The sequence below is a fragment of the Malania oleifera genome, chromosome 7 (genome assembly GCF_029873635.1).
Source record: "Malania oleifera isolate guangnan ecotype guangnan chromosome 7, ASM2987363v1, whole genome shotgun sequence".
NCBI lineage: Eukaryota > Viridiplantae > Streptophyta > Magnoliopsida > Santalales > Ximeniaceae > Malania > Malania oleifera.
The window spans coordinates 100,347,442-100,491,620 of NC_080423.1; the positions used below are offsets into that span (position 1 = coordinate 100,347,442).

The 144,179-nt window shown below is 34.9% G+C and overlaps 4 protein-coding genes across 6 annotated transcripts; 2 read left to right on the forward strand and 2 right to left on the reverse strand.

Moving 5' to 3' along the window:
- The first annotated feature begins 1,363 nt into the window (after nucleotides 1-1,363).
- LOC131159670 (ERAD-associated E3 ubiquitin-protein ligase HRD1B-like) lies at nucleotides 1,364-35,333 on the forward strand. 2 transcript variants are annotated; one of them, XM_058114747.1, is made up of 8 exons: nucleotides 1,364-1,485; nucleotides 1,919-2,464; nucleotides 9,367-9,543; nucleotides 18,879-19,028; nucleotides 19,122-19,327; nucleotides 25,572-25,728; nucleotides 32,352-32,634; nucleotides 34,931-35,333. In XM_058114747.1, the coding sequence occupies exons 2-8, from the start codon at nucleotides 1,932-1,934 to the stop codon at nucleotides 35,081-35,083; spliced, it is 1,659 nt and encodes a 552-aa protein (XP_057970730.1). In that variant the 5' UTR covers nucleotides 1,364-1,485; nucleotides 1,919-1,931; the 3' UTR covers nucleotides 35,084-35,333. The 2 variants fall into 2 exon arrangements, with proteins under 2 accessions (XP_057970730.1, XP_057970729.1); XM_058114746.1 differs by lacking the exon at nucleotides 1,364-1,485 and adding an exon at nucleotides 1,522-1,703.
- Nucleotides 35,334-38,448: 3,115 nt separating this feature from the next.
- Nucleotides 38,449-62,810, reverse strand: LOC131159671 (ER lumen protein-retaining receptor B-like). Its single transcript, XM_058114748.1, has 6 exons — nucleotides 62,552-62,810; nucleotides 59,042-59,307; nucleotides 49,169-49,284; nucleotides 39,528-39,601; nucleotides 39,376-39,439; nucleotides 38,449-38,725 (listed from the first exon to the last, which is right to left on the reverse strand). The coding sequence occupies exons 1-6, from the start codon at nucleotides 62,640-62,642 to the stop codon at nucleotides 38,689-38,691; spliced, it is 648 nt and encodes a 215-aa protein (XP_057970731.1). The 5' UTR covers nucleotides 62,643-62,810; the 3' UTR covers nucleotides 38,449-38,688.
- A 25,077-nt stretch (nucleotides 62,811-87,887) lies between these two features.
- On the forward strand, nucleotides 87,888-122,480 carry LOC131159672 (protein EXPORTIN 1A). Of its 2 annotated transcripts, XM_058114750.1 has the most exons (32): nucleotides 87,888-88,297; nucleotides 89,667-89,783; nucleotides 98,185-98,277; nucleotides 98,371-98,442; nucleotides 98,771-98,878; nucleotides 98,961-99,043; nucleotides 99,629-99,767; nucleotides 99,871-99,939; nucleotides 100,023-100,100; nucleotides 100,279-100,341; nucleotides 100,432-100,476; nucleotides 100,757-100,864; nucleotides 100,963-101,061; nucleotides 102,270-102,473; nucleotides 103,839-103,898; nucleotides 105,515-105,625; nucleotides 106,571-106,668; nucleotides 106,956-107,064; nucleotides 114,423-114,488; nucleotides 114,582-114,680; nucleotides 114,767-114,847; nucleotides 114,955-115,044; nucleotides 117,246-117,331; nucleotides 117,450-117,530; nucleotides 117,616-117,798; nucleotides 118,192-118,258; nucleotides 120,227-120,337; nucleotides 120,494-120,601; nucleotides 120,685-120,822; nucleotides 120,930-121,067; nucleotides 121,146-121,250; nucleotides 121,780-122,480. In XM_058114750.1, exons 1-32 carry the CDS (start codon nucleotides 88,199-88,201, stop codon nucleotides 121,900-121,902), a joined length of 3,231 nt encoding a protein of 1,076 aa, XP_057970733.1. In that variant the 5' UTR covers nucleotides 87,888-88,198; the 3' UTR covers nucleotides 121,903-122,480. The 2 variants fall into 2 exon arrangements, with proteins under 2 accessions (XP_057970733.1, XP_057970732.1); XM_058114749.1 differs by having other exon boundaries at nucleotides 120,930-122,480.
- A 918-nt stretch (nucleotides 122,481-123,398) lies between these two features.
- LOC131159673 (anthocyanidin 3-O-glucosyltransferase UFGT-like) lies at nucleotides 123,399-125,791 on the reverse strand. The gene is made up of 2 exons (XM_058114751.1): nucleotides 125,221-125,791; nucleotides 123,399-124,446 (listed from the first exon to the last, which is right to left on the reverse strand). The coding sequence occupies exons 1-2, from the start codon at nucleotides 125,720-125,722 to the stop codon at nucleotides 123,554-123,556; spliced, it is 1,395 nt and encodes a 464-aa protein (XP_057970734.1). The 5' UTR covers nucleotides 125,723-125,791; the 3' UTR covers nucleotides 123,399-123,553.
- Nucleotides 125,792-144,179: the final 18,388 nt, after the last annotated feature.

Genomic DNA, 144,179 nt, shown 5'->3' on the forward strand with positions numbered 1-144,179 from the left:
TTCACCTATTCAGGAGGTCGAATTTAACATTTATTCGAGAGGTTAAAAATATACCCTCTTCAGGAGGTAAATATTTACCGTTTCTCTTGGAGATTAGGTATACAAAATGTAGCAATTTGAATTTTATAGAGCGGAAGACTTCAAATTCATTTATATGAGAGTACTAAAAACCTTAATTGCATGGAGAGAATTGGTAAAGACTCTTTATGAGCAAGTAGGGATTTGTTCCCAAGTGTAGAGTTGTATACCCGAGTTGTAAGGCTTGCTTCGTTGGAGAAGGAGCGTTGATAGTGGATTGTTGAATCCTTGGGTTGGTGCTAAGGCATGGACGTAGGCTTGGAGCCGAACCATGTAAAAATCCCGTGTGTTGATTTTCTCTCCTTACTCTTTATTTTATTGTCTTGTGTATGATTTATATTTTATATATTGTGATATAATTGATTGTCATCTCACCAAAAGATTTTATTTTGTAGAGAAATTTAATATATGCAAAAAGAGTCAATCACCCCCCTCTAACTCTACATTGTATATCCGTTGCGAGGCACACGTATCGGGCTATGATGATTAACATATTTAAATTAAACTAATATCATCAAATTCATATATTTAAATTTAATTGGATATACCTAAAAGAAAAATGTGGTCAAATCTCTGCAGTTTAATTTAACTTTAATATATTCTAAAAAACTCGATATGATTAATCTCTACAATTTAATTTAACTTAGGCATATGGATATAATTAAAATAAAAATATTCAATTTAAATCAGACATATTTTAAAATAAAACCTAACATAATCTAACCCAGTTACCCTAACTTTGGAGTGGTGCCTACAACGTGCAAAAGATATAATTTATCTGGTTAAATCTTTAAAGAGTGGAATTGGAACCTGAAAATAATGTCCTTTGTTTAATTTCGTAGAGAAATGAAAAAGAAATTGAGAGAGAGAAAGAGAATGTGGAGAGAGTGAGAGAGAGATTGAGATAGAGACTAAGGGCGGGTTAAATCTTCAATTGAAGATGGATTAGGAAATTTACTATATAATATTGTATTATTATATTATATTATATTACATTATTTAATTAATAATAATTATTTAATTAATTAAATTAATTAATTAATTATTTTATTTTTCATTACATTATAAATTTATTATTTTATTCTATGAAAAAAAATGATGGAATGCCATATTTTTTAAAGTGTGAATGTTATATTACAATCTGGGTCTTTTTGAATTCAATTCACAATTTCCTAATCTTCCTCGGATAAATAATGTTACATGTTTAATTGGTTTAGTTCTAATCCTATTATCTCCAGCCGCCCCAAAAATAGCTATTTAAAACACGTGGCGCCACTCTATTGGCAAAATTTCCACTTGGTGACGCGTCAAGCTCCATTGGAATTCGATAGACTCAAATATTTTGTCACCGACGAACCCTAACGCTAACGCGCGCAAGAAAGAGGGGTGAGGCAGAGCTTTGAGCAGGTATTTAATCATTTCTTCTTTTATCTTATGCATTCATTCTGAGGGAATTCGCGAATCAAATTTTTTTTTGGGGCATTTGTTTTGGCCTGATATCGGTATTATTCACTTGAACTAGTGTTAAATTCAATTTGATTGAATTGATTTCAAGTTCTGATTCTTTATCGCCTTAATTGAAGCCCTCATTTTGTTTTGGCTTAATCAGGCCAAGTTGATCGGAGGTACTGTGACGAAAAACCCAATATTCAAAATTATATTTCAAATTTCGATACACTTTTTCAGTAATCAAACGACGCAATGTGAAATTTGATTTGTCTTTTGCCTATTATCGTGGTATGAATAGCCAAGTAGCGCAGGCGGTGTCTTCAGAGGCATTTAATGCATAATAGAGTATTAGTAAATTGCAGGATTTGATCTGCCTTGGAATTTTGGACAGGGGCCAGAGGAAGATGATGAAGCTGCAAACGTATGCGGGGTTTAGCTTGGTTGCAACTCTAGCCATTATTTATCATGCGTTTAATAGTAGAGGGCAGTTCTACCCAGCTATGGTTTATCTGTCGACCTCCAAGATCAGTTTGGCCCTTCTTCTCAACATGGGTCTGGTTATTATGTGCACTTTGTGGCAACTGACGAAGAAGGTGTTCCTTGGCTCTCTCCGAGAAGCGGAGGTTGAGAGATTGAATGAGCAGTCATGGAGGGAAGTCATGGAAATTCTATTTGCAATCACTATTTTCCGGCAGGACTTTTCCGTTACATTCCTTGCTATGGTCACTGCTCTCCTGTTAATCAAGGCCTTGCATTGGTTGGCTCAGAAGAGGGTTGAGTACATTGAAACAACCCCGTCTGTGCCCACATTGTCGCACATACGGATAATTTCTTTTATGGGGTTCCTCCTCCTTATAGATAGTCTCTCTTTGTACAGTTCTTTAAAGTTTTTGATACAAACGCGGCAGGCTTCAGTTTCTCTCTTCTTTGCATTTGAGTAAGTTACATGCACTTATGATTTTGCTGGATTTTCCAAGTGGTTGAAATTATGCTTATCATGCATTGTTTGTTCTTTTATTTATGGCTGGAAATTGTTGTTTGTGTAATGCAGTGGACTGAATTGTAAAAAACAAAACTCTAACATGTGAAAAACTAAAAGGTCAAATTTGCTATTTCATCTTTACTTTACTGCATTGCTCATCAATTGGCGATTTTCCTGGCATAAACTGACATGATCACTAACAAGAGGGTGATGATGGGTCTTAAAATTTAGAAGAAATTAGTGCAACATAAGGAAAAATGATAAACTAGTGGAGATCATGTGGTGGTATAAAAGTCTAGACTCTAGAGAGAGGAGAGAGAAACATTGCCTACTAGGAAACATGAATAACTATAATAATATGGAAATTTATATTATCTGTTTTTGTTTTTTATATATATATATATATATGTATGTATATATTTTTTTGGAGGTGGAGGTGGAGGGAAGAGTAATCGTGCCCACAGTAAAGGTTTGTGTAAGCTTATCATAAAATTCCAGTGGTGAGCAATTTGTTGATAAGGTTAATTCAATTAAATTTCTAAACTAACCATAAATTTCTGTTGAGTCTTCAATAGCCAAACCAATTGAAATTAATCTGTTAACTGATCATAAACGACCAAAATTTTATTTCAAATAATCTAGTCGACCAAATAAGTATTAGGCTAACCATTAACCCAACAATTAAATTTGGCCTACAAAATTTTTGACTTTTTAATAATAGGCTAAAAAACATAGAGGCCCAACTTTTATAAGAGCAAGGCTAAAAAATGAACCTCCAAAGAGCCACTCTACCCTTTCAAGGGTAGCAGAGGGGGCTTGTTACCCAAGGTTGTTAAATTTGGGATTCTACATGGGTCCCAAATTTTCTGTAGGGAGATTTTTTATTCTCCTTTTTGATTATTCTTTATCTATTAATGAAATTTATTCCTTTGCTATATAAAAAAAGAGGATCCTTCATGGAATTGCTGGAAGGGTTAGTATGATTGGAGGTAGGTTTGGATTGAGGATTTATATACGTAAAAATACATTTATTTGTCACTTTTCATAAATTTAAATATCATAAACCTAAAAAATTGTCTAATAAGTGTTCAAAACTAGGAAAATAACAAGTAGCTTATATAGTAGAGCTCTCATGCAATAATGGGATCATATGTTCAAAACTTCAAATTGTTGCATTTCGAAATCAAACTAATTATAATAAAAAAAAGGAAAAAATACTTATGAAAGAAAATGAAAAAAATAGAAATTTTAACTTAAATTAGTCAATAAACAACTATACAACATGGACATTCTAAATATAAATTAAAAAAAAAAAGAAGAGAGAAAAAAGAAGAAGAAGAGAGAAGATAACAAATAACAAAAGCGAAACCATCAACTTAGCTCATTACATTTTTCTTAACATTTAAGCCATTGTTTGGTCAATACTATCGCCAAGATCATCATGGATGACTTCATCAAGCCTATGACCATCATCATTATTATCATCAAATGCAACAACAACAAAACCAAGCCTCAAATGTATTAGCATATTATATCTATTTGTATATATATTGAACCTAGATATTGATGTTTAAAGTTTGAACCACTTAATGAATGCCAATACAATGCCAACAACAATAACAAGCCTCAAGTCCCATAAGTGGGGTTCGCTATTATGAATTGTTTTCGCCAATTCACTCAGTCAAGGGCATTCTCTTCAATTAGCATAAGAGTGGTTTTGTTCTTCCCCACTACTTTATTCCAAGTTATTTTTGGTTTATACCTTCCTCTTCTAGTATCATTAACAATAACTAACTCGCTCCTCCTCATTTTGCACTACTTGGTTTGCTTTTCAAATGCCCAAACCATCTAAGCCACCCCTTTCTTATCTTATTTTGTATAGGCGCTCTGCCTAGCTTATTGCAAGCATGTTTGTTCCTTATATCATTTAATATTATACCACTCATCCACCTTAGCATGCGCATTTCGGCCATTTTTACTTTTTGAATTTGTTGTTAGTTTCCCAACATTTTGATCCATATAACATGACTGGTCTTATAGTCATCCTATGGAACTTTCCTTTTGATTTTAATGGTATTCTACAATTGCATAGCACACTCGAAGCATTCCTCCCTGTCATCCAATATGCTTTTAAGTTTTAAATCTATGTACTAATCTTCTTCAATTTCTCCATCCACTCGTGTAATAGACCCAAGATATCGAAATCTACTAGTGCTATTGATTTCTTGATTATCAAGTTCAATCGTACATTCCATATTCATCCTTCCATGGCTGAAATTATATTTCATATATTCTGTCTTATTTCTACTTATTCTTAAACCTATAGACTCGAAAGCTGGTCTCTACAGTTCTTAGATTCTACTCGCTCCTAATTTTATTGATCAAAACAATATAATTAGTAAAGAGCTACACCATGGGACCTCATTTTGGATATTCGTAGTGAGTTCATCAATCACTAAAACAAAAATATAAGGGCTCAAAGTAGAGCCTTGATGTACAACTATTGTGATTGGAAATTCTTTAGACTCTCCTGCTGTTCTAACACTTGTTTTTACTCTATCATACGTATCCTTAATAATATCACTATAGATGCTGCATACTCTCTTCTTTTCTAACACCCACTGGAGAACTTCCCTTGGTACTTTATCATATGCTTTCTTTAAGTCAACAAAAACTATATGCAAGTCCCTTTTTCTTTTCCCTAAACTTTTCCATTGACCTTTCTAGTAGATAGATAGCTTTTGTTGTTGATCTCCTATGAATAAAACCAAATTGATTCTTTGAGATCCTTGTTTCTATTCTTATTCTTTGTTCAATTATTCTTTCCACAGTTTCATCGTATGATTTGTCTGTCTAATTCTACGACGGTTATTATAGTGTTGAGTATCTCACTTTGTTTTTGTAAATAGGTATTAACGTGCTTTTCCTCCATTCTTTTGGCATTTTCTTGGTTTTTATGATAGTGTTCAACAATAACCATATACCATCAATTGGTACGTTCTCTAGCCCTATAGATTTATTGCTTTTCATTTTTTAAAGCTAAGTATAGTGACTCTGATTTTGCGAATAAATCTTATTTTTTTTTGTCTTTTCCTCATTTGTCACTTCTAGGTTTAAGCTTGCAATTTAGTTTTCATTACAAAACTTATTAAAGTATCTTCACCACGTCCTGTTTATGTCTTCTTCTTTTACCAAGACACTATTATTTCCATCTGTTATACATTTTACATTATCTAACTCTTTGCACTTTCTTTCTCAAGCTCTAGCTAGTTTATAAATGTCTCTTTCCCCTTCTTTTGTATCTAGTCTAGCATATAAATTATCATAAGCATTATGTTTAGCTTCACTAATTGCCTTTATTTATTTTTGCCTATTTTCTCGCCTCTTTATCAAAGTTTTCTATGGTTCTCCAATTTTGCCATGTTGTATACCAAATTCTTTTTGTCTTTACTGCTTTTTGGACATCTTGCTCCCACCACTAGCTTTCTTTGTTGTCCAAGACTCTTCCTTTGGATTCATCTAAAACCTATTTTGCTAGCTTTTTAATACAGTTAGCCATTCTGTGCCACACAGTTGTCGCATTTACTTTATCCTTTTTTGTCAAATCACCCTCATTGATAATTTTATTTTCAAATTTTGCTTTATGTTCTCCTTTTAGACTTCACCATCTAATTCTATTGCATTCATTTATGTTGCTCTTTTTCTTCAATTTTTTTGTACAAATATCTAATACTAAAACTCTATGTTGTGAAGTCAAGCATTTCCGAGGATAACTTTACAATCCTCAAAAGATAAATGATCTCCTCTCCTTGTTAAGAAAAAAATTATTTGCGCTTTTATTTTGTCCACATGTGAAGGTAAGTGTTCTTTTTTTTTTCTTAAAGCAAGTGTTCATTATAACAAGATCATATTATTAGAAAAGTCTAAACTCATATCACTAGGCTCATTTTTATCTCCACTTCCATGGCCTCAATGAATCTCTCATAACCTTTATTATTCTTTCCAATGTGTCCATTCAAATAAGCTTCTATGAATGTTTTTTTAGACCTTGGTCTCCTTTTTATGTTATCCATCTCTTAGCAAAATTGTGTTTTAAGGTTTTTTGTTAAGCTTAGTTGGGGAGCATATGCCTGTAAAATAACAACACCAAGATCTGCTTTGAAGAAACGATTGAAGAGATAACACAAAGTTTTATTACAACAATCTGTCCAACCATGCACTCACTAAATGAGTTTCAATGGCGGAAGGACAACAAATAGAAAAAACAAAAGAGGACACAATCTTGTAGTCGAGATGTGTGTGTTGCTCTGGTAGGGGGGGGTCTTATTTATGGCCTCTGGTCTGTGGAAGAAGCACATGGGTGGCTCACCTATCATGGTAGGTGGTGGTAGCTCACCTACCATGACAGGCTTTGACATTAGTGGCCGTCTTTGACATTAGTGATCATCTTTGACATACCATACCCACCGTTTACACTGGATAGGCCATACCGTCTCGCCCCCCCCCCATACCCCCCACCGGGGGCGCTACCCCTAAACCCCCGTGTCTCAGAGGGGAACGTCTTCTGTCTTCATAGTACCATTGCGGTCTACCGCTTTGACCTCATCTGAGCCATACGTCAGGTAAGTGTGCCAATTAACTTGTGGGAGGTGGGCATTGCACACATATATACCAACAATGCCTTAATGATCTCTTTTATCCCTTGGCCCAAAGCTATCTTGATTTTTTCATCCTATCTCCTATTTTTTTTTTAACATCTACCACATTGTCTTTTAAGTCTTTGTCTACAAGAATTTCCACATCATTTTTATGTTTTTCTTTTCTAGTTTACCAAAGTTTAAATTCTGATTGCCCAATTTCTATAGCTTTCTCCCCTAACCACGTTGTCTCTTGGAGGCAGATTACGTTGATTTTTCTTTTGATCATTGTATCAACTAACTCCATGCTTTTCCTAAAAGTGTCCCTATATTCCAAGTTGCTAATCTAACCCTATTTTCCTGTACAATTGTACTACCTTCTTAACCCTCTCTTGTCCAGAATGTCTTGGCCTAGCCCACCCTTGTCCATTTTTCGCTACACTCGGGCGGTAGAATGCATTGCTCGTAGGAAACGCTCTAGTGAACATTTGGCAAGGATTTGTATCGTAAATGACCTAACAAGTTTTATTTTGGCCGTCAGCGACCTAACATGACCCTCTTTTATTTAGGCTTGAAACCACTTAATGAAGGCAAATTAAAACAAATTTGAGTCCATTATCTAGTATTAGATGGATTGAATTTAGCTGCAAACCCTATTCAGCTTGTTGAAAAAGCCCTTTCTCAAATAATAAGGTAGCTGCTACCGATACAAGAGGCTGAGAAGCCGCTTACTAAACTTTGGTTCTATCCCAACCAAACAACCAAAGCCAGCCTAGGTGGGAATAGGGAAAGAAAGAGAAGGGGAAGAAGCGGAGCAGAGGATTTCATCAAATCCCTTCCTTAGTTATTCATTTCCCATACAAGTTATATAGGACAAGCATCAAGCTTATAGTACGAGGAATCTAGTAAAATTTAAAAATATAATGTATTGTAGGATCTTACAATCCTACCGATCCTACTAATTTTAAGATGCACGCTATTAAGTTCCTACCCCTGTTGTCCCATGTTGAAATGTCAGGCAGGCAGCTATGTCTTTATACACACACACACACACACACATAAGGGAATGGTTCCTTTCCCTTGCCCCTTGTTCCACCCTCCCATCCCTAAAAATAACTTCAAAACAGTATTAAGATAGAAAATGGAAAATGATGATTAACCATAAAAATGACAAATAACTTGATTATGTTAATAAAAAAATTCATTGAACTGTTTAAATATTTTTGGTAATCAACTAGGTGTTCGGTTTGGAGAATCACATGCTGGAGAATCCAGATTACTAAAATAGTAAGGTGTGAAAATTTTGTTGGCATAATGGGGTCTTAAGGATTCCTCTAATGCCAACAATGTGGATCACAAGAATAAACCAAACGTGGGCATCAAGGATTCCCAGTTCACATATTAAGAATCCTCAAAGATTCCTTGTGCCATACCAGTAGATGGTTAACCTAAGAAAATCTCAACTAAAGTAAAAACTATATAAGCTTTAATTCCAATTACCCAGGATTGGACGTGAATGTTCAGAATAATTACAATATGCAGTGCGACTAACCAACAGTTTTGCATCCTCAACAGATAGGATGGAAGTATATGTTATTTCAAAATAACAAAAATTATTGTGAGCAAGTGATTGTAAATATATGCAATAATTTAGGCATAGCACCAGTTGAAGACAAGATAAGAGAAGGGTGGCTTAGATGGTTTGGGCATTTAAAACGCAGACCTAGTGAGTTATTGTTTTTGGCATGAAAAGGGGTAGGGGTAGGCCTTAAATAACTTGGAAGGCAGTGAGGATGGTTTTAATTACCCTTAATCTAAAAGAGGAAAATGCTCTCTCGACGGGTGAATTGGCGGAGAAGGATTTATGTAGCCAACCCCAGCTAGTGGGACTTAAGGCTTGTTGTTGTTGTTGTTGTTGAAGTCATTATGAGTATATTTATATTTTTAACGTCACTTTTTTCCCCGCCCTTAAAATCTTGCTCTCTGCTGCTGTGGATGTTGCCATGTATGCACTTTAGGGAATAAACAAATATGCTCCTCTTAAAAAAAAATGAAATGAAATATATATATATAAACATCACAAATAAACAAAAAATTATATATATATAGTTTCTTTCTCACTTGTACGATGGTTTTGCATTTTATATATAGTTGGTGTACTGTCTGGAGTCCTATATCTGTGTTTCTAATTACAATGATGCCTTTAAATGTATGTCGCAGGTATATGATATTGGCAACAACAACAGTGTCAACATTCTTGAAGTATGTTTTCTATGTTAGTGACATGCTCATGGATGGACAATGGGAGAGAAAGGCCGTCTATACCTTTTACTTGGAACTGATCCGTGATTTGCTGCACTTATCTATGTACATGTGCTTCTTTCTTGTGATTTTCTTGTAAGTACCTCAGTCACCCTTTTCACCTTGCTATCTTCAATGCTGTTTTTTTTAAAAAAGCATAAAACAAAAGCTGTGCTTAAGAGGAAACCAAAAAGCACACACACAAACATGTGGAATGTATTTACTTGATGTTATTCTTTAATTCATTTTTATTTTTGTAATATTTGTCTACAAATTCCTATTTGTCTGGTATCCAAAAAATTAAGGTTTGATGTCATGCACATTAGGAATAATATGTGTATGAGGGCTTGTGGTGTGGTTAGTGAGGAGTAAATTGGAGTATCAGCGTTCCAAGCGTATAAGATTTGGGATATACAAACATCTCTCCTATGGAGGAGCAAGATGTCACTCCAATCGTACATTGAGTCCAATACCTTTGAGATCCGGGTAAAAGAGGTAGACAATGAGGATTGGTGGAAAGAGGAGAGAAATCAGCTAAGACTAACTAAGGATCAAGTACAATGGATGACAGAACTTGGCGAAAAAGGAAAAATCTCAGATTCTCAGCAGATTGTTGCTGAGAAGAACTTCTTTAAGGAAATCAACCGTGGAAGGGAGCTTTCGTGGAAGTCTTGTGTAGGAAAGAGGGGAGATCTCTTAAAGAGTAAGGGTTCCTGAACCACAGTGGCATGAGAAGAACTTCTTTAAGGAAATCAACCCAGTCCCTGCAGGTACTCACAAACCAGAAGGGAGTTTTCTTGGAGCTCTTGCGCAGGAAAGAGGGGAGACCTCTTAAATAAGGGTTCCTGAATCCACAGTGGCATGACAATGGAATCTTTTTGCAAAAATTGTTGAAGCAGAAGTAGAAAAGCTCTCGACAAGGGATAGGGATGAGATCCTTCCTAGATGTTGCTGTGGGAGTCAGTGGGAGGCCCTGACCCCTTCATGTTTGATGAAAGAAGGATGTGGAGAAGTGATGCAGCGTGAAAACAAAATCTATTTTAATTTCCTTCTTTTTGTATTTTCCTTTGTTTTATTCAGGGTATTTATTTGGGTCATATCTTTAAGATTCTAGGATATTATTATTTAGGAAGCTAGTATTTTATTTTATTAGGTTTCTTAAATTGCTTTTCTTGTTATAAACCAATAAATAGGCCCTTATGTATTAGTTATGTGAAATGATAATTGAGAATTAAAGTTGTTGACATTGGTCCTGCATCAAGTGGTATCGTAGCAGACTCAAATCCGACATGTTTGTCAGTGTTATTTGACAGGGTTTGCAAATTTAACTCAAACCCACATGGCTGTTTGGGTTTAACAGGATTTTCTTTGAGCTTTAACTCAAACTTGTGGGGTTCGCAATTTTTACTTAAATTGCCTTGCATCTGCCGCTGTCTCCACCGCCGCTGCCGCCACCACCACCACCACCACCATCACCACCACCACCACCACCACCACCACCATTCAATCTCGGTCCACCTTTCCTCCACCACTTTAAACCAGCTGCTCGATTCTTTTTATAATAAAAGAGGCATAGTCGTTGCAAAATTGAGGTCTAACATCCAGCAAACTCTAGAGGGGTAACAACATCACTCATCACAAAAAAATGATGAAGGCAAGTCTCCATCATGCAAGTTTCTGTCATTGTCTTTGACAGCTTAACCAGAGTTGACTTTGCCAACATCAAACCCATGCCAGTCATGGACCTTTGTCTTTGTTGGAGATGGGCCTCACTCATTGGAGTGGAGCTTTGCTGGGCAGTCAAGCATCTACCTTGATGTTTTCATCACCATCACACCATCCCATAGCTGCTGAAGGTGGATCGAAGGTCCTCGCATTTTGTCCACTGACGACTTGATCTATATTCTTGCCATTGCGGGCCCTCAACTTGAGCTTCCACTGTCATGGGTGTCCTGCGGTTGTTGAAGAAGCAGCACTTGTGTTTCTGCTACAGGAGTGTAGACGGAGCTGCAATCCCCCCCTGATCAACCATTGAAGAAGCTGGTCCTAATTCAGTTCAGATATGTATCAAGTATCTAACCAGTTTAGCCATAACCGGTCCAGCCAGACCAGATTGAACTGGCAAGGGAAAAAAATGGTAGTTATGCATTGGACAAGATTGATGTTATGATGTACAAGAATGATTCAGTGCTGCACATCCTTATCTCGTTCTTTTGAATATAATCATTGTGAATAAGAAGACCTGACTTCCTTTCAGCCCATTCAGGAAGACGTAGTCCAAAAAGAAGATGTAGTTGTGGATGCTCCTGTTGAGATTGAAGAAACGCTGCAGGAAATGGGTTGATGCCTCAAAATTGGAGCTTGATCTCCAATCATTTGATTTCATCACGCATAAATTTGTTAGTTGGCTGTTCACGACTTTGCTCAAAACAACTTTATCCTGTTTTGAAGCTGGCATTACCCTCCAACATGGTCACAATTTGGTTCTTCATCCTTCATATTTAAAATTCAAGGTTGGATTCTTTCTATTTGGCGGGAGAGATGATACAGCGTGCAAACAAGGTCTAATTAATTTTTTTTTTTTTGGTATTTTCGTTTGTTTTATTGAGGATATTTTTATTAGGTTCATATCTTATTGTTTCTTGGGTTTTATTATTGAGGAAGCAAGATTCTAGGGTTTTGTTTTTAGGAAACTAATATTTTATTTATTTAGTTTTCTTAAATTAGTTAAATATTCCCTGAGCGTAGTAAGTTTATAATAGGCCCTTATGTATTAGTTTTGGGAGATGGGAATTGAGAGTTAAAGTTGTTGGATGTTGGTCCTACATCAAGAAGGTTCTTCATTAGGTGGAGGTTTGCAGTGTTCGACATTCTTCTTGTGACAGGTGGCATCTGGTGCCGTACAGGGAGGGATCAGATCTAAGGAGATTGGGATTCGCCTCCTGGTTTTCTGATACATCTATTGGAAGAAAATGTCTTTAGTGGTTGGAGATTTATGTGAGGATTTAGTTTATATAGACAAAGGTAGTGGACATCAGATGGAATTCAGGCAGAGTGAAGATCGAGTTTTATGGTGTATCTGTCATCGTAGAGGTGGAGATAAGATAGAGAAATTGTCACTATTCAATCCCTTTTTAGCCTGAATCTGCACCTGAGTTTTCTGCTGTTTGGAAGCTACAGATAGCGGGAGCTTGTAGGTAATATCAGAATGGAAAGTATAAGTTGAATCACAGGCCTTCTTTTTCAAATATATTGGGGCTTCTCCATAATTTTGAAAGGATTTCAGGCTTAAGATAAATATGGGGAAGAGTGCTATCGTGGCTATGCAGAGCATGTTAAAGAGTTTTTTTTGGAGGTAGGGTGCTTCGAGTTGGAGTGGCCAATGTCCGCCGGGGGGGGAGGGGTTGGTGGTAACTCTAGATCAGTTAGCTTTAGTGACCTGGTGGTTGAGAGAGTGTCCAAGCATCTAGGTGGGTGGAAGGGAGTTCTTTTCTCCTTGGGAGGCAGGATTACTCTAATCCAGGCTTGTCTTTCTAGTATCCCGTTGTGTTTTCTTTCTATTTTTAAAAATGCGTGGGTGTTGCTGGTAAGATTGAGAGAATTATGAGAGCTTTTCTTTGATCAAGGGTAGGGGGTTTTAGGGGTCATTTGGTGAGTTGGGAGGTAGTTTGTAGGTCTAAACAGGACGGAGGTTTGGGTCTTAGAAATTTGGTGTCTAAAAACACAGCTCTCTTGGCTAAATGGCTTTGTCGGTTCCGTTTAGAGGATTCTTCTTTGTGGCATAAAGTTATTAAGAGCAAATTTGGACTTGATGGGGTGGGTTACTAATCTAGTTTTAGATGTTCTTCGGGAAGTTTGTGGAAAGCTATTTCTCAGATTTATCCTCTCTTTATTTCCCATGTTAAGTTTGTGTTGGGTAAGGGGTGTAATATTTATTTTTGGAAACACTTTTGGTTAGGGAATATTGTCATGTCCGCCTCTTTTCCTTGCCTATTTCAATTGAGCTTAGGACAAAATGAGCCCATTTCCTCTTTCCTTGTTGATTCGGATGGTCCTTTATCTTCCTGGAATTTTCATTTTGGGAACGATGGGGAAACAAATGAGTTATCGTCGTTGTTGGTCTTGTTGAATAATTGTTGGGTATCCTTGGAAGCTGATAGTCGATCTTGGCTGTTGGATCCCTCAGGGGTCTATTCTTGCAAATCTTTTTATGAATTCTTGGTTAGCACTGACTTTTCCTTTCCATTGTATGAAACAATTTGGAAGGCCAAAATCCACCCCGCCCTTTTAAAATAAAAGCTTTATTTGGTTGGTTGTGCTTAATAGGATAAGTACTAAATTTGCTGCAGATTAGGAGCGTGGTCTTAAATTTCCACGAAATTGTCGAAATTTCTGATTTCCGCCACCCTCGAAATCGAAATGGCTGTCTATTTCCGTCTTGCATAATTTCCGTCGAAATCTCAACAAATCATCCGAAATTTATTGAAATCTCGAAATTTTATCAAAACTTGTCGAAATTTTAACTATACGATGAAATTTTGTTAGAATTCAAATGAGAAATTTTGGAATGAAGTGAAATTTCTATGTTAATTTATTTTATTCATTTTATCAAAACAAAAGATTATTACAAGTGTTTTTGAAATTATATGAAAAAATAAACTTACAGTAACATTTTATTTAATCATTCATGTCTAAATTATCACTATTTGTATAATAAATAACATTTAAATGATTTATGAATTTCATTTGTATTAACTGAATATGTTTAATGTACTTACCTTACAAATATGTTTGATACACATACAATTTCACAACTTTTCCACCTTATACAAAACATAGATGTATTTAATTTGTAATATATTAGTCCTAAAATTTATATTATTATGTTTATTAACCATTTCTAAAGTTTTGCAAAGAATTCCATGCTTTACTACTAATTTCCATTATTTTTTCAAATCAAAATCGAAACTGACATCGAAATCGAAATTTCCGTACTTTTGGAGCTTCGAAATTTGAGTCGAAATCGAAATTTAAGACCTTGATTAGGAGGCCTTTAAAGCCTCTCTCTCCAGATATATGCATGCTCTGTTTTAACTGCTCAGAATCTGCTCTGCATCTTTTCTTGCATTGTAATTTTGCATGGAAGGTTTGGACCAAGTTATTCAGTTATTTTGGAAAAAGTTGGATTTGTCTAGGGACAGTGGAGAAGTTTTTGGCAATATCTTTTGTTGGGTTTGGTAGGAAGGAGGAAGGAAAAGTGCTATGGATTAGTGCAGGGTTTTTGCAGAAGGAACGAAACTCGCGTATATTTTCAGGGAAGAAATTTGCATTTTTGTTGATGTGGGAGAAGATTCATTTTTCAAGGGTATGGTTTTCTGATATTCAGCAGGATTGGCATGCTCTGTTGATTTCTTAGGTTGTGCTGATTTCCTTGGGCTGTTTTTTACACTTTACTATTTTCTTCTTTTGTTTCCCCTGGGGCTTTCCAGACTTTGTCAAGGATTCTTCTCCTGATTGTATATTCTTATTCTATCAAATGAAATTATTTTGCTATAAAAAAAAAAAAAATGTTGGGGCTGAGGTTTCAAGATGCCAACAAGATAGTTGACACATATAGGATCGAGATCAAATACAAAGACAACTGGAGTTCACTCAGATAAATTGGAAGCTAATTTGAATCAGGCCAGATACCGATGATATTAGAGGATGGATTTGTGGGCCTAAGAAAGGAAAACACGTTGACTATGTTAATGTAGATTGGGTTGATACTCCAGCCTACAGCCTCATGGTTTCAATGAAAATAGAGTAACTGGAGGAGGGCTTACAGATTAAGAAGCCTTACCCCTTTCTGATGGGGAAATGAAGCGCAGGAGTGCAACCAAAAGGGAAGACTGTATTTTGTTGCACATTTAAAGGCTGCGGGGGATGAAGCATCAAATTGAGCTTGGGTTGAAATTAGGTCTTGAAGACTGACCAGGGCAACTCATGCTGATGGACGATGATCTGAAGGGTTTGGCCGATTGGGTAAAAGAACAATGATCAAGGGAAATGCAGACACTGTCCTAGAATGCAATCTTCTGGAGGTTTTAGCTTTGGAATCTTGGGAGGAATTTGATATTGAGCAGAATGGCATACTGAGGAGAGTTATGAGAAAATGGCTCAAATCTGCGAAGTGGTGGTGAGACGAGGCTTTCAGATTGTTTGCAAGTATCAGGAAAAGGAGGAAAAAGGAAGTTAGAAAGGTGGTAAGGAGACCAAAGGGAGAGGAGAGAAAAAGGAGAGCATTGAGAAGAGTGCAGTCTTCCATTGATTATGATAGGAACAGTATCAGATTTTTCAGATATGTTGGAAGATGAAATTCTACATTATTCATTGAAAAATGAGGTGGCTTGAACAATGTGAAGAAAAGAGCAGCTTTGTAAACCTTCATAAAGTACTGGAAGCCAGATTTGGTGTGTTTGCAGGAAACAAAGATGGGAGATTATGATGGAGGGAAGGTCAGAGCTTTATGGGGCATCAAACAGTTGGACTGGTGTGGAATGTAGGCTGTTGGGACGGCTGGGGATAATATAGTTATGGGTGTTATGGTCTGATACACCTTGTTGGCTCATAACCTAATTGTATAAGCTTTTAGGTAAAGTGATTGTCTAACGCGGTATAAGAGCTGGTTACCAGGAGGTCCTGGGCTCTAGTCTTGTTGCCTGCATTAGTTGTGTGGTGTTTAAAAAAATTATTGTATTCCTTGTAATAGGTGTTTATCTCCCCATGTGCTATCAGGCTGCACATGCAGGGGAGTGTTAAAGCCTGATATACTTTGTTGGCTACAACCTTAATAGCTTTAAGCTTTTAGGTAAAGTGGTTGTCTAATAATTGGGAATAAATATGCGTGTGAAATAATTGGGGATATTGACGGTGACTATGATGTTCCCTGTTAATTCCTTTCAAAACAGAGGAACAAATAACAGATTTTCACTGGAAAGGAGGAGGGAGTTGAAGAGAATAAAAGCTGTGACAGGAATTGATGGAGGTTATTAACAGATGGGATGATTCCCAGTTTGTTGCAGGGTATTTCAATATGTTTCTGCATCCTGGGGGAGAGTAGTAGAGAGGCATCAAGGGCAGCTTGTGAAGATTTTGCAGATTTTGTTAAGATCTTCGACTGAGAGTGAGGGATTATGTCTGGTCAAATTTCAGGTAAAATCCTTCGTCCATAAGTCCTAATTTCCTTCTCTTGGGATTTATAATTTCTAGGAGCATCACAGAAGTCATCTAGATCCATGTTGTACTATAATCCTATTCTTGGCAAGGAAAGGCACCTTTTAGGTTTGAAAATGTGAGGCTAAAGGCATAGTATTTTGGGAGGGCAGCTTGTATGGGTGCTGAAATGAAGAAGGTTTTTGAAGAAAAGAGAGAATTTTGGTGAGTCAGTGCCAAAGTTACTAATAAATTCTAAAGGAGAGTTGAATTTTGTGGAAGGCCCTAGTGATAAAAAGGAGGCTGGATGTAGTAACGAGGTTAGTTAAGGAAAGATGGGAAAGAAATGAAGGAATTTTCAAATTCAGAGAGTGATGATATTAGTGAGTTTGATTGTGGTGGTGAGTTTTCATTGGATGAGAATCAAGAACAATATGGGCACATTTCTGATTCTTGCGATGAAATAGGGGATTTATTGTATGTCCATCCACCCCCATTGGAAGGCTTGGGGGGGGGGGGGAGGGGAGTTTTTATTTTTAATAATGATGGGTTGGTGAACAAGTTATGCAGTAGGGATGTAATTTTGCCTACCCCCCTGGTGGAGATTCCTAAGAATGATTTAGAAAGCTAAAAAACTTTTGGACAAATGGATTTAAAGTTGAGTGACATTGGAGGAAATGAAGTGCATATGGATGGTGGTAAAACTCAAATATGAAGGGACAATAGGAATTAGTGAATTTGAAGTGCTTAGTAAACTATGATGGAAAAAATTTGAAAAGGGGGTTCCTTGGTTAATACTATTTTGTTTTATTTATTATTTATTATTTGTTATTATTTTATTTATTTGTTGGACTTTTTGTCCCTGTATGTTGTACCTTATCTTCTTTTCATCTAGATATCTTCTTTTGTTATTGAAAAAAAAAATTGGGAGCATGGTGAAGGAGCGGTGAGGCAGCAAGTTGGATCTGGTAAAGCTGGTTTTGAACTGAAAGTCCTGAAAGGGAAGTTGAGATCATGGAGCTAGGAGACCTTTGGGGATGTAAACATTTCCAAAGGAAATATGTTGCATGTTATTAACAGTTTGCGTTGGGAAAGAAGTTTAAGAGGATGCGATGATGGAAACTTTGGGGTGTAAGGTGGGAAACTTCCTTTTTCTTAGTTGGGCTTCCACTCAGAGCCAAATTTAGTGAGAAATCTTTATGGACTTCCATAATTGAGAGCGAGAAAGGAAACTTCTGGAGCTGGAAGAGCAAGCTTTTGTCAGAGGGGCTAAGGCTCACCCTTATAGGTAGCACCTTATCCAACCTACAGTTTACTTTATGCCCCTGTCTCATCCCTTGCTCAATAGCTAGGAGGTTGGAAGGTATTCAAAGAAGATTTCTTTGAGGTAATGTGAGAGAGGGCTTTAAATACCACCAAGTAAATCGGGATATTGTCAAATAATCCATTATCCGAGAGTTGGGTGTTAAAGATCTTATTTTATGTAGAAAGGATCATTTATAGAGAAAAATCATTGAAATCAAGTATGGGATTGATAGGAATGGGTAAACCACTAGAGAAAGTGGATAAATGTATGGGGCACGAGTTTGAACTTTGAAGTGGATAAGGGGGTGGGAAGAGGTGTTCCTTCCATCAAAATTTACTGTTGGAAATAGAAAGTATTAATTTCTGGAAAGACAGGTGGTTTGGGGTTCAACTGTTGCAATTATCTTCTTGGATCTTCTATTTGTGGCAATGTGGCATGGAATGAAGAGGTTCAGTTTCTTCTTGTTATACTACCATAAATACTGAAAGCTTTCGGACTTTCGGTTTTAAAATGATGTTGCAGGACTCTTGGTTTTAAGACATGGTTATGCCAATACACTTGTATGTGTCCATGGGTGTCCGCAGGGAAAATGGATTAAGTAGCATTATGTTTGTGACTTCTTGTTTCCTTTTTTGTGTGCCTCGTTTCTACATGGTTTAAGACCCCCCTCTGGCACCTTTAACTCAAATTTACATTATTTGTCAAAAAATAATTATCTGTTGTGTGCACAATATGTCTTTAACTCAAATTTACATTATTTGTCAAAAAATAGTTATCTGTTGTGTGCACAATATGTGTATTGTCAAAATCATTTTTTAACTTTGCTAGTTTGCTTCATTTGCCTAATATGCTTTTCCATTGCATGCTTATGATTTTTTTTACTTTAATATGTGATCAACTGTGGAACTGTGCCTTTTTTTTGGTCCCAAAGGAATTATGGTGTGCCTCTGCATCTGATTCGTGAGCTTTATGAGACATTTCGTAACTTTAAAGTTCGTTGTACTGATTTCTTACGTTACCGAAAGATCACCTCAAATATGAATGATCGTTTTCCAGATGCAACGCCTGAAGAACTCAATGCGTGAGTAGTTGACTTGATACAGCCTTCTTGTATTATCTTCTTTTTAACGTGCTGTTGCATGATCATTCTTAACTGTTTCTAATGGATATGCAGAAGTGATGCAACTTGTATTATTTGCCGTGAGGAGATGACCACGGCCAAAAAACTTATTTGTGGGCATCTTTTCCATGTGCATTGCTTGCGGTCATGGTTAGAGCGCCAGCATACTTGTCCTACTTGTAGGGCCCTTGTTGTACCCCCTGAAAATAGCACACATGTGGCTGGAGGACATAGATCACGGTCAGATGTGCATCAACAAGGTAATGATGTTTATTCATTTTTTCTATGATCAGTATGAGCTGCAGCTACGTGTTGTAGACCTTTGTTTTGGTATTAAGGTATCCCTATGTGTTTAGATTGTTGCATGAAGAATATGTTTTGTTTGTGAACTTGGTGAAATCTAGAATCAACAACTAACATGGCTAAGAATTGATGAGAGAAATAAATAGATATATAAGATGATGGCAAACATGTGATCTAATGTGGGTTCATTCAGAGATTCTTGCATTATGGAGAGATGTTATTTACTATTGGAAAATCAAATAAAAGTACACAATGGACAGAGTGTTAGTTCAATCCCAAACCAGCTAAAGACTCTTGTGCACTCTCTCACAATAGCCCCAAAGACCCTTCAAAATCTCAAACCCCTCTAGATTGCCTATAGTAATTTCAGGAGTTTGGTGTTTCCCTCTTGCTAAAGTGCTCTGTATTAATTTCAGAAGATGTGCCATTAGAAAAATATTTCCTACCTGATACAGGAGTCTTTGCCAGAATTTTCAAAACAGAAACAGGAAACCACATGTATCAGCAAATTGTTTGACCAGGATGAAGGATTGATCTTCCAAATTCAAAAAGCTCTTATCAGTTCTGATATCAACGTTGACTTTGATCCATCTAATCTCATGGTTTTCCTATTTTGCATTCTGAAGATTTATGACTGGAACTCCAGCATAGGTTTTCCATTTTTGAGCACGTGGCTGTGTTGAATGCTGCACAATTTTTATTGTGTTGAAAAGAGTTTTTACTTATGTTCATTTATGCTCCTCTCACAAATGTTTTTTCAAACCTTTGATTCTATCTGAAAAATTTGATCAATACTAGTGTACTCTGTGTCTATTTGTTGTGTCTCATCTTGGGCTTAACATCTGAATGCATAGTAATGGAGGATCTACAATTCATTTTAATAGTGGATGTTGTTAATTTGTTATTGTTGTCTTAAGATGTTTTTAGTCATTTGGTTTCTTAATTTATCCAACATTCATTTTTAGCAGCTAAAAAATGAGCTCAGTTTGTTGGATTTTTTCCCATCCTTCTTCTAGGAGAGAATCTAGAGTCTCGACTGTTGTGATTCTATATTTTTTTGGTCTGTCTATTCTCATTTGAATTATTCTTCTTGTTTGTCGCCTGTTCATTGCTTCATTGAAGGTTAAGGCTTTTGTTTTGTTAGCAATTTATAATAGAGTTAAATCCAATAATTTGTCGCAGATTAGGACACCTATTAAGGCTATATCGCTTGATATTTTTTTTTTATATGTTTTGGTAGTGATGAAAACTTCGCTTGTGATGCACTTAATGTCCTAATCTTTTCACACACAGTTGGTCCCAAGCCCAGGTAAAGGAGGAGGGTTGCGTTAGGTAGCTGACAGCCAGCAAAAAAATTGTCTGCTCATTATGACATGAATCCTTACCAAATATTTGTTGGGGTGTCCCCCTACGAGCGACACATTGCACTTGTACCACCCGGGTGTAGTGAAAAGTGGGCGAGGGTGGGCTAGGTCGTCGCCTCGAAGCGACGCATTGTGTCGGCGCCTGAGTATGGTGTCAAATATGCGAGGGTTCTTGCATCATTTTGGATGTGGGCAGGTAAAGAAGTTAGTTCAGGAGACTAGGATTAGATTAGCAACTTGGAATATAGGGACACTTACAGGTAAAAGCATGGAAATTGTGGACATAATGATTAGAAGAAAAATTAATATAATCTGCCTTCAAGAAACTAAGTGGGTGGGGGAGAAAGCTAGATAAATTGATAAATCAGGATTTAAACTTTGGTACACTGGAAAAGAAAAACATAAGAATGGGGTAGGAATTTTTGTGGACAAAAACTTAAAAGATAGCATTGTAGATGTAAATAGAGAAGGGATAGAATTATAAAAGTCAAGATAGTCTTAGGCCAAGAGAATAAACATCATTAGTGCTTATGCTCCTCAAGTAGGCTTAATAGAAAATCTTAAAAGACAATTTTGGGAAGATATGGATAGTATTATACAAGGCATATCAAGGAGTGAAGCCATTAATATATTAAAATAAACAATATATACATTATAGACTGTAGTTCTATTAATAAGTTCTTACTTGTTGCAACATAATTTGAAGCACTGCCAGTTACTATTTGAATCACATTTGATTCTCCAGTTTCCTCCACCATCTCATCAAGTAATTTGTACATTTTATCTGCATTCTTGACAATATTAGAAGCATCAATAGACTTGATGAATGCTTATCCCCTTGGAGAGTTCTCTAAGAAATTTATTATGTCTTTATTAGCAACCCAATCTCTCCAACCATAAGACATAATCGAGTATCCATATTTTGCCCATTCCTCCTTATGTACCTTCATCAACTTTTTCATTCGACTAACATCCTGCATTAGGAAAGGTACTCTCATGATAGCTAAGTGGCTTTATTCCAGGACCATATTGCCGAATCGATTCAAGTGCCACTGCAAAGCTGTCCAAATGCACAACATTAAATGGTATTACAACATCATACATCTACCTAGCGAAATATGCTATTGCCTTTTGTCTTAGTTCTTTCTTGCACACCTTATTTATTGATGTTTGCTTCATCTTCCCTTCTTTCCTAGCTTGAATTGCTTTCTTTGGATCAGGAGTAAAAAGGCAAGTCTAGAGGCCCCTTCTATTTTGGTTTCTTCAAGGTGGATTGGTATGAACTTCGACTTCGACTTCCACTACTAAGCACTCTTTTGCCACGAGAGTCAATTTCTTGAACTTCATCCTTTTCATCTTCACCATAACAATCTATGTCATCAAAGTCAGGCAATAAATCATTCCTCCTCCTCTATATCTTTCTTCAACATATACTCCCTAATTCCTCCTTCTCTATATCTTTCTTCAACATATACTCCCTAATCTCCTCACGTACATGAGCAAGGAACTAAGAGCATTCTTTTACATTTTGAAATCCTCCGACAATATATTGTTTTGCTCGAAATATTCCTCCCTTTGTGACTTTGCCACAAAAATTGCAAGTCAAATTATTTCTATTTTTTTTATCATCCAAATGTGTATACTTCCATGCAGGATCTTTCTTTGCAGAGGTAGAGTTTCCACTTCCAAAATCCACTTAAGATTTAAGACCTGTTATCCTAAATACCAAAGCAATATAATATATTTCAGAAAAATGTATAGTTTGTTTACTGCATTTCCAAACAAATTACAAAACAGAAGCTAATTTCAGTAAAAAAAATGTTATATAGTAGTTATAAACTTGCATTAACCTACTTAATTAATTACATATAATATTATAAGCAGCAGCAGCGGCAGGCAGCAGGCAGCAGAAGAACTGAAGAAGAAGAAGAACTGAATAAGAAGAAGAAGAACTGAAGAAGAAGATGAAGAACTGAAAAAGTAGAAGAAGAAGAAGAAGAAGAAAATGACTTACTAGTTTGAACTTCGAAGCAGATGAATTGACGACTCGCAAAGGCTCGAAGACGAACTCACGAAGCCCCTGCTGGTTCAAAGGCTCGAAGACGAACTCACGAAGAGCTCTTGCTGGTGTTGTGCTGCTTCGAAGGGTTGAAGAAGAAGGGTTCCGTTTGGTTTCGTGCTGGTTCGAAGGGTTGAAGAATAATCTTGTTGGTTTGAGTCAAAGGCTCGAAGATGAAGGGCTAGGGCAGTAGGGCTGGTTCGAGTCGAAGGTTGGATTGCTGGAAGAGGACTAGGGCTCGTTCTAGCTACATTTTCTTTATTAGTTGGATAATAGCTTCAAAAATTTGAAGGCGCAACTCATTGTGCCTGGCGCATCAGTGTGTCTCAATGCGCCTTCCTATGCCTCTTAAAGGTCGCCTCGCTTGAATAGTAATGAGGCGCTAGCCTCGTTGCCCCACTGCGCCTCGCGCCTAGGAGGCACACTTTTGACTACTATGATATAGAGGCGAGAAAAGATGCAAAAAGAAACTGTTAGTGAAGCTAAACATAGATCATTTAATAATTTTTATGATAGATTAGATACAAAATTAGGGGAAAGAGATGTATTTAAACTTGCTAGAGTTAGAGAAAGAAAGAGTAAGGACTTAGGTAATGTAAAATGTATAAAAAGTCAGGATGATATTGCCTTAGTTAAGGAAGAAGACATAAAAGAAAGATGGTGAAGTTACTTTAGTAAGCTATTTAATGAAAACCAAATAGTAAGCTTAAACTTAGAATTGGCAAATGAGGAACAAACTAAAATATGAGATTTATTCGAAAAATTAAGGTTAACGAAGTTAAATTTGCACTAAAAAAGATGAAAAATGGAAAAGCTATAGGACCGCATAACATCCCAATTGAAGTTTGGAAATGCTTAGGTGATAATGAAATTATATGGTTAGCTAATTTATTCAACACAATTATAAAAACTAAGAAAATGGTAGATGAATGGAGGAAAAAAGAACTTTAATACCTATATAAAAAAACAAAGGAGATATTCAAAATTGTAATAATTATTATGGAATTAAACTTATGAGTTATACGATGAAACTGTGGGAAAGGATAGTTGAACAAAGATTAAGGTGAGAAACAAAGGTCTCAGAGAATCAATTTGGTTTTATGCTTGGGAGATCTACTATAGAAGCTATATATTTGTTAAGAAGATTAATAGAAAAGTTTAGGGAAAAAAAAGGGACTTGCATGTGGTATTTATCGACTTAGAGCAAACATATGATAGGGTACCTAGGGAAGTTATATGGTGGGTTTTAGTAAAAAAAAGGTGTATGTAGTAGGTATACTGATGTCATTAAGTATTGAATAGTGTAAGGATTATAGATGGAGAGACTAGAGAATCTCCTATCACCATAGGTGTACATCAAGGATCTGCTTTGAGCCCTTATCTTTTTGCTTTAGTGATGGATCAACTGACTAAGAGTATCCAAAAGTAGGTTTCATGGTGTATGCTGCTTGCAGATGATATTGTATTGGTTGACGAAGCTAAGGGAAAAGTAGAGGCTATGTTAGAATTATGGAGAGAAGTTTTGGAATTTAGAGACTTTTGGATAAGTAGAAATTTGATAGAATATATGAAATGTAATTTCAGTAATAATAGGAGGAATATTGGAGACAAAGTTAAACTTGATGATGAAGAAATAAATAGAACTTGTAGATTTCGATACCTTGGATCTATTATGTAGGCTGAAGGAGAAATTGAAGAGGATGTAATGCATAGAGTGAAAGCAGGTTGGGTAAAATGGAGAAGTGCTTCAAGTGTTCTTCGTGATCGTAGAATACCTTTAAAAATAAAGGGGATGTTTTATACAACAATTATAAGACCAACTATGCTATATGGATTAAAATGTTTGGTGACGAAGAAATAGAATATCCAAAAAGTAAAAGTTGTTGAGATGAGAATGCTTAGATGAATGAGTGATATAACACCGAAAGATAAATTAAGAAATGAACATATTCACGGTAAGTTAGGTGTAGCTCCTATAGAAGATAAGATAGGGATGATTCAGATGGTTTGGGCATTTACAACATAGGGCACGTAGTGTGCCAGTGAGGAAGAGTGAGTTAGTTATTGTGAGGGGCAGTAGAAGGGGTAGGGGTAGACTTTAAATTACTTGGAATGAGATAGTGGGTAAGGATTTAATACCCCTGAATTTGTCAAAAGAAATGGTTCATGATCGCAACATCATATAGATTGGCGGAAAATGATTCATATAGCCGACCCCACCTAGTGGGACTTAAGGTTTGGTTTTGTTGTTGTTTTGGTAGTGATGAAGTTGCTTTGTCCTCTCTCTCTCTCTTGGCATTGTTCTTTTGCTTGGAGTTTGTGGAATTGGCTTTTTGCTGAATTTTATGCCCTAGATTGTTTATTTTATTTATTTTATGAATCATTAAAAAAAAATTCATAGTGATTATCTCATTTTCCTAATTTGAGAATTTTTGGAAAATTTTACTTTATTGTAGGAAAAACTAGCTTTTCTCAACCCAAGGGGTAAAAACCTTTTTTTTCTTCTGGGCTTGCTAATGCACACAGTATGTTGATTAGATGATATTGTGAATTGTAAACCAAGTATGATGTGGACCCGTATGCATATGAAAGAGTTTTGTTATGGAAGCTGATTCACAAGGTGAATCTGTGTAGCTGTACTGGAGAGCTATAGGGCTGTAGGGGTTTATGATAAGTAAATGAAGTTGACTTCATGTATTTATAAAATACTTGCTACCGTTTTGACTGGGCACGGGTCACTTTATTTATTTGTAAAATACTGGTGGGCTGTTTTTGCAGGGTCAGGCATAGCTAGTACCTCTGCTCAGGGCTCAGGTGGTGGTGGTGCAGCAGATGACAATTTGAGCCAACATCAAGCCAGACTCCAAGCTGCTGCTGCAGCTGCCTCAATATACGAGAAATCTTATGTTTATCCTTATGCAAGTACACTAGCATGGTAAGTATCCTCTTCCTTGTTTTTCAGTTTTGTTGGCAAACTCCCTTGTTAATTGTCCAACTTTTTGCATTGTGGTTCTCCAGTAGCTTTGAGAGTATTTTGGGGGTAAAAGGCTAGATGACAAAAAGGAAATATCTTAAAACCTATCACTCAATCAGAAAAATAGAGGTAAATGACCGTAGAAAGAGACGTAGAGAGTTAAGGTGCAATGAAAGAGAGAACAGCTGCAGAGATTCATGAATGTTTTATGTGCAATGAAAATTCCAGATTCAATACAGACCATGGTTTTAAAATCTTAACTGGTGACTAACCTGGTGAAGCCACAAGGAGGGCAGGGTGGATTTACATTGGGACGATTGTGGGATATAGCCCCTACTTAATTTATAAAAAATCAATTAAAATATATATGTAATGAACAGTTGTATTTGGCACCCACTCAACATGGGGTTGAAGTTCAAATAAACAAAATTAGGGGGGCTAATTCAATTTCTTTTAAAATTTTTTTATTTAGGGACTAATTCAAATGAACAAGATGAGTTTCCTATAATGTTTAAAAAAATGTCAGAAAATATTTTAGAACATTGACCTTGTGTTTGGGAGATGTATCAGATTTGGATATTTGTGGATTTGAACAAGATATAATTCAAAATTGTATTGACTTTTGTGACTTTTGTCTAAATCTATAGACAAATCCAAATACAAGGCCCAAAATTCATGCTTCCAAAAGCAACACGAGTTATTTATTATGAGTTTTAACTTGAGGTAAATCCCCTAAATTGTCTAATCACTTACATTGAGAATGAGAGAGATTTTCAATTGAACATTGCAAATAAGTTGATTATGGAGCGCCCAAAACATGAAAATTCTTTGAGGATAATTGTAAGATTTATCTTTTTTCAAAATGAATGTAGTGAAAAACGTAGCTTTTTTTCAATGTTATGTCTAAAATGAATAATATAATAGTTCATTATTATGAGTGAATAATTTTAAAATTTTAAATTTTATAAAATATATAAATAAAAAAAATTAAAATGTGTTATACATGAGAGCCTCAGCCCCTACTGACTGTAGAGTCCTGGATCCGCCACTGCAGGGTGGTCAGACTGTCAGTGGGGCAAACCAGTGATGTTGGCATAAAATTATGGTATATATTATATATGTGTGTATTACAATATTATGCACTGATTCCATATAAATATTACAAAGATACTGATTAAAATTGCCGAAATTATCCAATTAAAGCCAAATAAAAAATCACTAGCAACAATCTAAATCAAATTTGTATCGCTTTTCTAATTTTTCTAAAATATTTATTATTAATTATTGTTATTGTTATTTTGGAAAAACAATAATAGACAAAATATAATTTGAATCTGCTGTGCTGGTGTCTTGGTGCGTGCACGCGCGCGTGTGTGTATGTGTGTTTCTTGTTATTTACATTTATATTTAGCTCACGCATAAGAAAAAAGCTGTGAGTGGTGTAGTAAGCCATTGTCATATTCTCCATTGCGATCTTGGGTTCAAATTGGAGCATCGGCATGCCCCCAACTTTATTTAGATTTTTACGGAAAAGGCTAGGTTAACCCACCTTCTACCATGGTTTTGACCCGTTTGTGCCAGTTCTGACTGGTCCAGCCGGGTGAACAAATGTTCGTGCCATTTATGGTTCTAAGGTGTTAACTGGATGGGCTTGGTGAGGGTTCCTGGTTGAACCCGCTCAGACCAGCTGGTCTGATTCAGGTTTTAAAACCAGGAAACAGACTACTCTTGGGATGGAGTAAAGGAGATTACCTACTTGTCAGGACTTCTAACTAGCTTTTGAGAGTAAAGCTCTGATAACATTCCTAGCCTTGACCATATTTGCATTGTCTTAGGAATCAAACTTGCACATGCTAGATGGCTCAAGACTATTGTTCATAATATTTTTACCCAAAAAAAAAAAAAAAAGTAAGCAATGAAACATTATTCATGAATCTTTTCTTTTTTGTGAAACAAAATCCAGCTACACAGTTTCAGACAATCTTAGGGCTTCTTTAGTTGTGGAAAACATTTCCCGTTTCCAATTTTTAGTTTTCTAAAGAAATTTTAAAATTTTTCAAGATTCGTATTAAAAATGTTGAAAATAAAGTCTGTTTAAATGTTCAAAACAATTTTTTATTTTTTATATCTAGATTTCAAAGTAATGACAAAAAAGATAACTTGTTTTCCAATTTTCCAAAATTTATATTAGGTAATATGTAAAATCATGGATATGGGGCTTGAATTTAGGTTTGTGTGGATTTACAAGAAGCTATATACATAATCCATACAAAAAAAGATATGAATTCCATGCTCCCATATGCAAAGAGATAGAAATCTAGAAAAATAATGAGATGATGTTTTCCAACTTTTCTATATAAACTTGGAAAATTGTAAAATAAGGTGGCATTTTTGTACTTATTTTAAAATTAGAAATGAAAAGTAAAACTATTTCCATAAGCAAATAGTACCAAAAATGTTTATTGTTCATTTATTTCATACAAATTTTGTAAAAATTATTATTTTTTTAAATGTTGTTGAAATGAAAAATTAACAAACTCTTTTGTAATTTTTTGGAAAACTAAAATGGAAAATGGAAATTATTGTCCACAACTGAACGGTCCCTTATATTTTCTAAACATCCATGAAATGTTTATTTCAAGTTCTCTACACCTAGAGAAAAAAAATGAATTATATACCATTTTGCATTTTAAAACAAGTGGCAACCTGGTATTAGTATTTCAAGAATTTGTATTTAGTATAATATTCACACAATTGTGCAAATTCAGATTGCAAGAAGATCAATATAGGATGGCTTTTATGGTTTGTTTTTGACATTGCGAGTTTATTGTCATCCCTTTTTGGGTTTAAAATAACCTCTTAAAATTGAATTACGGCCCGACAGGATTGTTTTATATTTCATTTTTGACATTATGAATGGAATGCCATACATTGGGGTTTAAAATGGTCTATCAAAATTTTAAAATATTATGTGACTTTTTTTTCCAATGACGAGGGCATTATGCATAAGCCTTAAGAGCAGGTGTTCAACTGACGGAAACAGTCTTTCCAAATGTGAAGGTAAGGTTATGTATTTCATAGATAATGCCCTCCCTAGACCTTAATATGATGCAGGAGCCTTGTGCAGTAGGTATTGCTTTTTCTTTTTCACAACGTATGCTAAATTTATAGTTGTGTGTATTGATTATGTATCTTGAATCTATTGAAATAAAATGTAGTTGAAAAGCACATAATGTTTTTATTGGCATTTGATATTTGATAAGAATCATGAAAATGCAAAAGAATATGAATTAAAAGACGTTATAATAAAAATAAAAATTAATTGTAATTATTTTACTTAATTATTTTATTTTAAACACATTCTTTAGTACCCGAGGATGAATTCTTGTTTGAAAAATGGTGAAAATATATTTTGAATGATAATCATTTCTTCTTTCAGTTTTTGAAAACTTCTGGGGATATTTTATTTTGATATTATTTGAAATTCACATGGAAATTTTATTTTAGTTTTTTAATAATTTTTGTATCCAATGATTTAATACACAAAATTAAATTCAGAATATTAACGCACTGTGGCAATATATTACCACAACAAATTAAAAACCAGTCGTCCCTAACATTTGAAAACTAGCAGCACAAACAAATGTGTTGTTGACACGTGTTTCTTTTGTACTATAATGAAAACAGAGATTAGTACATGAAAGTTGATACCAAATATCCCCACAAATAATGGTTTTGTTGTTTTAATCAAGAAAGAGCTTTCTCAAGAAAATGCAAGATTCCTTGATCATATTCATCGAGGAGCATAACAATCTCTGCTGAAATGATTCCTAGAGCTTGTTAACAAATTATCATATGAGATCAAACTTAAACATCGCTTGAACAGGTTTTTGCAAAGTCAAGTTTGTCCCATGATGTTCAGCCTTTAGTTCAGAGACCAAGAAAGGCCCCTTCTTGCTCTGAAATCCTTAATAGTTCAGAGACCAAGAAAGGTCCCTTCTTGCTCCAAAATCCTTAATCATTGTACTTCAGAAAACAAAGATGAAAGCAGAAAATTATAGAAACTCATATGCCATTCTTGTTAAATTAACCCTTTTATGTTGCAGTCAAAATGGCTTGTTTTATAATTTATTCTTCAAACAAATATGTAGAACTATTATAAGAGCTAGATGAGTGGAACATTAAAGTCAAATTAGAACTTTTATTTCTCTTTTTGGCTTATTTGGAGAGAGTTGGTCACTTGGGTGCAATTGGAGTGGGTGGATGTTTCAAAAGGTTTTCGTTTTCTGATCTACAGTGTGATTGGTTGCTGTGCTGTTACAATTTATTTTCTTTTTTATTTATTTTTTATTTCTTCTTGTATCTATAAGGAGTATTTCATATATTCGTTGCCCTTCTTCTTAATAAATTCTTTTTCGATAAAAAAATAAAGTTTTTTATTTCTTTTGTTTTTCTTTTGCTGTTTTCATTTTTTCTTGATGATTTCTTGTCCTCCCTTTTTGATTGTAATTTCTTCTCCTAACTTAATCCAATTTCTTTTCGTATCAGAAGAAATAACATTAAAGTCTGATGACTAAAACTTGATGTTCAATATGATGGTGATACTCAAACTCTAGAGCAATACTAGGGAGTGTTTTCTTTGCAAACTCATGTTCCCTAATTTCACTATTTTTGAACACTGGTTGCAGATCAGCACAATGCGGGGATATTATTTCTTTAGTTCTTTATTTTAATTTTATTATTAATTTAATATTTTTTTATTAAACCATGAACTACATTAAGGAAAGAGAAGGAAAGAAATACAAGAAAGGGAGAACAAGAAGTCCTCTGAAAGAAAACTAGAAAAACAGTTACAGGAGGGCTGCCCTCCAATCCCTTTGCAACTTGGAGAAAGAAATTCCCCAAAACGCTCCTGAGGCAAACACCCAAAGGGATGCAAAGAAAACCACCCTATCTGATAACAAATGCTATTGCCTTGTCCCTAGAAACCCTCACAATCCTTTCCTTCCATAATGTCCAGGAAATAGTGTGCAAGCACAACTACACAAAGTAGTACCTTTCTTCTCTCAAAACTCTAAAACTTCCCTAACATGAAGTGATATGCTGTTTGCAGAATCACCCATGCTTCACCAAATGAGCAGAAAAGTGTTTCCCGGAGCCCAAGTAACACCATGAAAAAAAATGCTCATTTGTTTGATTAGCCTCCAAACACATCACGCAAATATCTGGATCCTGGATGGATCACCTTATAGGGTGTCCTCACCTTTGAAAATTTACTTGAATTAATCCTATTAATTTATACAAACAGGTGGTTTTTTTTTTAATTATAATAGAAAACATCCAACCAAATAAATAAGTGAAGATTTATTTTATAATTTCAGCTATCCAATGCAATGGGTTTCTCTAAAAGAAAATAAAATATTTTTATTTTGGAAAATCCTAAGCATTGTATGATTTTGTGTGTGTGTGTGCATGCGTGCGCATGGTTTTAGATTGTGTGGGAAGCTTTGAAGCATTTATAGATCAGCTGATAAGTTTCTGGTACGAAACGAGATTAGAATTAGCTAATGGAATTTTGAGTGTTTTGATTTGATTACTGGAGAGCATGGTGTCCTCCATTTTTCTTTTTCTTACTCTTCTTCGGTTCTTCCTAAGTTTCACTGTGATTATGTGTTTTTGTTTGAAGCAAAAACCATGTAGATGATCAAAACAACTATCTAAACCCTTTATTCCATTCTAAAAGCCTCCTTTACCTTCTCTGTTCTGCCTAAATTCATTTTTGCCTTCATTGTTTGACTTAATCTTCTGAATGATTAGTTGCTGTACCAAAAATTTTAGCAAATGATTTTTGAAGCTTCACGAACCTGTATTTCAGCAGCATTTTACCTTGCCCACCATGAAACCAGATAGATGGTTTGGTTTGATCGATAACATTTTTTTCTGTGCATGGTTAACAACCTCTAGTCAAATTCAAGAAGCAATCTTAAAATATGATATCAGTTGAGAATAAATGCTGCTCTAGTGCTATAATAGTTATGATTGTTGGTGGAGATGTGATGCAGGGACAAAAGGAGTGGGGCAGCTGATGGTTGATGGTGATCTATCTAGTACCTATAGTTTGTCTTGTGGCCCATGTCTTGTGCATGAAAACTAACACATTTGCTCTTGAGAAGAACTCAATTTAACTTTTCCCCGGGCTTAGTGCATCAGAAAGATTGCAAACTGTGCCTGTTGGGGGAAAAGTCTACCAAATTGACATTATTGGTTTTCTATGCTTTCCTAGACCATTGTCATCTCTCTCTTTTTCCCCTCTCATTAAAGCGCTTGTTATCACTTATTAGATGGCTATACTATTGTTGTATGCGAGCCATCTAATCTTAACACTGGCATGATTATTGGCCTTGTTGATATGGTGATGCCTAATGACCAATGCAGAGTCATGTAATAGCATGTAAACGTGGCTGTGCCTCTTTAGGACTAACATGAATGACTGCTGGCAATGGAAAATAGACAAAATAGAATAGTTGTATAATTTCTCAGAATGCAACAAAGCTAGAGCTTCACAGAACTTTTCCTACTTTCAGGTCATCTGGATATGCTTTACTTCCTCAGGCACATAGACCATTGGCTGATTCTAACAGCATGGATTCTAGTGAAGGGCAAGCTGCTTCTGGGCTGCAACAAAACCAACAGTTCGCACTCCCAGGACATACTAATTTCCCCTTCTCTCAGTTTCCGCCCTCGACTTTTGTTCCTTTTCAGGCACCTGTCACCAATTTCACATCTGGAGTGAGATTGGGCAGTTATCCTAATTTACCGTTGGTGCAGTTGGAAGCTCAGAAAAAGCTTCTTGAAAATCAAATTGAGGTATTTTAATTTCATGTCCTGATCGTAGTTATATTTGAATTTCAAAATATTTATTTTAATTGATAATGCAAATATCCCTCATCTTAGCCCCCTTGACATTATGAATCCATATTGCTGAATCAATCATAGCTTTTGTCTGTAGTGTTTTAATGATAACATCATTACTTAAGCAGTAGCCATTTTTATCCATGTAATGTTTTTTGTCATTTTGCTTTTCATTTTTGTACCATGTTGGATTGCTTGTGTTGAGGCCTTGGGGCAGTGGGGCTAAATATGCTTGTGGGAGTATAAAATTGATTTATAGCTACTATATTGAATTTATATGGATTGTTTGAATATTATTTTTATTTTAATTTTTATGCAAGCAGCTATTATCTGTCCTGTGCATTATGATGTTATTTTTGAATGGGTGTACATTAATGGTTGTGACAAGAATTCATTACAGTGCAGATAATAAGCCTTTTCATGTTCAGAAAATGATGCTGCTCCCTGAAGCCTCCTTTCCCACCTTTTTGGTAGTTGGAAAAGGCCAGCCTTGGCTTTGGGGATGTGGTGGCTTAAACCAATTTTGTGGAGGAAAGGGCTTCCATACTGCCATGCTATGTGCTTATCCTTTATATGCAGATTCCTCTTCTGCATATTCTAACTTGTATGAACGGGAGTTCAATTAGAAGTCTTGACCAATGTTTTAAAAGGCGAAGGCATAAGGCGAGGTGTTTTAACCCTCAAAAGGCGAGGCGTAAGCCTTAAGGCATTGGGGGGCGTAAGCCTTTTGAGAATTTGTTTTTTAGGATAAAATTTATTAAATAAATAAATTATATATATTTAAAATAAAGTAAAAAGTAAGAAAATCACAAATATAATGTAAAAAAGAAAAACTAGATGTACTTTGCAAAATACTTGTTGGTCATTCAAAAATTGCTCACTTGAAAACATGATATAAATCATGACAAAAGATAGCTATACCAGTACAAAGTTCAAACTATTTTCATGACGTAAGATACATGTGCAGTTATTTTGGAAAGGTTGAGGTTCAAGAGTTTTAGAAATAAACTCATATTATGCCATTCCCTTTGTACAAACATGTAGTTAAAATTTTCTAACCAATTCTAACTTGAGAATCACACACCCAAAATGCGTAAGCCTCAACTAAAAAGGTGCAAAATGCGTCCTTTTTGCAAAAAATGCGTAAGCCTCAACATGTACTGCGTTAGCCTTTTTGGAATTTGGTATTTAAGATTGAACCTCAAGGCGTTTTAAGCATGCCTTGCCTTGAGGCTAGGCGAGCCTCAAGGCAAGCCTCGATTGAGCCTTTTAAAACACTGGTCTTGACTAGCTAAGTTTTCTGTCATAAACATTCAAATTTTTTTATAAAATTCCAAATATATTTTTTGAGAGTCAGGTTTTAAATTCTTTAATTTTCTATGTATTCTATAAACTGAATAGTGTGCTGTTAGTTGGTTTTGTTTAATGCACATGCCCCCCTCTCTCTCTCTCTCTCTCTCTCTGGAAGAATGTCCTTCTTGGCCATCCTTATCTTGCTGTATATTCTTCACATATGTTTCTGTTTTAAAATGTTTCAACTAGAAAGTCTGAAAGTGGGAGGGTATTTTTATTTTCAAAAGAGGTTGGAGACTAGGAGAGTATAATTTAAAGTTAAAACATAAAATGCCATACAAGCAGGCTATGATATGTTAATATATTGTGTCGTGTGATTTTTCATGATTCTGTTTTGTGGGTGTGCGATGTACCTGCATTTGCACATGTTTATGTGTATTGACTGGTTAGATATTTGCTGTTTATGGTGTGTTCTCTAGAATGTTAGTTAGTTAGCCAAATAAAGGATGCATCAGTGAACTGTCAATATGTGCCCTGTTGAGAGCAATGCAGTTTCCCTCCCTCTGATGTGATGGCCCAAGTCAAGATGATCCATTTATTGCAGCCTTGGGTTTGTGTATGGCTAACTGATTTTGTTCGTGGGCAACTTAACTTAGGGATTGGCTACTTCATTTTAAACTATCAGGTGTAGATAGATGCTAGGTTCTATCAATGCAACCCTGTTTGCATGCTGTGCACTTATATATCGAATGGCCAGTGACACATCATCAAGGTGAGGCATGGAACATGAATGTAGGAAATGAGTACATGATTAAGGGTTGCTTTCACATGCTTTAGCTGTATGTGCCATCTAAGGAAACCATGGTACTATTGGTACCCTTGTATGCTGGTTCTACAGGGAGGGTTTCAATTTTTCATGTGGTGGCTCACTTCATTTTCCATTTAATATTTTTGCCAGGTTCTGAGAAACCAACTCCAACTTCTACAGAATCCCAAACACGAGGAGTGTGTGGATGCAGGTCCCTCAGCATCATCAGATGCTAAGGGAAAGTCTGTTGCTGCTGCATCTTCATCCGCTTCAGACTCTGGTCATCATGGGGAGGGAGATTAATGGACCTTTAAAGATGCATTGCGAGGAGAACATGAGGCTTTTTTCTTTGGGCAGAAGCTTAGCTCTGCTTCTTTAAAAGTTGGTTTTACTTTTCACTTGAGGTAAAGCAAGATGTAATTTTGTTGTACTGTGCCAAATTTATTTTCTAACAGTATGGTCATTGCGAAAAATACAAACCCTCATATTGATTTTATGACTGAATGTAAGATGAGCATCCGTAGTGCTGACAAATACATGCTTTTTCCTTCAATCCAGTGCTTCATTTGGAGGATGAATCATTTATTCTGTTTGGAACTGTAAATCCTATCTGCTAGTTTGGTACTTAGTAACAGGATGAAATCAAGAAGAATGTAATTAATTTTTTACTTGATTTCATCATATCTGCTGTTCAAATTTTCATTTTATTCTATTCTTGTTCCTATTCCATTCCTCAGATTAAACGTGTGGAATGGGCCCTAGTACATCACTGTCATGTTGTATTTGTCTGCTGGAGGTGCTATTAACTGGTTGATTGCCCTGCTGCCAACTTACTATGATGCTTGTTACATTTAGGTGGCAAGAGTCCAAAGTGGGTTTTATTTTTTTATATTTTATTTCAAAGTGACAGTGTCTTAGCCCCTTGGGTAATCCGATAGTAGGTTTGCCTCTTTATATTTCTTCATTTAAATATTAAAATATTATATTGCCCCAAAATTAGAATATTCTAGTCACATATGGTTGAGCTTCATGTTCTCCTCTTCTATGGTGCCCACCTAAGCGCATGTTAATATTTAATGTAACATTCTAAAAACAATAAAATACAAATTCTTTTTGGTTCATAATTAAAGTTTAGCTAATAAACAGCTACAGCAAGATAATTTAAATGTGAAATTAATTTGAAAAAATAAATTTAGTCAGAATTGCAAATGCAGGATTTAGGGGAAAAAGTTTCACATTTAGTTGGAATGTTTTTAGATAAATATAGTATCTCAATAATTGATCAAATGTATATGTAGATTAAATATTATTTATATTTAGTAGATGGTTTTTTTTAACAATAAAATAAAATTTCATGTTATGATTATGTCAATGAATTAAAAGGTTGAATTTAAAAATGGTTCACATATTATTCCGATGGTTTTAGAGTTTATATTTATTAAAGCGTGCTTATAATTTTATTATCAATTATTTATGTTATAATTTAATTATTATTTTTATTCATGTTTTGTCTATATATATTATTTTAAAAACAATATCAATCCGTAAAATGTTCAATAAATTAAATATGCAACTTGATAATAATATAGAATCTATTTAATCAATTAGATAGGTAAAAATGAATTAACTTGTGTAAGATCAAGAAAAATAAATTTTACATATTTCATTGAAATGTCTTCAAGCATAATATCTTAAATAAATACATATGATATACATGTGTCTATTTTAAAAATAGTTTGAATTATTTTTATAATTCTAATGTACGTAAACACTAGTATAACATGTTATAAATATTTTATAATTTTTAATAATTTAGATTTGAATTAATTTTACAATTTCATAATGAGTGGTATAATGTTAAAATATAAATTAAAGAGTGAATATATTTGCAGCTTCTGTGAAAATAAGATAAGGGAGGGACAATTTAAATGATTTGGGCACTTGAGGTCACATAGTACACGAGTGAGGAAGAGTGAGTTAATTATTGTGAAGGATAATAAAAAGGATAAGAATAGATCTAAAATAATTTGAAATTAAATAATAAGGATTTAATGACCCTAAATTTATTGAAGGAAATTTTTCATAACTACATAAATTGGCGGAAAAGGATTTGTGTAATTGACCATACCTAGTGGGACTTAAGGTTTGGTTTGTTATTATTATATGTTATTTTAAATAGAGGATAATGAAAATGAGAGTCAATAATTTGAATTAATTTTATATAAATGTAATATAAAGGTGTTGGGAAAGGATGATTGAAGTGGGACTAATCACATGAAGAGGGGGGAGATAATAATAATAATAATAATAATAATAATAAATAAACGAATTGAGGACTCCCTTCAATTGCTGCTGCTAGGGAGAGAGAAAGAGAGACAAAAATATATGCAAAAAATATATTAGCCATTAAAGTTAGTGTAAACACATTGCCACCAAATGGTCATGGTTCAAAAAAAATACAAAAACCTAACCAGCGGTAAAATATATATTTCATTCTATTATTGACTTATGCTATTGCAACGTATGAAAGTCTTGTATAAATAAATGAATATTTTTTTTGCATAAAATGGTATCATATACTTAGAATCTGTTTGGTACCATTGTTGTTTTTTGTTTTTTGTTTTTCTATAGTGAAAAAATATATTATAAAAACGTAATTATTTTTGTTGTCAGTTTTTTGTTTCTGTTGTTAGTTTTCAATTGTTTGCCAAAAAATTAAAATTAAATTTTATAATTTTCAATTGTTTTGACAACTTGCTATAAAAAAATTTAATATTTAAAAATAGTTTTTGAGATTAAATTATTCATTTTATACACTTTTAAATTAAACTCAAAATTAAATGATCATATAAATTTAAATATAATTGAAAATATATACAAATTTCAAAAAATGATAATAAAATCAATTACAAAATACTTTTACTATTTTCCAATTGTCATGTCCAAAAAAATTTTATTGTAAAATAAAATTTTAAAGTAGAACAATTAAGTAAAATGATTATAAGTAATTTTTTTATGTGTATTATTTATAATTTTATTATTTTAATCACATTTTTATAATATTTTTTTTTAAATGAAAATGAACCTTTTTTAAATTATATTAGTTTTATAAATCTTAACCAAATAGGTTGTTGATTTCTAATTTTTAATTTTTGTTTCTAATTTTTAATTTTTATTTCCCTAATTTTTTACAGTAATACCAAACAACCGCTTAATTACTGTATATTTCTTTATGTCAAATAATGCTTTTGATATTAGTATAGAAGGATATGAGATTTGAGAATTGATTACTAGCCAATATTACAGAGTGTGTTCACAAATTTCACAAAAATACAAAAAGAAGTTGATGCCTAGAATTATTATTTTAAACAAATTTACCGTTTTTAGGTTTACACTTTTTGTGGTTTTTTTAAAAAAAAAATTAATGACAGCTTCGAAATGAAACTCTTTAAAAATTATTTATCAAGAAACTCGCTTCAATGATTACTAGTCATGGCAATGTGCGCAACGAGCCAATGATACTAATTTTATAAATATATACACGCACACGTGTGTGTGCGTGTATATATATGTTACCTATTGTATTCCCATCGTGTCGCAACCTATATTTTAAGAATTTGATTTGCTCGCATATCAAAGTCATGCATATTTCCAGTTCCAACACCAAATTTAAGTATCCATGGTCTGTTTCATTGAAGTATGGTAAAAATCCTTTTTAACTCTGCAAATGTTAAGCCATTTGACTATGCAAGTGACCGTGCTGCAGTGAACCCTGATAAAGACAACATTACAGGAATGAAGCCATACACTATATGCTGAGTATAAATATTACAAGAATTCCTGAACTCCAATGCTCTTGCTGCATACTTTGTTAGCTGGCAACTGAAAATTGCCACGAAGGGGCAATTTCAAGCAGGAAGCTGAAGCCTCTCCTGATTCTTCCAGCTGAAGTACACAATCAGACAAGTGAATTAGCAAGGATGCAGTCCTCAAAAGACGTCAGAAATGTCATACTTGCATTTTAATTGGCCATGCAGGCAGAAAATTTACTCTTTCAATTGTTAAGCCTCTAAACTGACCATAGATTGATCTCTGTGGCAGCTTAGAAACCTTCCAACAAAACACCATGTTTCGAAACACTTTCACCAAAGCAATAGGGGTGGGGAGGGGGGGGAATCCAAATTGCAAGCTGTTTCCACTATTTTTTGTCCATTGATGATTCAAATAAATGTGGTGGGATTTGCCATTGCTACTTGAGAGTCAATCTCACATCGTTTACCTTTCTCCCAAATGAAGAAAAAAAAGGATTTGACAGAGCAAAAGGTGTACAACAACAAAATCAACAAAGCCTTAGGTCTCACTAGGTGTGGTTTGCTATATGAAATCTTCTTCTATCATTTCTATAAATATTGCTTCCATTAAAAACTCTAAGGTAGTGTTTGGGAGCAAGGAAGGCTTGAATTTGGATTTGAGTAGATTTGAAAGAAACTCAAAACAATTTTGTATTACATTTCGCCCCAAATCCATATAAATCCAAATCTAAGTCTAAAAATTCATGCTCCCAAATGCAGGGAAAATAAAGCATGGAAGCTTACCTCTTTAGATAGTAGTAAAAGAAATCAGCATAGAGAGCAGTCTGAATGAAGCCGGAAACCCAAGCTGCATTTGGCATTTGACATGAACTCTTATTACAAGCAGTAACTTATGAAATTTTAAAATATAGCAAGCAAAAGTGAGAAGAACTTACGTATCCAGCGGACTAGGCGATTCTCTAAAAAGAAACGATAAACCCAATTAACCAGATATAAAGCCCGGTAAGCACTGCAGAAGGATGAACAACAAAATATGTCACTGTATAAAATTAAAATGGCAGAAGACTATTCAAATGAGCAAAACAAAGAGGAGAACTGTCAATTTGAATAAGGCAAGCAACAAATCAGATCAACCAAATTGCAAAATCAAACAGCATATGCCAGAAAACTAAACTTTATTTCATTTTCAAATGCTTTTTTTTTTTTTTTTTTGCTTTTTTGCAAAACATTATCGATTAATATAATAATACTTGGCGGAAACTAGAAATTAACCTCATTTCTGATGAATTTATGGCAGTATCCATTATCAAATACCATGTGAAATACAGAAGATAAAATTGATTTCAATCAAACATCATAAAAAGAGGAGGAAGAGGGAGTTATTCCTGAATAATTAAATAGAATCAACAATTATTCTGCTTATTGCAACAACCAAATCAAGGTGCACAAATTTTCCAATGCCCTCACGGTTTGGAAACAACTTCACTTAAAACAACATGAAGTGGACCAGGAGACTTCAGAGGGTACTCCTGATTAGGTCAGGGTTTTATCCATGGATAATGTGCAAAAAACTGGGAAATTCCTGGCCAACAGACATTTTCTGGGTAAAGCAGTAGCAGCGTCATTTAATCACAAGCTACAGCACTGCTCTTGGGCAAAAAACCTGTGTTCCAGCCACCTGAGCACCGCATCAGAGCTCCATCAATTGGACGTGTACAACACTGATGACCTTCCTTCATGGTTGTGTGATTTATGAGTGGTTAAACCTGTCAGTACATCATTCTAAACCCTATTCCTCTTACCCAGCATCAGCATGGTATCAGAATTGTTTAAAGATTCTGATCGCACAAAGAACTGAAAGTTTCAGCAAACCCCCACCATGAAGTCCCTTCAGCTGCCCAGGAACAAAAATAGAGTACCTTAGGCCTTTAACATTGAAAACCCCAATTCCAAATATTTACTCCAAAGCAGTGATCAATATTTCATCCAGTAGCAGAACTTCCAAAATGTCTTACTGCAAATGAAATTCTCCAATCAGACCACAAAAGAACAAATACATTCATAAATCCATTTTGTTGCCATCACTGTAATCCCAATCCACCAGTTCCACCCATGGTTCCTATCTAAAATATGATTAAAAAAAACACTTCCTAAAACTGTCTTCTTCCATCTCAGATAGAACAGCTTGCCTTCAATATGGAATTTTTTTCCTGGCATATTCTTCCATCAGTTCAACTGAACATCAGCACAGCCGACCAGATGCCAAATCAAACTCCAAGTCGGGTACCTTCAAACCATTGGGCATTGAATTTGATTATATATATCATAAATAACAAAAATTCAAGTGCCATATATGTCTTTACTATGACAACTTCTTAATATTGTTATACGCAATACAATATATTGTTATATAAATAATTATATCAGATAATGCCCTCTGGGCTTGAAGTTGATCTGGATAAATTCAAACTCGGATTGTGCGCGTGTGTGCGTGTGTATAAAGTCGCTGGCATTGATCATAATACCATTGTCAAGACCATCATCAATGCTGCTGTGAATGGCAACATACAACAGCTTCCAAGGAATAGTTGCTAGTACCTCCGCATCATCCTCATCTTTAAACATCACCACAATTTCACCATCTTCTTCCTTCACTGCATCCTCCACTACATTTACCTTCACTTCCACAATAGCATGGCAGCTGCCGACTCCACTTAACAGTGAAACCCCCCTGCCATAACAACATATCACCACTTCGAATGCAACTACACAACCTGAATATTGTTATTGTTGCATCCACTTTGACCAACACAACTCCCATATATTGCAATTATTTCTTCTAGACCATCTCAGTAAATGCCACTGTATCATAGCAGAACTCTAAAAAATATTGTTGTAAAGTTAGAGATCGAGGAGAGAAGAATAAAAGAAATGAGAAGAGGAGAAGAAGAAAGTAAGAGAAAGGGGGAAGCAGTGGTATCCTGGATAGTTATGTACAGCTCCAGGTCTGCCCTCTTATATATTAATAATGATAAAATTCGTAAGTACAAAAATACCCCCACTTAACCAACCTAATTTCTGAAATAACGTATTCTCTTCTAACACTCTCCCCCAAGCTAAAGGTGTATAAATATCACCCAACCCCAGCTTGTTACAACCATTAGACAAGGTAGGCTTAAATAAAGGCTTTGTGAAAACATTGCCTCGTTGAACCACAGATTTCACAAAAGGAGTCCTCACAACCTTCTTCCTCTTAACAAAATAACAACCAACTTCAATGTGCTTTGTCCTCTCATGGAATAATGGACTGCTAGCCATATATATGGCAGCTTGATTATCACAAAATATATCCACTTCATTATCAAAAACCTCATCTCTGAGATAAGAGATTTTAACCACATAAGCTCACTTCCAGTATAAGCTAGGGCGTAAACAAATTACTGAAAAACCGAAAACCTGACCAAAACCGAACCATTTAACATTTTGGTTCCATTTCTCGATTTCGGTTTTCAGTTTCGGTTTTAGTTTTGTAAAAGCCAATTTTCAGTTTTGGTTTCGGTTTCGGTTTGACAATAAAACTGAACCGAAAAAAACAGAAAACTTCTATATTTATTTTTAATTTTTTACATTTTTAGTGTATTGTTATTAATATTTCAAATATTATTTTATAATAATTATCATTACATATAATAGTCTAAGAGAATTGATTGCTGAGATGGATGGAAAACAAAGAGGAAGAGGGAGGGAAGTGTTTTATATAGAAGAGAAGGGCTCTCGAGTTCTTTTCCGATGTGGGACAAACAAAGAGTGAAACAGAAGGCTTACTTTGAAATGTGAGTGTTGGCTTATGGGAAGTGAGAACAATTTGTCCCACATTGGCTGAGGGTAAAAGGGACGACCCTTCCACCCTTTATATATATACAACCTACCAGGCCTTGCTGTGTGCACAAAGCCTCTAGCGGATGGGCCCAGGCTGCATTTTTTGTGGTTGGCCCTTGCTAAAGTCTCTTGAATTGGGCTTGGATTGAAGGGCATCTGTGTTGGACCCTCTTCATAATATGTAGTGTTCTCCATTGTGCCTTGCTTGATAAAAATTTTGAATTATGCCCTCCTACTTGGGGCTTTTCTTACATTAAAATTTTTATAGTCTTAAAAACGGACATATAACCGAACCAAACCAAACCGAACCAATAGCAGTCAGTTTCCAGTTTTTTTAAACCATCAGCTTTCAATGCAGTTTCAGTTTTTAAAATAAAAAACCGATAATTTCGGTTCAGTTTTCAGTTATCAGCAAAAGCAAACCTAATAAAACCGACTACACCCCTAGTATAAGCCATAACTTGATATTCTGCTTCAGCACTAGATATGGCTATAGTAGTTTGTTTCTTGCTACACCAGGTAACAAGATTACCTCCAACAAATGTACAATAGCCAGTAGTATACTTTTGATCACAAGCAGAGTCAACCCAATCTGCATCAGAGTATCCCATGATCTCAATATTTTTATTACATTTATATATCAAACCTTTGTTAGGAAAACCTTTGAGACACTGTGAAATCCTACATACTGCATCCCAATGTGGTTCTTTCCATAAAATGACTCACCATTCCTACTATAAAAGATATATCAGGTCTAGTGATAGAAAAGTAGATCAACTTGCCAACCAACTGCTTATATTAATGCATGTCCCCAAATTCCGGTCCAACATCCCTAGATAGCTTCATGTTAGGATCCATAGGAATATTAGTTGATTTAGCTCCTAAAAAACCAGTCCCATTTAGCAAGTCCATGGTATATTTTCATTAAGATAGACTCAACCCTTTCCTACACCATACAATCTCAATACCAAGAAAGTAACACGGGGTACCCAAGTCCTTGATTTGAAATTTAGCTTGACACCACTAACATTTGCCATCCCACCCTGATCATTGCCAGTAATGATGATATCATCAACATAAACTACTATAAGTACCACATGTGCCTTTGTTTTGCAAACAAACACCAAATGATCATAATAGCACTAGATGAAGCCAAATGTAGAGACCACCACACTAAATTTGTCAAACCAAGCTCAAGGAGACTGCTTAAAACCATAAATGGATTTATGCAACCACTTACCATCCTCCCCCTAAGCAACATACCCAAGAGGTTGCTCCATGTATACCTCTTCCTACACATCTACATATAAAAAAGGCATTCTTCACATACAACTAGTATAAGAGCCAATCAAAATCGATTGCCAACAAGATTAACATGAGCAGACTTTAGTCAAGCAACAAAAGAGAAGGAATAATCAATACCATATGTTTGGGTGTACCTCTTGGCAATCAATCGAGCCTTAAGTCGTTCAATAGAGTCGTCAAAAAGATATTTAATGGTGCAGACGCATTGACACCTAACCAACTCCTTACCGGGAGCAAGATCAACCAAGCCCCATGTCCCTCAAGTGATCAAAGCATATATTTCTACATCCATTGCATGCTTCCACCCAGGTTAGCGAGGAAGGAACAGAAACAGAGGAAATAGACAAGATAAAAGAATGCAGAGGACTAGGAAGGTAAAGAACTAAAACATAATGAGCAATAGGATTAGTAACTAAGGATTGCGTACATGTTTGAGTACCTTTCCATTGAGCAATGGGAAAATCTAAGTCATACTGGGATGGATCTCCAAAATCAGAAGTCGAAACAATGAAGGGCAGAAGAGGTGGCTGCATGGTAGTAGTGAGGTTTGCGCTTGCTTTCCGCCGTTCACAAATCCTCAACTGTTTATCTTTGTCTGTATTTGATGGATTTGAATGAGAAACCACTTTACCTAAAAGCTTAAGCTATTAAGTTGTGGGCCAACAATGTATATCAAGATTTGAAGCTCCCTCACAAATGCATCCTGACAGCTCGTGGAGAGATAAGCACACGATAAATAAAACCCCTTAGAGAGAATACATTAATTTTTTAAACATCACACAATAAACACAGGCAGCAAGACTAGAACCCAAAACCTCCAGGTAATTAGCTCTGATAACTTGTTGTAAAGTTAGAGATGGAGAAGAGATGAAGAGAAGAAGAGAAGATGAGAGGAAAAGAAGAAGAAGGTAAGAGAAAGGAGGAGGCAACAGTATCCTGGAGAGTTACATGCAGCTCCAGGTCTTCCCTCTTATATATTAATAACAATAAAATTCTTAAGGACAAAAATACCCCCCCACTCACACAACCTAATTTCTGAAATAACCTATTCTCTTCTAACAAATATATAATATAACTTATGAAATATGAGATTCTAACAGTTGGTTTTGATTATCAAATAATAACTCTTTATACAGAACAGCATCCATCTTCACTATGGACTTCTCTCACGGTTCCTGCATGCAACAACTACTTAGAATACCCCAGGGGCTGACTTCTCTAAATGATAGGCATCTTTCAAACCATGTCAAAGCAATTTTATACCACATTTCTTACCATCACACTCGCACTTAGCCACCTATCCGTCACCTACTAATTCTAAAAGTTTAGGAAGCATACAATCTTCGCCATTCCAAGAATACCAATACACAATTTGGCTTGATTGATAACTCATCTCATATCATGAATCCAAATAAATGTAACGCATCCTTCTCTCAATTTCAAGAGTCATTTTTCCAACAGTATAAAATGATCATTGTTAGATTACCACTTAACCTAAAAGCTTAAACCATCAAGTTGTGGGCCAACAATATGTATCAAGCTTTAACACTCCCTCACATGTCCAGCTCAACAGCATGTGGAGAGATAATTACAGGGAATATAATAATTTTTTTAAAACACCACGTAGTAAATGCAGGCAACAAGACTAGAACCCAGGACCTCTGAGTAACCAGCCCTGATACCATGTTAGATTACAACTTCACCTAAAAGATTAAGCTATTTGGTTGTGGACCAACAATACATATCAAGCTTTAACAATCAGAAAATGGCTGCAAGTCCATACAGCCCCCACCCCCTTCTATACTTGATATGTCAAGTCAAATTAATTTTTCTTCCACATTATGGAACTGCTTTGATTATAAAATCAAGGTAGAACTGAGAAATTTATCACAATTGAATCAAGACCAATCAAATAGCATCGATATTGCTCTCGAACCTGGGAGCTTATACTCCAATATGGAACTATTTTAGGTAGAGCAGCCAGCTTTAACAAAACGGCCCCAGTTATGGTCCCCCACTTGGGGATCATGGAAGGGTGTTCCAGAAGGTCCTCATTTTGCGTGAAATGGCTGCTCTCGAGATTCATATTTCTGCACTTCCAGTTCCCAACTTGAAACTTCACCTTATTGCTGTCTCATCAAAAAAAAAATTCCCCAAAATTTGGAGAACTTATCTAAAATATCTGAGTCTGATTCTGTTATAAATCATCTTGTGCCATAACATCATTAAGGCCCCTTTTTATAGAGTCATTGTGAACTGCCATGTACTGCAACTTCTTCAACAATCTTTCAATCTGGACTTAATTTAGTTTTTCCTCTTCAACAATATTTCAATCTGCACTTAATATAGTTCTTCCTAACCTTAAAAATCAGTTTATGTTCTGGTTTTGGAGTATAATGCTTCATCCAATATTCCAATCCCTCCAAATCCATCACGTTGGCTCCATGGAAGGTTTGTCAATGTGATGCAACCTGAGCTTTGAGGCCTTTGATGCAATTTCATCATGTTTGGAAATTTTGAGTCGAGAAAAATTGTAATTATATTCCAAATTTTTTCTTATTTTCGCAGCATTTTATAATAGCATTTTTTACTAGGTAATAATCTAGTAGATACTGAGGTTTTATTTATTAGGAAAGAAGTATCCTAGTAGTATTTAAGTTTTCTTATTTTATTTGCTTAATTCCCTAGCATACGAAGCCTACAAATACGTGTAAGGGATTTTATTTGGAGTTGAATTTGAGTATTAGGGTTTATCCCTTGCATTAGGGGTGAGGACGTGAGATCCTGCATCAAATGGTATCAGAGCCTTGTTGTAGCTCCATTGCCATGTTGTTCCATGTCTCCATCATTGAACAACCCCACCAACAATCCCCCAGCCAGTAGCCAAGACCCAGTCAAGTCACTCAACCTTAGTTCCCCTTTTACCTCAACAGCTTCAAGTCCGCATTTGTTTCCACCCATTGAGGGCTTTTTTCTTTAACCTGTGTCTGCCATAGCCGACCAACCAACTCATCCTTCTTCCTCATCAAAGAGAGGATATCATCACACCCTCTGGCATTGCCATAGCCAACCAACCATCAACAACCTTGTTATCATCCACAATTGACCATCACCACTATTCTCATCTTCAAAGGAGAAGTCAACTCAGATTTTCATTAGCTGATCTTCCACCACCATATTTTCACCAGTAGAGATCGAAGTCTCTGAGATGCATTGCTATTGTAGCATTTGATTCATCCAGGTCCACATCTGCCAGAGAAAGTGACCACACTGGCAGCCTCCAATCTTGCACCTCCATGGCTAGCTGCAAGCATCTACCTCCAGCCTAACAACCCTCCCACATCACTCATCAATTTTGCATCTTCTTTGCTTTAAAGACACAGGGCAATAGAGTTGAGAGAACTGGACCAGTCCGACAAAACTGAACCAGCAGAGCAGAAAAACTGTGGTGACCAAGTAGGACTAGAAAGATATTAATGTCCTTGTAAAGCAGATTAAACAGGACATACAACAGTGCAAAAAGGGAAATGCAGACCTCAGCATAGAAGAGAAGGGAATTGACGATGCAAATAGTACCACGGACTCGACTGTAGTTACTGCTGAGTGATCAGGACTCTATTTAGGTAACTTCCAGCACACCCTGGAACTATCCACTGGAGAGTTTGTTTACAACAGCTAAGGGGTTGGTACAGTTATCTTGCAACAGAATATTCAAGAATCCATCCACCAGAAAGAATACTTGCAAAATATCATGAAGCAGCATACCGGGTGCAAAGAGCAAGCTATTGTGGCAGTTACCAAGCTAAGCCATCCATTGAACATTGTTAAAGCTCATGAGAGGGTTGACAAAAAGGATTTTATTATTGGAAAGAGGTCGAGCAGTATGTTTAGTGAGCAAGAATCAAATCCAAGATGAGACAAATTGTACTAGCAACTAGGACTGAAAGCATAAGTGGTGTATCAAAATTGACATCTAAGCTCAAGGATTCAGAAAGGAATTTGACGAGGTGGAAACTGTAAGAATAAGCCATCCATGGAGAGTAAACATGTTGAATTCAAGCCGAAGACATGAATGATTTTTTACAGTGATTCTACCCATTTGTCATACTATTTTTTATTCTTGCAGTTTATACCATTCATCTACACATTTGCTTGATTCTTCAATTCTCCGTCCTTTAAATGTTTCAAATTCAAGATCAAATTTTAACCAACCAAGGAAGAATGACGCGATGTAAGCTTCAAGGTCTGCAATGCAAATTCATCACATTTTAAAGTTTTTGAGATTTTTGGGCAATTTTGTAATTTTATTGTTTTCCAGGATTTTTTATATTTTTACAGCATTTTACACTAGTATTTTATTAGATAATAATAGTAGATGCCATAATTGTATTCATAGAGAAAGAAGTATCCTAGTAGTATTAAGGGGCCATTTGGTATTAGTATCACTCTCAAAATTATGAAAACAAAACCCAAAAAACACACTAAAAATAGAAATAAAAAATAAAAAAATGAAAACCAACAACTTATTTGGTTAATGTTTCTAAAACTAAAACAAATTTAAATTTTGGTTGAACAAATGCTTATTTTTGTCCTTGAATCAAATAACAATTAAAAAATATGATTAAAATATTAAAAGTACAATAAAAATACAAATTAAAAATATTGTAAAAAAAATAAAAATTATTGTAATTATTTTAATTAATCGTTATATTTCAAAATTCACTTTACAAGTACAACTGTTATGACAACTGAAAATAGAAAAAATAATTTTTAATAAATCTCATTATTTTTAAAAAGAATTTACAAATTTTACAGATATTTGATTTTAAACAACATAAAAGCAAACGTGTTTGCATAATCTGTAAATGAAAAAAAAAAAAAAAAGAAATAGAAAAGGAAATGATACCAAACATACCCTAATGTCTCCTTATTTTATTTGCCCAACTCCCAAGCATATTAAAGCTATAAATATGCAATTTAAGATATTTACTTAAGGTTGGATATTGTGAATGGAATTTGAGTACTAAGGTTTATCCTGGCTTGGGTGCATGAGGTCTGCATCACAAAGCCACTGCTGTATATGAGGAGATGGAGCTTGTAACTTTCTATGGTAAAAATCCAGCACAAAGAACATCTGCTGCATTCAGTTTCCTTTCAAACACAAAACCCCTCACAAACTGCACATGGCTTTTACCTTGACAAGAAAAGAAAAAATGACACAAAACAATAAAACAAACTGAAAACATAAATATATTTTGACTATTAGATTTTTGTCACAATTTTTTGATTAATTAATTTGAGGATCTAAGTACTGTGCTTTTGTGCTACTTCGCTTCACCAACAAGGATAGAAACAAAAAGTTAACACAGCTTAAGTTAAAAGAATGACATACCCAAGAAGAAAGATGTAGTTCCCAGTTAAGTTATCGATGTTTCTTGATCGCTGTAGTAATACCAGTTGTGGTAAAATTGCTACTGCTTCAAGATATAGGGAAAATGTCCACAGCACCTATTAGAAACAGTCGGATATTACATCAGAAGTCAAAACCAACTGGCAAGTAAAAGGTGATGACGCTTTCTATTATCAAGCAATTGAAGCATAATGGAAAGTCTAACCAAAATGAACTACTCTTAATAACTAGTAATCTATAATCTATAATCAATATATGTATACAAGTATGGATATTGGAAACCATTTTCTACACAAAAATATCATATCTTTTAAAGACAGACAAAATATATAAATTTCTATACTGTATATAAAAGAACTAATAGTGTAAATAATTATGTAGACAAACATGTCCTTAGCTCTTAAAAGGAATACATAGTATCTATATTGTATATAATATTATAAATAGCGTAAATAATTTGTGAACAAAAATATCCCTATCAATTAAAAGAAATATTCCTAAAATTTGATTCAACTAAAATTGAAAAAAAAAATGATATTTCTTTTTTTAGATGGGTTAAAATTTGTACCCAAAGAATTTTATGAAAAAATTTTATTTACTTAAGACTCAACTTAACGTGTCTAATTTTGAAGCTATCTTATGACTACCAAAATGTTTATCATCATTAAAAAATTTCCATTGGTTAAAAAATAAAATGAAATAGCAATATCATAATTTATACTATATAAAAGTACAAATAATGTAAATGTTTTCATACTTTTAAAACAATATACTTTTAATGTCTAACATGTCTCTCACACTTCTCAGGAACTTTTGGATGATCCCTTGGCACTTTTTTAAACATGTCAAAGACATATAATGATAATATTGTAATTTGAGTTCACTTTATTCTATTCACATAAAATTATAGTTAAGAAAGAACACTATAACTTTAAAAAAAAAAAATTAAAAACTACAAACTTATTGGCATTTTCAATAAAATAATTTTAACAAAATAAAAACATAGATGAAGATGCATGTATATTTACTAGATTTTTTGCATATTTTTTGTACAGAGTTTTATATGAATATTAACATTTAATATTTTTCATGCATAATATATTCAAATATAATATTATATAATTCCAAATTTTCAATTAATGTGCCCTACTGTGTCTTGTCATGTATTTTTAGAATTTGCCATGGTTTTATATCTTTGTTGTGTCAAAACAATCTGCTAAGTGGGTTTTGTATTTTATAATTGCAAAGAAAATATAAGTTCCTATAAAAATTCAAGTATTTCATACTTTAATTTATAAACTTTATCATAACAATGTACAACAATTTACTTAAAGAAATATTTATACATTATTAGAAATTATCTAAGGTTACACATGATTGCAAGTGAATAATCTTGTGTAATACATTTACCCCATGTTTGGGTGCTTAGAGTTTAGAACATAGATTTGGTATAAGATAGTGAGTGAGGATTCAACAACCCTTCATTTGTCAAAAGGAATTGCCCAAGATTGTGTAAATCATCAAAAAAGGATTCATGTAGACAACCCTAATTATTGAGACTTAAAAAGCTTGGTTGTTGTTATTAAAAATTATATATAAGGTTGTGTTTGGGAGCATGGACTTCATGCCTTGGATTTAGGTTTGTATGGAATTGGATTAGATTCATTATAATTTCACATTGTATTTTATCCAAATCCACACAAATCCAAATACAAGGTTTGAACCCCAAGCTCCCAAAAAGGGGGGGAATGCATTACACAAGATTAGCCACTTGCAATCATGTATAACGCATTACTAATAACATGAAAAAGGTTTTTGCACCAAGTGAAGGGAATTAAGGAAGACCATGGTCTTAAATTTCCACGAAATTGTCGAAATTTCCGTTGAAATTTCCAATTTCCATCACCCTCGAAATCAAAATGACAATAGATTTCCGTCTTGCATAATTTCCATCGAAATCTCAACGAATCATCCAAAATTTATCGAAATCTCGAAATTTGTCGAAATTTTAACTATACAATGAAATTTTATCAGAATTCAAATGAGAGATTTAAGAGTGAATTGAAATTTTTCTTTTAATTTATTTTATCGAAACAAAAGATTATTACAAGTTCTTTTGAAATTAAATGAAAAAATAAACTTACAGTGACATTTTATTTAGCCATTCATGTCTACATTATCATTATTTGTATAAGAAATAATATTTAAATTATTTATGAATTTCATTTGTATTAACTGAATATGTTTAATGTGCATTATCTTACAAATATGTTTGATACACATACTATTTTACAACTTTTCCACCTCATACAAAATAAAGATGTATTTAATTTGTAATATATTAGTCCTAAAACTTATATTATTATGTCTGTTAACCATTTCTAAAGTTTCACAAAGAATTCCATGCTTTGCTACTAATTTCCGTTATTTTTTCAAATTGAAATCGAAATTGACATCAAAATCAAAATTTCCGTCGAAATTTCCGAACTTTTGGAGCTTCGAAATTTGAGTCGAAATCGAAATTTAAGACCTTGAGGAAGACCATTGCAACTAAATTATCTCATATGCATTTCTGAGCATAGTGTATAGTTTGAATGCTTCTATTGTAAAGCAATGGAAGCATAACAGCAAACCAAATAAGGCTGAACCAACATTCTAGAGAATTTATGTTGCAGAAATTATTTCCACCCTTAAGGGGATGCAGTACGATGTTTATGTCTCTGAAAAGGGCAAAGATCTGACCCACAGTGTGGGCACATCAGTAGGTATTTCTCCGCTTGACTATATGATGATACTAGAAACTCCAATACAACTTTGCCAGCTCAAGACACATCTTTTTTCAGTCATAATTATGCTTTGCCTTGAAAGGGAACATTCTTTTTGCCTTTTGTACTTCCAGGCCCACTGGGTCCCATCTCATTTTATGAGCCAACAGATAGAATCTTACGGATCCAGTTTCAAATAGTATTTTGAATTGATATTGATTTTTATTTCACAAAATTAAGATCATAATTTGCCTAATTAAAAAGCAAACGTGTAAAATCACAATAGGCATTTCAGTTTTTCTTTTTTGCATGCATGCGCACTTACATGATAAAGTTCAAGAATATTTTCATCAGAGAGTTTGCAAAGAAGTCCACATTATTTCATTATATGGTTTTATACGGAATGATCAATTTTTGAAGGGTATAACATAATTTGAGCTTCTTTAAGCTACCATGACATTGTGTTATATGGCTACTCATTGGACTGATTCTAATCTGTTAAAGCATTGTTGCTTCCTATTGCTCTATGTTCTCATTAACTTTCATTTATTTTTCCAGGGCAGATTCTCATTCCCACACAGTTACAACTCCACTATTCAAAAATGATTTTTATACTTTTTCATAAATTTGATAATGAGATTCTTTGAGAGAGGTAGAAATCACCTTTTATGAGTTTTGCTCGTATTTTAGTAGTGTGTAGGTTGGACTACTACATAATTAAGGTAGAAGCTTTTTGCCAAGGAACAAATCATTATCCATTTTTACAGATGATTTATGAACATACAGGTCACTTATGAATTACAATTATTAGCATGCCCACATATCAGCCAAACCTTTCTCTAGTGATGCATGTAAATCTACAAGGACCTGGTGGGAAGAGCATGGCAGGTCCAATGTTGAATCAGAGTCCATAGTAATATTAGACAAACTTTTCTCTCACAAAGATGCACTATGGTCTACAGGACCGAGTAACCACATTAACAATATGGCAAAATCTTTTATATATTCTCTTTTCCTGTTTTTGATTTGTTTTGGAGGATGCCTTAGCACCTTTCTCTGTAATTGTTTTTCTCCATGCTTTAATGATTTTTTTATTATCTTAAAAAATCTGCAAAAGCCTCTGAGGAGCCAACAATATGTTAGATAAACCTATTCCTAAATCTATCCTTAGGCTCTCACATAATAGCTTCAGCTTTTAGATCTAGTTCTTCTTGAACATAACATCACAGCTTCATTGACCCATAGGCATACGTTTCAAATCTTGAGTGCCCTCATTTTGATAATTGAATTTCAGCACAATGTTAATGATGGGGCTATGTTTTACCAACAATTCCAAGTCCAATTACATTTCAACACAAGGTAAAACTAGGCACGTGCTTTGTGCACATTTTCAAGCCCAGTGGCCTACTATTTGCATTGCACATGGGCTCATAGGAAGGAAAACTCACAGTAAGCTGGAGGGCTGGGAAGGAGGGCCTAGGGAGAGGGTCCATCTCAAATAGAGCAGATGGGGAAAGAGCATACACTCTTGCATTAGACTAGTTCCAAAGGTTCTTTCTTGACCTAGCCACAAGGATGGGGATTTCTAATATGGAAAGACAATATATAGAACTCATAAAGAAAAAGATAATAGGAATTACTAGCCTTAAAATCTAAATGGACCAAAATAAAGATTGCTTACTTTTACTTGAGCTGCTAATCTTTCAAAAGTTGATTTGATAGCAGAAACAGCAAGCTCGCTCTTGCTTACAGGATGCCCTTTTTGACAATCTGCTAAATGAATTTGACCATATGAGGAATAAATCAAACCAGATATACTATTTTAGCAGTTGAGGAACATGTTTGATAATAAGACCTATTCTTAGGCAGTTAGGCCCTCTCCTAATACCTTTATCACCATCACCTGTAATAACAAAATCATCCACATAAACAACAAGAAGGATCCTACCCGATTCCCTTGATTGCAGTAGTGGATCCATCAGCAAGAGTAACAGAAGGTAAATTTGCAGGATATTGAAGAGTGGAAAAAAAGCTAGGTATACTTGTGATATGATCAGTGGCAGCGGAGTCTACAACCCAAGGACTAGAATGGGAAGTACTGGATTAAAGGCATACTGTGTGCTTACCTGTTTAGGCAAGGGATGCAATGGGAAGAGAAGCTTGTTCTAACGCTTGATACTGCTGGAACTTGAAACACTCTTCCAACATAGAGATAGCATGTTGCCCCCCACTCGACCCCAAAGGTGAGATTGGCTGCCCCCAAAAGTGTGAAGTCAGTGGTGCATTGGCAACACTGTGACGGTCTGCCGTGAAGATCCCAACATTGCTCAATACTATGATTATTCCATCCACAATGACTGCACTTGCGAGGAGTACCTCAGCCTCATCAGTCTCTACCACTACGACTACTCGAACCACTGCGATAACTTTTGTAGTTGATAGGTAGAGAACTAGAATCATTCTGTGTAGCAAAGGTTGTTCTCTCAGAGCTAGATGCAAGAGCAGGAGAAGGCGTACTAAAGGAAGCACGAAGGACACGAGAATAAACATCAGCAAATGATGGCAGCTTGGCACTACTGAGTATCTGGGACCAAACTACCTCAAACTCAGGTCTCATGCCTGCTAGAACAAGAAGAACTGTCATCTGCTCCCTCTGCTTCTGACGAACGTCGGCTGTTATAGGTTGCATGACGTTAGGCTCCTCATGAACACACTTCATCTTTCCAAAATAATCCGCAATGCTCTTATCTCCTTGTTGTGACTGAAAGTACTCCTGGGATAAATCATACATACGTGTAATGTTATTGGAGTATAGAAGTTTGACATAATCCCAAATCTCCTTGCACGTATCTAGATGCATACACATCCGTGCAATCTGTGGCTCCATCAAATTCCATGAAAGGGAAACAATCAAAGCATCTTCCTGAACCCATTTGTCTTTTCTCTTCTCATCAGAAGAATCAGATTGGAGCAAATGGTCAGATTTCCCTAATCCTACTAAATAAATCCGAACAGCTTTAGACCATTGAACATAGTTCTTTCCATCCAACTTTTGAGTCGTCTAGGAAACAAATTTTTGGGATTCATAGATTCCATCCCAACACTCAAAAATCAGCAATCACACCAAAAACAACAAGAACAATCAAAACTAATCAGGACCATCATAAACTATGTCAAGCACAGGCACGACGATGGATGAGGTGAACAACTCACCGATGGATATAGCGCTGCCACAGCACTCACAAATCAGCAACCACACCAAAAACAAGAAGAACAATCAATAATTGGAGCAATCACAAACCATGTGAAGCACCAACGCAACCACAGACAAGGTGAACAACTCACTGACGGATATAGCACTGCAATAGAACGCTGCCATGGCTCCAAAAAACTCACAAGGAAGCCTTCACAAACCCTGAACAGAAATTAACAGAATACCACAAGTACATGGTTGAAAAGGTTGAATTTTTTGAGCAAAAAACTGGCCTAACGGCTTGATAATATAGTCTAAAGAAGGAATCGGAGCATGGCAGGACAAAAAATAAATAAATAAGTGGCCAGAACTGCTATCACGTGCTAGCGCATGGGGTCGACCTTGCCGGAATTTGGCTGGCGCGTGGGGTGCCCTCCGGTGATGGGGTTTAGTGGGGTGGGTCATTGGGGAGGTCTGATTATGGGTATGTGATTCATTTTGTGATTTAGTATCGGACGGAGGTGGATTAGGGAATAACAGCCATGGGAATGGTGTTTTCCGGCGATGGACGAGGGAAATAGGGTTAGATAGGATCATGCCCTGATACCATGTTAAGATTTGATTAAAAATGAATGACCTAACTTGAAGATAGGTCTCTCCCTCTATTTATAATACAACTTTAAATACATTCTAATGACAATAATACCCTTACTAACCCTCACTAATTAATATACTAACACACTCAATAATAATACTACTAAAAGACATATATAACCTCTAACAACAACCTTAAACATGCAAAAACCCATGTTGAGAGGAATTTAGAAGCAATGAAACTATAAAGATGGTGATGGATAATTTCAACTAGACATGATTTTTCAAACCATTAATGACACATGAAAAAGATATTGCTACAAACTTTTCAGAAATAAAAGCTCAAAACCTAAAATCTGTCAAGGCTTATGTTTTTCTGGAAGATCATCTTCCTCTATTTAATACACTAAATGGCCACTTGGCCTTTATGCTAGCAATTAGCCAGTGCAAACCCTGCTAAATCTGCCCTAGAAAGTTTGTCCATGATATGGTGTTAAACTTCACAATTCTTCATCTCATGGTGTGATTTAATAAAGTTACAGTTGTCATTTGGAGATCTCCCTTCTTAATAATACAGGGAATGAAAATACCATAGTCAAAAGAGAAAAAGTTATAGAAGGAGTCCTCTGAGAAGAGAAGAGACAATGAAAAAAGAAGCCAACTAACCACCCAAGAGAGAGAAATTAAAGCAGTTTCAGTAAAATTCAAGAGAAAAAAAATGACAATCGCAGAAAACCAAGGTTGAAGGAGAATAAAAAGAATGGTATCTATGGTCTAACAATAGTAGGAACAATGAATTGATTTGAATGACTGAATTCCTCTCCAAATGCTGCCAAGAAAGCAAGCAATTCTGGTTCAACTACATGACAACACCAACCAACTACATACGAAGAATAAACCATGTTCCAAGATCTTTGAAAAAATACCTCATACCAAAGCAACCTCAACCAAAAAAAAATATACCCTAAAAATTGACACTGGGAAAGCATCTAATTATTAACCTGAAAAATGTCCAGTTCTTGGCTCATAAATAAAGAGGAATCAAATGTATATTAGTAATTAACAGAAAATTTGCTTATGCCATAAAGGTCCCTCGGAAGAACATAAAGCAGTGATTGGGCCGTTTAGACCATAAATATCATAATATTCCATGTTTTGTCTGCATTCACCTTAAGGCCGTTTGGCTCAGGTTATCCTACAGGAGTCCAAGGGTTGTGGCCTCCAGAATGTTGGATGTGCACATTTAGGAACCCATGGGAATCCTATGTGGCACCTTGGATTCTTAGGGAAGGCAGGATGCCCTCAAAACACAGGTATTTAGTACCCCATGTCTCCCTTAGGCAATCACTTCATTAGACAAAAATATCACCATCACTACTACTACTACTCCTATTATTATTATTATTATTATTATTATTAATAATTTAAAATATTATTAAAATTATTGATAAAAATATCATAATCGTTGATAATAATAATTATTATCATCAGTTTTCAGTATTCTGATAATTAGTTTCAATATTTGGATTATTAACATTTACAAATAATTATTATATTACCTATTTTCTTTATTTTGATTTTAGCATTAAAATTTATCATTAAATTTTATTGCAATTATTATTTCTTTATTTTATTTTATTTTATTTTACTACTGCTACATACACAAATATGCACATGACTAGAATGTATATAATATTATTATCCTTACAAGTTAGGATTATTTTGGTAATTTTATTGAAGTAACAATAGCATTACATTTATGCTAAATACTATAATCTTATGTTCCCATGAATCCTAATTAGTGAACCAAAACAAAAATAGACCCAAGAAATGATAATCTTATTCCCGATACCCAAGAAAGTGGTTCCAAAAGGGAATTTAGGATAACCTGAGCCAAATGCCTGCTAAAAGTCTCTCAATGTCATACATGTTTGACTGCATTTTCTCTAAGAGTCTAATCTAAACAATTTTTCCAGCGATTATGTACTATCTCAGACATTCAATTATGAAATGGCTGGGCAAAATTTAGCTAAAATATATACTTGTATAGTTTCTACAAATGTCAAATACATTTTAAGATAGGGACTTTTTTTGCAGACTAAAAAAATATCATATCCATCCTATACACCTTGCAAAAGCCATTCTTATTTCAAGTTGCCCTACACTTTGAATTATGTTTAAATTTCCTTTAAGGACATCATCTCCTCATCCCTAAATTTTGTTTTCAGCCTTCAGGCATGTACAAATTAATTTACAGAAAAGAGCGTAAGCACCACAAAAAAGACATGTGATTGAAATAGCATTTACGAGGATGAAATGACAAAATTTAGCAATACATAAAACAAAATTCCAAAAGGCAAAAGCAAAATGCAGGGCATTTTAACTCTCATGAGGAAAGGTGCAAGCTTCAAAGGATTAAGGCACCTTCTGGGGACTTTTTATAAATAAATAAAATACATACATATTGAAAAAAATAAGAAAATTACACAAAAAAAATAAAACAAATACTTATAATTTGTGAACTATTTTGTTGGTCATTCAAAGCATGCATACTTGATATCATTCAGGTAAACCATGCTAAGAGTAATCATAACATTAGAAAGCTTAAATTGTGTTCACGGTTCAAGATGCAATAATTTGTTTTGGAAAGGTCCAAAGTTTTAGGGATTCACTCAAATTAGAAATTCCTTAATCTTTTCTTGTATGCATCTAAATAAATTTGAACAAATTTTGAAAGCTTGATTTAAAACCAAACTTGACTTAAAATGCAAAAACTCAAAATGCGTAAGCGTCAAACAAAAAAAACACAAAAGAGCACATTTGGTGCAAATGCATAAACAATAGTTTATGTCTTTTGCTTTTTGAGAGTTAGTATTTAGATTATGCTCAGGGCAACTTATGCACTCTTTGTCTTGAGACAAGCGTTGTGCATTTTATCTGTTTAACATGCTGATAGGAAACATAGAAAAGTTAGAGTCATCTTGACCTCAAATAGAAGGGCTAGTGCACTATGTGTTAAAAAGTATATTAGTACATATCATAACATAAATTTAAGAGTAGACAATTTTTCAACGATATATTGCAGGGCCTTGAGCATAGCTATCAGTTGGAATGAGATGCATCTCTAAGTATCAACCTTACCTACTTATGCGGATTTTCAACTATTCCAAAGTGTCTAGTAAAAGTAACCATGTCCCATATCCAAGGGTTGGACATGGGTGTTCTAAATTGAAGTAAAGGACCCAGTTAGCTTGATAAACAATATAATAGCAGTAATATATTCCCAGTACTGCAATTGCATACCTCATTCACGTTGAAAGCACGGTGTATCAAAAGAGCCAGCACAAAGCAAGGCAGAATGAGATAGTAATGTCGGAAGGTGTCTTCATTCTTGCTGTATGTCTGCTTCACTACCTTATGGTATCTCATATACCAGACAATACCAATTGAAGTCCCAATAAACACTAACTTCATGATAGTATTGTACAAAGAGATATACCTCATGAACAAATCAAGATACCGGGTAAGAAAGATGATAACATATAATTCTTGAGTCTTAAGCGAAATTCCTGATGCATGTTAAATGTGAATGTTAGGGATGATAGAATATTGCACAAAACAAGGGCACATACATTTTGAAAACTAAGCTTAAAATAAGCACAGAAAGTAAGACACATGGAAACAAAGAGAGACCTCAAGCTCTGCTTGTGTGCGTGTTAGCAACTTAATATTGATTTGGGGCCCGCTCATAGATAAAAATAATCGAATCTGAATTATTAAGAGATATCCCATTTTCAAGTTAAGGAGTTCAAATAGACTTGCACATCAGGCAACCTAAAAATCTCTGTATCCTACATTGCCAAATGCCGTTACAAAGTCTAGAAACATTCCTTTAGTCCTCTAATGTACCCAAGCTATGCCACATGGGCTAGTGACTCTAGTCAAGTGCAATCATTTTCTTCTTCTCCCCTTTTTCTTCGCATCACAAAGGTAAGACACCACCAGTTTGTGGCACCCTCCGTAGGCGTGACCAAGAGCTTCTGCCCATCAAGAACTTATGCCAGGAAGGGCTTAGATCCAAGCCCATAAGCAGACCATGGCCCCTACATTTAGGGCCTACCATGAGAGCTGCATGTGGATCCATCAGGGAAGTTGAGCCATACTTGACCTAACCCCACTGGGGCAAAGTGGCATGGTGCTGTAAGTTTGAGATTGAATACTTTGAGCTAAAAAATAGCCACATCATTGCCCTCAGGATCAAACTTGTGAGTTTCCCATCCTCCAAACCACAAGGGAGTAAACCCTTACCACTAAACTACCATCCCTAGTGATGTCCAACTACTTTTAATCATTTCAAGTAATGAACAGTGAAAACCAAGAATTCAAGAAAGCTTTCAGGAGTTTAAACTTTTCGAAAACCTAGAAAAACACCCCGAAAGTTCCTACTTGAGTGAGTACAAGTATGGATTTCCTTGAACCTCAATGGTATGTGGATGATTGGATATAAGGGGAAGACAAAATCCCCAAAACGCTTATGGGCAGTGGAAAAAATACCAAGGAATTTGAGAAATTGAGCTCTTTGGAGTTTAAACTTTTCATAATCTGGGGGAAAACCCATGCTTCTTGCTTGTGCCCAATGGGTTTTCTTGAACTTTAAGGATGTGGATAACTGGGTATAACAGGAATATTTTTGGTAATTTTAAGGAAAATGGATTACAAAGATCATCAGGGAACAGGGTTCTAGTAAATACTCCCAATACAAATATTCAACATCATTATTCCCTCTCAAATATATATCATTATTGTATGAAGTAGATGATTGGATATAAGAGGAAGATAAAATCCCTAAAACACTAACAGAGTGGAAAAAATCAAAGAACTTAAGAAATTGAGCTCTTTGGAGTTAAAAATTTTCATAATCTGGAGGAAAAACCCATACTTCTTGCTTGAGCACAAGCAAGAATTTAATTTTCAATAGAATTTAATTTAGCAGATGGATGAAATTCAATTTAATAAATATCAACGGAACCAATAACCTATACCATATAGAATGTAGAAAAATGATCCATGAGCCACCCCTAAGTGGTCAGTTGCAGTAGTAATATTACAAGTAACAGTAGTGGCAATAATAGTGGAGCCAACCCTATACACACACACACACACATACATCCTGCCAAAAGAAGTACGATATCTAAGTTTTAGAAATATTTAGGACATGTACATTAGTTGCAGCTAACAAATTGGACAGCTCAAAATGAGCACAAAATGAACACATGGTCCATGATGTGTGCAAGACACAGCTTACTATGAAGTATGAACCATCTAATTTGGAATGTCACTCTTAACATTTCTCTTTCAAGTTTTTACTTGTTGCATTCTTTTGCGTGAGACAATAAAATGGTCTAAACCCATGTTTCATTTATGAGAGACTGAAGGGAACGTTCTTTTGGATGAGTCTCTAGAGTTCGGAGACTCGATACACAACAAACTTTTGTGAGGGGCATTCTTTTGCATAGGACCACAAGAGCGAGGCACATTGAGTAAGATTCTCAGTTTCCCTTTTTTTATTGGGTCAACGGGGGGAAGTACCCCCTCTTGGCCCTTTCAGTCCATCACTGCAGTAGCAACAGCAGCCAGCGGCAGTGGCGACATCAACAGTAGTAGTAGTGGCTGTACAAATTTTCAACACCTCTTCACTCTCCTATCGTGTGACAATACTGCTACATTGAGAATACCTAAAACTGTTGGGATACTGGATAGTAAGAGATCTTGGGAAAATCTCTATTATTAAACACCACAACATACAGACCTATTTTTATAATAAGAGAAGGCCAACCATAAACCTAGCACCACGACCCCTGCCAAAGGTGCCCACTTAAATACAGTATAGAGATGAATCAAACCAAGATATCCTAGTCGACCACTCACCCTAGAGCTTGTCCTTATGACTCAGCTACTTTGTGCAGGGTATCAAAACATACAACACTTCCTAACCAACTGATAATACTAATTTGGGAGGGGGGAATAGTCAAATGGTAGCCATTTTCATTTTCTTCTATCCAGGACTAGCAATTGAAGTGATTCAATGAAAAAAAATTCTAACTTCTTCGGCTGCATTTGGATAGGGTATTTCAAAAAGGTATTTTATTTTCAGATACCATTACAATACCTTCTACTAAAAATTTTTGTTTGGATACCTCGAGAGAGAATTTACAAAATTCGTATGATTTTTAGAGGACAGTTCCACTAACTAAAATTTTCTTCTCAAATAATACAAAAAAAAATTGTGTTTAAGAAAAGCCCCCTTCGGCATCTGCTTCCCCAGCTCCGCCACCAAGCCCAACTGCACGCACCGGGCATCGCCAAGTTGCCCCACCGAGATAGAAGTGGGTTTGCCTAATTGAGCTAGTCCTTTCCCGCCGACCTTTCACATAATGGCTTTCATTATCGTTCTGAAAATGAGATTTATAAATTCCTAACCGAAGTATCAAAACAAAATATTCATAATTCTGGGGTTTTCTTATTAAAATCCATCATTTTTGGAAATTCCAGTAATTACAAATGCTTGCACAAACGCACCCCGTGCGATTTGGGGAAATGCTTCAGAGAAATGTGTGTGATCAGTGATTTTTGGGAAATGGTCTTCATTTGTCCAAAAATCACAAATTCTCTCAAACCACCAACAATTTCGTTATTCCACCAAACACTACTCGCCGATCATGATAATCAAGCAAGAGCAAATGCATGAAGAGAACAGAGTCGGTAACGGAAAACGAACAGGAGAGAAAGAGTCGAGGCAACAATGGCGCATACCAGCACAGGACTTCGTGGTGCGAATCTTGAGTAGGAGAACGATGATGCTGAGGAGATGGGTCATGTCCCCAGCAAATCTAAACAGGTTCATGGTTTCCCTCTTTTCCTGTTCCTGCTCGCGTGCTCTGTCAGTTCAAATCTTGGAAGCTCTCCTCCTCTTGCAGAGGACCGATTTCAAGGCGCTATGTTAGTTTTGAAATGCTTGACTCGTAAACGCATGAGCATTGACCTGACGCTAATTTATCTTCTTTCTCCTTATAAAATAGTATAGTAGACTAGTAGTTGAGAAAAATACTCCATCTTGGTTTTTTTTTTTTTTCAAAAAAAAAAGGGCTTGTGTTGTAATTTTAGTACAAGATAAATGATATTTTACATAAATATTTTTTTTAAATATATTTTTTTATGATCCGAAACTCTAATCTTGATAAGTCTCTCAAATCCATCCAGACTGCACTAAATCAGGATATGAAAATATTGTCTCGTGACGTAAATTTTGGATCTTAAATTTGAATTTTGGTTAATTTTGCTTCTTATTCAAATGCAATATAAATTCAAAACATGTAAAAGTCAGCATCGAGGCTATGTGAAAGGTGAGACTAGAGAGAGAGAGGTCTAACTAGGTACTATTTTGCCTGCAAAATAAGGGTCAATAAAGTTTGGTAGGCAATAAAAAATATGAAAATGAAAAGGTAATGTCTCATTCAGGTTTGCAAAAGTGAACTTCCATTCTCATTTCTCAATGTTAGTTTTTTTGTAATTTTGAATTAAAAATAAAAATCCTAACCACCAATCAAAACTTTTTTATTTAATTAAAATTAAATTTAACATAATAACCTACAATGTTAGTAATAGTAACATTTATCTAAAAATACTTTTTCGAAAAAATATATGTACTTAAATGAAAAGCACTTATCTAAAAGTAGTGTGATATTACCTTTTGTAAGTGCTTTTTCAGATGAATAATTTTTTTAGAAATACATTTTTCTTTAAAAAAAATACTTATTTTTTTATTAAAGGGTTAATTTGGAAAAGTATTTTTTTAAAGAAGTACTAATTTAAGTGTAAACCATACACTAGTTATGAGGATCCGTTAGTCTACTGTGTAACGCCCTAACCTGGGTCTGCCAAGGAGCACTACGTTTATCCTCCTCTACCTAGACCAGACAATAGGGAGGCCGGCATTATCAGATTAATGATTGGCCCCACAGATCAACACGTGTCATTTTCAGTGTATTTTATCTTCACTCACGCACTTCTTAAGAAAACTTCCCAATAGGTCACCCATCCCAATATTGCTCAAAGTCAAACACGCTTAACTGTGAAGTTCTTATGGGAAAACTCCCGAAAAGAAATGTGCACCTTGTTGATATGGGTAATAACATCTAATCTTTTTAAGTATTTTCATCCATAGGGTATCACATTCTCCCCCACTTATAGAACGCAACGTCCTCGTTGCGAATCCAAATTTCCAAACCCAAGCGATGTGAATCTCATCACACTTCTGGTTGGGTGTTGGTTCTGATACCATTTGTAATGCCCTAACCTGGGTCTGCCAGGGAGCACTGCATCTCTCCTCCTCCACCTGGACCAGACAACAGGGGGCCGGTATTATCGGACTAATAACTAACCCCATAGATCAACACATGTCATTTTCAGTGTATTTTGTCCTCATTCACACACTTCCTGAGAAAACTTCCCAGAAGGTCACCCATCCCAATATTACTTAAAGCCAAACACGCTTAACTATGGAGTTCTTATTGGAAAGCTCCTGAAAAGAAAGATACACCATGTTGATATAGGTAGTAACATTTAATATTTTTAAGTCTTTTCATCCATGAGGTATCACATACTAGGTTGGGCCCACTTTCTCATCTATCATTAAACTACATAGGGTCGTGAGATCATGGACTCTAAACACATAAATGACAAAATAATCCAAATGCTTACCTATTTAATCAATTGTCTAAATTTAGCAATTTAGTAATGAAAATATCTATTTGCCTATTAAAAAATAATTGCATTGTTAATTTTATACTAATTTTATATATTTTCAAATAAATTATACTAAAAATTAACATTATCTCGTGCATTGCATAGACCTCGGCTAGCATGATTGTTTAATGCAAATAACATAATTATAGAAATTAGGAAAGTTTCAAGTGAATTGAGGAAAGACACTATAATACCGATTTAAAAAATAAATTAGATACTCAAAACTATAATAATTTTAAAGCATAATTAAATTCGAGTAGGCTATGAACATTTTACAAAAGGGTGATTGAAGAAGTACCAAGGTTTAGGAAAATCGATTGTCTTGTGTCCCATAGATTAACTACAAGTGATTTATATCTATTAAACAGATTAATAAAATATTTGAAAGAAATAAAATGATTTTGCAAATAGTTTTAATTGACTTAGAAAAAATCTAATATTAAAGTACATATGCAAGTTTTTAGTCAACTGTAGGAAGAAAAAAAACACATAGTAGTCATATAAATGTCAATAAATGCATTTATGATAAAAGTCGTGACCAGTGTCAAGGTTGCAAGTAAATGGTTTGATAAATTTCTACTCACAGTAAGTGTGTCTAAAGGGTATGCTTTTGAATCCTTATGTTCGTGATGCATTGGCATTTGAACTTGGTAAAATGTCCACATTAATTTATCACACTATCATTCACAAGTGATGTTAGTTTGATCGACTAAAATTTAGAGAGGGAATGGAGTTAAGTTGGAACTAATGGGAGAAACTTTTGAATCTGAGTGCTTCAATATAAGAATATATATATATATAAAACAAAAATACATAAAATGTAATTTTAGTTGTTTTATGGTTTTAAAAAAATTAAACTCGGTATTTAATGGATTATAAGCACTAATAGATTTTCATACTTTCAACTTATTTTGAATAGCGAAAAAATTAAACTATTCCTAAAAGGTTAAAGCAAAAACTTTGTAGTCCTCCAAGTGACAACTTCTTTAATACTTTTTTTTTATTATTATTACTTAAGAACTCCAGCCACCAATAAGCCCTTCGGACTCCCCGATGCGGCACCAAACCCACTTATATTACCTTTTGAGTGTCATTTATTGAAAATTTAAAAGTCTATTATGACTCATTTGGTAACATAATGCCCAAAATGTCTATATATATATATATATATATATATATATATATATATATATATATATATATATATATATATATATATATTCCACACGGTTCCCTTCACAACCCTTTATTTTCCAATACTTAATCACACCATTCTCTTCACCCTCCAACACTTTGCCTCTTCATTATTTTCCTTTTCCCCCTAATATCACATAAAAAACTCACTCTTATTCTCTTGGCTTGCTAAGACATGATCATCAACTCGTTTTCTCACATGCTTATGAGCCAATTTAAAAAGAAATAAGACCCAATGGAATCTATTAGTTATTACTTTAATTTGAAAAAAAGACATCTATTGATATTGTCCGATCTTCATCTTGGAAGAATAATTATGAGCTTACGTAAATATCAACTTTATTTTTTGTAGGCATTTTATAAAAGATCATATACTTCCACATTTTGTTCTAAAAACCAACTTCGAGATAATGTTATTCAATAACTTTGCGCAAGGATTATATACCTTTGGCAAAAAGTTTAATGATATGTGCAAACCAAGGATGTGGATACGAGAGAGTGTTTTTTCTTATTGTGCTAATTATATTTATTTCTCACGACTAAGTTCTTATTTGTAATCATAATATTGTTTTTTTGAATACTAAGCACACAGTAGTAGCTAACAATTTGTTTAAAAATTTAATATAGTCATGCATAAACCAACTATAGTTCAAGAAATTTTCAATAAAATTATAAAAATCCCTTTAATTACGAAAAATATAATGATTAATCATACAAGTCATATAATTCCATTTTATAGCTTAAATTATTATTGTCAATAACTGAAATTTGCATCTTATTTTTGGTAACAATTGTAGTAAGGTCTCGAAGAAGAATCCGGAATGGTAAGGAATAATAATAATACAAGTTTGATAGAATCATCACTAACCTATTACTTTCCTAGGTGTGGTTAGTTTACTTAATTATTACTCTTTAATTTGTCTTTAAACTAATCTCAGGTAAAGAAACCAATAGTTGTTGTCGATTTTTACCAAATCTAGGATCAAGAATATAGTTACTTAAGGAGGAGGTATTAGCAACCCCTACACAACCACTATACGAATGATATCTAATTAATTATGAATTATCCCCAAATTGAATTAAATGGTCTTTAATTAACTCCTTAATAAGCAAATGAATATTGAAAAATTTTAAAGAAATTGTAAAATAAAGTGCGATTTATTAATGTTTAAAAAGATCTCCAAATAAGAGGATTTTATTAGATAAACCTCACCTCAAAACTAATATAAGTAAGGTCTGAAACACCTTGTTACCCTTTGTTTTATCATTGGGATGCACACATGCACACCAAAAAATATATATTCAGATATATAATATACAAAATGATTAAATAAATTAATAAAAATTAGCAAAAAGTCTTCAAAACATCCCCAAATTTTCTAGAATTTTTTTTAATAAAATTTTTTTCTGAAATTTATAACATTTTAATGCAATTTTTTTTTTTGGCTTTTTAAGAATTTTCCTCCATTTTGTTTATTATTGGTATTTTATTTATTTTTTATCTGATTAATAAATTATTCAAATAATTTTTTAAAATTTTTTCCTAATTTTTTATGATTTTTTTACTATACCTCCAATTTAAAAAAAATTAAAATTAATTAAAATTAATTTAAGGTTCAAAAAATAAAATGAGCAGTTTAGGGAATGTTAGATCGGTTCAACCAGTTTGAATTGGTCAACAAGTCAACCTAGGTTGACTTTGGTCAACCCTTATTCAGGGAAAGTGTTGCCATATGTCAACATTCGACGGTGACATGTGGCAGCTAGAGACTTAAAAAAAAAAAATTGTGGTAGGGTGACGTTAGCATGACATCAACTGTCATGTGGTAGAAATTGACACCCACAGTGCACTTGAGATGGATTGCTAATGTGGCAACTATTTGGCCATCCGAAAAAAAAAACACACACACTGGACGGCCAAGATTTCGCCACATCACTCCCCAAATGTGCAGTTCTGGGTGCGCCACGTGTCACCGTCTGTATGGTGAAATGTTTTCCACTTACTTTTTTTTTTTGAAAATTTAATATATATATATATATATATATATATAAGTTTTTCCCTTTTTCTTTTCTTTTATTTTCTTTTTTTTTTTTTCCCGAAGACTCTCAAATCTCTCTCTCTCCTCTCTGTTCTCCTTTTCAATTCTCTACTTGTCTCTCTTCGAGTCTCCTACTTAGCTCTCTCTCTTTCTCTCTTCAAAGCTCCTTTTTCTCTCTCAACCCCCTTTTCCTATTTTGCTTGTTTTCTTTCCTTTTATTTTCATTTTTGTGACTTTTCTAAATTACTGGCTGAATTTTCCTAAAATTTCTTTCATGCCAAATAGGCTTGATGAGTGCTCATGTTTAGTTCTAACCTAGGATTAGGCTTGGGTTGAATCAGGCATGGAGTTGAGCTAAAGCTAGGTTAAGATGCAGGCTGTGCTTAAACTGGTTGGGTTAGGGACAAATTGAAGCAGACCCATTTGAGTCACTGGGCCTTGACTGTTGGTACTATGCCTTGGATTTGGCCCAAACAAGTCATTAGGCTTAGATCTTAAATTAAAAATTTGGGCTTTGGTTTAGACTTAGCTATTTGGGCCAAATCAAGTCTGGGTGTTTGGTTAAATGGGCTCATAAGGGTTATTGGGTTTAACCAGGGTAAAGCCCAATTGGGCTTCATGGGTTCTTAAGCTCAGGTAGACTGGTAAGTTGGGCTCAACCTAACTAGACTTTGGGCTAATTTAACTAGGCTAAGCCCAGTCTAGGTCCGGGACTAGATTTTATGTATTTGGGCTTAGGTTGGACCATTGGGCTTATGGGTTTAGGTGAAACAAGGTTTGGACTAGGATATAGGTTTAGGTGAATTTGGGTTAGGGTAAAACGTCAATGGATCCAAGTCAAAGTTAACTTGGATTTTAGGCCTTTAGGTAGGTTGACTTAATTTGACTCTGGTCTTCAGGTCAGATCTGGATATGGTTATTCAGGTTGAAACTTTAGATCCGGATCAAATATCCAGGTCTGGTGTTAGAGATTTCTACAAAATTTTTATTCTAACTTCAAGCATTCAATTTGACTATTAAATCTTTGGGAATTACTTATTCTTTTAAATTTTGTTTGAACCCATTCTCAATTTATTTGTGAACAATTTAATCCTAAATTTATAACAAACATAACTAAAATAAATGGGTACTAATCTTTTTTACTCCTCAGTCTTTGAATCACTCTCCTTGCAAACTTGCTGCTTCTCTTTGTTCTCTCTGCTTTTATATCTCTTCTCTGCTTTTAATCCAATGCTTTTATATCTCTTCTAGCTGCTCACCTTCTCTCAAACTCTCAATCTCTCGATTTTTCTCCTAAATCTCAGTATCCAATTCTTTCTCCAACTGTTGTTCTCCCTCTCAACCCTCCGATAAGAGAATAGTCCAATTAATTATAATTGATCAATCAAATTAAATTTGGATTGATTGATTTAATTTGTTTTACTTTTGATTTACAATTATCCGCATGTCTAACTGAAAATATTTTTTATGTGTGTAGGTGCAAGCATGGTGAAGTTGGCCCATAAAACTTTATTTATTTGTTTATTTTTCTAGTTTTCATATATTATTTATTTTTTTATTTGAAATTGTACAAAATGAATATTTACAACAATATGTATGAATTTGATGAAAATAATAAGGCTAATTTTTGCTATATATAGCTCTAGATAAAATAAGGTGTCTACAGTAGTAATATTAGATAATTTACAAAAAGAGTTTGATTCTTCTTATCATCGAAAAAATTAATCATTATTTGTAATATATAAAATACGTTCCATGTGCAATGCACGTGTCCATAATGTATTGAGAGAATATGTAATTGGGAGTGTTTGGAGAATTGCCCATCTTTACCAACTTGACCCAAACCATCCATGAATAATGATCTTAAAATACTTGGTTGGCAAGAGATTGTTATTCTATATAAATTTATCTCATGGGTTGAACGACATATTTAGCGTGCAAAACTACTCTACCCAACATGACCCAAATATAATTGTAATGGCAAGAAATTTATTTGAAAAGAAAAAGAAAAAGAAACAACAACAACAACAATGACAAAATGATGGAAGAGAAGGTCAAAGGCTATGTATAATTGTAAGAACTCTTTAAGGTTTAATCTCCACATTTCGAGTTAATAGACAATTAATTTTGTCAAATTAATGGATGTGGACGTTATTTGATGATTGCTTGATCACTTTATCTACGCTGTCTATCCCTTGTTTTGCAAAGTCATTAACTAATATTATTGTTTTTGATTTATTACAAACAATAATTTTACACCGATGACACTAATTTTTATGCTCAACTTGGATTAGTTTAAGCCCTAATCTTTCAATCATCATCAGTTCCAGAAAACAATTACTTTATGTATAACAGTATAAGAAAAGAAGACACTTGAGTTGCTTAGCTAAAGTGACCATCGAAGGACCTCATGCCTAAGTCAATTGAGATGTAGTCGTAATGGAAAATGGTGAATTTAGGATTCCAAAGATGTTTTGTCGCGCCCCAAATCCGGTGGAGCCAAAGTGCTATATCTTATACATATATTTCTGATACCATAATTATAACGACTCGAACCCAAACAAGGAGTCTTGGGTGTCCCTATCCATAAACTCAATTTAAACATGTTGCGGAAGATATTTAAACATCAAACACATTACCAGAGTTCTAAACCATTATAGTTACACATATTTATCTCTATGTTCTATATATTACATGCCAAAATAAACTAAACATGACAAATCCAGTGTTTCACAACACTTACGATACCTACAAAATCGAATCCTAGCCCCGTAGCACGCTAGGCTCGATTCCTTGTAGGACCTGAAATATGAGATGGATATTGGGGTGAGACACTTCTCAGTAAGACAGATTAGATTATCATCAATGTGTGGCTAACATGAGTTTTAGTGTGATCATAATACATTCATATACCTAACTGTAGGTGAAAAGGCATTTGAAAACTATACTCACACCTATATTATTCAAAATACATAATTTCCTTGATAACATACTTTTGGCTCATTATAGCCCATGTTGGGATTGGTGTATTCTTAAGAGGGAAATGAATGAATTACAACCAATAAAGTTTTTCGTACAATTAAAAGTTCTTTTAACACAATCAAGTTTATACAATTATATGATCCAAATATATGCACTCACAGATGATATGGATTTAATGCTCAAGTGAGATCTTGAAAATTTAATTCAAGACAATATATTATTCAAATGAATATTCAAGGTTACCTCAAAACCCTAATCAAGTATCACAAAGATATTTTATCAAATATAATCATAACAGACACTTAGGGTTTAAGCTTGCAAAAGATTTATCAAATAAAGTAAGTAAGCTCTCAAATCTTGCATTTTGAATGCAAAGACTAGTAAGCTAAAACAAGTTATTCCCAATCAAATATTTGCATACGAAATATTATGGGAATAAACAATCAAGCAAAACTCTCAAAAAGATTTTTCAAATTTGTATGAATATGTGAGAGTAAGGCCAAGGAAATGATTTGAAAGATGCACACAATAACCTTAATCAAATCCCTACAAACTTGTCAAATCCCTACAAACTTGCAATTGAATTGCAAGAGAGGAATAATATGAAACTCTCTACTTTAAAAATAATATTTGCAAGTAAGTGTAAGAGAGAGTATTAAAAAAAATATGCTTGATATGTAAAGTATATAGCAAAAGAAGTATAAAAATTTGAGAGGAATTTTTGCTAATTACTTTTTGCTAATCGCCTATCTAATCAAGGCAAATGATGGGTATATATAGAGTGCCTTCAAAAAATAGTCGTTGGGGGCACATTAGGTATTTTGAAAAAGTTTAATTAAAATTTAACCCCAATTACCTTTAATTAACCACGAAAAAAATAAGGCAACCCGAGAGTTTCAGTCACCCGGTTCTTAGGGTCGGTCGCCCAAACAGACATATAGAGAAAAGTGAAGTTTTTGACTTTGAATGCTCGAGGGTGAGTTCGGGTGGCTAAGTCAAGGCGATTTCCCAAACGTTCGAGGTTCGGTCGCCTAGTGAGTAGTTCGGTATGCCGAACCTCACAATTCGGTCGCCCAGGGTGATTTTGAACAAAACGTTCAGGCCCCGGTGGAAGGTAAAAAGTGATAGCTCTAGGGTTCGGTCGACCATAGACATTCAATTCAATTTCAGTTCGGTCGCCCGAGCCATAGTCAATAGTTTGACCTAGTCTAGTTCGGTCGACCGAGGCATTTATAATGCCAAGGTTCGGTCACCCGAAGCTCTTTCAAGCTTCAATTTTGGTCCTGATTTTGATAAGTAGTCACCCCTATTCATATACTTATAACTCTCGAGTTATAGGGGATTTGTCATGAGGTGCTTAGGGACCAAAAGTCATTCTATGGCCTAGGATTTTAAATTAAGCCCAAAAATCTGGCATGAATAAGTTATAGCATTTTGTGCTAAGGTTTTAGGGTCATAGTGGTCAATCTATGGTCTTTTGTATCTTGAGCATTAAGTCTTATCATGCATGCAAATGCATTATTACATACCATATTATATTACAAACCCAAATAAAATTGAATACAATTACAACAAGAAAATGTGGTCTTCATTCCCTTTGCTTCTCCAATAGCCATACGAGGCTTGATCTTTACGGACCGTATGACTTCCTTGTGTTCCTAAAATCAGTGCATGCTAAGAATGAACCTGTTCAAGAAGTTCAATGCACACGTAAGTTACTTTATATTTGTCATAATCAAAACGAGATAAGACTCAAAAAGTCAACAATCTCCCCATTTTTTATGATGACAAATACAAATGCAAAAGTGGGAAAGCCAAAGAGGGCTCCTCCTAAGAGTATGCATTATAAAGACCCGAAAAAATTAAAATGATTAAAATAATTAGAAAAAATAATAATAAATAAAATAACAGATAAATAAATAAAAGAAATGGTGTGGAAAAAAGTAGAAAAAAATTAAAAATAAAAGAATTAAATTAAATTAAGATAAATTAAATAATTAAATAATTAGTTATTAAATTAAATATTTTTACATTGGATTTAAAAATAAAAATAAAAAAACCATATAAGATAAGTATAAGATAAGTTTAATATATATAAATATATATATATATATATATATATGTAAAGTTTACTGAAAAGAAGAAAGTAAAAGAAGAAAGAAGAAGCAGGAGAAGAACAGAGGCGACACCCCCCCCCCCAAAGCTTTTCTGCGTGCAGCACGCAGCCACGTCCGTCTCCGTCTCTTTCTCTCTCAATTTCTCGATGAGTTTGTAACAGATCGGGAAACGGAAGGTGTCGTTGGAATCCTGGTTCCGTTGCCGACATTTCTATTGGAGCAGATTTTTCATGGGAACGGTTTAGGCATTGCTCTTGGGGAAAGGTATTTTTTTCCTATTTTCTCAATTTCTCTGTAAATATACTGTTAAATCAACAATCGGACACCACCACGGGGTCCTAGTCGTCGTCATCGTCATTTTGGCATAGGTAATTTTACAATTGGGGTTTTCTAGGTCCTACTCCAAAGCAAGAGTGGGATTTGTAAAATTTGGCAATTTGACTATATTTGCAGGTATTACTATTTATTTAGGAATTATGGCCCTAGGAAATATTTAAATAATATTTTATTTAAGAATAATTTATTGGAATTAGGAATTTAATTTCAGGATCCGGGTGAGCGCCGCAGGCATCTTTTCGAGGTCCCTGTTGGCGTAGTTCAAAAAACAAGGTAAGGGAAAAAATATATATTGAATCAGAATTTTTATGAATTTAATGAAAAAATAAATTGTGTTATATGTGCGTGTATATGTCTCGGTATGGGTAAAATGCCAACCATTTAAATTATATTTTTTTCGAGTTTAGGGCTGTTTATTGGATATGTATATGCGAAAATGAACTAATGAAAATGAGAAATATTTTCAGAATAATTATATAAGAAATGAAAGGTATTTTCAGTATATAAACATTAAATGTTGGTTGACTTATTTTACAGGCAGTTTATGAATTTTATTATTAAATTGTGTGGCATGAGTAAATAGAATGTTGTGTGGAAATATATGTTAAATGTATGAGATGCAGGTTAAGTAAATAATGCATTGTGAATAAAACATGACATGGACTATGTTGCTTGTGTGTGTTAATGCAACCAAGTAAAAAGCTTAAAGATGTTGGGTAAAACAGCTGAAAGATGTTGGGTAAATGTACGATAGCTGAAAGTCGGGTTAGTAGATTTTAGCGCATTTCTATGTGGACTAATTGTTAGTAGATCTAGCTTATTTCTATGTGGACTAACTGTTAGCAGATTCTAGCGCATTTCTATGTGGACTAACTAATGACGGCTAAAGAGCGGTTGTAGTACAAATGAATGAAATGAAAACGTTATGCAATGAAATGACAATGGAATGACAATGCAATGAAATGAAATGTGAAACGTGAATGATATGAATGAGAAAGAGTCACTTAAAGTGAAATGCAATACAATGTTAAACTATGAATATGAACAGATGTGTATGATTGAATAATGATAGAAAGAATGATGTATTATGATATTAGAAGTATGTATGTACGTAGAACATGTTACGATTGGGCGAGGCGTACCTTTCACTTGAGGGCTTGCTGAATAAGGCGAGTGTACTAGTAGTTACAGATGTGGTAGTAGCCGCATAACGTACTAAGGCAGAGGGAACCTACTTGTATGGGCGGGTAGATTTCCCTATCCTTAGGGCCTTCGCCGATAAACTTTTGTATGAACTGTGTGAGTACGAGATCAATTTATCACTTGAGAGCTTACTGGGTAAGGTGAGTGCCCTGGTATGCTTTAGTTGTGACCTTTGGGTTGCCAAATGTATCAGAGCAGAGGGGTGCTTCTTGTATGAGCAGGTAATCACCCCTATCCTTGGGTAATCTCATGGGTAAAATATTTTGTATGTGTTTGAATAGGATCAGAAAATAATTTTGAAAATTATGTTAAGAATTTGCAAATGTTAAATATTATGTTGACTATAAACTTATGTTGATCACACACTACTTTAATATATTGTTTGTTCCCTTACTGAAATGTGTCTCACCCGAATATGAATTTATCTTTTTTCAGGATTTCCTCGAAATTGAGCTTTGAGAGCTCGAGGTTTTTATAGCATTATTGGGAAATAGAAAAAGAAAATGGTATATTTCTATGTTAATTTTGGGGAATGTAAATATTTATGTTTTATGCCTTTATGTTTTAAGGATATTGAGTGAGGAATGATTGTGAAAATACTGAATTGTTTTGGAAGCTATGTAGATTTATGGAAATGCAGGTGATGGGTGATTTAATATGGATTATAGTTAGAATTAGTAAACTCTGATATTATGTTATATGGAGATTTTATTTTTGTTTCCGCTGCTTATGATACGGATTACGGATTATCAGGGATTTTATTAGGTATAACGCACCGGACCCGGGTTTAAGGGTTCGAGGCGTTACATTGTGGTATCAGAGCAATGTCTAGCCGAAAGTGTGATTAATTTCACATCGGCTGGATATAAAAATCTTAGAGTATTAGGTTAGAAATGATTTATACCAGAGTATAGGAAACAGTTAAGATAAGGATGCTAAATGGATGAGTTAGGTTAGGTGTTGAGAAGTAGGTATGGTGTAGGGAAGTATAAGATTTTGTCTTATAGCTTGGAGCCGAAAATCCCTTGGCGGACTTATGTGATTTTCTGATTCATTTGAAAGTTTTTGAAAACCACGGTAAATCCATCGAGGGTAATGTTTCTTAACCGTGAGACTGGTCCTTATATGGAGAACTTGGATGTGTATTGGATTTAAAGTATATAATTGTGTTGTTGAGATTATGGTGTAGGATATAGTAAATTGTGGAATTATGAGAATGAAAGATCGGGTAACAAATTTCAAGGACAAAATTTCTTAAGGAGGGAATAATATAAAGACCCGAAAAAATTAAAATGATTAAAATAATTAGAAAAAAATAATAAATAAAATAACAGATAAATAAATAAAAGGAATGGCGTGAGAAAAAGAAAAAAAATTAAAATAAATAAATTAAATTAAATTAAGATAAATTAAATAATTAAATAATTAGTTATTAAATTATAATATTTTTACATTGGATTAAAAAAAAAAGCCTAATTAAAATAAGAGAATATATATATATATGTAAAGTTAACTGAAAAGAAGAAAGTAAAAGAATAAAGAAGAAGAAAGAAGAAGCAGGAGAAGAACAGAGGCGGCACCCCCTCTTGAAACTTTTTTGCGTGCAGCGCGCAACCACGTCCATCTCCGTCTCTTTCTCTCTCAATTTCTCGATGAGTTTGTAACGGATCGGGAAACGGAAGGTGCCGTTGGAATCCTGGAAGAAGAAAGAAGAAGCAGAGAAGAACAGAGGCGGCACCCCCCCCGAAACTTTTCTGCTTGCAGCGCGCAACCACGCCTGTCTCCATCTCTTTCTCTCTCAATTTCTTGATGAGTTTGTAACGGATCAGGAAACAGAAGGTGCCGTTGGAATCCTGGTTCCGCTGCTGACATTTTTACTGGAACAGATTTTTCATGGGAATGGTTTAAGCACTGCTCTTGGGGAGAAAGGTAACTTTTTCCCATTTTCTCAATTTTTCTGTAAATATGTGGTTAAATCGACAATCGGACACCACCACGGGGTCTTAGTCGTTGTCGTTGTCATTTTGGCGTAGGTAATTTTCCAATTGGGGTTTTCTAGGCTCTACTCCAAAGCGAGAGTGAGATTTGGAAAATTTGGCAATTTGATTATATTTGTGGGTATTACTATTTATTTAGGAATTATGACGCTAGGAAATATTTAAATAATATTTTATTCAAGAATAATTTATTGAAATTAGAAATTTAATTTTAGGGTCTGGGTGAGCACCACAGGCATCTTTTCAGGGTCCCTGTTGGCGTAGTTCAAGAAATAAGGTAAGGAAAAAAAAAATATTAAATCAAAATTTTTATGAATTTAATGAAAAAATAAATTGTGTTATATATACGTATATATGTTTCAGTATGGATAAAATGCCAACCATTTAAATTATATTTTTTTCGAGTTTAGGATTGTTTATTGGATATGTATATGCGAAAATGAACTGATGAAAGTGGGAAATATTTTCAGGATAATTATGTAAGAAATGAAAGGTATTTTCATTATATAAACATTAAATGTTGGTTGGCTTATTTTAAAGACGGTTTATAAATTTTATTGCTAAATTATGTGGCATGAGTAAATAGAATTTTGTGTGGAAATATATGTTAAATGTATGAGATGCAGGTTAAGTAAGTAATGCATTGTGAATAAAACATTACATGGACTATATTGCTTGTGTGTGTTAATGCAACCATGTAAACAGCTGAAAGATGCTGGGTAAATGTACGATAGCTGAAAGCTGGGTTAGCAGATTCTAGCGCATATCTATGTAGACTAACTGTTAGTAGATCTAGCTTATTTCTATGTGGACTAACTGTTAGCAGATTCTAGCGCATTTCTATGTGGACTAACTAATGACGGCTAAAGAGCGGTTGTAGTACAAATGAATGAAATGAAAACGTTATGCAATGAAATGACAATGGAATGACAATGCAATGAAATGACAATGGAATGACAATGCAATGAAATGAAATGTGAAACGTGAATGATATGAATGAGAAAGAGTCACTTAAAGTGAAATGCAATACAATGTTAAACTATGAATATGAACAGATGTGTATGATTGAATAATGATAGAAAGAATGATGTATTATGATATTAGAAGTATGTATGTACGTAGAACATGTTACGATTGGGCGAGGCGTACCTTTCACTTGAGGGCTTGCTGAATAAGGCGAGTGTACTAGTAGTTACAGATGTGGTAGTAGTCGCATAACGTACTAAGGCAGAGGGAACCTACTTGTATGGGCGGGTAGATTTCCCTATCCTTAGGGCCTTCGCCGATAAACTTTTGTATGAATTGTGTGAGTACGAGATCAATTTATCACTTGAGGGCTTACTGGGTAAGGTGAGTGCCCTGGTATGCTTTAGTTGTGACTTTTGGGTTGCCAAATGTATCAGAATAGAGGGGTGCTACTTGTATGAGCGAGTAATCACTCCTATAATTGGGTAATCTCATGGGTAAAATATCTTGCATGTGTTTGAATAGGATTAAAAAATGATTTTGAAAATTATGTTAAGAATTTGCAAATGTTAAATATTATGTTGATTATAAACTAATGTTGGCCACACACTGCTTTAATATATTGTTTGTTTCCTTACTGAAATGTGTCTCACCCGAATATGAATTTATCTTTTTTCAAGATTTTATAGAGATCGAGCTTTGAGAGCTTGAGGTTTTTATAGCATTATTAGGAAATAGAAAAAGAAAATGGTATATTTCTATGTTAATTTTGGGGAATGTAAATATTTATATTTTATGCCTTTATGTTTTAAGACTATTGAGTAAGGAATAATTATGAAAATACTGAATTGTTTTGGAAGTTATATAGATTTATGGAAATGCAGGTAATGGGTGATTTAATATGGATTATAGTTAGAATTAGTAAATTCTGGTATTATGTTATATGAAAATTTTACTTATATTTCCGCTGCTTATGATATGGATTATAGATTATCAGGGATTTTATCAGGTATAACGCATCGGACCCAGTTTTAAGGGTTTGGGGCGTTACATGCATAATTTCAAGACTTCAATGTAAATCAAGCATATCTAAAGAGGAAGACATTTCAAATACAAAATGCATTCAAGTTTGTCATTTAAGCTCAAGTATCAAGAGTACCCAATTTTGCAAGTGTATTTCTCCCCCTTTTGGCATCAGCAAAAAGGGTTAAGTTAAGTAAAACAATTTGACCATTTTGAAAAAATATTAGCTTAAGAGAACAATCTTTATTTAATATAATTTCGGGCATATAAAAAATATAACTGTTTTTAAAAAGTATGGCAATTGAGTACTCAAAACAATATAACAGGTCATTTGAATTGAAAATGTCATAACAAACCAAGTCAAACTAGAAGTATTCACAAATCATTGTAGTTTGAACAATACATAAGACCCACAAACATAGTGGAGTTCAGAACATGCGACATATGATAGCAAATAATGGATTTGCGAATAAATTTAGTCTAATAGGTTTGCGTACATTTTCATGTGAAATCACCAAACTAGTTATGCAATTCAAAAACATATATGTATATAATAATCAATAAAGCAATAGATAAAGGAAATACATCAAAACCTTTTTCATATAGTTAATATGGTAGATGCCAAGCTTATTTCTGCACCTCTTGTGACTACAAAAGCTCTCAAATTGTCTGATGGCTCTCCATCAACTGATGCCACTTTGTATCGCCATACTCTTAAGTCGTTACAAAACATTTTCTTGACATCTCCTCATGTTTCCTTTTCCATCAACAAGCAGTGCCAGTTCATGCACTCTCGTCCCACCCTTCATTGGTCTGCAGTTAAACGATTGCTCCGCTATCTGGTTGGCACTCTTGACTACGGCATCATGCTTCGCACAAACTCTCCTTGGACACTTCATGCACTTGCGGATGTCAATTGGGTAGGTGATCCTAATGATTGGACTTCGACCTATGCTTATGTTATTTTTCTTGGCCCTAATCCCATTTATTGGAGTTCTAAAAAGCAAAAGATTGTCGCTCGCTCCTCCACTGAGGCTGAATATCAGGCTATTGCCTTTACTGCAACTGAAGTAAATTGGGTAATGAATCTTCTTCAAGAGTTGCATGTACCTGTATCTCTTACTCCGGTCATCTACCATGACAACGTGAGTGCTATGTATGTCTGTGCCAACCCAGTCTTTCGTTCTTGAATGAAAGACGTCGCTATCGACTTCCACTTTGTTCGTGATCAAGTTGCTATAGGTCGCCTACGTGTTTCCCATGTTCATACTTTTGATAAACTTACGGTATTCTCTTACCAAGCCACTGTCTCGTCTCCACTTTCTTACTCATGGAACCAAGATTGATGTCCTCAACGACTAGTCAATCTTGCGGGGGCATGATAAGTCAAAAATGTCTATTGCTCCTTCATTCAAGCCATCCATGGCTCCTCAAGTCAATCCATAATTATCTCCTTGATTCTTGACTCCAAATATATGGAAACAATATTTATTTTATCTGTAATTATTATGTGGATATTTAGTTGATCTCTAGGATTCATTTCCTTCGATATTTTTCTTTTATATTGTTGGTATTTACTTGTATAAAGCTATGTACCATTCAGAATCAAAGTACATAATATCAATATCTTCTTTCTATTAGTCACCAAAAGCTGTGATTGATTTGCACTACTAGCTTACTGGTAAAGGGATTAGTCATGTAAATCCCAAACTCAATTTTAAGTCTACCAAGTGGTGATAATCTAAACTTACTATGTATTGTGGTGTATTGAGCCTCGAGAGAAATAATGGTGCATGATAGTTATCTATAGCACACTAGCACATTATGAGCGTCAAAGTGGGAGAAGGGACAATGATATCAAGTAAATATAGCCATGGTGGATATGATTACCGATATTGTTAAATCAAAATTGACTCAGTAACGAAATATTTAAAAAATAATAAAGAAAGAAATAGTCAATTCCATTTATTTCACTTGTGTATTTTTTGACTATTTTTTTAGTTATACTGTTTTTTAATTATCTTCGAATGGGGCAATTGAAGAAGTAAGGATCAAACCACATATTCAAGTTTTTTTTTATGATAAAGTAAAATCATAGTTAAAAAAAATGAGTATTTTGATAAATTAATTTTTGGCAATAAAAAAAATGATTGTGATTATTGTGATTATCTGTTATTACATTTCAAGTTGTATTATATTATTTTATCTTATTCATTTCTCACTAGACAATATTATGAAACTTGACATGTCACATATTAGAAAAACCTTTGACAAGGCCTCGAGGTGAACTAGAATACAAATTCATAGCTAGCTTTATTTATATATTTGTTTGCACATTTTTTTTAAAAAAAAAGAGGAGGACAAATATAAATATGATTTTTTTTAAGAAACACAATCTTCCAAAAGATACGTGGATCAAAACCTATAAAATTTAGTCTAGTGTATACTTTTTAGATACAAACTATTTAAATTTTTTTTGACTTTGCGCTTAGAAATGACGTTTCTTTTATGTATATGTAAATTTTTTTAAATGTCTCTTGGATATAGAATATTTTATACATTTATAATCTATTTAATTAGAGAGAAAAGGCAAATTAATGAACTTATAGATGAGAAGAAAAAAATTGAAAAATAAAAGACATTAATTCCTCTCCACGCTTTATGGTCTAATAAACGACAAAGTGGAGAAAATCACGAAAAATAAAATGAAAAAAATGATGACACGTTACAATCATACAATATGAAGGAATGCTTTTTTAAAAGTGACTCGGGATAAACTATAAAGTTGCTATTTTAAAAAAAATTTGTTTGTCTTTAGTTTGCAGAGAAAAATAACTCCTTTAAAAAGATTGCTCTTCTTCGATTTCATACAAATCAAGCGGTAAAAGTGAAGAAAATCTCACTTATTATTACTATTTGATCTTTTATGATTTGATTCTATCCAACTAAACTTACTATTTGGAGTGAAAAAAAAGAACAAATGATAATATATTTGAAAGTTGAACAACAAAATTGAATATTTTCCCGCCTTACACACACACACACACGCACAAATACTATGTGTAGGTTGAGTTTGACATTTTTTTTTTCCCGATACATCATTTCTAAAAGTAAAAGTTTTGTTTAACACATTTGATAAGTAACCATTTTTGGAAACCTTTAGAAACTATGAATTTAAAAATTTTAAAAGCTAAATGTTAGTTTCCTGCACCCCCCAAAATATTATATTCCATTGTTGCCCTTAATTTTTTTTTTCAAATAATAATTACAAAATTGTCATTGTATTAGTTTCATTGCTTAAAAATACATATCCATTTTAATCATTTTAAATATTTTCACTCACCTTATAATTTGTTTACTAAACACTAAAAACTTGCTTTTTCTTTCTAACAACTTAAGAAAAAAAATCTAAACAATGTTTGCAATAATCTCAATTGACTCATTTTCATAAGTATTTTTTAGTATATTTTTGAAAGTCGCAAAGCCAAACTATTTTTTTTTTTTTTTATATAGAAACTCCAGCCACCAACAAACCCAACTTTCGAGACAATGTTTGCGGACATGGTTTCCGTACATCAGTTGAACGTTCGGCTAACCCAACTTTCGGGACACATCTCCATTACCATCCACGGTCCCCGCTGGCTCACAGAGAATTCTCACCATCTACGGTCTCCGCTGACTCACAGAGCGAACTCTCACCATCCATGTTATCCGCTGGCTCACAAAGTAAATTCTCACCATCCACAGGTACCGCTGGCTCCGTGAGTGTATCTACCTAAAATTGAACCCCTGATGCTCCTTCTTATGTGCTGATGTTTTTCCACTATACCATGCCCGTGGGGGCAACCAAACTAATTTTTAGAGAATGCAAGAAGTGGATTGATAACAAAAAAAAAAAAAAAAACTAAATTCTCTCTACCTTGTTTGGTTTAATGAAAAGATAGTGTGGAGAGAAACACAATAAAATAAAATAAAAAGTGTTTTTGAACTTTAAATGCTAAAACAATACCATGCAAAGGATTATTATTATTATTTTTTAGTGTCCAAGGGAATAAAGTTATTTTTATTTTTATTTTTTACAATTTCTCCCTCTTCGATTTTGAGAGAAAAATCCTTTTAAACTTTGGTCCCTCCTAGATTATGCGAAAACTAAACTATATAAGTGAATGATAATTCACTTATTTTTTCTTTTCTTTTCTTTCCTTTTGATTTACTTCTCTCCAACTAAACATACTATTAGGTGCAAGAACAAAGTTATCTAATACATGAAAAAAAGAAAGGCTAAATATTTATCTCTACACTATTTGATTTACAAAAGAAGGTAAAATTTGATCATATGTTACAATGTTACCGCTACACAAATATTATTTTTTAAAATTTATCTAGGGTATAAAGTTTTTCTTTTGAACGGTTAGAAAAAAGAGAAAAATGACTTTTTAAACTTGGATATTCTCTCACTTTTATATGAACCCAAATGATAAAAGTAAGGAAAATTCATGTATTTTCCTTTTATTCAGTTCTCTTTTCTCTAATTTAACTACATAAAACAATAGATTTTAAGTAAGTAAATGGAAAGAAGGAGCTTCGTACTTTTTTTGAAAAGATTGTTTGGATTATAGTAGGAGACTTTAGCACAATAAATAAAACTACTAAATATTGTAAGGAATTATCTTTGACAATCTTGGAAGAAAGGAAGACATTTAAAGAGTTTTTGTCCAATGTGACTATGTGAGTTGGGTGACTACCATATTTAGGGTCTTTTTTCTTTTTTTCTTTTTTCTAATAAGAGGAAAAATGATCATATTGCAATGAAGTTGACATAGTTAGGGGTGAGCATTCGGTTAGTTCGGTTAATTGACCGAATTAACTAAAAAAATTTCGCAAAATCTAATTAACTGACCCGACTAAAATTTCATATTTAATTGAACTCAAAATTGACCGAGCCGAATTTCAGTTAAATCGGTTAACCGATTTAATATATATAAAATATTAATAATATATATAATATATAAAAAGTAAGTAAATTTTAGTATATATATAATATATAAAATATTTTAATATTGAATATATATATATAATTAATTTATTATATATATATGTATGGTGGTTCACATTTTACCATGGAGTTGGGAATACCAATTGATGCAAAGTTCTCCACCATAATTAGGGATAATACTGACTCTGCTGAGAAGATTCACAACAAATTTCTTTTCTTTTAAAGTTGCCAATTGGATTTAATCCAATTTCTGCGGGAGGGCATAGTTACATAGAGTTAAAATGCATATGGATCTTACTCACTTGGTTCTACTTGGGAAGGTATTAGAGAAATAATTCTTTTGTACTATGGCCAAAAATACTTTGACTGAAACACAACATTTGAGAAGGGTGGTCAAACTTTTTCAACTCGTAAGTGTCAACTTTTAACTTTTTTGATAAACTTTTAAAAGTTATAAGTTTGAAGTTTTTAAAAGTTAAAAGGCTAACTTATTTTCTAACAAATTATTCTATTTCACTATTATTCGTAATCTTTTCAAATATTACAAAACTATCAAAATATTAATTGTATTTTCTAAAAATGCATATTCATTTTAGTCATTGTAAATATTTTTTAGCATTTTATAACTTTTTTATCAAATGCTCAAAGTCAACTTTTTCTTTTTAATAATTTATTTTTTCACAATAGGGGCGAACATTTATAGAATAATATCAATAAGGTTTTTTTTTTTTTTTTTTTTTTTTTTTTTACATCTGCTCCTTTTTAGAAGTCCCTTTTGAAAAGTCATAGGGAGACCAAATTAAGCTTAAACAAATTATTTACATTGGAGAAAGGCATCAAAATGGAATAAAACAAACATTCAACTATTCATAATTTGTGCATGTAATTTAAAACCAGAGAGCATTTTTTCTTTTAGTGTTAACCTTTCAAAGAAGCTTACCAAATAATTTGCACAAATATGGATCTAAAGGTACTTAGGTCAAATTGGGAAAGTCTGTTGACCTTATGGATCATATCCCGTTTTGATTATGACAAATACTTTGATATTTAATAATTGTCAAATTTGTGTGCAGGTTCATATTGATGAAATCATTTGATGGCATATGAAGACTTGAAGAATAAAAACCTTGAAGATTCATTCACTGTAATTTACATTATGTTCATTTCGGGTCTGTAATAGTCAAATAGGAAAGGTCTGTAATAATCTGCATATGATGCATGTAGGAACTACAAGCTCAAAGGCTTTATAACGACCCTGGGTCCTTGTACTTACACGTAAAATATTCCCTAATACCACATATATTATCAGGGAAATTAATTGAAATAAAATAGGACTTAAAGGGTAAAATTGTGAGGATTCGAGCGATCGAACCCTTGGTGTTCAAAACACCTCGGGCGACCAAACCCTTTACCAATCAGAAGGTTGACTTCATTTCGGGCTACCGAACCACTATTATGACTTTTCCCATAAACTCGGCAACTTGAACATCACGTTCAAATTTGCCTCGGGCTACTGAACTTGATATCGGGCGACCGAACCATGGTCTTTTGAAATCGCATTCAGTTCAGCAAACTAAGCCCATATTCGGGCACCTGAACTTCAAACTAAACTTTTTTTACTAAGTCTGTTTGGGCGACCGAACTGTAGATCAGGCGCTCGAAACTCTCAAGTTGTTTTATTTTTTATCATGATTAAGAGCGATTAAAATGGTTAATTTTCTTAAGCATAATTAAAACATTTTTGAAAATTACCAACTTGTCCCCAACGACTAATTTCCCCCCCTTATCTATATATACACATTCATCTGTCTTGATTAAGGGGGAATTAGCATTGTGATTAGGGCAAAAACTCTAAAAAAATTTCTAATCCTATTTTACTCATATTACTCTCAAATACTCTCCTACTTCCTATTCCTTGATTATTCAAGCCTACAAAGAGTATTTAAACTATTTGTGGTCCATTTTAAATAGCCCTTAACTCTCATTTGAAATTTGTATTGATTGATTTTTATCTTGAGAGTTAGGCTAGAGTTTTTCCCACTTGTTTGAATATATAAATCTTGTGTGGGAAAACTCATTGACTTTAGGGTCTTTGCATTAATATTGCAAAATTCCTTAAGCAATATTTTTGTGTGAAAAATATTTTTACAAGTTTGATTTCAAACAACTTTTATGCTTGCTACATTGAGAAAATATTTTTTGAGTTTATTTGAATATTATTGCTAACATTTTTGAAACCATAATCTGACTTTGAGATTTAGTATATCTTGTTTCAAATAATAGTTTGTTTGAACACTTTTGTGCATATTTGAGATTATACATCATACTGAGTGTTGTTTGCATATATACACCATCGAGCTTATAGTTCTTACATGATTGGTGTGCATTGATAATACTATGTTATATTGTAGTACATTTTTTGCTTGTTGAGAAGTATATTTTCGTGTACGCAAAATTGTATTTCATTATTGTATTCCAAATGTGAGTCTGAAGAGGGAGACTAGCACTGTTGAATAGTTTCAGATTGACTTAAAGCCGATTACGAAAGTTAGGTTCACTATCCTGATTAGGTGTGGTTGTAGGTTGAGGTGAATCTCGTTAATTAACTTGATTGTGATCGGTGCTGTTACATCCGTTAAGTGAGCATTAGTGGAATCCTCAGGCTTGCGAGTCAGAGGCGATGACGTAGGTATAGTTGGTTAAACCCCGGTAACATATCGTGTGTGCACTTTATTTTTTCACAAATTACATTCCTACACATGTATGTTTTATTATGAATGTTGTGCGTGATTTAATTTCCGCATATTTTGTTTATTTGTGCATTCGAGATTCTATAGACAGACCATATGTTGTGTATTATTGTTTGTAAAATTGAAATCAACTTAGAAAATTTTACATACCCAATTCACCCCTCTCTTAGAAATACACCAAAGCTAACAAAGCCAATTTGAGTAGGCTCTCCAATTTGTGAAACTCAAAAAAAAAAGAAGAATTGCATTTTCCTTCATGTATCATTATGCGGAAAGCTATAAATAAATGAATTTTTTTGTTTTATAATAAAAAAAAGCCAAATTTAGACATTATTGTGAATTTGATAAAAAAACGATGGCAAAGTAATTTATTGATAGTGAAATACATAGGTCAAAATTAAACATATTGTTCACTGTTTTGTATTGTTGTTGTACTATGCACTGCTTTTACAGTTACTTAAATGTATTTTGGGAGCTCTATCTCTCATTTCGATGTTTAGATTTCAACTTTTCAAAAATAATATGTGGACTTAATTATTACTAAAAAACTTTTTAACACAAAATTAAATGCAAAAAAGAAAAAAACAATCCAATCTATCTTAAAAATTAAAAGTCCATCAACAAAAGATACAAAACAAATTATTTGTTTACCTTATGAGAAAATTAGAATGAAAAAATGAGGCTATGTTTTATTTTTAAACATGTCCTCTTGTTTGATAAAGGGAAAATGGAGAGAATGATTGCAGATAGGGGTGAGCATAATTCGGGGAAACTCGAACTAACCGATCGAAATTGGTTGGTTTGGTTTGGGTAAAAAAATTGGTTCAGTCGGTTCGGTTAAGCTTCACCAAAATTCAGTGAATCGGTTTTCAATTTGGTGAATAGGAAATATAAATTCAGTTAACCGATTATCTAATTTAATAATTAATTAAATATAAAATATAAATTAATATATGTTAAATAATTAAGTTTCACCAAAATTCAGTTTTTAATAATTAGTTTTAAATAATTTCGGTTAAATTCGGTTAACTGAATTACCCGAACATATAATTTGGTCGGGTGAGGTTCGGTTAATACCCCTTATTCGGTCGGTTCAGTTAATGGAAAAGATTAATTGAAATTTTCAGTTAATTTGATTAATTAACTGAATTTCACCGAACCGACCGTTTGTTCACCCCTAATTGCAGAAACAAAATACGAATAATAAAAAGATTGTTTCTAAAAATTGTCAAAGGTAAGTACTAAACATACTCTCATTAATTTTCCCTTTCAAAAAATGACCATTAAAAAAATCCAACTTCTCTTCTCAATTTTTTTTGAATCAAAAGATGAGAATAAAATTAAACTAGTTTTCTAAATTTTCTCTAATTAAAGGCGAAAAAGAAAAATCGGTCCAATGTAACTGAAAAATTAAAACCCAACAGCAAAAAATGCAAAATTGATCACTCTACCACATCTTCTAATTTTAATTATATTTTTCTGTTCAATTTTCTCAATGCAATTTAAACTTTTCCACCTCCAAAAATTTTAAGGACACAAAATTCCTCAACATTTCCCTTTATTTTTTTGTTTTTGTTTGGGGGACGAGAAAGTTAAGAATAGTCTCTAGTCTTCACTGTAGGCTTAAAAAGAGTCGCCAGTCGTGAGTCGTCCCCCCCTTTTCCCTGACCTGCGCTCGCCGCTCAGTCCAATTCTCTGATTTCTCTCTGTTCTAAATATTAAAATAAAAAAAAAAGAAAGAGGAGGGAAGATAAAAGGGCCTTCCCCCAAACCCCTCTCCCCCCCCCCCCCCCCGGGTCTTTCAAAGTCACTCACTCTGCTTGAATTTCAAGCTGTCCTTTTGTCCCTCTCTCTCTCTCTCTCTCTTCATAACTCGGTCTCTTTCTCTCTCTCGCCTCTTACCTCTTGCCTCTTCCCTCTTCCCTCGCAACTCTTACTATATAAAACGCTCTCTCTCTCTCTCCACAGTCCCAACTAGGGTTTCGTCCGTACTGTGCCTAGGGTTTTTGCTGCTGAGCTCCGATTTCCTGGATTCTGGTCAGGTCTGCTGCCATGGCGGCCGAGAAGCTTAGGGATTTGAGCCAGCCAATCGACGTCGCCTTGCTCGACGCCACCGTCGCCGCCTTCTATGGCACCGGATCTAAGGAAGAGGTGAACCTCCACTCTCCATTTCTCCTCCGCCTCCTTCTCCGTTATCTCTCTCCCTCTCCCTCTCGAGCTCTTATTTGTGTTGGCATGCCTTTGCTGCGAAAGTCTGCACATGTGTGCGAAATTACGATTTTGCATCCCGAGCTTTTCACTGTTTCGGATTTGAAAAAGTGAAGGACTTTGCTCTGTTTACGGTTTCTGTTTAGCTCCGGTGCACTTGCGTGTTTTCTTACATTTTGGAATCTAACGGAGCGTCAGCGCGTCAGTGTTTGGATATTTTTTTCTTTTTCGGTTTTTGATTTTAGGGAATGAAGTTTGTGGTTATGATCTTGCTTTGTATTTTACGGTTACGCTACATTTGGCGACTGAGAAAACAAAGAAGTACTAGGAAACAAATTTGAAGTTTCGCATTTTCTGCATTTTAGTTTTGAAGAGATTTGGAGTATTTCATTTTCTGCTGCCTGGTTATGTCTTTCAATTTTTTGACTCCCGAGCAAACCAATTGGAGCATTGAATACAGCAATGAGGGTTTTTGTTTCTTTTTCTAGAGCATGGATTTCCAACAGAAGCACATTATCTGTGTATGTAAGTTTATGTATATCCTCATGAAGTTATACCAAGGAATGATGCTGGCAGTTGTGAATTTAAAGTACTATTGTTATTTCGTTTCAATAATCATGGTGTATGGATCTGTTATAGAATCCTCCACATTATGATGCTCTAAACCAAAGACACGCCGTTATTATTCTTTAGGGAACATCAATCGTGATATGACCTTGTTTCTACACTCTGATCATGTGACAAAATCACATTGCTTTGGCAAATGTTGTAAGAAGTAGCCGTTAACCCAGTATTGTAGGTTCCACATTGAATTTAGGAATATTTCTATTTTCACCTTGTATCGTGGAAGATTTTAGCAGCAGTTGATCACTTTTTTTCATGGCAAGTGAAGACCAAGCTAAGTATTGCTTCTTGAAAGTTTCTTTTGGTTGGAAATATGATTTCTTCTGTTGCACCTGTTTGTTGAAACCCTTTGGTTGCACAATTCATGCACAAAGGAGTTGCTGTTAAGTGCTGTGAAAGGCTTCTGGAGCCCAAAGGAATGCTCTCTTACTTCTTAGCTTGGATTTGGGCATTCCATGTTTTTGATGAATCGGATGCAGTGTTAGTGAAATGAAAGATAAATTTACCTTCAAATCTTCAATGCCTAGATTAATGCTGGAAGTCAAGTTGCATTTCAAGTAGCATTCTTATATATATGGATATATGTTGGATCGAAGCCTATCCCAACAAAATGGTTTAATTGGAATTGTATTTATTGTGGAGGCATATTTGCTAACTAAACTTTTTTTTTTCTGTGCTGGTGAGATAGAGGACAGCTGCAGACCAGATTTTGAGGGAGTTGCAAAACAATCCAGATATGTGGCTTCAAGTGGTACACATTCTACAAAAGACCCAGAATCTGAACACAAAATTCTTCGCATTGCAGGTCAGTTGTAACCCTGAATTCAACCACAATCTTTAACAGTGTATTCACAACTATGTTGAACAACCAAAATAACAGCAGATAGTGTTTTAGATTTTTGTGCAAACTTGTATGGCCTCATTTTCTCCGTCAACATATCATTGTTTATTAGTCATGGAACTATCACCAGGAGTCATATTATTGTAAAAATTTGCATCTTCGAGGACCTGAAGAATCCATGTTTATTTCCCTCTCATGTGCACATACATTCATGTATATTGGACTGTTTGCTCTTGTAATGCGTAATTCTTTCGTGGAATGATTAGATTCCTTCCATAGAGATTATCACATTATTAGATCATATTTCATGAAGTTCTTGGTGGAGCATGTTAGATTTAGACATTAAAAAGAAAAAAAAGGGAGGGGGGGGGGGTGAGGAGCTTTTTGGATTATATTGGTATTTTCATATCCCATGTTTTGTGTTTTTTTTGTTTTGTTTTTGATTTTTTTGTTTGTAGTTTTTTGTATTATTTTTTTAATGATCGTGTACAAGGTCTTTTGGACCCTTGACTATTCCACCGGGATGATGGGCTCATCCTCTACCCTTCTCCACTTAAATTCCTCCAAGACTCCCAAGACTCGAAACCAGGAGAGTCTTGAGTTTACCACCTGAGCCATATCTCATGTCTTGTTATCCCTTGCCACTAATAAATTATTTTAATACAAAGTTTATATTCAAATTTCATTCAACATTTTGAAGGTGGATCGGTCGAAATAATATTTAGATTTGTTGCACCTTGCTATTCTGAATGGTGGGACCTAGCCTTTTTCCCCTAGACCTGAATTAGCTCCATGTGAATTATAAGATGATAGAATTTGACATTTGTGCTCCTCTAGGCCCAGAGTGATTATCTTTACCAAGTAGGCAGGTAAAGATATGTTCCTTAACAATCACATGGTAATAGATGGAAGTTCTCACTAGTAGTTGGCAAAACACTTAGGTTTTGTTTGGTTTGTGAATGACTATTAGTAGGAATAGCATGCAAGATAAGAAAAATGTAATGAAAATTGTATACAAATGTAATTATTTGGAAAGAAGCGAGACATGTTAAAGTTTGTTCTATTGCACTCAACACGGGATTAAAAAAGAACAAATATTCCCGTGGTGAAATTTGGGAATAGTTATTCTTTGTCTATTCCTTGTTATGAATTATATGAAATTTTCACATTGTTATTTGTTTTATGATGACAATGCTTTTTGTTTTTTTGCTTGGTGTAAACTACCAATTCCTCATTGTAGAAATATTAATTCCATCAACCAGACGTAAGCTTATTGCCTCCATGTGTATGATATCATTCATCTGCTTTTTGTTATTTTAAATAGAAAAAAAACAATGGAGGAATTTGCACATGTGGCGAGAAGAGAATTTGCAGCATTGTTGGATTTGAGTAACTATTTCTTTGGAGAATTAAATATATGATTGTATTGAATTTGCAAAATGAGGTTCCTGTGCTAGGTAAATCTTTGATAGAATTCCGGAGATAGATATCTAAATGTGGAACTTGACGAAAATGGGAAAAGGTTCTCAATTCTTGTTCTTGAGGATATTAGAGGAGATCGATGGTGATTGTCCATTGGTGCTCTTGTATATAAGTCTTTAGCAGGATGCTTGGGAGATACTAGGAGCACCACCTTACACCATAGATTAGGAAGGAAAAACCTTCAATTTGAGACTTGAAAAGGTCAACAATGGAGGAATTTGTATATGTGATGGAAAGGAAGCATGCAACATGTTGGATTTGTGTAACTCTTTCTTTGGAAAATTAGATATGGAATTCTCTGGAATTTGCAAAACGAGAATTTGGTGATTGGGTCTATATTGTTATGAAGGTAAAATTTTTTCATTGAATCATATGCTAAATTAACATCTCAAAGATTCATGTTGAATTGTGAAGGACAAAGCGAATTTCTTTTCATTTGAAAAAGGGGTAGAAATGTGTGCACTGAAAAATGGAATTTGTTTAGACAATATAGAAATAGTAGAGAATGGGTGAGTGGTTGGGTTTTGTTGGTAATAATTTGAAGGAAGATGCATGAGCAAATGTTTTCAGGCATATTGATGCTCTTGTACAATGGAATGACTTGAGCCTTAAGATTATAATTGATTGGGTGAACTTTTAAAATAGTACCTTAATTGGGAAGGCCCAAGTATATAGGACAAATATTAACTCAACTCGATTTCTTTTTAATGGCCTAGTTTCATTGGCTTCTGTTAAGGTCTAGGCAACTGAATTGCAACAATTGGTTTTAGAGGCTCAACAAAAAAAAGGCTTAGAGGCATTGTACAAAAGGTTTGAGCAGTTCATTTTTCTTCTTCTTCTTCTTCTTCTTCTTTTTTAATGTGAATTTGAAGGTATCTTTTTGCTTTGCATTTTGTAGAATGAGGAAGCATTGATACCGATGTGAGACATAGATATGACATCATAGGTGATACTACATTTTTCGAAAAAATGTCGATACGATTTGTTAGGGATACATTAACTAATTAGTAAAGGAGTGCTAATCTGAAAAAAAGGGGATGGATTTTGTTATCTGTCCTAGGAAACAATTTTCTCTCTCTCATGAACTTCTCTTTGGCTTCGATAGTACTAGGCAATGTGTAAGCGCTTGATTCAGATCAAGGGGGTTAGACAAGGTGGAGAGATTTAATTTCTATTCGTGTTTTGATGCTCTTGTACAATGGAATGGCTTGAGCCTTAAAATCTTAATTGATTGGGTGAACTTTTAAAATAGTACCTTAATTGGGCAGGCCCAAGCATATAGGACAAATATTAACTCAATTTGGTTTCTTTTTAGTGGTCTAGTTCCATTGGCTTTTGTTAAGGTCCAAGCAACTGAATTGCAACAATTGGTTTTAGAGGCTCAACTAAAGAAGGCTTAGAGGCATTGTACAAAAGGATTGAGTAGTTCAATCTTTCTTCTCCTTCTCCTTCTTCTTTAAAGTGAATTTGTAGCTATCTTTTTTGCTTTGCATTTTGCAGAACTAGGAAGCATTGATATCGATGTGAGACATAGATACAACATGATATTGATGTGGTGATACTACATTTTTCGAAAAAATGAGGATACAATTTGATAGGGATACGTTAACTAACTAATAAAGGAGCACTAATTCGAAAAAAAGGAGGGATGACTCTTGTTCTCTTTCTTAGGAAACAATTCTCTCTCTCTCTCATAAACTTTTTTTTGGCTTTGATAGTACCAAGCAATGTTTAAGCGCTTGATTTAGATCGAGGGTGTTGGACAAGATGGAGAGATTTAATTTCTATTCATGTTCGAGAATAACCTCTCTTGCACTCGATGGGTACAACTCTCGAAAGAGGCAACTCATTGGTTTGTTGATGGTCTATCAGATTTGGCTCGGCTAAAGAGGGTTTCATGGAAGGTCCACATGGGAAATCTACAATATTGGATGACGATTAGGTGGACGAGGGTGGGGAAGTATTTGGAGTCGGGGCTGGGTGGAAAGGTAAGAAATTTTTATGTTTGTTCTTGGTGGAGCAGAATGGGATGTTTGGCGAAGCTTTGTGAATTAGCTAAGTAGCTTCACCATCAATCTAGAGGTGGTTGTGTTGCAAGTCCTATTGCTCCTAGATCATGGACTCAGGTGATGATGGAAGGGAAGGTAGGTGATGGAGAAGATTGCATAAGTAAATTCCAATTAGGTAAGGAGGATGTTGTGCGTGGGAGAGAAGCTGTGGCTTCGGTGTTGGGACAAGCTGTAGTTGAAGGTTTCAGACCTGCCCAAATTGCTAAGGAGGCTAGGGTTTCAAAGGATGTTGTGACTCTAGCTGAGGTAGCTAGGGTTACGCTTGGGGAAGAGGAGGTTAGTTGGGCCAATTCCTTTGTTTTGGATTGGGTTGGATAATTGAAAAAGAAGGAGCCTCCTTTTTAATTGAGTTAGGCTGCATAATTAAACATGCCCATATTGCTCCGAGCCCTATTTTGGATGATAAGGATGGCTCGCCTCTTATGTGTCTTTTGTCCATCATAAGGGAAAGGACTGGGCCAATCAGCTCATAGATTTTGATAATGGGATGGCCGAACTCCCAAGCTTCAATTCACAAAAGCAGAATATTGAGAAGAAGACTATGCCCAATGTATTTCTCTAGCTCCTCAAGATACGTGGAATAAATCAATTGTGGAGCAAATTTAGGATTGATAGCTTGACTTCGAGAAATTCTCTTGTGGCAAAGATGGAACAATAAAGTATAGAAGTGGCTGATGATTTTGGTTTTGCAGAGGTATAAGAGCCTGATGTCGCCAAGGCTGATAGAGGAGATGGTGACTTAGGGTAGCAAATATGATGTTTTAGGCTTGAAGTTAGATGAATCTAAGGGTCCCAAGGTTTATGCTTGTTGGAAGGCTGATCTGACGGGTGCAGAAAAGAGGTAGCTATATGAAGAAAAGAAAAGGCTCTTCAGTGAGAATGTGCCAAATCTTTTTTGCTTAGAAGATGGGCAATTCTTGTGATGATGGGGCTAGTGAAGGAAAGGAGGAAATGAAATGGGGGGTTGATAATGATAGTTATGATCTTAGCGAGTTTGATTGTGCTGAGGGTTTGCTGTTGGATGAGTTTAGGGAACAACATGGTTATATTTTTAATTCATGTGATGTTTTAGGGGACATATCATATGTACATCTGTCTCCGTTGGAAGGATTTGAGGTTGTTTCTATTTTTGAGGACAATGGTTTGGTTAATGAACTACGGTGTGAGGACAGAATTTTACCTACACTAGGGGAGGAGATTCCAGTGAAGGATTTAGAAGCTAAAGATCTTATGGATAAATTCGATTTTAAGTTTTGTGATCTTGGAGGAAATAAAGTGCAATATGATGGGGGCAATGATAGAGCTAAGAAAGGTTAAAGGGAGTTTGCTAACTTGAAATATGGTTAATTACGACAAAAAGGATAGAAGAGGAGACTCCTTAGTTAATATTTTTTTTGGGGTGGATTTACTGCCCCCTTCAGTTTGTATCTTCTCTTTCTCATTCTATATATAAGTCATGTTTTTCCTTTTAGATTATAAATATTGAGGTAATTTTGATTTAAAATGTAAAAAAGGCACCATGCAAAATTATCAACTACACATTTTACAAACTACACTTGCACAATCATCAACTACATTCATATTACAGAATATCAGTCCAGCAAAGCAATGCCTTATGATGGGCAAAAAAAGATTACTGGAGAGTGGTGAAATGGAGATGGATTTAGAAAGGCTAGAAGGTTTGATGGCGCTCTACAAGTTGACGCAATAGCACCAGGGTTGGGAAGTCCAACGACTCCAATGTCAAAGAAACTGTGACTCAAGTCTCTCACCTTCTCAATTTTTTTTGGGGTTGTCTACAGAATTAAAGGGGCAACAGGGTGCAGGCAAGAAGTGTTCTAGAGGTGTCTTTGTGGTTTTAGAAAGTGTCTCAACTGTGTCCAATAATAAAAATAAATAAATTAATTTCTGACACGTGTAGGATACATGTCAGAGAGTGTCAGGCAGGTGTCAGTGTTCAACTAGGCTTCCATAAGTATCCATGTTTCCTAGCTGCAGAACATTGTGCGCTGACTGGTAGGGAGGGAAATGAGGTCATTCCTTGGTAAAAAAATGGTTGGTTTTTGTTCAGGACTCTTCTTAGAGTTGAAGGAAGTTGTAACTGATACTGGTGCTGATTTGGTGGACCTCCAAACCTGATGCAGGATCTGTTGGCAGAAGAGAAAGTAACTAGAAAATTAAGGAAAAATAAAGATAAAGCAAACAAAAGTGTTAGGAATTAAAAGAAAAGGGATACAATGTCCCACCAAGTGTGATTTCCATTGAAGTCTGACTCGCAAATCTCAAAATTTGATCTTCAACAGATTTTTGGGGGGGAAAAAAGGAGGAAGATAAGAAATCATAATAACACAACAGCAGTTATCTCTTCAATTTGAGAATTGGGTCTGATGAGCGTAAAGAACAATTGTTAGATTGTTCAATAAAATTTCTTTTTCTAGTTTCTACAAAAATAATTATGAGATCAATAGAACACATTTTGAAATTCAAATCTGAGATTTGTTTGGCCTTCTCGGCCTTTCTTTGGGTCCATTCTTTCGAGTTCTTTAGGGGTTTTCCCAAACCTTGTTAGGGATTGGTAAGGCAGCGCTTTTGTAAATTCAGTTGTTTCCAAGTTGTTTTGACTTCTACTCCACATTTGATTTTTTTTAGGATGCACACGAGGAAGTGTTGTACGTATTGTGTGTTTTGAGATACTATACATTCAGGCAAAAGATGGTTCTTTTATTTATGAAGTGTTTAATAAAAGTCGCTACATATTTTGCTTTTCTTGAGTGAATCTCACAATCCTTCACCAACAAGTCTTTAGTTCCCTCCTCTTGTTGTTCCAACTCGTCAATAATTTGTATGACCATCTGGTGACTATTTAATTGAATTTTTTTATGTGATACACACACATAGATACTTGTTATGCCCCCCCCTGCCCCGCAAACAAACAAAATTTTTTTTTTGGCGTATGCTACTGCTTCGTTGTATAGGAGGACTGTGCTACAACTGAGGTAATGAGGGGCAGCAGGAGATTAGATTTCATTGATTTCAAATCTTGTTCCCAATCCATAACAATATAAGCTCGAGGTTTCCTTTGAATAAAAGAATCAGATTTGATTAGTGGATTATCTATGGAGAGTAATGAGTAGGAGAAAGATGGTTTTCACATTAAGAAGCAAGATGAGTCAAATTACTGATTTTGGAGGTGTTTTTTGATTTTTGATGAAGATAATTTGGTTGAACCGTTGAAATGCAGATGGCATAGAAGTCCTGTAAAATGTTGAGGCTAAGCAGTCTACTACTAGCGGGCATGAACGTATGGAAAATGTAAACATGGGCGACGAAGAAACATAATATCCAAAAAGTAAAAGTTGCCGAGATGAGAATGCTTAGATGGATGAGTGGTATAACATTGAAAGATAAATTAAGAAATGAACATATTCGTGGTAAGTTAGGTGTAGCTCATATAGAAGATAAGATAAGGGAGGGACGACTCAGATGATATGGACATTTGCAATGTAGGCCACATAGTGCACCTGTGAGGAAGAGTGACTTAGTTACTGTGGGGGGCAATAGAAGGGGTAGGGGTAGACCTAAAATAACATAGGAGGAGATAGTGAGTAAGGATTTAATATCCTTGAATCTATCAAAAGAAATGGTCCATGATCACATAAATTGGCGGAAAAGGATTTATATAGCCGACCCCTCCTAGTGGGACTAATGCTTGGTTTTGTTGTTGTTGTTGTTGTTGTTATTGGCTAGGGATCCAATGAAAATTGGAAGTTACTTAGGACATGCTGTTGTTTGGGATTTATGGGATAGATGTGGCTCAATGTTGCTTTTGGGGGCCAGGAAATTATAATTCTCGATTCGATGAAATGAAAACTGGGTGTTGAAATACTTCAAGTATTTTATAAATTATGGCAGAGGGCCTTTAAAAAGGACTCTTAATAATTTAACTCCCATCTTCTCTCTCTCTCTGTTTATCTGACCTCTTTTCCTCTGTTTATTTGTACTCTCTACTCAGTAATCTCTACTCAGTATTTCGTTCTCTATAAAAAATGGTGCAAAATGTTTCACACTTCATTTCTGTTGACTCTAAAGGGCATTATGGGCTGATTTAAATGATGGCAGAGGGCCTTTAAAAAGGACTCTTAATAATTTAATTCCCATCTTCTCTCTCTCTCTCTCTCTCTCTCTCTCTCTCTCTCTCTCTCTCTGTTTATCTTACTCTCTTCTCCTCTGTTTATTTGTACTCTCTACTCAGTATTTCTTTCTCTATAAAAAATGGTGCAAAATGTTTCACACTTCATTTCTGTTGACTCTAAAGGGCATTATGGGCTGATTTAAATGAATGAGGAATCTGGTCCTCCTTTGAACAGTTGCTTCTGTGGACTATAAAGTCAAGTGGGTCATAGTTTACTTTGAAGCACGGATAAAAGTCAAAGTCAGTTCGCCTGATGAAATCTATTTACTAGGTGGTTAGAAATTCCTTTTTTGGAAACTATGAAGCAGTGAGTCAATGACAATGATTTGTTGCGTTGATGAAATTTTCTCATTTTTGGCTTTAAATTATTTCGAAGTCATTATATGTAGGCTTGTACTTTGTATTTGGATGTAAAACCTTAAGACTTCCTATTGTATATTGTTTTTATACACATCAACAATGATATGTTGCATATGCATTACTGGCTGCTGTCCTTCTGAAGATATTATGGTTTTCAAGTTGTTAATCTGAACTTGAAGTAAAACCATGTAGTTCTTTTCCTTTCTTTCCTTGCCATTGGGGTTGTAGGTATTAGAATACATTATTCTAATTTTGCATGCAGGTTCTGGAAGGTGTAATTAAGTATAGGTGGAATGCGTTGCCTGTTGAACAGCGTGATGGAATGAAAAATTATATTTCTGAAGTCATTGTTCAGGTATGAATCAATATTTATGTAAGGTGTGTACTTACAAGGGCATATGTTAAGTTGATAATACTTCATTTTTTACTTTAAATCTATTGTGTTTAGCTTTCAAGTGATGAAGCCTCCTTTCGTCGAGAAAGATTATATGTCAACAAGCTCAACATTATATTAGTTCAGGTAAAGTGTGTTGCTTTCTAACAGGAGTTTGTAAACTATTGATTGTGCCTGCTATTGATATTTTTAAAATATGTTGAACTATTCGTCATGATTGTGGCATGGTTTTATAGTAGTAGTCTTTTGCCATTGTTTTTTGTTTTTTTTTTGATTTATGGATTTCATGGTATTTCAGTTGATTGATCATCCCACCTTTGGTGTTTACCTTTTTAAATTATATATACACATATTTTTCTCTTCAATAAGCTGCATGGGATATGTTTTTATATGCATTGTTGAAGGTTAAATTGTTGGATTTGTGTTATAATTTTTACTTGTCTTCAAAATACAGGTTCTGAAGCATGAGTGGCCAGCAAGATGGCGGAGTTTCATTCCCGACCTTGTCTCAGCAGCAAAAACTAGTGAAACAATTTGTGAGAATTGCATGGCTATATTGAAAGTAAGCCTCATGCCGTCCCCCTTGTGTAAACCTTTTTTTTTCATATTGGCAAAAGTGAGTAATGCAAACTGTTTATCATCAGCTTCTAAGTGAAGAGGTTTTTGATTTCTCGAGGGGGGAAATGACTCAACAGAAGATCAAAGAGCTTAAACAGTCGTTAAATAGGTAACTATGTTCATTTGTTGTCCTTCTTGGTTACATCATGCTTTGTACTAATGCTGAGACATTGTGTCTTTCTAATCCTTGTCTTCTACTGTATTGAGTTTCAACTTGCTAGATGTGGTTATTGTATGAATCTGATGGTGTGCAGCTAATAAATGCAATTTTTCCAATTTAACAAATTTGAAGTTATTTCTGGTATGTTCAACTAATAGGATTTATTAGAAGTGGTTATGTATCTTCTAACTGATTTTGTTTCAACTCGTTTTGAGATTTACATGTCTTGGTGTTAGGCTTATTTACTCTTTTTCACCAAGCTGTTTCTTATTTATTGCTTAGTCTGGAAATTGTCCAACTGCCATATTTTCCTGTCAGTTTTTAATTTTGAGTCCCTATGTTTATTTTGATCTTTGTTGGAGGTCCTGCAAAATATTTATATATTATCTAATGTGATGTTTTTGTGCTTCATTTTAACTATAAATTTGTGTCTTGCTTTCATGTTTTCTTTTTTGGTTGAAACATATCCCTTTATTCAATTTTATTTGTCTCCCTGTTATAGTTTACTAAGAATTTTGTTTGGCTTTGTGACAGTGAGTTCCAGCTCATCCATGAGTTATGCTTATATGTGCTATCAGCATCTCAAAGAACTGAGCTTATACGGGCAACACTGGCCACCCTGCATGCATTTCTTTCATGGATTCCTCTGGGCTACATATTTGAGTCTCCACTGGTTTGTACTTGGTTTTTGAGCTAATTATATTTTGTGCTTATCTTCATTTATATGACGCAATTTCGCTTTTCATCACATTATGTTTTCTTCTTGTGTCTTATAGCTGGAAACACTTCTGAAGTTTTTCCCTTTGCCTGCATATCGGAATCTTACTCTCCAGTGCTTAACAGAGGTATTTTTTTTTTCCATTTGATTCATTTGTTTTTGCTTCCTTGGCAGCTAAATGTTCATTTTTGTATGTCCTGATTCTCACAGGTTGCCGCCCTTAGTTTTGGAGACTTCTATAACTTGCAGTATGTGAAAATGTACAATATTTTCATTGTTCAATTACAGGTTGGTCAGTATATAGTTTATATCAGTTCTGAGCTTTGAAGATATTTTGTTTGGGATGCTTGGTTTTATATCTTAGGTTTGTTGCTTATAAATATTTCTTGTATTATATATTGAATCTATTGTTGTTTGTTTTTGTTTGTTTTTATTGATTCTTGCTGTATTTTTTATGCCCATGTAGTCTATTCTCCCACCTTCTACAAACATCCCTGATGCTTATGTTCATGGATCCAGCGAAGAGCAGGTGAATATTTTCTTCATAAAGGATTATGATTTGGTTGAAAATTTAATACATTTTGATAACTTTAATTTATTCTTTTGTTTGTTCTTATAGGCATTCATTCAGAACTTGGCGCTGTTTTTCACTTCATTTTATAAGGCAAGTTTCTTCTCGTAGTGACATGCCTTCTTTTGATTTAATCATTTGCGTTGGTAAGCTCTATGTAAGTGCTGGAGATGATTAGTAAAATGATGGTTGGGTTAAAGGGAGGGATGACATTGTTGTGGTTGGTACTCACCCGTAACAATGAGATCCGTTTTTGGGAGAACTAAATGTTTTCTACTTAATATTAAAGTGGGCAAGCTTTTATTGTAAGCTTTTAAGTGATGTTTTGGTGGCCTTGAAGAAGGAATGATAATAACATTTTTTTTTAATGCAGTCTCACATTCGAGTGCTGGAATCCAGTCAAGAGAATATATCTGTGCTTCTTTTGGGTCTTGAATATCTCATTAGCATATCATATGTGGATGATACAGAAGTTTTTAAGGTACTAATTGGTGCATCTTCTTGGCTCTATCTCTTTGGAAGTTTATTTTCTTAAGTTATTGCTAGACCTGCACTTTTTCTGATGGTATTATCAAACAGGTCTGCTTAGATTATTGGAACTCCTTAGTTTTAGAGCTGTTCGAACAACATCATAATATTGAGAATCCTGCAGCAGCTGCTAACATGATGGGGTTGCAGGTACATTATATATTTTATTTCTGACTAATGATTCTCTGCTGCTCAAGTATAATATGGATTTTCTTTAAAATTTAGAAGATTTCTTTGTCTTCTCTGAAACTTTTTCCTTACTCTTGTTCTAGTACTGACTGGTGCACTAGCTAGGATCTTTTACTTCGTCATCTTTCAGTTTCTCCGAGACAAAAAATTCCTTTTTTATTTTCCAGTTTGATTTTGTCCTTGTGTTTCTTATAAAAAAAAATTACCTGTTCGTTGTTCGTTACTTTTTATTTATATTTCTTTATGATAATGATGATATATGTAGTGCGAAATATTATTGCGGAAAATAAAAATGAGCTGTCTTCTATTTTTATGGGCAAATTTTCCAACAAAATTTCCATTTGAGTTTATAAAATTTTGCTATTTTTGGTTGAAGATGAGTATGGGCTCTTAATACCAAGATACTGCAAAAGGTTGCTATAGTGCCCTGTAAATATTTGGGGCAACTATCTTCTTGTTGCCTAGTTATGAACCTTTTGTTTCCAATAGTTATGATGCTTTGGCCATAATTAGCAGGGTTTTGTGTTTTTGAGTTGTGGTATGTACAGGTGCAGGGTTAGCTTGATAAAATATATTTGGGGTAAGGCTTGGTTCACTTTTTTGGATTGTTGCGTTTTGGAGTTCTAGCTAGGATCACTAAATATTTTATTTGTAACTACTTTGAGATTCAGTTTTCGTAGTATTTTCATTTTTCCTCTAATTACTTATTTTTCTTAATTGAATACTTCGGAGAGATTAGATCCCCACTTTTATTAAATTGGATCATGCATAATTGTGACCTGGCCTGTGAGAAGTACCACAAATTTGGCAATGTGATCCTGGGTTGTGGTTGAAGGGGGTGGATATGGACTTTGATAACTAATAGACCTAACTGTTGAACCTCAATTAACATGGAGAGTTCTTTGACACACTTTTTTTTATGTGTTAAGATTGATTTGGGTTTTCAGCTTATGAAACTGTCTGCTGGAAATTCCTAGAGCTTGATTATACTCTAAAATGTTTGTGTAAGGATATGAAACCTTGTAACTATTAGTGCTTTGATTATTTATAATTCTATGGATTATTGGGCTTCAGTCATTCTTGTGTATAGGTGTGCACATGCATAATTTCATGGAAGGGTTATACTTGAATATAATCTGATGTCAGATTTTCTACCTTGGGATTAGCAGATACCGTTGCTTCCTCACATGATTGATGGCCTCGGTCCTCAACTCCTGCAACGGCGGCAACTTTATGCAGGTCCAATGTCAAAGTTGAGATTGCTTATGATATGTCGTATGGCTAAACCGGAAGAGGTCCTGATCGTTGAAGATGAAAATGGGAATATTGTCCGTGAAACAATGAAGGACAATGACGTCCTTGTTCAATATAAGGTGTTAGATCTATATCTGGCAGATATCTTAATGTTTTTTTATACACGCTAGCTGAATAATTTTTGGATGGTTTACTGATGGAGAACCACTAATGGTGAACTTTAGATGTTTATATAGTAGGTTGTAACTAGGTATTTTATTTTAGTTTGGGAAAACTCTTGTTATTTTACAAGTTTAGTTAATTTAGGTTTATTTTGTGTATTTAAGTACTTTGGGGTTATTTTGTAATTTCTTGTTTTATTGGCATTTTTTATGTAAATATGTGGTAGTAGCAGTGGTATAAATGCTGGACATGTAAGTTATTGTAACCGTCAATGTTTTGAATCAGATTGCAAGTGCAGTCTCTCTCTCTCTCTCTCTCTCTCTCTCTCTGTTTTCTGCTGCTTTTTCTTCTTCCTTCTTTGTTTTCTACTTCCCTCGTCTCTATTCTGTTCTGTATTTCTCTAGTCTCTCTTTCTCTGTTTTTCCTTTCCAACTCTCTGTCCTGTAACTTTCATCTTCTATTCCCAATGCTATCCTGCGGCAACTTCTCTCCATCTCTCTTCCTCTCTCTTCTTCTTCTAAGTACCTCCCTATAATTCTCTCAATTCTCTTTCTATTTCTTAACTCTGTTGCTTTTCCAACATCATTTACCTTTCACCTGCACTTGTGATAAATTTATATTTGGAAGATATATGAATTTTTTCACCTGCTCTTCAACCCAAACCCTGCCCCCCACTCTAGAATCAGAAAAGAGAAAATAGATTGCCAACTAGTTAGATGAAAAAAATAGATGTCTTGACTATTGAGAAGGGATCCTTGGTGCAACAGTAGAGCTGTCGCCATGTGACCTAGAGGTCATGGTTTCGAGGTGTGAAAACTTCCTCTTGCAAAATTGCAAGGTAAAGCTGCGTAGTATAGACCTATCTTGGTCCACCCCTCCCTGGACTCCCGTTTGTGCAATGGGTTATCCTTTCCTTCAGATGTTTTGACTGTTGAGGAAGATGGGGATATTGCTTATGGGATTGTGAAGGATGATGATGATAGATTTAGTATCATACATTTTTTCGAAGGAGAAAAAATTGTCTCTTTTATGCTGACAGTGAAAAAAATATATAGGTTAATCAGCTGTCCTCATTTTACATATTGTTTGCTGTCTCAGGCTAACTAAAAATCATAAAATATTTCAGTTTTTAATGGGTTGCTTGTTTGAACAGGATCATTTCTGGGGTATAAAATCTTGAACCCTTCAATATATTGAAATTCAGTGATTTTCTAGAACTTAATTTGATGCATCTTTAACTAATGTGTTGGGAAATTTTATTCTGTCATTGTATACTCTTTTCAGCCCTAGCTGTTGCCCTTATGAATGTTTCATTTTTTCAGATCATGAGGGAAACATTGATCTACTTGTCACATCTTGATCATGAGGATACTGAGAAGCAGGTATGGGTTTTTAAATACTAAACTTATCTAACAAAAACACCACTTTTAAAATCTCTTGTATGAACAAGTTATTGTAGCATTAGAAATCTGCAACAATGTTTTAAAAGGCTCAATCAAGGCTTGCCTCAAGGCAAGGCAGGCCTAAAATGCCTTGAGTCTTAATTCAAAATGCCAAATCCCAAAAAATCTAACGTATTACATGCTAAAGCTTATGCATTAGTACAAAAGGAATGCCTTTAGCGCCTTTTTCGTTGAGGCTTACACAATTTGGATGTGTGAATCTCAAGTTAGAATTGGCTAGAAAATTTTTAACTCTGTAAATATAAAAGGAATGTCATAATATGAGTTGATTTCTAAAACTCTTGAACCTCAACCTTCCCAAAATAATTGAGAGTTGTATTTGAGAACTTGAAAATAATTTGAACTTTGTAATGTTATAGCCATCTCTTTTCATGATTTATGTGATCAATTCAAGTTAGCAAATTTTGAATGCCCAATTTGCAAATTATATTTATTTATTTTTTTGCATTACATTTTTGATTTTTAAATTTTATTTATTTGTAAAATATATGTAATTTATTTATATATTTTATCTACAAATAAACTGCTTAAAAGGTTTACGCCGCAACGCCTTAAGGCTTATGCTTCACCTCTTAAGGATTAGAATGTCTTGCCAACCTTTTGCCTTTTAAAACATGGATCTGCAGAATCTCTTTTGGGCCATTTTCCCTCATTTCTATAATTTACATTTTTCCAAGATTGGCTAGAGGATATAGAGCACCATAACTGTTGCTTTTGAACCATTTCCTTTTTTTTTTTTTTTTAATTTGAATGACTTTTAATCAAAAGAAATGGAATGTAAAATTTATTATGTTTTACCCAGCTGAAATGAAAAATTTAAATCTGTGGTTGCGTTTGCAATGTAATATGTTGAGCAGATTATTTATTCTAGCCAGCTAAAGGGCGGTCAATTACAGGTCACAATATGGTTTTTTAGGCTAGAAGTTTCTTTATTGCATTTTTATGACAACTTGGTGTCACTATGAAGATAAATCTGAGATTTTGGCTAATGTGAAGTTAGATTTTATGATTATGCTCAGAATCAAATTGAAATTGTTAGTCTCTATTTCAGATAAATTTTTCTGAATATTTTTATGAAGCTTTAGATTTATTGGGATTGCATTGCAGGTGGTTAGATTTTAATCTCCTTTGGTCAACTTCTTATGGCAAAGTTGAAACTTTTGTTGATCCCTGTATTATATTGGGATTATGATGCTAAGCCTCTGACCCTCTGTCATGCTGATAGGATGCTTCATAATGGTCACTATCGTTTCTAGTCCTAATGCATTCCATACCTGGATTTTTGATAGCATGTTCTTGTTCTTGCGTACTTGATTTGTAAATTTTTCTTTGCTTATTTGGTTGCTGCCTTTCGTGGCATGGTTCCAAGTTTCTGGATGGTTTAGTGCACTTGGAAGGTTTAGTGCTTTATTCTTGTTCTCTGTTTCTACTAAGGATCTTGATTAGTAGAACCTTATGTCATCATGAATCTCTTTATTTTTGTTCAATGTTTTGCTAATGTGACTCTTGCTATTTTTTGATATTTTGTGTAATAGATGCTGAAAAAATTAAGTAGACAGTTGAATGGTGACGATTGGACATGGAACAACCTAAATACATTATGCTGGGCAATTGGATCTATATCTGGGTCCATGATGGAGGAGCAGGTATGCTTCATTTCTAGTTTTCTGTGGCACTGGTATGAGGCAATTACTTGTGGATAATTTATTCCACCCTGTACCTGTTATCCAGCCTGCAATTTTCCCCTCCTAGCTTCTTATTACTTGAAAGGAAAGTACTTGTGGCATATTCTCCATTATAGTAATGCACGCCTCAGTTGCCCCTGGGCATAAGCTCAGGTGGTAAGGAGGTTCACCAGACGGCCTTGGACAAAGGTGAAGTCTGGGGTTCAAACCCTGCCGCCTGCAGTGCACATCCGCAATTTACCTCCTACGTGTTGGCTGAGGGCACAGGCACAGCTGGCTTAGGCGTGGGATTAGTCTGGCGCGCAAGCCCAGGAAACCCGATGTATCCAAAAAAAGTAATGCACACCTCAGTTAACATTTGTACTAACCTGCTTTATTGTAATTGCATTCTTTGCGAAGATTAGTAAAATCTTTGTATATAATGTGCCGAATTCTTTGAAATTTTATCATTTCACTTAGTATGAGCCAACCCACGCTGATTTTTTCAAATTTAAGATTAGTAATCAATTCTTAATATGCATGTGTGGAGGGGTTGTTTTCTCGTGTAGATCTTAAAACTGTCCCCTTTCTTTCTCTCCATTGACTGAGTTTCCATAAACTGCTCTTGTAGACAATTGTTTTATACTTTAATATTTTCTGTTGAGAGGCCACTTGGTGACAGTTTTGCTTTGCTTTCATGTGGAGCAATGATTGCACATTATTCTTTTCAATGAATCATATATAAATGATTCCCTATGATTGATTATTTGCATCCTGTTTACCTGTAAATTAGTCCCAGACACCAGGAATTTATTCCTGTTTCATGCAAATACATGTTTCTTCATTTGCCTTCATTTGCCATCAACTGTATATTTTGGCTTCTGCTTTGATTTGTTTACAAATGTTTCACTGTGTTGAGTTTTGCAGGAGAACAGATTTCTGGTAATGGTCATTCGAGATTTACTGAATTTATGTGAAATCACCAAAGGAAAAGATAACAAGGCCGTTATTGCAAGTAACATTATGTAAGCATTGTAATGTAAAAGTTGGTTGAAGAGTATGCAGTTTAGTATTTGGCCTTTTCAGTTACCAATCTTGGTGCATCATGAACGACTGCTTGGATTTTTTATCTGTTACAACAAAAGGAATGGGGAAAATTTGAAATTCTTTCTCATTCATCCCTTTATTTTTACTGGAATAGTTGGCGCTGTCTTCAAATACTATGGTTTTGTGCTGTGATTGGGAATTGATAACACCAGAATATTCAAGATTATCATGACATGCTTTGATTCTATTTTGGTTTGATTGTCAGGTATGTTGTTGGACAGTACCCAAGATTTCTGCGAGCACATTGGAAGTTCTTGAAAACTGTTGTGAATAAGCTGTTTGAGTTCATGCATGAAACCCATCCAGGAGTTCAGGTTATTTTTTTGTTCATGTTTTTTTTTTGTTAAAATTTAATGCAATTTTTATTATAAAAAAAAATTAATGCAATTTCACCCCAATACTATGCAAAATTTGTTTGTAATGTAATTTAACTACCTTGCAATTAGAAATTTGTCTAGTTCTCTTTGCAAGTGGATGCTTGCAAGACGAGCTCCTACTTTCAAGGTACTAGGAAGACATTTACATATTGCAAATTTCAGAATGTTATGCATGCCTGAACTGTTGGTTTGTATAGCACCTTGTGGTGGTCCCATAGTTCTATTTGCTGCTAAGCTGTAAAGCTGGTTTCACATTGACAAAAAATGTTTTTCTTTTGGTGTAAGCTTAATTGTTTTCCTTAATCCACAACTGTTTATATGTTTGCTTTAAGAATCATTATTTACAGCACTCTTTTTTTGCCAAAGATATTTCCTGTTTGAAGGATTCTTCTCTCGCAGTGAACTCTCTACGTCTCTCGTGAAACCTCTACCAATATCTTTCCGATCACTTGTGCTGATTGCCATGGTCGTGGCACGAGATGATACAAGGGGGTTGTAAATGTTCAATCCAGATTGAATGGAAGGCCTTGCTTAGAGATTGGATAAACTGAGTGGGATTTTCACTCTTTCATTGTTGAACATAATCAAGTTCATGATAGGTGGGTGAGATTTTCAATTGCTGCAAATTGATTTGCTGATGGATTTTCGTTGTTTTTCGAAAGTTTGGATAGGGGATTTTGAAGTTTTCATGTTGGACGTGTGGGATATTGATTGGCAATTTGTCCAACAAAGATGGGGAAGCTTTTGGAATTAGAGCATGGGTGGAAAGGGAGGAGATTTTCAGTGTTTGTTCCTCGTGAGTCTAAAGGTGATGGGTGACATTGTTTTTGGGGAAGAATTTTGTGTCTTTGTTAGGTTTCTTCTGTTGGTTGTGAAGGTGTTGGAAAGAAGAGCAATAGTTCCTTGTGTCAAATTGTAGTGCTCAAGAAGGAAGTTACATGTGAAGCTGTTGTCGAAATAGAGTGTGGAAAAAGCAGTATTGTGTTTGGCATCATGGGAAAATGCAAATGGAGGACCATGAGTTGTGTCACACAGATCAATAAGGTTCTTTCGGAGATTAGGGTCCCTATTGTTGAGATGGCTTGGGTTTCTGCTTTCTTTTGGAGATCCCATGATGTCTGAGGCAGCTAGGGTTTCTCGTGACATCGGGTTTCCTAAAAGAAACCCTAGCTGAATAAATTCAAGGCCAAGTCTCACTTCAGGTGACTCATGAGATGCCCGTAAATTTTCAAGCCTAGAGTTCATCCATGAAACACTTTTAAGCAGCTCAGGGAGTTGATGTGTTGTTCATCTTCAAAGCTGTTAGCTTCAAGTTTGACATTGCAATGTTTGAAGACTAGGGAGGTCCAAGAGGATGTTTCATTTCCTTTTCACAAGAAAGAAACGATGGTCCCGGATGGTTTAAAGGGAAAGAGGTGACAAAAAACATGTCTGTCTCAAACAAATATTGGGATTTTTGTTAATAATTATTTTCTTTTAGTGGAGAGGAAACTCACATAGATGCATAGCAGTCAAATGCACAAGGAGTGCTTGGAGCTTAGGTGCGAGGCAAAGACACACACCTCATAAAGGCAATGCTCAAAAGTACTAAAATTATTGTATAATGCCTCATATAATGCTTTGATCTATAGAGACATGAACAGTAATGTTTAAACTTAAAAGTATCAAAATATTCAATACCCAGACATCAATGCATTGAAATTATGACTGCCAAATGCCAAGTTCCAAGCAAGGCAAGCATAGTTCAACTTAAGCACGCAAGAGTCCAAACTTCAAGTTACGTAGAAAATGAAATTGCCAATAGTCCCAAAGCATACAACAAAAGATTCCAATGTCTAAAATCTATAGCCCTCATCATCAACTAAGATATCATCATCTTCTTCTTCATCAGAATTTTCTTCCCCAATATTTGCTTCATCTTCACTATCTTTTGCCCTAGCCTGTTGGATTTCATCCTCAAGCATAGGTTCCAATGTTATAGCCATAGTAGTGCTAGATGAAGCTCTTCCTGCAGAAGATGATGAGACATTGGCACTTATTCTTGATCTTGTGTGATGGGTCGACTCATTTACTCCAGCAGCTCTGGCAATAGCACCCCATGTCAAAGCATCATCTTCTACACATTGTCCTCATCAGAATCTCCATCCATCCTACCAATCTGCCACTCATGAGTCATTATTATCATAAATATCCTTCAGAATGATGGGTTCAATGATATAATGCTTGTTGTATTGTCACCTCAAAGTTCAATTACATTGGATAAACACCAAATCACTCGAGCACTGCTGAGCTAGCCTATTCCTCTTGCTATGAAGTATGAAGCTACGAGAAGTAAGAACTAACATTGCAAATAACGATTTCAAAATATAGTAATAAGCCAAATATTCTATATTCGTCAACCCATGATATCCTAGTGACTCACATGTTGGAATACACTCCAATTGTTTTTGGAGCCAGTGGCACTACATGTGTGGCTAAGAATTCTTACATAAAATTTATGTAAATGTGGAGCTGACGATCGAAGTGTGCTTCACTATCGCTTTGTTAATTGAATCAATTTCAAATGAATGGCTACTATCTAGTCAGCTAAAATAATTTTTAAGAAAAATAAGGAGTAAAAATGCATGTAAATACTAACTAAAACCAAAGGTACGAGATAGCAATGAGCGGTGGTATAATTAATCAACTCTTTTGGAGATTTATTTTGCTATTCATTGGATGGCACCAACCTTGCAATGCATTTGCACAAAGTAAAAACCCATCATGATTTTTTCATCTTGCTGAATGTTGGGCTTTGGATATAAAAATTTTGGGTTTAAGAAGTTTGCAGTTACAAAAAATTGAATTGGCAGCTGGCTTGGGTGGTGATTCAATACTTGGTTTCTTTATGGCATGTTGGCCTTGGATGCTTTAAAAGATTTACACAGCGAGAATGTGGGTACCTTTTGCTATGATATTTCCTAGTATTTATTTGGTTTTTAATTCTTTTTTCTGATTTTTTCTAGAATTTTTATGGGAGATGTATTAACAAAGAAGCGTGCGGTTGCATGTGAAGGTTGAATTTAGCATCCCTCACCTTTTGTCCTCAAGTTTTGTTCGATCAACTTCCTTCAAGAAAAGGAAAAGGCACTTTTTGTCAAGGGTGGCAGACTCACTCTTATTAAAAGTTTTCTGTCCAATCTGCCAATTTACTTCATGTCTCTTTTCCCTATCCCTAGTGCAGTGGCCAAGAGATTAGAGGGTATCCAAAGAAGATTCCTTTGGGGGAAGACAGATGAGGTTTTCAAATACATCTTGTTAATGGGAGTAGCTAAACTACCTTTACAAAAGTGTGGCCTTGGCTTCAAATCCCTTATTTTCTTTAATGAGGCCCTTTTGGGAAATGGCTTTGGAGATTCATGACTGACAAAAATCACCCAGGAGGGATGTCATTGCCGTCAAGTATGGTCTCTATCATAATGGTTGGACCTCTAAAGTCAAAGGAAGTTCATAGTACAGGTGTTTGGAGATACATCAGAAGGGGATGGGAGAATATCTTCCATATCATCTATTTTTATGTGGGGAATGACGCTGGTGTTTTCTTGTGGCATGATATATGGTGTGGTAATTCACAACTCAGCCCCACTTTCCCTTCCATTTTTAGACTTGCGAGCAACAAAGATACCTTTATTAGCCAATGCTTGGAGGTTACCATTCAAGGGATTGTTTGGGATATTCCTTAAAAAAATGCCTTTTTATTAGGAACTAGATATTTTTGCAGATTTTTTTAGCAGTATCAATAAGTTTCATTGGCATGTCAGTTCCGATGAGCCCAATTGGGTTTTGAAGAAAGATGGGAACTCCACTGTTAGGTCTTTCTGTAAACAGCTTAGTTCCCTGGCTGGGAGCAGTACTAACTTCCCTTGGAAGCGGATTTGGGAAATGACAGTCCGTTCTAAGGTTGCCTTTTTCACGTGGGATGCTATTCTTGGAAAAATCCTTACTACAGAAAATCTTTAGAAAAAAGGTGTCCCTTTTGTCAATGGATGCTTTTTATGCTTGGAGCAGGAGGAATCGGTTGATCACGCACTCCTGGTACTTAGCCATCTCTATTGTAAATCACAAATGGGTCGCTGCAGCTACAGGGGAGGCGAATTGTGAGCTTGGAAAGGGATCGGATCTAATAAGGAAGGGAGAATATCTCTCTCCCTCATTCCCTTTGCTATTTTTCTGAGCTGTGTGGGGAGAAAGGAATAGAAGAGCCCTTCAAGGAATTATCTCTCCTATTCTGGCTGTCATGAACCATTGGATTGCTATGATCTCTTTTTGTCATTTTGGGCTAGTTGAAAGGGATCCCTTTGTAATCGTTGATTTTCCTGTACTTTTTAGTAAGGGGTGTTTCTTTCTCATTGTTTCTTTGTACTTCGGTGGCATCCTCTTGATGCCTCATTTTATATAATTTCTCTTTTCTGAACAAAAACTCCATTCTTCAAGGAAGGAACTCTCACTTAATGTTCATGATAGCTAAGTGTCTTTATTCTTGAAACATATTGCCCAATTTATTCAAGTGCCACTGCAAAACTCTCCAAATACTTCCACCTTGTGACTTCTGTATGCGCCCTCTCTATTAGTTCTTTCTTATAGGCCTCGTTAATGGATGTTTGCTTCATCGTCACTTCTTTCCTACTTTGAACAACTTTCTTTGGATTGGGAGTGAAATATAAATCTGTAGGCCCCTTTTGTTTTGATTTCTTCATGGTGGGGTATTTTTTTCAAGGGGGCGAAGTGACTTGCTTCTAAATGGTGGGAGTTTTGAATTTCACCCCAGTCTCTTACCTCGAGAATCGATTTCTTGAACTTTTCTTTCACTTCATCTCCTCTTTAATGATCTATTCACCAAACTTTAACATATATTCCCTAATCTCCTCACAAATATGAACTGGACACTTTGATGGATTTCTTTTAAATTTTGAAATCCTCGAACAATATGTTGTTTTTCCTAGAACACTCCTCCTTGCATTGCTTTTCCACAAAAGTTGTGAGTCACATTATTTCTAATATTTTTATCACCCAAATGTGCTTACTTCCAAGCTGGATCTTTACAGAGTCTTCAGAATTCATTTAAGCCCTAAATTCAAGGAATATATAAATGCAGAAATAGATGCAGAAAAATATATTTGCAACAAAATAGACGAAGGAAAAAAAGAACAAGAAAAAGAACAGTCCTCAGACTCAGAGGCAGAGATAAAGGCACATAGCTGCTCTGAAGTCTGGCCGAGAGCAGGCAGAAGACTTTGAATCCGGTCATTCAATCACAAGAAGTAGAAGAAAATAAAGAAGACAAGAAGTAGAAGAAAATAAAGAAGACAAGAACAAGAAAGAGGGGGAAGAAGAAGAAAGAACCTTCTCTGAAATCCGAATGTCTTATCTGGCTGAGAACTGAAGAAGAAGAACGTAGCAAGTTGAGACTGTAGTTTTGAGTCTCTGAATGTTTGGCAATTGGACCTGGTTGAGATTGAAGAATAAGAAGTGGTTTGAAGAACAGTCAGAGAGTCTGTTCACACTGGTGCAAAGAGGCAAAGAGCTCTGCCTAGGGCTCGATGTAAATTTATAAAAAGATGTAAAAACTAAATATTTAATGCTGAAAAAAATATGTAAGAACTAAAAATCTACAAGGTGCACCTTGTTGCACCTCTTGCCTCACTGTAGCTCATCACCTCTAATGGAAGGATTGGAGGGGATCAGTATTCTTGAAAATGGTGGTATGGACAAAAGCAAATGTGAAGGGATAGAGTTTTGTCAACCTTGGTCTAGTAGATCTCTAGGAATGATATAAAAACTCCGAATTTGATGGATAAATTGGGTTTATGCATGTCTGATTCTGGAGGAAATGAAAACAAGCAAGATGGTGGCAAGCTAAGGTGATGAAGGATTAGAGGGAACTAGCAAATTTGAAGAATTACACAAATTATGGTGGAATGGGTTTAGAGAGGCAATTGCTTGGTTAATCATTGTAAATTTGTTGTTTTTTATTTTTTGAGATTTTCTAGCCTCTCCTTGGATTCAATTTCTCTCTCTCTCAATGTATCTTTTTTTTTTTAAATAAATTGTTTATTAAGAAAACTGGTTATTCAAGAAACTAGAATGTTCTTTCCTTGATATGCTTAAACTCTAGTACACATGTTAATAGAATTTCTAATCATAGGCAAATTAAACCAAAAAAAAAATTGCAAAGCAAAAGCAGCATGTGTTATATAATTTGTGATTTTTTTTGATTTAGAAGTATATAATTCTTGATTTATTTGAGGGATGCGGAATGGCCTCACAAAATCGGATAGCAGTTTCGTAAAATCTGTTGTTTGGTCTATTCATTCAATTATAATGGTTGGGGGGTTGCTTATGCTGATTGTGTTATGCTGATTGTGAGGGTGGGGATAAGATTTTAATGTTGTTTAAGTGGCTGTGGTTGTGGTGTTGTTCCCTGGTTGTTGCTTGGCTTGACAGCCACTAGGGAGTTGTGGTGTTTTTTATCATGTTGGTGGAGATGGGTAGTTGTTGTGACTTAAGTTGTGGCTATTATGCCTATTTCCATTTCTTACTTTGCAGTTTGCACCAAACAAAGGAAGTGAGCTTGCACCAAATGCCATTATATACACAAAATTTCTCCCATCTAGGCATCACCATTATTTTTGTCATTTTAACATCATGGTGAAGAGACTAGTTTCTTGTAATATATTGTGTACTCATGATTTTGAATGTTGAAATTGATTGTTTATCTAATATATGTGTATTTCTTGCACGTTGGCTTAGCCCAATTATAATATTTTCTAGTTTCAAAATATGCCAATATAGCTTTTGTAGGAGGCTTAGCACCGGCCTATCTGTACTCCGAGATACGGTTGCATATATCTTTGGTGGGAGCCTTGTGCAATGGGATGCACTATCAGCTAGTATTCTTCAGTGACATAGATATCTGTTTGGTGATGCTTATCATCAAATGTTCTCAAATAGATGTAATTTATCGGTAGAGGCTTCTTATATTAAATATATTTGTTAATTGGTGCTCTTTTATTAAATATTGCAATTTTTATTTTGATATTTAGGTAAAAAGTTGAAATATATTATGGGCATAGCTGTTTAAGTGAATTATTCATGTCATTATATTCTCGCAATCACTTATAATTTTTTTTCCTTTTTATTTATTTATTTATTTATTTAATTTTATGATTAGCTGTATCTGACTATCACGGTGATTGGACAAGAATTTGATATATATTTATTGTATGCTACGGATTAACATGCCATAACTCTTTCAGGATATGGCCTGCGACACCTTCTTAAAGATTGTTCAGAAGTGCAAGCGCAAGTTTGTTATAGTTCAGGTACTCTTTGTTTCTGTTATTTTCTATTTTAAGATGGTGTCTTTATTATTTAGACATCAACTGAAATGTTGATTTACATTGCCTCATTTTCAGGTTGGTGAAAATGAACCTTTTGTATCTGAACTACTGTCAGGACTTCCAACTACTGTTGCTGATCTTCAGCCTCATCAGATCCATACATTTTATGAATCTGTATGTCTGTTCAATTCTCCAATATTTAAAGTTATTATAAAGATAACAGATTCAGCACTGTAATAATTGTTGCATTGCCTTTTTAGGTTGCTCATATGATTCAAGCTGAACCTGATCCCCAGAAGAGGGATGAATATTTGCAGAGGTTAATGGAACTGCCAAATCAGGTGGGTTTAAATTGGAATCTATTCTAGTACTGTTTCTCTTTCTGTCTTATGCATGCATGATGTTGATTCCTTTGGCGTCTTTCTTATGTCATGTTTTTGTTGTGCAGAAATGGGCTGAAATTATAGGGCAGGCACGGCAGAGCGTGGATTTTTTGAAGGATCTAGATGTGATCCGCACTGTGCTAAATATATTGCAGGTTTGCATTTGCTGATATTTTTTCGTTCGAAAAAGAAGATTTTATTGAGAAGAAGTACAACAAGGTGCATAAGTAATCCTCCTTAAAAAAAATACAAAACAAAATTAAAATAAATCAAAACAGGGCAGCCAACCAATCACATCTTGATGGTCAATATAGGGTTATGGTCCTATTAACTATCTGCTTGCTGTAGTAGTTGCAACATGATGCGGTTTTGATTATTTGCATATGTTTTCCTCGTAAGTTATTACTTTTGCGTGCGTTCTCCTTGTACGGTGAGAAGGCTAGTTGTAGCTTGTTTGTTTACAGTATAGTTTCTGAGTTTATCTCATGATTCAATATTTAATTTTTTGTTTATGTAATGTTTCTTTAAATAACTTCTTGTTGTGGCGTCTTAATGTTCAAACTTTTTGTCCAGAATTTTTTTTTATTAAAAAATTTAATGGTGTCATTTGAAAAAAAGTCATAATCTTGAATGATAACCTAAAAATGAGAATGTTGTCATTTATTGGAATCTAAATAATTTCTTAGAATTCAGTGTTGATCATGTCTTAGGTTTATGTGCAGGCACCTGGGGTGCGTGGTGATTCTTGCCTCCAAAAGTTGGATCCTGTCTCTTTATTATTCTTACCCAAAAGGCTAATATCCTGTTGTTGGATTTCTCCTATAACTCAATTACGAAATTTTGATGTTAAAAAAAAATTAGAGAAAATTCTAGCATGAGTAATGGATTGGTGTATGTTGTCTCCTACAGCTAAATTTCCTGATAAGTTTTTTGTTTCAAATACGCTGCTTCCTTTGGGGGTGTTAAATTCCTAAAATCTCATTCATGGATCGTTCTTAGTTTGAAGTTTCCAAATAATCCTTCATTTTGTTCCTCTACGCAAGTTTTTGAGTATCAATATCATAGGAAACGCACTGGGGTTAGTGGAACGATCCACCTTGCCCTACCTTGCTCATGCTGAGTGTCAATCAGGGAACATGATTGGGTTCAAATGGATTGGGGATTATGTTATTAAACATTTTTTGGTTGTTTCTGTATTTGTTCGATTTAGCAAATTTTAATTGTTTTTCTAATTTTATGCTCATTTAATTTATCCCTCTTTTTTTTCCCTCCTTTTTTAGCACGGCATGCGTATGGATCTGCATAACATATTTGAATCTATGTATCTAATTGGTTAATTATGTAATCTAATTTGTATGGAAATTTTTTGCATAATATTGGGTTAGGGGATCTTTTTTGGGGATTGAATATTTCAGTTGTGTAATGTTTGGCACGGGCTAATTTGTGGGTCTATAATCCATACCTGCTTGGAACCCCGGCCCCAAATATTTTTCATTCAGCTATTCAAATATATATTGTATATGTTACGCGCTTTTGGTGCTTGTAGTTTGCATTAGTTGCCATTTGGATTGATAACTTGGAGGACCTTACAAAAAAATATAAAAATTAAGGGAATCAAATTACATCCTAGGACAAACTATAGGGGCCGAAATGATATTTAATCTTTTGTTAATTAATTATGCGAGATTCTGGTTGTTAGTTGTGCGTTCAGACTTCTATAGCATGGGTTACTTCACATTACTCAAAAAATTGGATTCTTTTACTTCAACAAAACATGCAAATGCTTCTTATGGTTAATGATTGGTCTAAGCATGTCTCGATCAAGCTATCTAGAAATTCTAGATCATAGTCTCAGCATATGATTTATTTGTATTTAATGGATTGTATGTATTAAGCTAAAATAGTTAGTATGTTTGGTTGTCTATTAGTGCGTTATTCTTGCCTGTGATGTGAGAAAGATATACTATCTATGCTCCTTTTGGTTATGTTGAGACATTTGGTGATTAGAAAGGGGACATATTTAGAATTCTTTTTGTAATAACTGAAACAAACAAATTCAGTTTATGATAATATTTTATTTTTTTTAAATTGCAAAAATTTCAAATTATTATAACTTCCAAAAAACATTTCCTGTTATCTAACCAAACATTACCTTCTCCTCCACTGCCCCAGCCTGTGGGCTGTAGAAAAAAGAAGGAAACTCAATCAGTAGTTAGAGAGCGAACATTTTGGCCGATGCTCCTTTCTGGGTTTTTTTTTTTTATTGATAATTCTTTTTCTTATTTTCATTTTCGATTTGCTCTGACGAGAGGATCGATTAACTATCGTTACTAATGCAAGTCATTGTTGCTAACAGACAAATACAAGTGTTGCCATTTCGCTTGGAACATTTTTCCTATCACAAATTTCATTGATCTTTTTAGATATGCTTAATATCTACAGGTATTTTTCCAGTTAGATTTCACCTCAAAATAAGTATTTCAGTATGAAATTTGAAACATTTCAAAGAGTGCTACTGTGCCAATCTACTGATTGCCCGACTTTATGCTGCTTGGAACAGAATGTATAGTGAGCTTATATCGAGTAGCATTGCTGAAGGAGGGCCTTTTGCATCTAAAACTTCTTACGTAAAACTTTTGCGGTAAAAAATTAACTTTAATGATTCTGTTTCACTCTTGTTGTACGATACATCTCATTATTCTCTTCTTTTATTCCTTTTGAAACAGGTCCGTGAAGAGGGAGACCCTTAAGCTCATCGAGACATTCTTGGATAAGGCTGAGGATCAACCACAAATTGGAAAGCAGTTTGTTCCCCCAATGATGGATCCAGTTCTTGGGGACTATGCTAGGAACTTGCCTGATGCTAGAGAATCAGAAGTTCTGTCACTTTTTGCCACAATAATAAACAAGTAAGGCATCTATGTCTAATTTTTTGCCGCCACATACATTATGGATCTGATTGGGATTGCTGACGGACTCATTATGAAGTAAAATCTTGATAATGTGATAATATATTTACTTTTTACAAATAGTAAGCACTACTTGCATTTGGTAATTGGCAAGTTCTTGGTAATTTTGTTGCTTTTGGTATACTTCACATTTTTTACTTGTATTTCCAGTGTTTGTCACTTGAACATTGTTTTTAGTGATGCTATTTTCTATAGGGTTATCATTTTTATTTAACCTATCTGAACTTTTATCTTTCCAACATCTTGACATTTTACTTCAAAATAGACTCATTACTTGACATTTTCTTTCTTATTTGTTATGTTTCTTTTCCTGACATTTTGTTTTGTACATAGGTACAAAGGTGCCATGATAGAGGATGTGGCTCGCATATTTGAGGCTATTTTCCAGTGCACACTGGAGGTGAGAAGCTCACCTTTTGGAAATTCTAGTATTTGTTTTCACACTGGAGTCAACTGGGGTTTTCTAACCTGCATTGTTGGATTTGATGATGTGAAAATGAATAAAAATATAAAAAAGATCATAATGAAGTACAAATAATCGATGTCTTGCAAAGCTCAATTAAGGGTTGCCATGAGGCTCGCCTCAAGGCAAGACATGCCTAAAATGCCTTGAGGTTCAATCTAAAATACCAAATTTTAAAAAGGCTAATGCTTTACATGCTGAGGCTTATGCATTTATACAAAAACATGCCTTTTGCGCTTTTTTAGTTGAGGTTTACGCATTTTGAGTGTGTGATTCTCAAGTTAGAATTGGTTAAACAATTTTAGCTACATGTTTATCTAACAGGAATGTCATAATATGAGTTTGTTTCTAAAACTCTTGAACCTCAACCTTTCTAAAATGACTGAGAGTTGTATCTTACATCATGAAAATAGTTTGAACTTTGTAAGAGACTAAAGATGTCCTCATGTATTCTAGTTAGCAATTTTTGAATGGTCAACAACTAGTTCACAAAGTATGTCTAGTTTTTCCTTTTACATTATATTTGCCATTTTATTAATTTTTACTTCATTTTAAATGTATATAATTTATTTAACGTATTTTATCTTAAAAACAAATTCTCAAAAGGCTGGCGCTTCGCCTCTCAACTGTTAAAAGGCCTTGCCTTACCCCTTCGCCTTTTAAAACATTGCAAATAACAATAAAAAGTCACCTAAATCAGAGCAGTTTTTGATGACTACTAAATATTAAATGAAACATCATCATTGGCCCTTCTCCATGAGCCTTATGCCTCAGTGTATTTTGTAGCCTGGTGAGCTATAAGTGAAGCCTCAGGGTAAATGCTCATGGTTGATATATATTGCTGTTCTGCTAAATTGTCATCTGATGATTGATTGTGTCAGGTGAACTGATGCTTGAGAATAAACTTTTCATTGACAATATTTCATGCCTGTTGGTGCCTAAGCAGTGAAGGAGCTAGAATTTTGGAATGGGGGGTTGAGACTAGATTCTATTAAAAAACTAAAGTATATTTTATTTAGTGAATTGATATGCTTTCCAGAGTCTATATATAGTCTTAAATACCTCTGTATACTAAATGTTATACTTATTATGTGCTAAATTTCCTTTTTGCTTTGCAACATTTGCATTTTAATCGTACGATGTTGAATGATTAAAAGGAGGATGAAAAATATATTTATAATGTAAAATTTTTGAAAAATTACAAAGGTGAATTGCAGAGAATTAATGTGAAAAAAGGTAAAAAATTAAAATATGATGGAGGAAAACTGAACAAGCAAATCTTGTACACTTTCTAAAAATAAATACCTTTATGTAGTAAATTAAAATAGAATAATTTTAATGCATTTCTTTTATTAAAAGAAATCAAATTATAGTCAATCTAATTTCTTAAAAACAATCTATCAATGAAAAACTAAAAAATTTATTAAAATAATGTTTTTTTAAATCTGTAGATATTATTATCAATCATTTGTGAATCAAAGTGCTTGCTAGCACACCATAATGGAGTTTGTATAAGCATAAAGGCTTAGATGGAGCAACAGGTCGAAGCACAATTTGTTTTTGAGAATTTGAGTGGGCTTTGGGTTTAGTATTTAATGAAAATGAAAATAAAATAAAATAATGAATTCATTAAAAAAAAAATTACATTCTTGACTCATAATCTAGTGGAGAGTAAATAAAAACTAGAGGGGCGGCAACACAATGTTGGTAGGAAAATTTTTAACTTGTTTAAGAAATTTTCAAAACCATTAGTCAGGGGGTGGCAGGTGGCTGCCAACTTTTGCCTCCTGCTAATTTTTTATGCTGATTTGAATATGGATGAGATTTGGCCTTGGAATCTGTTGATATCTTCAACTGTACAAAATTTCTTTGGTTTTCTGACCGTGTCTAATTGCATTGTGACAGATGATTACCAAGAATTTTGAAGATTACCCCGAGCATCGTCTAAAGTTCTTCTCATTACTTCGTGCCATTGCTACACATTGTTTTCCTGCTTTGATTCGGTTGTCAAGTCAGGTTTGTCTTGTTAATAATTTTGTGTCTACGAGTTGTTTCATTTATTTGTTTTTGAAGGAATGCCATGTTTCTGTTTTTCTTTTTAATACTCATTCTTCTTTAAAAAAAATTTTAATGAGCTTTTCCTTGACATGGGGGACTTTTCCTCTATTGCAGCAACTAAAGCTTGTCATGGATTCTATAATATGGGCTTTTCGGCATACCGAAAGAAACATTGCGGAAACTGGTTTAAACCTTTTATTGGAGATGCTAAAGAACTTTCAGGTCTGGTGTCGTTTACTCCTGCACCTATTATTGTCAGACATTGAGCTTTTTTAATGTTCTGTAGTTGCTGTATCTTCTCTCAGGCTTCTGAGTTCTGTAATCAATTCTATCGAACCTACTTCTTGACAATTGAGCAAGAAATTTTTGCTGTTTTGACGGACACATTCCATAAACCTGGGTTCAAGCTTCATGTCTTGGTGTTGCAGCACTTGTTTTGCCTGGTACAGCGATTTCAAGTGCCTTTTCTCTGATTGGAATATGACTTCCATATTTATTTCTGTTCAACTCTGGGGAGCAAACTCATTACTGTTATACGATGCATTTTTAGGTGGAGTCTGGATTGCTGACAGAACCTCTGTGGGATGCATCAGCAGTTCCATATCCATATCCCAGTAACACAATGTATGTACGGGAGTACACTATCAAGCTTTTGGGTACGTCATTTCCCAACATGACAGCTGCTGAGGTATGGAATGAAAATGCATTTTTTTTTTTGGGTTTTAAATATATCTTGCATATGCAACAATTTATCAACTTTTTTCAGGTTGCCCAGTTCGTAAATGGTCTGTTTGAATCAAGGAATGATCTCTCTGCATTTAAGAATCACATACGAGACTTTCTTGTGCAATCAAAAGAATTTTCAGCTCAGGTAGTGCCGCAACACATTTACTGTACTGTATTTACAAGTGTGCCTTAGTTCTTAATAATTTATGCTCAAGACCAACAGCCAGATGATTTGGGAAAAATGCTATCTTTGGATCAACTTATTTTGATTTTGGGTTTGAAAGTAGTTATCGTCAACTTAAATCCTTTGTTAGAAAATTAGGGATGACCTTTAATCGCGTGGAATTTGATTCCATTTTCTTACCACCTTCATCCTGTTTTTTTTCGCACTGGAGACTTATAGTCTTTGCAAGCAGCATCCTAACCTTTCTGATTTGATTTCTTTTGTCGAGAATGGTTATGGCTAACAATGTGGGGGTCCAAATTGGTGCCAACTCATTCATGTTGCAGCAATTTTTTGTTTCGTGTTAACTGTAAAGTTATTTAATTAGCAGGCACTGCAGTGATGAGAAGATTCAAAATTTGAATGATGAAATGCTATCTCCTGGTGTAATTTTTATGGGTCAGGTGAATGGGTTTAATTTTGTAATGCTAAACCTTGAAATTTTCAACAGGACAACAAAGATCTCTATGCAGAAGAGGCTGCTGCACAAAGAGAGAGGGAGAGACTGCGGATGCTTACAATCCCAGGACTCATTGCCCCCAATGAGATCCAAGATGAGATGTTGGACTCATAGTTCGCTTATCTTGCTCCGGAGCTAATTTGATGGATTTTAACCATAGAGGTGTCGAGCGCTATGAATTAATTTACCGAGAATTTTTATGGAGAGAACAGAGCCAGGGTTTTTCCCCCATTTTTTCTCTCTTCCTCAAATGTTCCCCTGTTTTAAACCGGTGACTCATGAAGGTGCTCCGGCATACAAAAGCTTGGCTGCAGGTTCCTATATGGCTGTTGGGGTGAGTGGGTGTAGAATACTTAGATTCTAATGTAGGAATATAGCGGATCAATGTACGGCTTTCGAGGATTCAGCTTTGATATTGTATTTCATGATGAGGTTTGACAGGCAAACTGTTGATATGAAATGCTATCCTTTTGATTTCTCTTTTATTTTTTTGGGAGGGCTTTGATGATTTTAAGTAGGTGTTGTGTATACTTATTTTGGGGGGGCCACTGTAGATTTTTTTTTGTTTTTTTTTGTTTTTGGGTTTAATCTTAGAATATGATGTATTTTTGAATTTGATACAGGGTTATCTTCACATTTCTACCTTCAATTTTTTGGACTGTAATGCAGACTTGGCTTTATTTCAGTTTAAACATGTATCTTGCGCTACTGAAAGGAACAACCTTTCTTGTGTGCCACTAGCTTGGGGTAACTAATCGTTTGTATGAATTAGGGGATGAGTTTTGGGTGGGGAATGCTGCTTTTATCACCAATGATGGAATAAAATTTGATGAAGATATATGGAAGTTTATGAAATATGGAAAGTTCGAATGTTATTGAAGGACCTAAGTGGTTTTTCCCTGTGTTTTCGAGCTATTACAGGTAACTAGCTGTCAGATACTGGGGCATTTAATCTTTTATTATTTTAATGTTGGCAAGGATCAAAGTGCTTTAATGCCTGCGTTTTTAGTTAATGAATTCATAGGCCAAGTTTATGGTTGGTTTGCAGAGTGGAGTGCAATATGAAGGTCAAGTTCAGTGGAATGAAATGAAAAATATGCGTACTTTGATTTTTCTTCCAAAAGCGTATGGCTATTGTATTTTAAGTGGCAATGATAAGTTTAATCCAAAAATGGGACGGCTGATGGGTAAAAATTGTTACAAAAAAAAAAATCATTTGAGTTGGTGTTCTAGATATATATATATATATATATGAATTTAGAGTTTTTGGATTAGTGGTGTAATGGCATTCATATTCCTTCGCCTCTTGTGAGATTCCATGTCTCAGGTTTTTGGAGTCCACTGCCAAGCTAAAGCTGGTGGCAACTTCAATAAGAAACCTTTTTCATTATTCTCTGCATGGCACATAACTGCAGCTTCATATAATTTTTTCTCTAATGACAAACTCCTTTTGGGTCTGGTTTATCCTTTCCACGTATGGAACAGTTTAAATGGTGAGTTTGGTGCATTAATTTCATATTTTTTAGATTTAACTTGGCATGAATTTAGATGAAATTATAGTTTTATAATTCATTTTATCCAAGCACACATCCAAGTTGAAGCTTGTAATCTTAAACTTGCAACCATAGTAGCTGCTCAGCTGATATTTTACTATTGTATAAAGTCAATTTTTTATCAACTGCTAAACAAGCAAGCCCATCAAACCACAATTCATTACATGAATCACAAACAAAAACTACAGAATCATTTACCAAAAATCCTGGAGTCATGCGTCTCTTTTATTCAATATAGTTTCTAATAAAGCTTTGAAATTCTGAGTTGAGCTCCCTTCCGGCTCAACAGCCTTCTGCGCAAGTTCTTTGAGGTTTTTGATCTTCACCCTCATTTTCCTCCCTTCTTCCTGTGACAAAACCACTGTCAGACTTTTCATTAGCCCATTCTTCGTTAAAACCCCACCGACTTCTTCCACACCAATCTCCCAAACGCGGTGGATCATCTGCGCATTCAGCCTTTGATCACCAAAGAATGGTCGGCAGATCATTGGCACAGCGCCAGCAATGCTCTCGAGCAACGAGTTCCAACCACAATGTGTCACAAACACCCCAACTGCATCATGTGCTAGGACTTCCTTTTGGGGAGCCCATGGCAAAACCATTCCTCTTCCTTTTGTATTTTCCAAGAACTCATTTGGCAAATGGGCCTCAGAATTGTTCCTAAAGGACCACAGAAAGGTAACTCCACTCTCTTCTAGTGCCTCGACAAGTGCTGTGATCTCGTTTGGGGTTGGCGTCATGACAGTGCCAAAGCTAACATAGGCGACCGATGCGGGATTTTGCTTGTCAAGCCATGGGATGCACCCACTTGCATCAGGAACTTTGTTAGAGGGTGGTGGTTGGGGTGTGATGAGGTTGGAAGGCCCAACATTGAGGAATTTCTTGAACTTGGATTTCAGGTAATTTGTCATGTCAGTGTCTAGCTCTTCAAAAGAGTTCATGAAAAGTGCGGCTCCATGGGGTAACATTAGGCCCATTTTATGAAGCATTTCTGAGAAACTCGATTCTAGGTTTCCAAACACAACTCCTTCAGGCAAGTCCCGATATCGTAATCGAGACATGCCCGGGATAATCTCAAGTGGTTCATCTTCATGTCCTACAAAACCTGCATCAACACAAGCAAGCAGTTGATTCAGAAGTTTGGCTTGGCAGCCACATCAAACCCCGAGACAATATGTGCGCGCAAACCGTGACCTAACAATTACTGATTCCTTTCATTTTGATCTCAATATTTCTACCTATTGGGAATCTTTGCATTCACACATGGTTTGTTTTTTGAAATATTATTTTTGCTTGAAAATGTTTTTAAAGACTGAAAAATTTTCTAAAAAAATAAAGAGATAAGAAGTATTGAGTATTAATACACATTCGAAGCCCAACCTCCACCATTCAAGCTTGTGGTCAGTACCTACTCTATCACATTTGCTACGTAGCAATTCAATAGCGGGTAGTTGGTCCGATCCATAGAACATAAATGATAAGACTTTATTGTGGCCCTTTGTATTTCTCTATGCTCCTGCCCCTAAAAATGACATTACGTTGATGCCAAATTCTTGAATGTATCTACCAGATATCACCATCACTCTTGAATCTCGAAAATGGTGATGCGTTCGATGAATGTGTACGAACATAAAAATAGAGCTAATCACACTTTTCATGCAATAATCCTGTTTCTTGTGTTTGCGATTTCGATCATGATTTAAGTATAAACAAATTGCATGTAATGAGAAAAAATTATAAAGATTTTTACAAAACCTGTTTGAAAGTGATATTAATTTTGTGGGCCTTATCTATGCTCATCTGGAGTCAGTTGGGACACCGATTGAGATGAATTTTCAGAATATAGGATATTGCCTCGATCAAAGCTGTATTTAATTACCTCCAACTTCGTTAATCCTCTGCCTAAAGGCATCGGTGTGAACGTGAGCGGAGAGCGATGCTGGCCCCGCAGTCCAAAAGGGCACCCACGGAACTCCCATTTCCTCCGCTATCTCCGCCGCAAACCAAAAGAACGCATCGCTCACCACGCAGCTCACCTTCCTCCCGGCCTCAGCCGCCGCCGCCGCGACGCCGGCGCGGAATACCTCCGGCGCCGCCGCCATGAACAGATCGATGTGCTCCAGCGGTCTCCCGGAGAACACGTAGTTTTCCGGGATGCCGTCCGGCACGTCGTGAGCCGTGACATTGCGTTGCGCGTCGCTTTCCGACGCCGAGAAGATCGAGGCGTTGGACCGGGCGGTGCCGAAGAAGGAGAAGTGCGCGGCCGGGGCCGCCGCGGCCAGGCGGCGGATGACGGCGAGGAGAGGAGCGGCGTGGGTGCCGAAGGGAAAGGCCAAGGCGGCAACGTGGGGCTCCGGCGAGGTGTCGACGATCTCCGGCATGCTTGAATGTCGAATGGCAGATTCACTTTGGCTTGCCCATTATTCTTGTGGTGGAACAAAATATATATAAAATATGCTGAGAGTGATGTTTTTGACATTTTCTTTTTTCCGGGAGACTGGTGGTTTTGGGCACGTGACAGCCACCGTGCACGTACCGTTACCATGCCACGCCCTCCCAAGTTGAAGGGTTGGGCTCTTAATTCAATTTTAGAATATGTTAAATGACAACATGCTGAAATTTTCTCAAGAGTCTAAGTAAATTTCATACTTGAAACTTGGACTTGGTGTGACGTGAGGTTTGAGGAGTCAGGGAAGAAGGCAGCTTTTTGCTATTGTCTTTTGGGGAACTAAAAAGAAGGAGAAACTTTTAAAACCAAATATCATATAAAAATTACTATATATCCCATACTTTTTGAGTTATAAAAAAGAAAAAGAAAAAACGAAGGGGACCAGATGGGGGCCAATGAGATGACTAAAATTAAAATGCTCAAGAGATTAGGGTGGTGGTTGTTGTCACCTTGGGACTTCGCGAGCCTATCATCTTTAGCATTTTTTTTATTAGTACCGTCCCAATTTTAGTCTAATTTTTTCTTTCTCAATTATAAATAAATAATCACTTGTCATCCACAACATTCACAAATGGGCCACGTCAACAATTCTAATATCATTCATATGACCCAACCCGTATTGGGTACCGGGTAAAAAGTTATTCTATTATATAATCTAACAGCGGAAGACAGTATATATATATCAGTCAGAATACAATACCCAAAATATCAATATACACACATACACAATATTATCTCATACTAAAAACCAATACAACCCTAGGGAATCATACCTCCTTAGTCCAAGCTCACATTGTATTTTAGGGTTCCAGCTCCCTACTATCATTGAGCTCTATCACCCGGTCGGTCTCTGTTTCCTGAAAAATTTAGATAAATTGGGTGAGACACATCTCAGTAAGAAGGAATAAATTATTTACAGTGTGTGACCATCTGAGTTCAATTATAACACGTTTTACTTTTCAAAACAACATTTCATCTGAGAAAATACACTGATATTCATATTCTCATAATCATATAGATATACAACACAAGCGTTTATAAGTTTTAAAATCATTTTTTAAATTGAATAATTTCAACACATAATTATCCGCGAAATTCCTGAGAATAGGGAAGATTACCCGTTCATACAGGTAGCTTCCCTCTGCCCTAATACGTTATGCAGTTAAGTATGACCACATATGATACTTATCAGGGTACTCACCTTACTCAGTAATCTCTCAGGTGGAGAGTTTCACTTCACCTAAGTTATTTATGTCATTAACTCACACAGTTCATTTCTCATATTTAACATTCTTTATTTCTCAATTTCCATTATTTCTTTCATTTCTCATTTTAGCCAATTTTATCATTCTTTCACTTTCTATTTCCAATTTTTACTTTTCGGTTCATGAGTATCCTTAGTATCAAACACCAACATTGTGTTTGTAACTGATGGCCACCCTGAAGATCTTTCTATCCACGCTATACTTCCCCCCATGGTTAAGGTTGTGCGGCCCGAAAGTTGGATCTAACCGTGGTTGGACGATCCGGTTAGATCAAATATCATATCATATATCGCGTCTGTAGTACGTCTGACTAGCCTATAACCTCGATCCGGACTTAGGGGGCTCAACAACCCTACAAAATGACAGTTGACCGTCACGCCACACGCTCCAAGAGTCCGTGTGGTTGCATTAACACCACTAGCAACGATATTGTGTTCAATATCATAACCATCCAACAGAGTTTACTACCACATATCCGCAATCATTATGCGGTATTGACATTTCATCAATCATATTCTAGTATATCACAAGTCAGTTCAATATAAATATTCTCATAGTTTTTTGTGTACATTTCATCATCTCGTAATAACATATATCATATTTCACGTATTTTTCACTTTTTTCCAAAATACTCAGATCAATCATTTGTACAAACTCATTTCTCTTGTAAATAATTTTTCACTCACAAATAAATACCACATTTCATTATTTTTCAATATCAGAAATTCACAAAATCTCATCTTTCAGGAAAAACATTTCTACTCACATATAAATATCATATTTCATTATTTTTTACTAATCACATCAATAATTCTCATTTCAACATTTTCTCAGAAATTACTCATCGTTATATTTCACACTCCAAAATATCACAATTTAAAATCACTCAAATGCCACACAATTTATCTGATATTTATATCCCAATAATTTTCAGACAAAATACCATAAGCACATTTCCACATATTAATTTCAACAGTAATCATAAAAATACTGTTATAATTTATTTCCCTTACCTGACTTACTAAGAGTCTCGTTAGGACCCAAATTCTAAGCCCTTAGCGCCCGAAACTACTCCTGCAATTTACATTTTTCCCAAATTACTTAATATATTTCTCCAAAATAATACCTATCCAACTTTTCCTAAGCTCTATATACCCCAAATTATCATTTAAATTATTATTTAACACCCTCACATAATTTTCTGAATTTTGCCTGCGGGTCCCAAAATTACGCCCGCGGTGCTCACCCGATTTCTAAATTCTAGAAATCCTACTTCAATCTCAGATGCTCAATATTTTAGCATTTCTAAATTAATACTAATTAATTAAAAATAAGCCCCTTAATAACTCCGTATCCCAAATTTGGGGTTTTACCCACAACGATCTTACGAAAATTTCGTCCCTCTAGACTTGTAGAGAATCATCCCTAGGTTCTCGTGGTGATATCCGTTTGTTGATTGAGCTTATAATTTGTAAGAAATTAAAGAAAAATGGAAAATTGACTTACCACAGGAGATACGTTTATGCCGCTCCTACCGCAGATCCGCTCTGGTAGAAATGACGACAGTGGAGAATAGAGTCCAACGGTATCTTCCGATTTTCGATCGGGCGAAAATTCGCCATGAAATCGAGGAGAGAGGGAGAGAGAATGAGAGAAGAGAGAGAGAGTTCTTACACACAGGAAAAGAAGAAGAAGAAGAAGAAGGAAAGAAAGAAATGAAACATCCTGAAGCTTCTCAGCTCAGGATGGTTAATAATAATAATAATAATAATAATAATAATATATTTAATTAATATTAATAATAATATATTTTATTAATAAAATAAAAATAAATTTTAATTAATTTTTTAAATCCAATTAATTAATTAATTAATATTATTATTATTATTATTTTTTTTTTGAGAATCATTCCACTAATCTTCTATATCCCTTTTTGAGATTATTATATAATATATATATATATATATATATATATATAAATATAATTTTCTAATTTTTGGCTTTTATGCACTTTAGGATGGGTTACCTCTAACCTTCTTGTTGGTTCTTGTTGAGGAACATGCTGAGGATCCACTGTCTTAATTCTAAGAGCATATTCTGTATATACTTTTCATTTATTTATTCTTAAATTAATATGTAATTGGCATATAATTATTACCCACAATTCTTAATTCAATATAAATAGACCATACTCACCACTTTACAAGTATGGTGATTTTCAAACCTTCATATGGTATTAGAGCCTACACGGTCTACTCTAATTTCTTAGGCGCCGCAACTCCACGTGTCTCCTAACCCTAATCTCTTTCTCCTCTACACTCCTAGCACTGCACGACCTCCACCAATATCCCGTGCACGTGCCCACCTGCCATCCATCTCCTTCTCCGTCTCTCTCTCTCAAGCAATCCCAAAGTAAATCCCTAACCCCCAAATCCCTAATCGGCTGACCACCATCCCCCACCTTTTATCCTGTGTGCCGTCAATTTTTCAGCGCAATTCCCCGATCTACAACCCATGAGCGACTCTTCACAATATGGGACCCTAAACGAATAATTTAATTAGGAATTCTTAATATTTTGTTTAATTTTATTTTTATTTAAAATTAATTTCACCAAACACAATGATTTAATTAGGAGTCATTAATATTTTATTTAATTTTTTTTATTTAAAATTAATTTTACAAAACAAAATTCCATAAATAATATTAATATTATTATATTAAAAAAAAAAAAATTTGGGCCTAGGCAAGCACTGCCTAAATGTTGTGCCGGCCCTTGCTGCAACCTGAACTTCTGTTTCGTGTTACAATCCCATTCACGAACGCGAGCCGCTGCCCTTCCTTGAACTGCCGCCCTACCGTCGCGGTGTCACCCAAATCCTAGCAACCGATCCTCTGTTCCTTGTTATCTTCGTTGTACGCCCCCCGAGCAGAACCCATTGTTTCCGAGTCCAATACAGAGTCGCCCACTCGTGACAGCAGACTACTATCCAATCTCTGCTGTTTCTGTTCGCTCCCATCCCCGGCGGCGATGACCCTGTACCCTGAATTATCGCACATCCTCCGAACTTTACCACTTTCTCTCTCACTCCTGACGGTTCTTTCTGCAGCCATAATGAATTCTTAACCCACAACAAACACCAACACTGCTGTCATCGACCACCACTTTCTCTCAACCATTCCCAGTTCTGAGAGAATTTAAACCAACCACTAGTTGCTTTCTTTCTCGTCTTGATTGCGCTTACATCACCCCACCCATGGCTGCCGGCAATTCCACCAATATTCTTTATTTCAATGCCCTCATCCACATGGCCACAATCAAACTCTCCTCATCCAACTATCTCCAATGGAAAAGTCAATTGCTTCCTCTATTAGAGAGCCAAGAACTGATTGGCCATGCGGATAGCACTCTTGAGCCCCCACCCACTCTGCAGATTCTCAGACACCAAACATCAAACATGTGATATGGAAAAATACAGATAAACATCTCCTTAACCTTTTCTTGTCCTCCCTCATTGAGGAGGCCATAGCTAAAGTCGTGGGTCTTTCCACTTCACGCGAGGTCTGGGATACCTTAGAGAGCACCTTCAGCCATCGTTCGAAAGCTTGTGAAATCCGTATTAAGGATGATTTGCAACTGATGAAACGCGACACCAGGTCCATTTTAGAGTACGCCTGAGTCTTCAAGGCCCTTTGTGCTCAACTTCATGCAATCAGTCGACCTGTTAATGACATTGACAAAATACACTAGTTCCTCTGAGGTCTTGGCTCGGAATTCTCGAGTTTTTCCATGGCACAAATGACTCTCACCCAATTACCCTGTTTTGCTGACTTGGTACCCAAAGTCGAGGCCTTTGAGCTCTTTCAAAAATCATTGGAACGTACTGCCCCGCCCACTACAATGTTCACTGCTACATATCGCCAACCTTTGAAGATGAACCATAGGTCCAATTTCTCCCGAAATCAGCAAGGTTGCACTAGTGGCTATGGATGTGGATAGGGGCACTTCTCCTCTAGGCGCCATTCCCAGCATTGCCAAATAAGCCTCATGGATGGTCACTATGCGGATCGATGTAGCAAACAGTATAATCGCCATGGTCATGCTTCTGAAGCTCATCTTGCCAAAGTCCTCACCTCATTATGTTCCATCTTCAGATACGAGGCTTCTGATTGGTACTTAAATACAGGAGCTTCAACCCGCAAGATTCCAGCTCAATCCAAATTGGATCAGTTTACTTTTTATATGGGTAAGGATCGCGTTATTGTCAGGAATGGTGTGTCACTACCCATCACCCACACTGGTAAAATTTCCCCTTCCCCTAATTTTCACCTGTTAGATGTTCTGATTGTTCCTCACCTCACTAAAACTCTGTTGTCCATTAGTAAATTAATGGATGATTTCCCATTTTCTATTACATTTAATAATGACTTTTTTACTATTTCAGAATCATGAAATGGGAAGGGTTGTGACAATCGGTAAACGAGATGGCGACTTATATGTGCTAGAACGCGTAACTTTCGCTTTTATTTTTGTTCATCAAAATAAATCTCTACATGCTTCGTATGATTTATGACATGCTTGCCTTGGACATGTGAATTATTCTATTATCTCTCTTTTGAATAAAAAAAAGGATAGCTTTATCTTACATCTTTATTGCCATCTCCTTTATTATGTAGTACATGTCAAATTGCGAAGAATCACCAATTGCCTTATACTCGTAATGAACATCATCCAAAGTGTTAGATCTCATTCATTGTGATATGTGGGGTCCTTCTCTTGTAAAGTCAAACTTGGGTTTTGCATACCATGTTTTATTTGTTGATGATTTTTCCCGTTTCACTTGGCTTTATCCATTGAAATTAAAATTTGACTTCTATGATATTTTTCTTCAATTTCAAAAATTTGAGTAAAATCAACATTCTACCTATATAAAAATATTTCAAAGTGATGATGGTGCAGAATTCACTAGCAATTGCTTTAAAGCACAACTTCGTGCATTTGGCATTCATCATCAACTCTTTTGTCCATATACAACCGCCTAAAATGGTCGCGTCGAAAGGAAACACCTTTATGTGATTGAGACAAATCTGACTCTCCTTTTTCCATTCTCACACTCCTACTCACTTCTAGGTTGACGCTTTTAGCACCACGACTTAAATCATCAACCGTTTGCCCACACCACTTCTCGGAGGTAAGTCCCCTTTTAAGCTTCTGTATGGTTCCTCTCCTAATTATGCAAACTTTTATCCCTTTGGTTGTCGTGTCTATCCTTACATGATTACATGATCAAAAAATTTTCCTCCCGTAGTATTCCTTGCATTTTTGTGGCTTATAGTTCATCTTACAAAGGGTTTCGTTGTCTTGACCCCACCACCTCTAGACTTTATATCACCCGACATGCCCAATTTGATGAGAACCACTTCCCCTTCCAACATACTTCCTAGGCCCAACCAATGTCCTTCCTCCACATCTCCAAATTTCTAGAACCCTGTCTTCCACATATAGATATACCCCCACTTTCTCCTGCACTACCTTCCCGACACATTCCTCAATTCGGATCCAACCTGTGTATTATTTGCTCTGATCCAGTGGATGAGTGTTTGCAGGCAGCTAATTCTCATGCAAGTACATCTCTACCACACTCGGTCCTCTGCTCAGCTTCACTTGAGCTTGCCACAGAGTTGCCTATCCTTGCTTGCACTCCTATTGTAGCTGCCCCATTGGGCTCTCATCCTATGTTCACGTGAGCCAAAGCTTGTATTTTTAAAACTTGCCACTCTGCGCATCTCAGCCTTGTGAAATCTTCTGGCCTTTTTATGCTCTTCTCGCATCCATTGAGCAAAAAGGATTCAAATCAACTGCTAAGAATCTTGCTTGGCTTGCTGCATGGATGAAGAAGTTCAAGCCCTACAACATAATCATACCTAGACTTTGGTTCCACGACCCGCCAACACTAACATTGTGGGTTCCAAGTGGGTGTTTCGAGCCAAATACTTACCTGATGGATTTATCGAGTGTCTTAAAGCCCATCTTGTTGCCAAAGGTTGCACACAGGTACCTAGTATTGACTACACTGACACCTTTAGTCCCGTAATCAAGGCCACCACTATTTGTGTTGTTCTTTCTCTTGCTGTGACAAACAAATGACCTATTTGCCAACTTGATGTTAAAAATGCATTCCTGAATGGCCTTTTCACTGAACATGTTTATATGGAACAACCCCTTGGGTATATCGACCCTCGCTTCCCCAATCATGTTTGTTAGTTAAAGAAAGTTCTCTATGGCCTAAAGCAAGCCCCTTGCCTAGTTTCAGCGTTTCAGCTCCTTTCTCCTTCACCTTGGTTTTTACTGCAGTCTTGTCGACACATCACTCTTTGTTTTTCATAAGCAGTCTAACATAATATATTTGCTTCTCTATGTTGATGACATCATTATTACAGGCAACAACTCCAAGCTTCTCGACAATTTTACTTGAAAGCTCAATTCTGAGTTTGCTACCAAGGATTTGGGTTTTCTCAGTTACTTCCTTGGTCTTGAAGTTACCTCCACCACTAATTGTCTTCTTATTAGTTAGCTAAAATATGCACGAGACATTCTCACACGTGCTCAATTACTTGACAACAAACCAGTTCACACCCCAATGATTGTTTCCCAACACTTGTTCACTGATGGTCCTTTGTTTTCAGATCCCACACTTTACAGATCTCTCATTGGTATTCTTCCTCTGCTCTGATGTTTCTGAATCTCTCTGCAGGCTCAAATCCTCTACGGTGGCTTTATCCATCAGCTCTGAGAAGTCATGTATCTGCAAAACTGTCACATGCTCATGGATCCTCTGGTTCAAATCTCTTTCAAACCTTCTCTCCTTTTGATATTCATCTAGGACCATGAAAGGGGCGAAGCGAGAAAGCTCCACGAACCTAGCAGCATACTGCTGTATTGTGAGGTGCCCCTGAGTCAGGTTGAAAAATTTATCCACCTTCACATCCTTGGTGGTGGCAGGGAAGTACCTGTCGTAAAAGACCTGCTTGAAATGCCTTTATGACATAATATTAGGTACTGCTTGTTGCTCTTCCAGTAGTTTCACTGCTTGCCACCATCGCTCGACCTCTCCTGTCAGCTTGAAGGTGGCGAAGAGAAACTTCTGTTCCTTAGTACAATTCAACACTATTAGTATCTTCTCCATCTCCTCCACCCATGTCTCAGCTATGATTGGGTCATTGCTACCCGCAAAAGCAGAGGGTTTCAAGTGGGTGAATTGATTGATCAAACAACCCTAGTTTATAGGTGGGTAGCTTGATCCCTCGGGGTCCCACCTCGTCTCTTCCTTGACTTGACGAGCTATACCTCGCAACAGTTTGGAGGTTTCAATCTCATCTCCCTTGGAAGCCCCTAACTCATTCTCTTCCCCAACATCCACACCTTCACCTTTGGGATCCTTCTTGAAGATAGGACAGAGGCAAGTTTAAAATCTCCACATCTTAACATAACTGACACAATTATAAAATAAGGAATCAGATTAATATTCAAATCCTTAATTAAACATCCAACACCCAATTAACCACAATTCATCAAATTACAATACTTAAATTATCAGAATTCCCTTTCAGAGGTTTATCCCCATAAATCAACTATCCTTACATTTAGGTTCTACTTCCAAGTTTTTATCTCTCTGCATGGAAACATCACTGTCGATGGATTTACCGTGGTTTTTTGAAACTGTCGACTGATTCAGAAAATCAAAAAAGTCCATCAAGAAATTTCTACCTCCAAGCTACGAAACAAAACTCAAATTCCTATCAAATTCCTATCAATACCATAACCCATCCATTTCTACCCTCGTCCTAACTCGAACCTATACTTTGGTATTAATCCATCCTATAGTTTGTAGAATCTATAACCTAAAGCTCTGATACTAGTTTTTCATGCCACGAACTCGCCAGGTGGGGCCTTGGGTGTAATGAGACAATTCACACGCGTCTCTGATACCATTCACACAGCGGAAATAATTAAAAATTTTCCAATAAAATAACCGAGTACTATATATATGAAACCCAAAAAGGAGTATCCATTCACATATATTATATAACCACTTAATATTACCAAAATTCTAAACCCTGCCCCAAGAGCTTTCTTATCTTGATCACCTGAAGGACCTGAAAAAGATAATAATACGGCGTGGTGAGACACCTCTTAGTATGGAAGAAGTAAACTATAACAGTGTGTGGCAAAAGGGTTTTTAGTAGATACAAAATATATTTATTAATTAATCAATAACAATTGGCAAGGCAAATATAGATAGTAGTCATACAAGCATAACCAATACTTATAGCGAAAGTTCCCGATAATTGGGGAGTTTACACGTCCATACACGTAATGCCCCTTTGCTCTGATATCGTTTGTAACCTTCTGTGGCTACAACTGATACCGATCAGGGCACTCACCTTACTCGGCAAGCCCTTGGGCGGAGAGTTTTACTTTGCCATAAATATTCATGCAATTTACTTCACACACATACAATATTAATCATTCCATAGAGATTCATGTATACACATAAACACAACACATCCACGCAGGATACCACACACTTCATTCACACCCACATAGGGTCCATATCCACATAGGATTCACAACCACACATACTACACAAGTTTCACAACCACACGGGTTACCATTCTGCATACACAACCCTGTTCACAATAAATCAGTAAAATGAACTCCTCATTTCACTGTCGAAGTTTTAACCCCCTTATATAGATGATCATATAACGACCTCCTCAAATCACTGCCAACATTACATCATAATTTATATCAGGTACGATATAACAACCTTCTCATACCACTGTCAAAGCTATATCGTAATTTACATGAACCACATTACACATCAAATGCATTTACAACATTATTCACCACGAGACAATATTTACAACTAGACATAATCCACAACCAAACAGTATTCTCAATCCAGTAGTATCCACACACAAGCAGTATTCACAACTGAATAGTATTCATAACCATTTAATTATAAAGGATTATTCTCATGCCACACGGTTTTTCCCAAGTATAAATTATATTCAAAACCATCATTTTTTTTTTAAATGCCTAAACCGTTCCAAAATCATACTTATATATATAAATTTATATACTCGAATTTAACTGGTTCAAAATTAATAAAAGTTGTTATAACTTATTCCCCTTACTTGTTTCTCGAAATTCTACCTAAATCGAAAGGAAAACGGAATCCTGTAATCCACAAATCCTAACTTAATCAGTTCAACCCCCAAATGACTAATATTCTAGCATTACCAAGTCTAAACAGTCAAATGGCTAATAAATCTTAAAAATAACACCTTTACCCTAATTTTGGGATGATGCCCAATAACTCCAAATCAAGATTCTGCTCTGATTAACGTGAAGAGAATCTCCCCAAGAACCTCGTGGTGGTTTCTGATCGTCGAATCAGGTTAGATCCAGGTTAGAATCGAAGAGAGGAGGTAGGAAGGCGGAAGCCCTAGAGAGAAAGTGAGGGAGAAGAATTTTCGTGGAAGAAAATGATCCAAGGCCTATTTATAGGTTGAAGTTCGTTGACGAGTCTAACAGGTTCGTCGATGAACCAAAGAAGGACATTCGTCGATGAGAACATCGGGTTTGTCAACGAATCATAAAAAACTTGAATTTTCCCTGCTCTCAGGATCTTCTCGTCGACGAGCACAAGGCGCTCGTTGACAAGGCCTTGCTGTGCTGCCCTAAAATTTTTCTTCCTTTTCTTTTTATTTATTTTTCCTTTTATTTTCTAGGTTCGGATTATTACAATCATGTAAACATTTAATATAATTCCCATCATTATCCAATAGCCCCCCTCCACCCCTCCCCCTAAAAAAAGATCAAGATGTTCATTTTTTGTCTAATTATATGGGGGATAATTGCATCTTTTTACATAGTTCTCTTGACAAAAGTTTTAAAAACTGTATGAAGATTTTATAATCATAATAAAATCACAAAATCGTTCGTTTTCCTTTTTTCTCACTAAATCATAGGGAGAATCTTTATAATTTTTCTTATTTCATATTCATAGTTAGCAAGGGGCATCCTCGATCAGGACGACCAACTTACAATTACAAAGTGTCATCTATATGGTATGCCAACTCACATAGCTCCAAATATACTTGAGTAATTGCTTATTAGTTAATTTATTACGAGTCCCTTAACAAATAAATAGGTTTTGGCATTATCCAAGATATCTTATTGTATGATTAGTGAATTACAAATCTTAGATAAAATAACTCTCCTTAATTAATTTTCTATTAAAAAGACAAATAAAAAAAGTGGACTCATGTGGTTTTCCTCAATTATAACAGCATAGTTTGTGTTTCTTAAATTTCTTGGGGACAATTTTAACATCAACGTTGCATATTTTCATATTTTAAAAATTAGAAATATAATTTAAATTTATTAATTTTCCCATGAAAGCAAGGAAGCCCTGATGAAGTGATTATTATTATTATTATTATTATTATTATTATTATTATTTATGGGTTATTTGGGTCAGGCTTCGGTCCAAAGATGTTGGGCAAGTTGGGTTGCTTAAATGAGAAAGTCATAGCTTGATTAAATAATTTAGAATTAAGTTAATAAACTCACAATTTGTTTCCCTAATTAGAGGTCCCCATTGGGTTGCAATCCATTTCTCATTTCATAGGATTTTTTTTGCAATATGAAAGCTTAAAATTTTAGTAACTGGAATGTTTCTTATGGATACAGATGTTGAGAATTTCACTTGTAAGTTTGTCCCATATTGAAAAAAATGAGTGGATGATGGGTGCTTATATACATGATTAGACCCAAGACCCAATAGACTTAAGAGTTTGGATCAAGTTGGCGTTCATTCATTGTATCAAACCCATCTATGGACTCCTCGGGTGCTTACAACAAAGTCTCAGATTTTTGACCACCCATTTCTATTTCAATTGAAATTTAAAGAACTTCTATGTTAAATTCAAATAAACAATTTTAAATTTTCAAATAAAATAAAATATCAAAAAAGAAAACTTAGTTTTCAATAACATTTTTTGTGCTTATTGTTCCTACAAAACTTACAATCCAAAAATTACTACTTATTATAAATATTTCTTAAAAAATAATTTAGAAGTTAAATTTCTAAAATTTCTTAGTATCTCCTCCTCCTTCATTCTCGTTGCTAGTCTTTTAAACTATTACACTTCCTTTTGTTTTTTGGATTTGTATATTGTAATTATGAACTTTCTATGTTTTTATATGAAAAGAAAAGAAATGTGTGCTAGAATTTTACTTTTTGAGATTAATTTCGAGGCTTACTAAACATGAACTACCAAGAAGGCATAGATGAATAGCCAGTTTTCTAATTCAATACTCCTTCTATCGCGTTTTGAAATTTTGAATTTAAAATATTTAGTACAAAATTTTATACGTACTCTTGAGTCACTAAGTGTCCCCAAGCTATTAAATTAATAATATGGTAGAAAACGTATAAAAGTGAATAGCTTTCGATATCAAACTATAGGGACATGACTAGTTACACTACTACTTTGACATCATTAAGTACCTCATCATAATTTTTCGATAAATAATTTAACTTAAGTTATGTCATTACAGCAGTCCATATAAAAATATATTAATTTTTTGGAAACAAGCTTAAGGACTATGCCTTCAATTAAAGTACTATATTTATTTTTAATCATTCATTAATAATTAATTTTTTATTTTTAACATGTAAAACGACATTTTGAAATATTTTTTAAAAAAATGCATTGAAATTATTAGTATAGATTAATTTGAATGGCCCAATTTTTAAAGTCTATCCTCTTTTTCACTATTCTGTAATAAATGATTATTTATATAGTGAGGCATGTAGTAAGTTATTATATTATATGATCATCCAACATCTCTTTCATTGTTATTGATGATCAAATATTATCTATTGTGTTTGACAATAGCTTGTAGTAATTGATTTGCCTTTGCAAATTAATAATCCTCTCAGCAAAGACTTTGCATGATTAAACCAACTCACTAATCACAATCAAAATGTAGTCATTTTGAGAGAGCCTTATTAACTAAATAAATGAATATATCATATTATAATCTAATGATATATCTTCCATTTATACATTCTATATATGATTAACTATTATGACATCTCTCACACACACTTCCTTTGTTCCAATCATTGCATGAAGATTTTTATCTAAGGATAAGACTGATGCATGAATTCGATTTAGTATTTATAAGACAAGAGACAATTTAACTAGCATATCATAATATTGCAATTACTAGTATAATGTTAGATGTTTTTTTTTTCAATCACCTTGTGAAGATTTTAATCTTTAAAAGCAATTTGCTTTAATTTAGTACTTATGTTTATAGTAGCTTCTATCAATTTCTTAGCATCATTCTTATAGCTTTTTAATTTGTTCTTTTAATCTCTCTACTACTAGTCATTATTTTATGTTCTCCCGTGCTTTCTTCAATGATTTTTTTGTGTGTGTGGGGGGGGGGGGGGGGGGGGGGGTGGAGACAACCAATTGATAGAATATGGGTAAGAGGATCATATTTACAATTCTAAATTTAAAAATAAACTAAATAATATATAGAACAAATTAAAAAAAAATACAAATTGGACAATGTGATAGAAAAATAAAAATAAAAATAATAATAACAATAAATTATTGTTTATAGTTGCCAATTCAACCCAAACTCGATACCTATATCGATCATATTTCTAAATATGCATGAACATACATGTTAGATATATTAATTTTTGTTTCTAAACATTAATGATATTTTGATGATTTCAAAACTTTTGGGTGTGCATGTGATACAAATGCAATTATTTTGTTTTTTATGAGGTGTCGTGAAATAGATTAGAAACCAAAACTTGGTTTTAGTGAGATATGAGTTAGCTTATGCTTAGTTTCACAATCTCATTGTTGCTACGGCCTGGAAAAGGGTTCAGAATGGTGAGAAATAATAATATTAAAAATTTAATGGAGTCGTCACTAACCTATTATTTATCTAGGTGCGGTTAGATCACCTAATTACTACTCATTAATTGGTCTCTAGACTAATCCTAGGCAAATGTATCAGCAGTCTCAGTTTGCTTTTACCAGAGTGGGGATCAAGAGTTCAATTATGCGAGGGGAAGGTATCAGTTCCTCTTATACACCCATTCTACAAAGGTACCTAATTAATCATGAATTATCTCTAAATTGAATCTAATGGTCTTCAATTAACCCTTTTAGAATAAAAAATAAATAAATAAATTTAAAAAGAAAATAAAAATCAAAGTGTCAATAGGAATGTATAATAAAACCTCCAAACGAGAGGATCTTGTTAGATAAACTCGCCTTAGAACTGATATATGTAATGTCTGAAATACCCCTCTTTATCTTTTATTAAATCATCGGGACACACACGCTATAATAACCTCAAAAAGGGTTATAGTAGATTAGTAGAGTGATTCCAAAAAAATAAAAAAATAAAAAAAAATGAAAAAATTGATTAATTAATTAATCAAATAAAAAAAAATTTAATTAAAATTTATTTTTATTTTTATTAATAAAATATATTATTATTAATTTTAATTAAAATATATTATTATTATTAATATTATTAGTTGTCCTGAAGCTTCTTTGCTTCAGGATTCTTCTTCTTCTTCTTCTTCTTTCTTTTCTTTATTCTTCCTGCAACACAAGACTCTCTCTCTCTCTCTCTCTCTCTCTCTCTTCATTCTCTCTCCCTCTCTCCTCGATTTCGTGACGAATTTTCGCCCAATCAAAAATCCGAAGATACCACTGGACTCCATTCTCCGCTGCCGTCATTTCTACCTGAGCGGATCAGTGGTAGGAGCGGCGTAGGCGTATTTCCTAGGGTAAGTCATTTTCCCATTTTTCTTTAATTTTTTGTAAAATATAAGCCCAATTGATGAACGGACACCACTACGAGAATCTAGGAATGATTCTCTACAAGTCTAGCGGGATGGAATTCTCATTGGGGTGTCGGGCCAAAACCCTAATTTGGGGTACTGAGGTTATTAAGGGACTTATTTTTAATTAATTAGCATTAATTTAGAAATACTAAAATATTGAGCATCTGGGGTTGAAGTAATATTTTTGGAATTTAGGGTTCGGGTGAGTGCCGTAGGTGTAATTTTGGGACTCGCATGCAAATTCAGAGAAATTAAGTAGGGGTGTTAAATAATAGTTTAAATATTAATTTGAGGTATATGGAGCTTAGGGAAAGTTAGATGAGTATTATTTTGGAGAAATAGATTAATTAATCGGGGAAAAATGTAAATTGTAGGAGTTAAATTTCGGGCGCCAGGGGCATGAGATTTTGGGTTCTAGTGAGACTCTCAATAAGCCAGGTAAGGGGAATAAATTATAACAGTCTTTTTATGAAAATCATGGGTTGAGAAATATGTGAAAATGGTGTATGTTATTTTACCTGAAATTTATTATGATATAAATATCAGATGAAATTTGTGTGGCATATGATTTATATTGAGAAATGTTTAAACTGAGTTAAATGATTTACCCTATGTACTGAAATGTGTTTTAATATGAGAATTGAAATGTGGGAAAATGATGAAAGTGAAATGTGCAAAAAATGTATTCTCTGAGAAAATAAAGAAAGGTGAAATATGGAAATGTGTTTTGAGAAATACTGAGTAGTTGTGAAATAAGATGTGTATATGATAGTATGAGATGAGATGAATTATGAACTGAAAAAATATCATTTAAATGATGGAATGTGTTGAGAATACTGATATTGAAATGTGAGTATGTGAAATGAAAATATTGCAATGTTAATTTTGCAATATGAAAATGAGAAATGTGGAAATATGTGAAATATGAATGATAAAATGCCAATACCGCACAATGATTGCGAGTATGTGGTGGTAAACCATGTTGGATGGTTATGATATTGAGCATGGTACCGTTACTAGTGGTGTTAGTGCTACCACACGGACTCTTGGAGCGTGTGGCGTGACAGTCGACTATGCCATTGTGTAGGGTTATTGGGCCCCCTAAGTCCGGATCAGGGTTATAGGCCGGCCAGTCGTACTACAGACGCGATATGTGATATGATATTTGATCTAACCGAGTCGGACAACCGCGGTTAGATCCAGACTTCGGGCCGCACAACCTTGACCATTTGGTGAAGCATGGCGTGGATAGAAAGATCCTTAGGATGGCCATGAGTTACAGACGCGATGTTGGTATTTGATACCGAGGATACTCATGAGCCGGAAAGTAAAATGGAAACGAAAAGTGAAAGATTGATAAAATTGGCTAAAATTAGAAATGAAAGAAAGAGTGGAAATTGAGAAATAAAGAATGATAAAATTGAGAAATGGAATCGTGTGAGTTAATAATATAAATAATTAAGGCGAAGTGAAACTCTCCGCTTGAGGGCTTACTGAGTAAGGTGAGTGCCCTGATAGGTATCAGATATGGCCATACCCGGCTGTATAACGTGTTAGGACAGAGAGAAGCTACCTGTATGGGCGGGTAATCTTCCTCATTCTCAGGAACTTCACGGATAATTATGTGTTGGATATCATTGAATTTGATAATTGGTTTTAAAGCTTATAAAAGCTTGTGTTGTATATCTATACGATTATGAAAATGTGTATATCAGTGTATTTTCTCAGATGAAATTGTGATTTGAAAAGTAAAGTGTATTATAGTTGTACTCATATGGCCACATACTGTAAATAATTTATTCCTTCTTGCTGAGATGTGTCTCACCCAAATTATCTAAATTTTTCAGGGGATAGAGATAGGCCTGGTGGTGGAGCTCCGTGATCATAGGGAGCTGGGGCCCTGATATACAAGGTAAGTTTGGACTAGGGAGGTGTGATTCCCTAGGGTTGTATTGTTTTTGGATATGAGATAGTATTGTGTATATGTGTATATGGATGCTCTGGGTATTGTATTCTGACTGATATGTGTATATTGTCTTTCGCTGTTAGGTTGTATAATAAAATATCTTTTTACCCGATACCTAATGCGGGTTGGGTCGGGTCGTATTAATGATAGTAGGATTGTTGACGTGGCAGATATGTGGATTTATGATGTGTAATTATTTATTATTATTGGAAAAAAAATTTGTACGAAAATCGGGGCGTCACAGTTTGGTATCAGTGCCTAGGTTGCTAGGTTCTGTAGACTTTAGTAGACAACAGAATACAATACCAGAGTATAGGAGTGGATTTTGAGGAAAATAGATGATGAGTAGACTGAAATTTGAGTTAGTGGTTGTTTGAGGATGAGGTGATAATTTAGGGTTTGATCTTGCAGCCTAGAGACAGGGGTACCAGGGTTGTTTCTGTGTTTTTCCTGGGGTGACGATTTCAGGAAAACCATGGATACTATTGCTGGGTCGTGTTTCTAAGTGGTAGGAATAAATCTTAAATGGGGATTAAGGATGTGGATAGAAGAGTAATTTATGAGTTATTGTATTGTATGGGTTGTATGATAGTGATTGTATGCTGAGGCTACTTGTATCCTTTTTGGGATGGATTCGGGGAATAGTAACACGAGTGCGGGAGGTGAAGGAGTAGGACCTTCCAGTATGGGTGGTGCAGACCCTAACGTGGTATTGCGTAGCATCACTCAGCAGGTGATGATTGAGATGGCTAGGAGCTCGGGGGAGCGGAGTTGTACGATCGAGTAGTTAACGCATATGCGACCCCCATTTTTTGCTGGAGGAGCGGACCCATTGCTAGCAGAGAGCTGTGTTCAGGACATAGAGGACATATTGACAGTCCTCTCATGTACAGACGAGCAGAGGGTGTTATTTGCCACATTTAAATTGATCAGGGAGGCAAAATGCTGGTGGAGGTTAGTGAAAGTACTGGAGGAGCAGAAACCGGATCCTATAGTGATGACATGGAGTTGCTTTAGGGAGATTTTCTTCGAGCGGTACTTTCCTGTTACGGATAGGAGTGCAAAGGCATCAGAGTTTGTATCTGACACAGGGGTCTATGACGGTGCAGCAGTACGCAACGAGGTTTGTTGAGCTGTCCCGGTTCGCCCGGTATATGGTGCCAGATAAGGAGAGGAAGGCGAGGAAGTTTGAGGAGGGC

What these genes read in the sequence shown, in the direction of transcription:
- LOC131159673 (XM_058114751.1), bottom strand. Translation starts at nt 125,722, where the DNA reads ATGCCGGAGATCGTCGACACCTCGCCGGAGCCCCACGTTGCCGCCTTG. An exon ending in GAGGATTAACGAAGTTGGAG is followed by an intron (nt 124,447 to 125,220) that starts GTAATTAAATAC and finishes GTGTTGATGCAG; the next exon opens with GTTTTGTAGGACATGAAGAT.
- LOC131159672 (XM_058114749.1), top strand. Translation starts at nt 88,199, where the DNA reads ATGGCGGCCGAGAAGCTTAGGGATTTGAGCCAGCCAATCGACGTCGCC. An exon ending in TCCATACATTTTATGAATCT is followed by an intron (nt 114,681 to 114,766) that starts GTATGTCTGTTC and finishes TTGCCTTTTTAG; the next exon opens with GTTGCTCATATGATTCAAGC. An exon ending in AGATGCTAAAGAACTTTCAG is followed by an intron (nt 120,602 to 120,684) that starts GTCTGGTGTCGT and finishes ATCTTCTCTCAG; the next exon opens with GCTTCTGAGTTCTGTAATCA.
- LOC131159671 (XM_058114748.1), bottom strand. Translation starts at nt 62,642, where the DNA reads ATGAACCTGTTTAGATTTGCTGGGGACATGACCCATCTCCTCAGCATC. An exon ending in GTGCTTTCAACGTGAATGAG is followed by an intron (nt 49,285 to 59,041) that starts GTATGCAATTGC and finishes TGTTTCTAATAG; the next exon opens with GTGCTGTGGACATTTTCCCT. An exon ending in AACTACATCTTTCTTCTTGG is followed by an intron (nt 39,602 to 49,168) that starts GTATGTCATTCT and finishes ATCCTTCTGCAG; the next exon opens with TGCTTACCGGGCTTTATATC.
- LOC131159670 (XM_058114747.1), top strand. Translation starts at nt 1,932, where the DNA reads ATGATGAAGCTGCAAACGTATGCGGGGTTTAGCTTGGTTGCAACTCTA. An exon ending in GTCAGATGTGCATCAACAAG is followed by an intron (nt 19,328 to 25,571) that starts GTAATGATGTTT and finishes CTGTTTTTGCAG; the next exon opens with GGTCAGGCATAGCTAGTACC. An exon ending in TATGCAAGTACACTAGCATG is followed by an intron (nt 25,729 to 32,351) that starts GTAAGTATCCTC and finishes TCCTACTTTCAG; the next exon opens with GTCATCTGGATATGCTTTAC.